The 144179-nt window shown below is 39.7% G+C and overlaps 2 protein-coding genes across 9 annotated transcripts; one reads left to right on the top strand and one right to left on the bottom strand.

Annotated features, from left to right (window-relative positions):
- The first annotated feature begins 34848 nt into the window (after positions 1-34848).
- Positions 34849-54259, top strand: LAS1L (LAS1 like ribosome biogenesis factor). Of its 8 annotated transcripts, none has more exons than XM_043571038.1 (14): positions 34851-35194; positions 35964-36089; positions 37069-37138; positions 37912-37993; positions 38826-39014; positions 39401-39447; positions 40284-40393; positions 42153-42238; positions 42617-42667; positions 42974-43180; positions 43531-43678; positions 48890-49380; positions 52180-52330; positions 53871-54259. In XM_043571038.1, the coding sequence occupies exons 1-14, from the start codon at positions 35004-35006 to the stop codon at positions 54001-54003; spliced, it is 2082 nt and encodes a 693-aa protein (XP_043426973.1). In that variant the 5' UTR covers positions 34851-35003; the 3' UTR covers positions 54004-54259. The 8 variants fall into 8 exon arrangements, with proteins under 8 accessions (XP_043426978.1, XP_043426973.1, XP_043426971.1 ...); XM_043571036.1 differs by having other exon boundaries at positions 38826-39110; XM_043571043.1 differs by lacking the exon at positions 52180-52330 and having other exon boundaries at positions 34849-35194; positions 38826-39110; positions 53871-54093.
- A 6877-nt stretch (positions 54260-61136) lies between these two features.
- On the bottom strand, positions 61137-134833 carry ZC3H12B (zinc finger CCCH-type containing 12B). Its single transcript, XM_043571045.1, has 5 exons — positions 133713-134833; positions 85860-85999; positions 65691-65925; positions 64914-65020; positions 61137-63743 (listed from the first exon to the last, which is right to left on the bottom strand). Exons 1-5 carry the CDS (start codon positions 134324-134326, stop codon positions 62323-62325), a joined length of 2517 nt encoding a protein of 838 aa, XP_043426980.1. The 5' UTR covers positions 134327-134833; the 3' UTR covers positions 61137-62322.
- Positions 134834-144179: the final 9346 nt, after the last annotated feature.

Raw genomic sequence — 144179 nt, 5'->3', positions numbered from 1 at the left:
CTATGAAAAAAAATCTCAAGAGCCAATATATCATACACATATGTCTAGAATCACAACCCATGGCACACATGTCTACAAAATAAAATACAAAGAAGCTTCTTGGACCCTTTATCTTAACATGCACTTATGGCTTGTAGCAGTAGTTTATAAGAGATTTATGGAAGTAAAATTTGTCAATAAAGAAAAGTCAATTCTCTAATTTATTTATGCCAGGCTAGGCAAATTAATTACACTGAGGAACACACCTGGAAGTGAGAGCCACTGAGACATTGGTCACTTAACCAATTTCTCTGGTGATCTGGTCTCCTCCCTCCCCAGACCAAAGCTGTCTTGTTAGGGCTGGGCACTTGGGTGAGGACAATGACCTTTCCAAGGGGCAGGGAGTCAGTGGACTGCTCTTCAACTCAAGGTATCTTGTAGCCAGACTGCTGGTTAAGACATCCAATCCCGTCAACTGTACCAGGGCTAAGATGGAGTTCAGAAAGAAGTATTCTGAATGATAACTTATATACCAGAAACTGTGGATTCTAGTTCCAGGCTCAGCCCCCAACTCACTGAGTCATCCTAGGCTAGGCCATTGGCCTTTCTAGTCTTCACTGTGTCCCCTTCTCTAACCTTAGGGAGTTAAATTGGCTGATCTTCTGAAGGTCCTTCCAGCTTCAAAAGTCCATGCTTCTGGGAGAATTTTCCTTATAAGTTTTAAGTGTAAGAGTAGATCTGTGTGAGCATGCTTCCTCACCACCCGTTCTGAGATCTCTCTGAGTGGCTGGAGACCAGGAGGTAGAAGTAGGATATGGCATACAACAAAGAACATTATACTCTAGCAGCCTTGGACTTCAGAAAGGAACAGGTAAATCTGTGAGGAGAGTGGGTAGTTCCTATTAAGCAAACAACAGCACTAACAAATCCTGGCCTTTGATCAACAGATACTCAGGGAAGGGGTGCCTGGGTAGCTCAGTCAGTTAAATGTCTGACACTTGATTTTGGCTCAGATCATGGTCTCACAGTTCATGAGTTCTAGTCCTATGCTGGCTTCATGCTGGCAGTGTGGAGCCTGCTTGGGATTCTCTGTCTCCCTCTCTCTCTCTCTCTCTGCCCCTCCCCCACTCACTCTCTTTCTCAACATAAATTAAATAAAAAAAACTCTTAGAAAAGAGATACTCAGAGAAAAGAAGTGTGTAGTTCACAGATTCCACTGTGGGTACTAGAAGCAAATGCAAGCTTGTTTTTAAGTTTCTAAGGCTAGAGTGATAATAGCCATTTAAGACATCAAAATGCAGGCAGGAAGAAGAGCAGAAGAGACAAACAGACAATATACTTTATACCAATTATCAGAGAAAGTTCCAGAATTCCCTAAAGAAAATTCCTTATCCTTGGAAAAACAGCTTTCTTTTAAAAGGCCTACCAAGGGTTTGTGACACCAGACCACTGGGCACAGATTTCCAGGATCAAATCCTTTTTTTTTTTTTATTTTATTTTGGTAACAGATGGCTACAAGATACCTTGAGATGGAGTGTTGACAATTCCTAGGAAATGATGACATACTGAAGAAATGTGAGCTACAGAATGGCACGAAGGATTTGTTGTCTTTTCTGTCTTGTCATCCCACTGACCTCTCCCACCCTACCTCCTCCAGGGTAATACCCCAAAAAGGAGAAAAACAAACGTTGCAGGTGAATCATTCTGGGGATCCCCCTTTCCTCATGACCCTCTCCTTAAACTTGGAGATAGTTATGCTGATATAGTGTCTATTCCAGTGAGGCCCACTCAAGCCCACTTTATGGTGAAGATTTGGGGTGTGATATGCTCAGGGTTCTGCATCCACAGTGTTACCAGCAAGTCACAGGTTGTATTCTGATAGGCCTCCTCTGTGTCCTGTGCCAAGGATAGGGAGATCCCAGAGTAGAGATTAAGGAAGTCTGCATCATCCCAGTGGATTTTCGGAAGGCCTGAAACAATTACACATCCTTTGAGTAGACTGGCCCAAGTGCCAATGGCTAGACCATTCTGCAGTACTGAGTCTCAGTTGCCTATGCAAGGGAATAGAGATATGATGTTTCTTGCAGGCTTATTGCCAAGACTGAACAATATATGTAAAGTGCCCAGCACAATGTCTGGCATGTATAACATACTGGTGGTGCCTTTTTTTCAATATATGAAGTTTATTGTCAAATTGGTTTCCATACAACACCCAGTGCTCATCCCAACAGGTGCCCTCCTCAATACCCATCACCCACCCTCCTCTCCCTCACACCCCCCATCAACCCTCAGTTTGTTCTCAGTTTTTAAGAGTCTCTTATGCTTTGGCTCTCTTCCACTCTAACCTCTTTTTTTTTCCTTCCACTCCCCCATGGGTTTCTGTTAAGTTTCTCAGGATCCACAAAAGAGTGAAAACATATGGTATCTGTCTTTCTCTGTATGGCTTATTTCACTTAGCATAACACTCTCCATTTCCATCCATGTTGCTACAAAGGGCCATATTTCATTTTTTCTCATTGCCACGTAGTACTCCATTGTGTATATAAACCACAATTTCTTTATCCATTCATCAGTTGATGGACATTTAGGCTTTTTCCATAATTTGGCTATTGTTGAGAGTGCTGCTATAAACATTGGGGTAAAAGTGCCCCTATGCATCAGTACTCCTGTATCCCTTGGGTAAATTCCTAGCAGTGCTATTGCTGGGTCATAGGGTAGGTCTATTTTTAATTTTTTGAGGAACCTCCACACTGTTTTCCAGAGCAGCTGCACCACTTTGCATTCCCATCAACAGTGCAAGAGGGTTCCCATTTCTCCACATCCTTGCCAGCATCTAGAGTCTCTTGATTTGTTCATTTTAGCCACTCTGACTGGGGTGAGGTGATATCTGAGTGTGGTTTTGATTTGTATTTCCCTGATGAGGAGCGATGTTGAGCATCTTTTCATGTGTCTGTTGGCCATGTGGATGTCTCTTTAGAGAAGTGTCTCTTCACTTCTTCTGCCCATGTCTTCACTGGGTTATTTGTTTTTCGGGTGTGGAGATCGGTGAGCTGTTTATAGATTTTGGATCCTAGCCCTTTGTCTGATGTGTCATTTGCAAATATCTTTTCTCATTCCGTTGGTTGCCTTTTAGTTTTGTGGATTGTTTCCTTTGCTGTGCAGAAGCTTTTTATCTTCATGAGGTCCCAGTAGTTCATTTTTGCTTTGCATTCCCTTGCCTTTGGGATGTGTCAAGTAAGAACTTGCTGCAGCAGAGGTCAGAGAGGTTTTTTCCTGCTTTCTCCTCTAGGGTTTTAATGGTTTCCTTTCTCACATTAAGGCCCTTTATCCATTTTGAATTTATTTTTGTGAATGGTGTGAGAAAGTGGTCTAGTTTCAACCTTCTGCATGTAGCTATCCAGTTCTCCCAGAACCATTTGTTAAAGAGACTGTCTTTTTTCCATTGGCTATTCTTTCTTGCTTTGTCAAAGATTAGTTGGCCATCCTTTTTTGGGTCTAGTTCTGGGGTTTCTATTCTATTCCATTGGTGTATGTGTCTGTTTTTGTGCCAATACCATGCTGTCTTGATGGTTACAGCTTTGTAGTAGAGGCTAAAGTCTGGGATTGTGATGCCTCCTGCTTTGGTCTTCTATTTCAAAATTGCTTTGGTTATTCAGGGTCTCTTGTGGTTCCATACAAATTTTAGGATTCCTTGTTCTAGCTTTGAGAAGAAAGCTGGTGTCATTTTGATAGGATTGCACTGAATGTGTAGATAGCTTTGGGTAGTATTGACATTTCAACAATATATAAATATTGTTAAAATAAAGATTTTATTAAATGTAAATATTCCAATCCATGAGCACGGATTGTTTTTCCATTTCTTTATATCTTCTTCAATTTCCTTCATCAGCTTTCTATAGTTTTCAGCATACAGATCTTTTACATCTTTGGTTAGATTTATTCCTAGATATTTTATGCTTCTTGGTGCAATTGTGAATTGGATCAGTTTCTTTATTTGTCTTTCTGTTGCTTCATTATTAGTGTATAAGAATGAAAATGATTCCGGTACATTAACTTTGTATTCTGTGACTTTGCTGAATTCATGTATCAGTTCTAACAGACTTTTGGTGGCATCTATACGGTTTTCCGTGTATAATAACAAGTCATGTGCAAAAAGTGACCTTGACTTCCTCTTTGCCAACTTTGATGCCTTGGATTTCTTTTTGTTGTCTGATTGGTGATGCTAGAACTTCCAACACTCTGGTAAACAACAGAGGTGAGAGTAGACATCCCTGTCGTGTTCCTGATCTCAGGGAAAAAGCTCTCAGTTTTTCCCCATTGAGGATGATGTTAGCTGTGGGCTTTTCATAAATGGCTTTTATGATCTTTAAGTATGTTCCTTCTATCTGGACTTTCTCGCGGGTTTTTATTAAGAAGGGGTGCTGAATTTTGTCAAAGGCCTTTTCTGCATCGATTGACAGGATCATATGGTTCTTATGTTTTCTTTTATTAATGTGATGTATCACATTGATTGATTTGCGAATGTTGAACCAGCCCTGCATCGCAGGAATGAAACCCACTTGATCAGGATGAATAATTCTTTTTATGCGCTGTTGAATTCGATTGGCTAGTATCTTATTGAGAATTTTTGCATCCATATTCATCAGGGATATTGGCCTGTAGTTCTCTTTTTTTACTGGGTCTCTGTCTGGTTTAGGAATCAAAGTAATACTGGCTTCATAGAATGAGTCTGGAAGTTTTCCTTCCCTTTCTATTTTTTGGAATAGCTTGAGAAGGATAGGTATTATCTCTGCTTTAAATGTCTGGTAGAACTACCCTGGGAAGCTATCTGGTCCTGGACTCTTATTTGTTGGGAGATTTTTGATGACTGGTTCAATTTCTTCGCTGGTTATGGGTCTGTTCAAGCTTTCTATTTCCTCCTGATTGAGTTTTGGAAGAGTGTGGATGTTTAGGAATTTGTCCATTTCTTCCAGGTTTTCCAGTTTGTTGGCATATAATTTTTCATAGTATTCCCTGATAATTGCTTGTATTTCTGAGGGATTGGTTGTCATAATTCCATTTTCATTCATGATTTTATCTATTTGGGTCATCTCCCTTTTCTTTTTGAGAAGCCTGGCTAGAGGTTTATCAATTTTGTTTATTTTTTCAAAAAACCAACTCTTGGTTTCGTTGATCTGCTCTATAGTTTTTTTAGATTCTGTATTGTTTATTTCTACTCTGATCTTTATTATTTCTCTTCTTCTGCTGGGTTTAGGCTGTCTTTGCTGTTCTGGTTCTATTTCCTTTAGGTGTGCTGTTAAATTTTCTATTTTTGTTGTTGTTGTTGTTGTTGTTGTTTCCTGAGATAGGCCTGGATTGGAATGTATTTTCCCCTTAGGACTGCCTTGGCTGCATCCCAAAGTGTTTGGATTGTTGTATTTTCATTTTCGTTTGTTTCCATATATTTTCTAATTTCTTCTCTAATTGCCTGGTTGACCCATTCGTTCTTTAGTAGGGTGTTCTTTAACCTCCATGCTTTTGGAGGTTTTCCAGACTTTTTCCTGTGGTTGATTTCAAGCTTCATAGCATTGTGGTCTGAAAGTATGCATGGTATGATTTCAATTCTTGTATACTTATGAAGGGCTGTTTTGTGACCCAGTGTGTGATCTATCTTGGAGAATGTTCCATGTGCACTTGAGAATAAAGTATATTCTGTTGCTTTGGGATGCAGAGTTCTAAATAGATCTGTCAAGTCCATCTCACCCAATGTATCATTCAGGGCCCTTGTTTCTTTATTGACCGTGTGTCTAGATGATCTATCCATTTCTGTAAGTGGAGTGTTAAAGTCCCCTGCAATTACCACATTCTTATCAATAAGGTTGCTTGTGTTTGTAATTGTTTTATATATTTGTGGGCTCCTGTATTTGGCGCATAGACATTTATAATTGTTAGCTCTTCCTGATGGATAGACCCTGTGATTATTATATAATGCCCTTCTTCATCTCTTGTTACAGCCTTTAATTTAAAGTCTAGTTTGTCTGATATAAGTATGGCTACTCCAGCTTTCTTTTGACTTCCAGTGGCATGATAAATAGTTCTCCATCCCCTCACTCTCAATCTGAAGGTGTCCTCAGGTCTAAAATGAGTCTCTTGTAGACAGCAAATAGATGGGTCTTGTTTTTTTATCCATTCTGATACCCTATGTCTTTTGGTTGGCGCATTTAGTCCATTTACATTCAGTGTTATTATAGAAAGATACGGGTTTAGATTCATCGTGATGTCCATAGGTTTCATGCTTGTAGCGATGTCTCTGGTACTTTGTCTCACAGGATCCCCCTTAGGATCTCTTGTAGGGCTGGTTTAGTGGTGATGAGTTCCTTCAGTTTTTGTTTGTTTGGGAAGACCTTTATCTCTCCTTCTATTCTAAATGACAGACTTGCTGGATAAAGGATTCTCGGCTGCATATTTTTTCTGTTCATCACATTGAAGATCTCCTGCCATTCCTTTCTGGCCTGCCAAGTTTCAGTAGAGACATCGGTCACCACTTTTATAGGTCTCCCTTTATATGTTAGAGCACGTTTATCTCTAGGTGCTTTCAGAATTTTCTCTTTATCCTTGTATTTTGCCAGTTTCACTATGATATGTCGTGCAGAAGATCGATTCAAGTTATTTCTGAGGGGAGTTCTCTGTGCCTGTTGGATTTCAGTGCCTTTTTCCTTCCTCAGATCAGGGAAGTTCCCAGCTACGATTTCTTCAAGTACACCTTCAGCACCTTTCCCTCTCTCTTCCTCCTCTGGGATACCAATTATGCGTATTATTATTTCTCTTTAGTGCATCACTTAGTTCTCTCATTTTCCCCTCATATTCCTGGATTTTTTTACCTCTCTTTTTCTCAGCTTCTTCTTTTTCCATAATTGTATCTTCTTGTTCACCTATTCTCTCCTCTGCCTCTTCAATTTGAGCCGTGGTTGTCTCCATTTTATGTTGCAGCTCATTGATAGCATTTTTTTAGCTCCTCCTGGCTGTTCCTTAGTCCCTTGAGATCTGTAGCAATAGATTCTCTGCTTTCCTTTATACTGTTTTCAAGCACAGTGATTAATTTTATGACTAGTATTCTAAATTCACTTTCTGTTATACTGTTTAAATCGATTTTGATCAGTTCGTTAGCTGTTGTTATTTCCTGGATGTTTTTTTGAAGGGAATTCTTCCGTTTCATCATTTTGGATAGTCCCTGGAGTGTTGCGGAACTGCGGGGCACTTCCCCTGTGCTGTCTTGAATAACTCACGTTGGTGGGTGAGGCTGCAGTCTGACCTGATGTCTGCCCCCAGCCCACTGTTGGGGCCACAGCCAGACTGGTGTGTGCCTTCTCTTCCCCTCTCCTAGGGGTGGGATTCACTGTGGGGTGGGGTGGCCCTTCTGGGCTATTTGCACACTTCCAGGCTTGTGGTGCTGGGGATCTGGCGTATTAGCTGGGGTGGATTGGCAAGGTGCACAAGGGCAGGAGGGGCAGGCTCAGCTTGCTTTTCCTTCAGAGATCCGCTTCAGGAGCGGCCCTGGGGCACTGGGAGGGAGTCAGACCTGCTGGAGGGACAGATCCACAGAAGCACAGTATGGGGTGTTTACGTGGTGGAAGCAAGTTCCCTGGCAGGAACTGGTTCCCTTTGGGATTTTGGCTGGGGTCGGGCGAGGGAGATGATGCTAGCGATCGCCTTTGTTCCCTGCCAAGCTTAGCTCTGTCGTCCGGGGCTCAACAACTCTCCCTCCCGTTGTTCTCCAGCCCTCCCATTCTCCGAGCAGAGCTGTTAGCTTATAACCTACCAGATATCAAGTCCCGCTTGCTGTCGGAACACACGCCGTCCAGCCCCTCTGCTTTTGCAAGCCAGTCTCGGGGGCTCTGCTTGGCCGGCGGGCCGCCCCTCTGCCCCGGCTCCCTCCTGCCAGTCCATGGAGCACGCACCACCTCTCCGCCCTTCCTACCCTCTTCCGTGGGCCTCTCATCTGTGCTTGGCTCCAGAGACTCCGTTCTGCTAGTCTTCTGGCAGTTTTCTGGGTTATTTAGGCAGGTGTAGGTGGAATCTAAGTGATCAGTAGGACGCGCGGTGAGCTCAGCATCCTCCTATGCCACCATCTTCCCAGGATCCTGGTGGTACCTTTTTTTGACTAGAGTAATATCCTCCTTTGCCCAGGACTTTCTTGATATGGGCACTGAAAATCTCACATCGTGGGACACTCCCTGAGTTCTGGCAGACTGGGATGGTTGGTCATCCTATTTTCAATCCTCTCAACTCTCCAAATGAAGACTTAATCTAACCATCTAACCTCCTCATTTGTTTGACTTATAGTCTATTTCTATATTTCTTTAATCCAACTCCTGAAGATTTATTTAAAAAATATATAAGTTCAACAAATTGAAATGTACTTCGGAGGAGCCAAATGTACTTCAGAACAGCATGGAAGTGTTTTGTGTGTCTTGCACCCATGAAATACAGCCAGACCAACACTAAACCATCCTATGCACCTAGAAAACTTACTGGAGGATTAACACAACAATCTGCACAACCTGAACTACAGAATTCAGCAGGTATGTGGCATGGAGAAGTGAACCTGGGGAGCGAGAAGGTGCAGGAAGGGAGGTGCTTTTGTGAGCGGAGAGAGGACAGAGACTGGGGTGGGGGGAGAATATGGGAAAACTGCCCCCAACCCCAAAAGCAGCTCAAGAAAGTGGAAAATTGGAAACAGCCACGGGGACTAAAGTATAAAGGGAGAAAGGAGAAAGGAGAGGGTTTAAATTCCATTAAGACCATAAACAAGGGGAGTGCAGTCTGCAACTCTGCAGCTTGATAGCTGGTAGTGTTCTGGTGGGAAGGGCGAATCCCCAGGAACAGAGTGGGGTCCGGGAGGTTCTCAGGCCACACGGGGGAAAGCGGTTCCACTGCTGAAAGGACATTTGGTAGAGACTGTTGAAGCCCCCTGGTCCCAGCAGACCCCAGAAAACAGCCACATTCACTGGTGCTGGAACAAGGCCATTAAGGGTGAAGGCTAGTGCCAGATGTGTGTTGTGCTTTTCCATAATCCCTGAAACGCTGCTGCTACACTAGCTCACAAACTTTTTCTGGGGTGGGCTGGCATCTGGCTGTAGACTTGGATCACTGGCAGCAGCAGGGTCCAGCAAGCATTTCTGGGCACAGCTAACATTCAGCCATTGCTCATTTGGCTATTGCTCTGTGAGACCCACCCACTGAGGGGCAGACCAGGTCAAAGCCACAGTCCTTCAGAAGTAAGGGGCCAGGGAAAACAGCCACATGTGAGACAAAACTCGGGATAGAGGTACTGCCTGGGGCCTGGTCACAGAGAGTGAAATAGTGGGGAGTGGATGACAGCTGAAGACAGAGGACGGGTGTGCGATTGCTGTTCCGGGAGAACAGACTGGGTAGCTGGGTGACACCATTTTCACCGATCCCATGCATGCGCATACGCAACTATGAGCACCCCAAAAATCCACCCCAGTAGGCTAGCAGCGCCATCAAGTGGAGAACGGAGCCGTTACACTGAGCCCCACCCAACTGGGCCAACTTCACTCTCAAGAATACAAGTGTCACCGCCAGCTTAGTTTATGGAGTATAAAGTGCTACATAGACTGACTTCTAGGGAAAAACGAAATAATTTCAGTCCTACACCAATCTGTTAGCAGGTCCATCTATTCAATTTTCTTTCTTTTTTTTTCTCTTTTATACTTCTTTTCTTTTCCTTGAATACAGAAAGAGAAAAAACTCATTTTTATTTTCAATTTTTATTAAAAATAGTTTTATTTAATTTTTTACTATATTTTTTACATCTGTGTAAATTTTTTCAAATTCTATTTTACTTCCATCATCTTATTTTAGTCTACTTCAGTGTATTCACCTTTCCAAATTTTCAAACGATTTCCTTTTTTCTTTTTCTTTTTTTCTCTTTTTCATTTCTTTTCTATTTCTTGAATGCAGAAAGAGAAAAACTTCATGCTTACTTTCAATTTCTATTTAAAATATTTTTCTTTAATTATTTTACTATGCTTTTTGCTTTTATGTAAAATTTTTCAAGTTCTGTTTACTTCCATCATTTTATTTTAGTCTACTACAGTATTCACTTTTTCAAATTTTCAATTTCCTTTTTTTCTTTTTATTTATCTTTTTTCTGTTTTTCATTTTTCTTTTTCTTCAACACAAAAAAGAAAAGATTAATATTTATTTTTAATTTTTATTAATTTTCTTTAATTTTTTCTACTTTATTCTTTACTTTTGTTTATATTTTTTCAAATTCTCTTTTACTCCCATTATCTCATTTTATTCTCCTTCAGTGTATTCATTTTTCAAATTCTCCAAAGATTTTTTTTTATTTTTAATTTATTTTTTATTTTTTTCTTCCCCCACATTATTTTTCTCTAATCTGTCAAACCACTTTCAACACCCAGACAAAACACACCTAAAATCTAGCATCATTTATTTGATTATTGTGTGCGTGTTTTTAATTTTTTAATTTTAATTTTTTTAATTTTAATATTTCTACCTCATTAATTCCTTTTCTCCCTGCAAAATGACAAAACAAAGGAATTCACCCCAAAAGAAAGAGCATGAAGAAACGACAACCAGGGATTTAACTAACACAGATAAAAGCAAGATGTCTGAATCAGAATTTAGAATTATGATAATAAGAATACTAGCTGGAGTCAAAAATAGATTAGAATCCCTTTCTGCAGAGATAAAAGAAGCAAAAAAATAGCCAGAATGAAATTAAATACGCTATAACTGAGCTGCAATCATGGAAGGATGCCATGGCGGCAAGGATGGATGAGGCAGAACAGGGAATCGGTGATATAGAGGACAAATTTACAGAGAATAATGAAACAGAAATAAAAAGACAGAGATTAAGGCAAAATAGAACAATTTAAGAATTATAGAAATCAATGACTCATTAAAAAGGAAGAACATTGGATTCAGAGGCAGATGGCGGCGTAGGAGAACACTGGGCTTACCGCGTCCTGCTGATCACTTAGATTCCACCCACATCTGCCTAAATAACTCAGAAAACCTCCAGAGGACAAGTAGAATGGACTCTCCAGAGCCAAGCATAGACAAGAGGCCCACGGAAGAGGGTAGTTAGGGCAGAGAAGTGATGTGCTCTACAGGGACTGAAGGAAGGGAGCCGGGGCAGTGGAGGAGCAGCCCACCCGGCAAGGCAGACTGTTGACTTATAACATTGCAGATGTTAAGTCCCACTGGACTGCAGTGGGACTGCAGTCCCACTGGACTTAACATCTGCAATGTTATAAGTCAACAGCTCTGCTCGGAGAGCAGGAGGGCTAGAAGACAACGAGAGGGAGAGTTGTTGAGCCCTGGAAGACAAAGCACAGCTTGGCGGTGAACAAAGGTGCTGGGAAGTGCCATCTCCCTCTCCCATCCCCCAGCCAAAATCCCAAAGGGAACCAGTTCCTGTCACAGAACTTGTTTGCACCACGCAAACACCCAATGCTGTGCTTCTGTGTATCCATCCCACAGATGGGTCTGCCTCCCTCCCAGTGCCACAGGGCGCCTCCCGCAGAAGACCACCTTAGACAAAGCGAGCTGAGCCTGCCCCTCCTGCCCCTGTGCACCTTGCGGATCCATCCCAGATAATACACCAGAACCCATAGAAGCAGCACCACGAGCTGGCAGTGTGCAAGTAGCCCAGATAGGGGCCACACCTCTCCAGAGTGAGTCCTGCTCCTGGGAGAGGGGAAGATAAGGTACACATCAGTCTGAGTGGGGCCCCAGCGGTGGGCTGGGGGCAGATATCAGGTCTGACTGCAGCCTCGCCCACCAATGCAAGTTATGCCAGACAGCACAGAGGAAAAGCCCTGCAGTTCTGCACCACTCCAGGGACTATCCAAAATTAAGAAACAGAAGAATTCTCCTCAAAAGAAACTCCAGGAAGTAGCGACAGCTAATGAACTGATCAAAAACGATTTAAGCAATATAACAGAAAATGAATTGAAAATAATAGTCATAAAATTAACCACTGGGCTTGAAACAAGTATAGAGGACAGCAGAGAATCTATTGCTACAGAGATCAAGGGAGTAAGAAACAGTCAGGAGGAGCTACAAACTGCTATAAATGAGCTGCAAAATAAAATGGAGGCGACCACAGCTCAGACTGAAGAGGGAGAGGAGAGAATAGGTGAATTAGAAGATAAAATTATGGAAAAAGAGGAAGCTGAGAAAAAGAGAGATAAAATATCCAGGAGTAGGAGGGGAGAATTAGAGAACTAAGATATGCGATGAAACAAAATAATATCCGTATAATAGGGATTCTAAAGGAGGAAGAGAGAGAGAAAGGGGCTGAAGGTGTACTTGAACAAATCATAGCTGAGAAGTTCCTTGGTCTGGGAAAGGAAAAAGGCACTGAAATCCAAGAGGCACAGAGAACTCCCTTCAGACATAACTTGAATCGATCTTCTGCATGACATATAGTGAAACTGCCAAATACAAGGGTAAAGAGAAAATTCTGAAAGCAGCCAGGGATAAATGTGCTACAACATATAAAGGGAGACTGATAAGACTAGTGACGGATCTATCTACTGAAACATGGCAGGCCAGAAAGGAATGGCAGGAAATCTTCAATGTGATGAACAGAAAAAATATGCAGCCGTGAATCCTTTATCCAGCAATTCTGTCATTTAAGATAGAAGGAGAGATAAAGGTCTTCCCAAACAAACAAAAACTGAGGGATCATCACCACTAAACCAGCCCTACAAGAGATCCTAAGGGGGATCCTGTGAGACAAAGTACCAGAGACATCACTACAAGCATGAAACCTACAGACATCCCAATGACTCTAAACCCATATCTTTCTATAAAAACAAGACTCATCGATTTTCTGTGTACAAGAGACTCATTTTAGGCCTGAGGACACCTTCAGATTGAAAATGAGGGGATGGAGAACTATCTAGCATGCTACTGGAAGTCAAAAGAAAGCTGGAGTAGCCATACTTATATCAGACAAACTAGACTTTAAATTAAAGGCTGGAACAAGAGATGAAGAAGGGCATTATCTAATAATTACAGGGTCTATCCACCAGGAAGAGCTAACAATTATAAATGTCTATGTGCCAAATACGGTAGCCCACAAATATATAAAACAATTAATCACAAACACAAGCAACCTTATTGATAAGAATGTGGTAATTGCATGGGATTTTAATACTCCACTTACAACAATGGATAGATCAACTAGACACAGGATCAATAAAGAAACAAGGGACCTGATTGATATCTTGGATCAGATGGACTTGACAGATAGATTTAGATCTCTGCATCCCAAAGCAACAGAATATACTTTCTTCTCGAGTGCACATGGAACATTCTCCAAGATAGATCACACACTGGGTCACAAAACAGCCCTTCATAAGTATAAAAGAATTGAGATCATACCATGCACACTGTCAGACCATAATGCTATGAAGCTTGAAATCAACCACACGAAAAAGTCTGGAAAACCTCCAAAAGCATGGGGGTTAAAGAACACCCTACTAAATAATGAATGGGTAAAGCAGGCAATTAGAGAAGAAATTTAAAAAAATATATGGAAACAAACGAAAATGAAAAGAAAACAATCCAAACACTTTGGGATGCAGTGAAGGCAGTCCTGAGAGGAAAATACATTGCCATCCAGGCCTATCTCAAGAAACAAGAAAAATCCCAAATACAAAATCTAACAGCACACCTAAAGGAAATAGAAGCAGAACAGCAAAGACATCCCAAACCCAGCAGAAGAAGAGAAATAATAACGATCAGAGCATAAATAAACAACATAGAATCTAAAAATGTGTAGAGCAGATCAATGAAACCAAGAATTTTTTTTTTTTTGAAAAAATAAACAAAATTGATAAACCTCTAGCCAGGCTTCTCAAAAAGAAAAGGGAGATGACCCAAATAGATAAAATCATGAATGAAAATGGAATTATTACAATCAATCCCTCAGAAATACAAGCAATTAGGGCCGCCTGGGTGGCTTAGTCAGTTAAGCATCTGACTTCAGCTCAGGTCATGATCTTGCAGTCCGTGGGTTCGGGCCTCACGTTGTCTCTGTGCTGACAGCTCAGAGCCTGCAGCCTGCTTCAGATTCTGTATCTCCCTCTCTCTCTCTGCCCCTACCCTGCTCATGCTCTCTGTCTCTTTTTCTCTCTCTCAAAAATAAATAATAAAACATTAAAAAAAACAAATAAAAGCAATTATAAGGGAATACTCTGAAAAATTATATGCCAACAAACAGGACAACCTGGAAGAAATCGTCAAATTCCTAAGCACCCACACACTTCCAAAACTCAAACAGGAAGAAATAGAAAATTTGAACAGACCCATAACCAGAAAGGAAATCGAATTAGTAATCAAAAATCTCCCATAAAACAAAAGTCCAGGGCCAGATGACTTTCCAGGGGAATTCTACCAAAAATTTAAGGAGGAGTTAACACCTATTCTCTTGAAGCTGTTCCAAAAATATAGAAATGGAATGAAAACTTCCAAACTGTTTCTATGAAGCCAGCATTACCTTGATTCCAAAACCAGACAGAGACCCCACTAAAAAGGAGAACTATAGACCAATATTCCTGATGAACATGGATGCAAAAATCCTCAACAAGATATTAGCCAACTGGCTCCAACAATACATTAAAAAAAATTATTCACCACGACCAAGTGGGATTTATACCTGGGATGCAGGGCTGATTCAATATCCACAAAACAATTACCGTGATTCATCACATCAATAAAACAAAGGACAAGAACCATACGATCCTCTCAATAGATGCAGAGAAAGCATTTGACAAAATACAGCATCCTTTCTTGATAAAAACCCTGGAGAAAGTAGGGATAGAAGGAGCATACCTCGAGATCCTAAAAGCCATATATGAATTACCCGATGCTAATATCATCCTCAATAGGGAAAAACTGAGAGCTTTCCCCCTAAGGTCAGGAACGAGACAAGGATGTCCACTTTCGCTACTGTTATTCAAGATAGTATTGGAAGTCTTAGCCTCTGCAATCAGACAACACAAAGAAATAAAAAACATCCCAATCGGCCAGGAGGTCAAACTTTCACTCTTTGCAGATGACATGATACTCTATGTGGAAAACCCAAAAGATTCCACCACAAAACTGCAGAACTAATTCATGAATTCAGCAAAGTTGCAGGATAGAAAATCAACGCACAGAAATCGTATATACGCGCATTCGTATATACCCACAATGAAGTCACAGAAAGAGAAATCAAGGAATCGATCCCATTTACAGTCATAGAGAAAAAACATAAAATACCTAGGAATAAATCTAACCAAAGAGGTGAAAATCTATGCACTGAAAACTATAGAAAGCTTATGAAAGAAATTGAAGAAGACACACACACAAAAAAGGAAAAAGATTCCATGCTCCTGGATAGGAAGAACAAATATTGTTAAGATGTCGATACTACCCAAAGCAATCTACATATTCAATGCAATCCCTATCAAAATAACACCAGCATTCTTCACAGAGCTAGAACAAACAATCCTAAAATTTGTATGGAAACAGAAAAGACCCCGAATAGCCAAAACAATCTTGAAAAAGAAAATCAAAGCGGGAAGCATCACAATCCCAGACTTCAAGCAATACTACAAAGCTGTAATCATCAAGACAGTATGGTACCAGCACAAGAACAGACACTCAGATCAGTGGAACAGAATAGAGAACCCAGAAATGGACCCACAAACATATGGCCAACTCATCTTTGACAAAGCAGGAAAGAATATCCAATAGAATAAAGACAGTCTCTTCAGCAAGTGTTGCTGGGAAAACTGGACAGCGACATGCAGAAGAATGAACCTGGATCACTTTCTTACACCATACACAAAAATAAAGTAAAAATGGATGAAAGACCTAAATGTAAGACAGGAAGCCATCAAAATCCTTGAGGAGAAAGCAGGCAAAAACCTCTTTGATCTTGGCCACAGCAACTTCTTACTCAACATGTCTCTGGAGGCAAGGGAAACAAAAGCAAAAATGAACTACTGGGACCTCATCAAAATAAAAAGCTTCTACACAGCAAAGGAAACAATCAGCAAAACTAAAAGGCAACCTACAGAATGGGAGAAGATATTTGCAAATGACATATCAGATAAAGGGTTAGTATCCAAAATCTACAAAGAACTTATCAAACTCAACACCCAAAAAACAAATAATCCAGTGAAGAAATGGGGAAAAGACATGAATAGACACTTCTCCAAAGAAGACATCCAGATGGGTAACTGACACATGAAAAAATGCTCAACATTACTCATCATCGGGGAAATAAAAATAAAAACCACCATGAGATACCACCTTACACCTGTCAGAATGGCTAACTTTAACAACTCAGGCAACAACAGATGTTGGCGAGGATGTAGAGAAAGAGGATGTCTTTTGCATTGTTGGTGGGAAGGCAAGCTGGTGCAGCCACTCTGGAAGACAGTATGGAGGTTCCTCAAAAAACTAAAATTAGAACTACTCTACGACCCAGCAATTGCACTACTAGGCATTTATCCACATGATACAGGTATGTTGTTTCAAAGGGACACATGCACCCCCATGTTTATAGCAGCACTATCAACAATAGAAAAAGTATTGAAAGAGCCCAAATGTCCATCGATGGATGAATGGATAAAGAAGATGTGGTATATATATATATATATATATATATATATATATATATATATATACAATGGAGTATTACTCGGCAATCAAAAATAATGAAATCTTGCCATTTCCAACTACATGGATGGAACTGGAGGGTATTATGCTAAGTGAAATTAGAGAAAGACAAGTATCATGACTTCACTCATATGAGGACTCTAAGAGACAAAACAGATGAACATAAGGGAAGGGAAACAAAAATAATATAAAAACAGAGAGGGAGACAAAATAGAAGTGACTCATAAATATGGAGAACAAACTGAGGGTTACTGGAGGGGTTGTGGGAGGGGGCATGGGGTAAATGGGTAAAGGGCACTAAGGAATCTACTCCTGAAATCATTGTTGTACTATATGCTAACTAATTTGGATGTAAATTTTTAAAATTAAAAATTAAATTAAAAAAATAAAAGTCAGTTATACCAATTAAAAAAAAATGCAATGTGCTTGTATATTCCATTCTCCCCAGTAACTCCATGTTCTAGGAGAGTGCTTCTCAACTGAGGTGGTTTACCCACTGGGGACATTTGGCAATGAATGGGATGTCATTTTTATTGTCACAACTTGGGGGGGGGGGTGGAGAGTGCTACTGACATCTTGTGGATAGGAATCAGGGATGCTGTTAAACATCCCTCAATGCACAAGACAACTCCAATAAGGAATTATTTACATCAATGTCAATAGTGCTGAGGTTGAGAATCCTGGTCTAGTGGATATTATTAGCCAAAAAAATGTTACAAATGAAAACTCTGAGGCTGAGTGACATAAATAGCTCAAGGTCAAAGAACTGAAAAGTGGCCTAGATAGGATTCAAGCCCAGACTGGTTGACTCTGGATCCAGCTCTTTGGTTACAATACTTCAATACTCCTGAGAAATGTTTTGTCAACTCATTTGCATGTATTACAACTCTGGCATGATAAGACATAGCCCATGTTAAAGATGGGGAGGTAAGTGTTCAAATCTTGGGTTGTTAGCTTCTTAATCCATTTTAGCATTATGCCCTATGGGCTATCCCACACCCCTCAAACACACACACACACACACAACACAGGGTATGATGGCAATGAGGGTTTGGTACTTAGCTGGGGCCCCTGAGATGACTGGAAGTGAGTGACTGCTGGGACTAGGGTGGTAGTGGAGAGGGAAGAGTGGAAAGTCCATCCTTGCCAAGATAGTAGTCAGTTATGGGGAGGCAGCAAGCCCATTAGTCCAGTCTCCTGGTACTCAAAAAATGTCTCCAGTCCTTAATTCCAAAACCAGCCCCCAAGAGGAACCACACCTTGCCATGTAGAGCTCATAGAAGTGGCCTGATGATGTTGTTGAGTGATCACTGAATGCATCAATCAGGAAAGAATTCTTGAGATGTTTTATGATACATATTAGTAAGTTTATTTAAGTAGCATGGGGACAGGACCCGTGGGCAGAAAGAGCTTCACTTCTTCTGTATGAAGCTGGTGGTTATATGCTTAGTGCTCAAGGGGAAGGGGACATGCAGGGAGTATCAGATCATGTTTTCTTCGAATTTCTACTCATTAAACTACCTCCACAAGATTTCTCTGGTGCTTATCATTCAGTTAGATATTAACTATAGGTGAGATTTACAGCAGTCATGAGACCCTTTAAGAATGTAGCAACTAGCTGGGGCACCTGGGTGGCTCAGTCGGTTAAACGTCTGACTTCGACTCAGGTCATGATCTCATTGCTTGTGAGTTCCAGCCCCACATCGGGCTCTGTGCTGACAGCTTGGAGCCTGGAGCCTATTTCAGATTCTGTCTCTGTCTCTCTGCCCCTCCTCCGTTCATACACTGTCTTTCTCTCAAATATAAATAAACATTAAAAAAGATTTTTAAAAAAGAATGTAGCAACTAGCATGTATTTGATCCTTATCAAAACTATGCAGGCTATAGGTCAGCCTTCTGGGGTAAAGGTGAACATTTTTCTGCTTCTATCTCTCATCAGTGTAATCTATCCCAAAGCTCTCATTTTACAGATAAGTCAAAATAAAGTCCAGAGAAAGATCTGGCTCACTGTCTTGAGGGAGGAAAAGGAACAGGAACACTAAGGTACCTTGCCATCTAGTGCAGAGCTCATGACACTACATTCTCTGGAATCAGGCTTGCAAGCTAAGCAAGCCCTTTCACACCAGTGCTGAGTGGAAGCCAATACACCTTCTCACACCTCTGTACCTTTAATTCTCACCCAACAGTCTCTATTAATACCCTGGAATTTGAGGATCCTGAAGCAGATATTAAAGTGTGAAATTAGGGAGTATTAGAAAGAAAGAGGGATAGAGACTGTCCCTCTTCCTCTTTTAATATATCTTTTACACTGTGGTCCTGGGCTGCTCTTTTTGACCCCATCTCCTAGCCTCAGTGCCTAGCTCTTACTCCATCAGTGTCCTTGACTTTGGTCAGTTTGTCCTTTATAAGGATCCTAAACCTCAAAACCAATAAATTTATCCTAAACAACATTTTCTACACCCCAGCTAGCCACTACACATACTTCTGTTGCCGGCCAAGCCCCAATAGTCATCAGAGTTTGGGACTCCACTCTACCCTGAGCCCTTACTCCCTAAGGCAGGCATTCTAGTTAAGTGGCCCAGCCATGTATTTCCTGCTCACAGAGAAAACATTTAGTTTATTCTATATCAGCAGTCCTTAAAAGGTGGTCCCTAAGTCGACAATGTCACCACCATTTTGGGAACTTAGAAATGCAAAATATCAGGCCCCACTCCAGACCTACAGAGTCAGAGACTCAGTGTAAAGCCCAGTAATTTTAGTTTTAACCAGTATTCCAGGTGATTCTGCTACATGCTGAACTTTAGAACTTCTTCTGCCTTGTACCCTTATGCTAGCCTTAAAAGGAAGCTAATGTTATCATTTTAGGGATACTAGGAAGTAGGGTCACCAAGAACAGTTATGCTTTGTAAAACTCTGGATACCATCCTTCATGTAGATGTGAATAGTGCCTACAGAGCTTTGCAGTGTGAACCTGCCAGTAAGTGTTCCTCTTTCTCCCATGAAAAGAAATTAACAAATAAAAAATAGGAATATAATACCATATTTTCTATTAGTCCTCAAAGTGCTGTTCTGGAGCTGGTTCTTATAGGCTGAAGCCAATTGTCTGCATCTCTTCCCAACAGTGTGTTCAATGATTTCACATTGGTAGCTTGACATTGCCTAGAATGAAAGTGTTTAAACCACAGAAATTGGCAAACAGTACAAATAAGAGTTTAAAAAAATTGAAGAGCCTGTTTATCCTTCTTGGCAAGGCCACCAAGTATAACCCTATGAGTTATGTATGGCAACAATACCTCTCCAGCAAATCTGTACAAAAATATTATTTCATCATAGTTCTTAGTGGCAAAAAGTTGGAAACAAAGCGAATGCTCAGAATAAGGAACAGTTGAAAAAACTACAGTATGTTCCTGAAAAGAAACAATTTCAGCTATATCAGATGACTTGAAGGGGCTTTAATAAGATATTGCTGAATGAAATATGCAGGAAAGTCTTTATGATATGATCTCATTTTGGAAAACAAACAATATGTGCATAAGAATATTTGGTTATGTGCAGGGAAAGATATATAATAGCATCAACGTGAATTATGAGAATAATGGGAAGGAGGATTCCCACAAAAAAAGACTGTTCAAAATATCCCTAATATTTATATGGTCAGATGTATATAGTTCAAAAATATCCCTAATATTTATATGGTCAAATGTATGTAGAATGACAATTTATATATTCTGTAAATGTAAACTTGTTTGGAAGAATATAATTAAAAACACAAAGTGGGAGAGGAGTTGCGGAAAGATGGCGGCTTAGGAGAACGCTGGGCTCACCGCACGTCCTGCTGATCACTGAGATTCCATCTACACCTGCCTAAATAACCCAGAAAACCGCCAGAGGATTAGCAGAACAGAGTCGCCGGAGCCAAACGCAGACGAGAGACCCACGGAAGAGGGTAGGAAGGGCGGCGAGGCGGTGCACGCTCCACGGACTGGCGGGAGGGAGCCGGGGCGGAGGGGCGGCTCGCCGGCCAAGCAGAGCCCCCGAGTCGGGCTTGCAAAAGCGGAGGGGCCGGGCGGACTGTGTTCCGACAGCAAGCGCGACTTTGCGTCTGGGAGGTCAGAAATTAACAGCTCTGCTCGGAAAGCGGGAAGGCTGGAGGACAAAGGGAGGGAGAGCTGCTGAGCCCCCTGACAACAGAGCTCAGTTTGGTGGGGAACAAAGGCGCTCGCCAGCGCCATTTCCCCCGCCCATCCCCCAGCCGAAATCCCAAAGGGAACCGGTTCCTGCCAGGGAACTTGCTCGCTCCGCCCAAACACCCAACTCTGCGCTTCTGCGGAGCCAAACCTCCGGCAGCGGATCTGACTCCCTCCCGCGGCCACAGGGCCCCTCCTGAAGTGGATCACCTAAGGAGAAGCGATCTAAGCCTGCCCCTCCTGCCCCCGAGCACCTTGCCTACCCACCCCAGCTAATACGCCAGATCCCCAGCATCACAAGCCTGGCAGGGTGCAAGTAGCCCAGACGAGCCACACCACCCCACAGTGAATCCCGCCCCTAGGAGAGGGGAAGAGAAGGCACACACCAGTCTGACTGTGGCCCCAGCGGTGGGCTGGGGGCAGACATCAGGTCTGACTGCGGCCCCGCCCACCAACTCCTGTTATACACCACAGCACAGGGGAAGTGCCCTGCAGGTCCTCACCACGCCAGGGACTATCCAAAATGACCAAGCGGAAGAACTCCCCTCAGAAGAATCTCCAGGAAATAACAACAGCTAATGAGCTGATCAAAAAGGATTTAAATAATATAACAGAAAGTGAATTTAGAATAATAGTCATAAAATTAATCGCTGGGCTTGAAAACAGTATACAGGACAGCAGAGAATCTCTTGCTACAGAGATCAAGGGACTAAGGAACAGTCACGAGGAGCTGAAAAACGCTTTAAACGAAATGCATAACAAAATGGAAACCACCACAGCTCGGCTTGAAGAGGCAGAGGAGAGAATAGGTGAACTAGAAGATAAAGTTATGGAAAAAGAGGAAGCTGAGAAAAAGAGAGATAAAAAAATCCAGGAGTATGAGGGGAAAATTAGAGAATTAAGTGATACACTAAAAAGAAATAATATACGCATAATTGGTATCCCAGAGGAGGAAGAGAGAGGGAAAGGTGCTGAAGGGGTACTTGAAGAAATCATAGCTGAGAACTTCCCTGAACTGGGGAAGGAAAAAGGCATTGAAATCCAAGAGGCACAGAGAACTCCCTTCAGACGTAACTTGAATCGATCTTCTGCACGACATATCATAGTGAAACTGGCAAAATACAAGGATAAAGAGAAAATTCTGAAAGCAGCAAGGGGTAAACGTGCCCTCACATATAAAGGGAGACCTATAAGACTCGTGACTGATCTCTCTTTTGAAACTTGGCAGGCCAGAAAGAATTGGCAAGAGATTTTCAGGGTGCTAGACAGAAAAAATATGCAGCCAAGAATCCTTTATCCAGCAAGTCTGTCATTTAGAATAGAAGGAGAGATAAAGGTCTTCCCAAACAAACAAAAACTGAAGGAATTTGTCACCACTAAACCAGCCCTACAAGAGATCCTAAGGGGGACCCTGTGAGACAAAGTCCCAGAGACATCACTATAAGCATAAAACATACAGACATCACAATGACTCTAAACCCGTATCTTTCTATAATAACACTGAATGTAAATGGATTAAATGCGCCAACCAAAAGACATAGGGTATCAGAATGGATAAAAAAACAAGACCCATCTATTTGCTGTCTACAAGAGACTCATTTTAGACCTGAGGACACCTTTAGATTGAGAGTGAGGGGATGGAGAACTATTTATCATGCGACTGGAAGCCAAAAGAAAGCTGGAGTAGCCATACTTATATCAGACAAACTAGACTTTAAATTAAAGGCTGTAACAAGAGATGAAGAAGGACATTATATAATAGTTACAGGGTCTATCCATCAGGAAGAGCTAACAATTATCAATGTCTATGCACCGAATACCGGAGCCCCCAAATATATAAAACAATTACTCATAAACATAAGCAACCTTATTGATAAGAATGTGGTAATTGCAGGGGACTTTAATACACCACTTACAGAAATGGATAGATCATCTAGACACACGGTCAATAAAGAAACAAGGGCCCTGAATGAGACATTGGATGAGATGGACTTGACAGATATATTTAGAACTCTGCATCCCAAAGCAACAGAATATACTTTCTTCTCGAGTGCACATGGAACATTCTCCAAGATAGATCATATACTGGGTCACAAAACAGCCCTTCATAAGTTTACAAGAATTGAAATTATACCATGCTTACTTTCAGACCACAATGCCATGAAGCTTGAAATCAACCACAGGAAAAAGTCTGGAAAACCTCCAAAAGCATGGAGGTTAAAGAACACCCTACTAACGAATGAGTGGGTCAACCAGGCAATTAGAGAAGAAATTAAAAAATATATGGAAACAAACGAAAATGAAAATACAACAATCCAAACGCTTTGGGACGCAGCAAAGGCAGTCCTGAGAGGAAAATACATTGCAATCCAGGCCTATCTCAAGAAACAAGAAAAATCCCAAATACAAAATCTAACAGCACACCTAAAGGAACTAGAAGCAGAACAGCAAAGGCAGCCTAAGCCCAGCAGAAGAAGAGAAATAATAAAGATCAGAGCAGAAATAAACAATATAGAAACTAAAAAAACTGTAGAGCAGATCAACGAAACCAAGAGTTGGTTTTTTGAAAAAATAAACAAAATTGACAAACCTCTAGCCAGGCTTCTCAAAAAGAAAAGGGAGATGACCCAAATAGATAAAATCATGAATGAAAATGGAATGATTACAACCAATCCCTCAGAGATACAAACAATTATCAGGGAATACTATGAAAACTTATATGCCAACAAATTGGACAACCTAGAAGAAATGGACGAATTCCTGAACACCCACACGCTTCCAAAACTCAATCAGGAGGAAATAGAAAGCTTGAACAGACCCATAACCAGCGAAGAAATTGAATCGGTTATCAAAAATCTCCCAACAAATAAGAGTCCAGGACCAGATGGCTTCCCAGGGGAGTTCTACCAGACGTTTAAAGCAGAGATAATACCTATCCTTCTCAAGCTATCCCAAGAAATAGAAAGGGAAGGAAAACTTCCAGACTCATTCTATGAAGCCAGTATTACTTTGATTCCTAAACCAGACAGAGACCCAGTAAAAAAACAGAACTACAGGCCAATATCCCTGATGAATATGGATGCAAAAATTCTCAATAAGATACTAGCAAATCGAATTCAACGGCATATAAAAAGAATTATTCACCATGATCAAGTGGGATTCATTCCTGGGATGCAGGGCTGGTTCAACATTCGCAAATCAATCAACGTGATACATCACATTAACAAAAAAAGAGAGAAGAACCATATGATCCTGTCAATCGATGCAGAAAAGGCCTTCGACAAAATCCAGCACCCTTTCTTAATAAAAACCCTTGAGAAAGTCGGGATAGAAGGAACATACTTAAAGATCATAAAAGCCATTTATGAAAAGCCCACAGCTAACATCATCCTCAACGGGGAAAAACTGAAAGCTTTTTCCCTGAGATCAGGAACACGACAAGGATGCCCACTCTCACCGCTGCTGTTTAAAATAGTGCTGGAAGTTCTAGCATCAGCAATCAGACAACAAAAGGAAATCAAAGGCATCAAAATTGGCAAAGATGAAGTCAAGCTTTCGCTTTTTGCAGATGACATGATATTATACATGGAAAATCCGATAGACTCCACCAAAAGTCTGCTAGAACTGATACAGGAATTCAGCAAAGTTGCAGGATACAAAATCAATGTACAGAAATCAGTTGCATTCTTATACACTAACAATGAAGCAACAGAAAGACAAATAAAGAAACTGATCCCATTCACAATTGCACCAAGAAGCATGAAATACCTAGGAATAAATCTAACCAAAGATGTAAAGGATCTGTATGCTGAAAACTATAGAAAGCTTCTGAAGGAAATTGAAGAAGATTTAAAGAAATGGAAAGACATTCCCTGCTCATGGATTGGAAAAATAAATATTGTCAAAATGTCAATACTACCCAAAGCTATCTACACATTCAATGCAATCCCAATCAAAATTGCACCAGCATTCTTCTCGAAACTAGAACAAGCAATCCTAAAATTCATATGGAACCACAAAAGGCCCCGAATAGCCAAAGGAATTTTGAAGAAGAAGACCAAAGCAGGAGGCATCACAATCCCAGACTTTAGCCTCTACTACAAAGCTGTCATCATCAAGACAGCATGGTATTGGCACCAAAACAGACACATAGACCAATGGAATAGAATAGAAACCCCAGCACTAGACCCACAAACGTATGGCCAACTCATCTTTGACAAAGCAGGAAAGAACATCCAATGGAAAAAAGACAGCCTCTTTAACAAATGGTGCTGGGAGAACTGGACAGCAACATGCAGAAGGTTGAAACTAGACCACTTTCTCACACCATTCACAAAAATAAACTCAAAATGGATAAAGGACCTAAATGTGAGACAGGAAACCATCAAAACCTTAGAGGAGAAAGCAGGAAAAGACCTCTCTGACCTCAGCCGTAGCAATCTCTTACTCGACACATCCCCAAAGGCAAGGGAATTAAAAGCAAAAGTGAATTACTGGGACCTTATGAAGATAAAAAGCTTCTGCACAGCAAAGGAAACAACCAACAAAACTAAAAGGCAACCAACGGAATGGGAAAAGATATTCGCAAATGACATATCAGACAAAGGGCTAGTATCCAAAATCTATAAAGAGCTCACCAAACTCCACACCCGAAAAACAAATAACCCAGTGAAGAAATGGGCAGAAAACATGAATAGACACTTCTCTAAAGAAGACATCCGGATGGCCAACAGGCACATGAAAAGATGTTCAGCGTCGCTCCTTATCAGGGAAATACAAATCAAAACCACACTCAGGTATCACCTCACGCCAGTCAGATTGGCCAAAATGAACAAATCAGGAGACTCTAGATGCTGGAGAGGATGTGGAGAAACGGGAACCCTCTTGCACTGTTGGTGGGAATGCAAATTGGTGCAGCCGCTCTGGAAAGCAGTGTGGAGGTTCCTCAGAAAATTAAAAATAGACCTACCCTATGACCCAGCAATAGCACTGCTAGGAATTTATCCAAGGGATACAGGAGCACTGATGCATAGGGCCACTTGTACCCCAATGTTCATAGCAGCACTCTCAACAATAGCCAAATTATGGAAAGAGCCTAAATGTCCATCAACTGATGAATGGATAAAGAAATTGTGGTTTATATACACAATGGAATATTACATGGCAATGAGAAAAAATGAAATATGGCCTTTTGTAGCAACGTGGATGGAACTGGAGAGTGTGATGCTAAGTGAAATAAGCCTTACAGAGAAAGACAGATACCATATGGTTTCACTCTTATGTGGATCCTGAGAAACTGAACAGGAACCCATGGGGGAGGGGAAGGAAAAAAAAAAAAAAAAAAAAGAGGTTAGAATGGGAGAGAGCCAAAGCATAAGAGACTGTTAAAAACTGAGAACAAACTGAGGGTTGATGGGGGGTGGGAGGGAGGAGAGGGTGGGTGATGGGTATTGAGGAGGGCACCTTTTGGGATGAGCACTGGGTGTTGTATGGAAACCAATTTGTCAATAAATTTCAGAAAAAATAAATAAATAAATAAATAAATAAATAAAAGAAAAAAAAAAAAAGAAAATAAACAAAGAACACTTAAAACTCAACAATAAGAAAACAAACAAAAAATAATTTAAAAACAGGCCAAAAGCCTTAACAGATACCTTACTAAAATACATACAGATGGTAAATAAAATGCTCCATATTCTATATCATCAAGGAAATGCAAATTAAAACAGCAGTGTGATATCACTGTATACTTATTAGATTGGTCAATATCAAGAACACCGAAAACATTCATGTGCTGGCAGGGATGTGTAGTAACAGGAACTCTCAGTCATTGCTGGTGGGAATGCAAAATGTTACAGCCACTTTGGAGACAGTTTGGTGGTTTTTTAACAAAATTAAACATAATCTGCTATATGATCCAACAATTGTATTGCTTGGTATTTACCCAAAGGAGTTGAGAATTTATGTCCACACAAAAACCTACACACAGATGTCTAGAGCAGCTATATTCATAATCATCAAAACTTGGAAGAAACCAAAATGTCCTTCAGCAGGTGAATGGGTAAATAAATTGTGGAACATCCAGACAATGGAATATTATTCAACAGTAAAAATAAATGAGCTATCAAGTCATGGAAAGACATGAAGGAACCTTAAATGTGTATTGTTAAGTGAAAGGAGCCAATCTGGAAAAGCTGTAATACTGTATGATTCCAACTACATGACATTCTAGAAAAGTCAAATCTACGGAGGTAGTAAAAAGATCAGGGGTTGCCAGGAGTTGAGGGTTGTGGGAGGCATGAATAGGAGGAATAGAGAGGAGTTTTAGGGCAGTGAAAGTACTCTGTATGATTCTATAATGATGGATAAATGTCATTATACATAAGTCCAAACCCATATAATGTACATCACGAGTGAACTGTAATATAAACTATGAATTTTGGGTGATTACAGCGTATCATTTTAAGGTCAATTGTAATAAATGTTCCACTCTGATAGGAGATATGGATAATTGAGTAGGTTCTGCATGTATGGGGCCAGAGGGTATATGAGAAATCTTTGTACTTTTATCTCAATGTTGCTGTGGCCCTAAAACTGCTCTAAATAAACAAAGTCTTAAAAATATATAATAAAATATGTCAAGGACAGAATTTTGAGAGTCACAGATAAATAGAAACACAGTATAGAATTTTGCAGTAAAATACAGTCATAGAAACAGGGATTCAGCAATTTTAAGTATGAAGATGTAAAGACATAAAGACTAGGATCAAATTTTCATGGACAGAAAGCCATTTTAGGGACAAAGACAAGGATTCCGCTTACTGGTAGCAGGCAATATAATGTTCAAACGAATGCAAATAATAGAACCAAGTTAAGACTCCAGTGACAAAGCTGAGTCATTAAACATGAACTGCCTGCTGTCTGTTTCTTCTCTGTGTTTGAAATACTGCCAGTGGTAAGGGCAGGACTATATCTTAGATACGCATGAAATGGTTTTTGTTTGTATTATGGGCAGAATAATGCACAGATAAAAACAAAAGCAAATCATGAGAGGTTATATATATAATGTTAATAGAAGAATTTATTCAAAATCATAGCAGATAAAATTTATAGGTACATTAACTCTTAATATTGAAATATTCAAACATGTGTCAGAGTTCTCCTATGTATAAGAAAAAGACACGTGTTAAACTAATTTATCTCTTTGTCCCTCATGTAATGTGATTCTGAAATGGGGTGTTAGCAAAAAGCTAGTTTATAAGGTTTTGTAAGGATTAAATGAATAAATGTATGAATAAATGAATAAAGTATGTAAACTATTAGTAAAGATATATATGTATCTTTATAATATATTTATGCACGAGTATATGTTATTATTAAATTGACATATTAATTGTATCTCAATAAAAAATTGACCAATTTTTTTGCTAAAAAAAAAAAAAATAAAAAAAATAAAAACACAAAGTGGGGAGGTGGTAAGGTGATAATAAGGCATGGTAGTAGTATTGAGGATCCATGTGGGGTCACACTTCCCCAAGTGAAGCAGTCTCCCAACCCTGGTCAGTAAGGATCAGGATTTAACAATTCGCAGCTCCTTGATGCCCAATCCCAAGCTCTGGCTTTCCAACCTAATACAAAATCAAATGCTGAGCAACATATGGCACAGTGGATCACTGGACAAATGAAAAGTGAGAGACAGGTAACCAACCAGCAACCACTGTGTTGTTACTATTCTAACAGCACCAGCCCAGATTCCCTGTATTTGTGCCCTTCTATTAGTGGGGTTAAGGGGAGGGGCTTTGACACCTTTCACTTGAGTGATAGCTCCCTTATCTTTAGCACTTTTCCTCCAATATCTAGTAAATAGTCTTGATTTCTAGTATCTAATCCTCTTTTCTTATTCCTTCCCCTGTCTCCCTTTCCAATATTTCAATACCAACTCTAGACTTAACCCATCCTTTAGAGGTATTCCCTGGACTCCTTGTCTTAGCCTGTACCTACTTTCTTTTCCATAGCTCTTATCATTATCTGAAATCATATTACACAGTACTTGTTTTCTTATAAGTTGTCATTTTCCTTCCACTAGAATGTAGACTCCATAAGGGCCAGGACTTTAATTTTGTCCAGTGATGCATCCCCTAGTAGAATGCCTGCTACATATGGGTGCTCAATTAATATTTCTTTGATGAATTACTGAATACATGAATTGCACTTAGTCTCCATATTTCTCCTATGCCCTTAGGATATTAGAATTTTTTTTCACAAAGGTTAACAGAAGGTCCTAAAGAAATTTGTGTCTGTTGGAGCCTTGAAGCAACTTTCACTCTCCACATTCCTTATAAGAACTGTACAGATATGGTTCAGATCCTTAGCACAGGTTCTTTGTTTTTGAAGTTTTGTTTTGTTTTCATATCTGTGTGGTAAAATGCATTTAAAAATTATGCAGGAGATTTCCAAACACAGGCAAAAGTAGCTTTACCAATTATCAACATATGACCAACCTTGTTGCATATATACCTTCTACTGTTATCTACTCCTTTTTTATTAGCTTTAATGGGGTATCATTTTCATACAATAAACTGTATTAAAGTATAAAACTTGACAAGTTTGGTATATGTATATACTCATAAAATCATGGCCACAATCAATATAATGAACATAATACTTACCCAAATATTAGAACGGTGCTTTTTAAACTGCAGGTTGCAACCCAGTAGTCATTTGTGGAATCACTTCCAGATAATTGATGTGAGACGAGTCTGGATAGTCCTGGAGCCTCATTTCTTCCCCTTTTCAGTAGCTCAGTTGAGAGCTGGATGTGCTATACTGAGCTAGCTGGGGAAAAACAAGACCTCTGGCTGCTGTCAGTGTTCTTGGCAGGAAAGGCTCTTCTTCCTAGGGCCCTTAGTATGTAGACCTTGGCCCTGGGCATGCATACTCCTTAGCATTGTTACTGATCTGGGAGATCACTGATACATTTCCTGTTACTTAGAGACACTAGGTGTCACCTTAGCTCTTTTTCCCAAGGTGGAAGCACAGCTTGTGCTAGCCTGGAATGCTCATAGTTGCACAGATAGCCTACTGTCCAAGCAGGCCCCTCTTTGCTGGCCTTAATGCACACTTCTGTGACTGCCATATGCCAAGGAACAAGGAGAAATCAGGAGACTGTGTGTGCTCATCCACTTCTCAGCCTAGTTGTAAGTTTTCCCCCAATAAACCCCATGTTGTATTTGCATCATGTAGTATGTCAAAAGGTGGCTTCCTAAATATTACCAACACAGACTGTTGATAAGACCACGCTGAGTTTATTCCTTACTAGGGTGAAGAAGAACACCACCTATGCAAAGCTTTGGCAGAGATGTCTCAGAGGGAGGAAAGGCAAAATTAGAACTTGAGAACTGGAAGTTTGGTTTAAGGTAGGTCTTTATTTTAATGTTTATTTTTGAGAGAGAGACAGAGCACGAGTTTGGGGGGTGGGTAGAGAGAGAGGGAGACACAGAATCCAAAGCAAACTCCAGGCTGTGAGCTGTCAGCATAGAGCCTGACACGGGGCTCAAACTCACGAGCCATGAGATCATGATCTGAGCTGAAATTGGACACTCAACCAACTGAGCCACCCAGGCACCCCAAGGTAGGTCTTTTAATGCTAGGACTTGATTAGAATTAGATAATGAGCATAACATAACAGTCCAGGATTTATGGAAACAGCAAGACAAGGATTTAGAAGTGAGAGATTAAAAGACTCAGGGGATTTTAAACTCCCTGTTGATGCTTTCAACTGAAGAGTTAGTTGTTGGATTTTTTTAGGATGCTCCTGTAATAAAACATTTGCCTGAGCAGGGGAGCCCTGGAAAAGTAAAGTCAAGCTAATGAAGACAACAGAATAGCAAAGTCATATTTGTTTAGCCAGTAAGGTGTAGTTTTAGTTTTCAATGTCCAGGCTAAGTTTGAGAATAGAAGGTTTTGATTCTCAGGTATTGGCAGTATATGTCCATGAACCCCTTACATGATAGTAAATAAACTATAAAATGAAACTGAATAAACTAGAATTGCATGTAGTAAGGTTAAATACTCTTTTGTGGAAACTTTATTTCAGTTATATATATGTATGTGTGAAATGAGTCATGAAGTAAAATGTATTTCTCACAATTGGTCTGAATCCAGAAATGTTTGAAAGAAAGCCTTAGAGAAATGATGATAGACCCCTAAAGGTGGTAATACCCTCTCTCAGCCAGTGTGCACTGCTCCAATCTAACCTTCTATGCTAAAAATAGAGGAATGTCTGGCTTTGTTAGGAAAGAATACATAATCTGAGCATTAAAACAGAGGCCTTCTTCAGGTAGACTAAGAGTTGAGTGGGAGCTTTGAATCCATAATATTGTCTGCCATTTCAGCAGAGAGCTGAAAGAAGGCACATTGCTACTGCAGCACAAACATGCAGGCTAGACACGAATAATAACGTCCTACATGAGAATTGTTAGTGTCTAAAATAAATCCTTAAGAAAGCATAGGTTCCCATGTGACTGAGATGCAATCTACTTTGTCAGGGGACTGGATAAGATGACCCCTTGGGCCTCCTCCATTGAGAGGATATGATTCTAGAGAGAATCCTACAACAGAAGCAGGCAATTAACCTGAGATGTTTTCTTGCTAACACCTCCCAGCACCAGATCTTGAGGTAGAATACTAAATGTGACACAGTGGACAATGAAGAGCTTCCATTCTCAAGTGGATCATCTACTTCTCTGAGGACATTCTGCCAATTGAGGGCTTTAGAAGGCTGGAGGTTTTGGAAGGGATATTACCCTCCCCCCCTTCACAACCATCCCTCCTCATCAGGCCTGAAATTCCTCAGAGGGCCCCATTCCTTAGGATAAAGCACTATCTTATACACTTAAAATGTAAATTCTCCTTTGGCTCAAAATTTCAGCCTTTCACATTTATTTTTCCTACTTATCAAAAAGAGGCTTAGGTTAAAAAGAAAGTTAGAAACACTTCAACACTATCTCAGTGGGAATTTACATGGTTTATTCAGGAATTCATTTAGTAAACAAGGATTAAGATTAATTGGAGCCCTGGACGTACCTGGTTTTGAAGGTTTCATGGTCTGAAGCAGACCTGTAAACAGGTAAATCACATCCCATGTCTGAGAGCTGTGGAAAGAGCCTAGACTGAAGACACACAGACTTGGGAGGGAATCACATTTTTCCTTCTTACTGGTACCATCTTATGCCATGCAGCTGAGCTTTGGTTTTCTCATCTGTAAACTATTAAGAACAAAACCAATTTCACAGAATTCAGGCTATAGCCATAGGGAGACTGCTCAAAGAAAAGAAAGTTTTATAACGGCAAGTGAACAAAGGAATCATCACCAGTCTTATGGGAGTCATGAGGAAGTATGGATAGGGTCTCATCTCAAAATATGCCAGTGCAATGTGGTCCTTTTACAATTAGCTGGTTTTTGTTTGTTTGTTTGTTTTTGTTTTTGTTTTTTTTTTTTTTTTAACACAAAAGGGTGAGGGAGTTTCTCAACTGTGGCTCCTTTTTTCGAGCCCAGGGCTCAAAGTTCAATGTTTTCAAGCATTTAGCATATGGCCTGGCCCATGGTAGGCATTCAGCAAGCATTCCTTTCTTTTCCTTCCTCCAGTAGAAGGATGTACAAAGTGGTGTGGGGGTTCAGAGAAGGGCGTGACATATTTACTCTGCTTCAGAAAACTGGATTTGACAAATGATCCTGAATCTTAAAGGATGAATGGTGGCTTGCCAGAAAGAGGGAAAAAAAGAAGGCTTTCCAGATAGTGCTAACATAATAGAGAAGGGAACAGAGGCTTACAAGAGGTTTGCATATTCAGAGACCAGCTGTAACTTCAATGTTTTAAAAAGAATAACTGGACATGAGGTAGGTTTGAGCCAAATTGTAAAAACCTTTGAAAAGCCATTTAATGCTTACTATTTCAGGAAAATAATCCAGGAATTTATTACTCTATCAAGATGAGGTTCCATTTTATGAGACTACTGTGTAAAGGATGGAAGCAGGGAGACCAGTTAGGGGGGTAGTACATGATTCAGAGAGGACCTCTTTAAGGCCTTAAGATTTCACAGACAATGCCTTAGATTTGGAGAGAGCTTGTTTAATTAAAGTCCATTGGTACAGCTGGAGGTGTCCTGCAGAACCACATGCCTGGGGATTTTTAGAATTCATGAACATGTGACAAGGATGGATTCCATAGTACGTCTGGTAGGCTGCAAAAAGCACCTACCTTCCCAAATAAAAGACAGCCACATGCTAATCCCTGGAACCTGTGACTGTTACTTTCTATGGTAAAATAAGCAAATAAAATGGAACAATGCTACTTTATATGGTTAAATAAATTTAAATTTTTAATTGCACATATAACTAAATTAAAGATCTTGAAATTGGGATATTATCCTGGATTATCCAGATTGGCCCTGAATGTGATCACATATAGTAGAGGGAGGTAGTAGGAGATCTTACATAAACAAAGAAAAGGTGAAATGAAGATAGAACAGAGAGACATTTGAAGATGCTGGCCTTGAAGACTGGAGTGATGTGACTACAAGCCAAGGAATGCCAATAGACACCAGAAGCTGGAAAATACAAGAAATGGATTCTCCCCTAAAGCAGCCAGAGAGACTATGTCCCTGAAAATACCTCAATTTCAGCCAAATAATATTGATTTTGGACTTCTGACTTCCAGAACTGTGAGGTAATGAATTTCTGTTGTTTTAAGCCACCAAGTTTGTGGAAATGTGTGAAAGCAGCCACAAGAAACTAATATAGTGCCTCCTCAAAGCTATCACTACTTAACACACTTGTTGACCCAGAAATCCCTAATTCTCAACAGGTATCAAGCCTCATTTGTCACATATTAGACATGGTACTCTTGTTATGTACTTTGGTCAAGTTTTCTTGGAACACATGAAATAGGGAGACCATCAACTTCATGGAGAATGAAAGGGGAAGGATAGGGGTGTTTATGGAAAAGCCCTATCCAAAACTAGCCTCTAAACCCCCAAAATGTTCACAAATGATTTAGATTTGGCAGCTCCTCTGACTGGATTAGATTTCAAGGAACCATATAATCAATCTCCCTGTCTTTGCCTGTAAGCAGCCAAGATCCTGAACCATGTGAGAATACCACATCTTAGGAGAAAATGGCTGGAGAAAGCACATAGGGAGATCGGATTGGATTGTGTTGCTACTCAAAGAGATGCTGTTAAGACTGATATCAGTAGTTCTCCCTCAAGTGTTAGATTGGAAAACAACTTCTGTAAGATTGGAGCAGAACCCTGAACACATTTTAGCCATCCTGTGAAGTCAGAAGGGCTTCATAAAATCCCTCCCCCACACCCCGCAACTCCATTATCCTAAGAAATTATGCAGAAAAATTAAGTATACCTATGCGGATGTTGAAACCAACACAGCAGCGGAATGATGGCAGAGTAAAATCCTACAACTTCCAGCTATGGACGAGAATCTAGAGATCACCCAGCCTAAGCCCTTTACTGCACAGATGAGAAAACCAAGCAGATTTTTCAACCCAAATTTAAATATTTCAATATTTTCTCTGTAGTCTTGCTTCAGTGTCCATAGTGTTTTTCTGGGTCAGGTGCTGATTCATTGTAATGAAAACATACTTACAAACGCATCCCAGTACACAGAATGACCAAGATCTTTCCCCTGCCTGCCAAAGGGCACAAACAAATTCCTCCCGAAGTTTAGACGCGTCCTCAGGGTCTGGGACTGAAGCTCATTAGCAGCCAGGGAATTAGCGGAACCTTGAGGCTGAACGGTTGCAGCCAGTACGGTTGCTTTGAGAAAAGAACACTTCCGGCTGGCGAGGCTGTGCCCCCAATTTGTGGTTAGGTTGGCCCCAGCCCTCTTGTTACGATTTGCCACGTTAACTCTGGAAGGCGGGCTTGCGTCTGGGTCACGCTTTTCCATTGGCTGCTGGCAGGGCGGTGGTTTGGAGCGAGGGTAGCACGTTGAACTGAAAGCCGCTCGGTCCAGTACAAGGCCTGCAGTCCGGTGGGAATCTGGGGGCCTGCAGGCCGGTGTCCGGTGGGAATCCGGGGGCCTGGACAGGTGTGGGTCCTTAGGGGATGGATCGCGTGTGGAGTGCGTGGTGCGGGAAGTGCGTCAAAGAGAAAGGGTCGTCACCACTTGGGGCCCAGCGCATCGTGGTCGCCTGGCTCAGTAGGGCCGAGTGGGATCAGGTGATGGTATATCTGTTCTGTGACGACCATAAATTGCAGCGGTACGCCCTGAACCGCATCACCGTGTGGAGAAGCAGGTATGGATGCAGGCTCAGCCCTCTTGCAAGCTGGTGGAGCCTCAACTCTTCTTTGTAGGATTCTGATAAAGGCCCTATTCTATAATCTCCTAAATGTCTAACGTCCTTATGAGTGGTTTGGGCGTTGCCCCTTTCCCAAGAGCCTGGGGGAAAGTCAAGCAGCCAAGTTTTGGTACTAATCCCGTTTGCAGAAAGAAAGAAAGAAAGAAAGAAAGAAAGAAAGAGAGAGAGAGAGTGTGCCTCAGCCACCCTCTTGTTAAATCTAGCTTTAACCCTTACATTCTTCCGTCTTGGGGAGGATGCTGTAGGGACCAGCGTTGCCGAGCCAGGGTTTAAGGAGTAGGTTAACAACCTAGGGTGTATTTCTGAGTTGAATTGAGCTGGGGTGGGGGTGCTTACTAACACAACCACGTTTGAATGGGGCGCCTCAGTCCAGTTGGTAAGATTGGGGAGCAAAGGATAAGGTCTTCTCTAACTGAATGAGTTGAAGTTGTAGAGTGAAAGAAAGAGGTATGTCCACATTTAATTTTTGGTTGATTGCCTAGCAGTTAGGTGTCCTTTGTATACCCTAGCCAGCCTCTCATGTGCTGTATACTATTGGATCCTAGGGACATTATCCTCCCCCTTCCCACTTGATTTGTGTCCTGTCATGCACTCTTGAGCCAGTTCAGTTATATAATTGGAATAACTTACAGCAACCTAGGTTCTGAGGGGGAGGGTGGATCAGGGTAAGGGACCTTTGTGATGGTGCTGGATTGTGGCCCTTTAGGTTAGGCAACGAACTTCCCCTGGCAGTGGCTTCTACTGCTGACCTGGTACGCTGTAAGCTCATGGATGTAACTGGTGGCTTGGGCACTGATGAACTTAGACTGCTCTATGGCATGGCGTTGGTCAGGTAAGATCTACAGGGGTAGGAGTGGGGGTGGGTAGAGGAATGGGGGTGGGGGTACACTTGATAAGCAAAGCTTGGCTTTATGTGCTACCTGAAACAAAAAGTCCCATGTGTCCCTCTGTATGGGTCACGCTGTGGTTGTTTGATTTGACAGCTTTTGGTACACCCTGTCAACACACATTCCTCTTTTTTTTTTTTTTTCCTGAGAGCCTTCTATCCTCCATTTTTCTTTCCTTCTTTTTCTGGAATGTGGGGTAGAGGTGGTTTAGACCAAGTGATCTCAGTGAATCTCTTCCAGCTTTGACAATTTAATTTTTTTTCTTACCCTTTACCCAGATGAACTTCTCTGAATGGTTTGATGTCCTTGGCTATGACTTAATGTGGACTTTTCAACCCTTCCCTCATATATACCTAGCACCATCATGTTCCCCTTTTGTCCATGAACACTGAAAGGTTGCTGAGTTGAAGTGGACACATGGGCAGGGAATTCCTGATTTACAAAGTAATTCAGAGTGATTCTAGCTGTTTCATACACATCAGGAAAAAGGCTGCCACTGAATTTTCTCGTCTGTTGAAGTCTGTTCATCTCCTGCTGTTTCCTTTGTGTGCATTGAGGTCCTCCCTAATTCTTTTTATCTTATCCATCATTTAGGTGGGCTCCCCATATCATTTGATGTAGGTAGTCTTTTGTTTTAGCATTTATAAAATATTATCTAGCATAGTATGTTATGTCGTGCCATGAATATTTATCCTAGACTGACCTCTTCAAGGCCAGAGCAGTATCTTATTCATCTGTATGGCTTCAGTACAGGGCAGACATCCCTGTGCTGGCTGATACCAGTCATAAGAACAAGACAGAACAGTTATTGGAAAGGTTGTAGAAATGCAAGGTGTCAGTAACTCAGCAAGGTGTTTTGAAGCCCTACTGGTTTGAGTAAAACAGTTCCTTGGGCTATGCCACTTATTTCTTCCCCAACCCCAGGTTTGTGAATCTCATTTCCGAGAGGAAGACAAAGTTTGTCAAGCTCCCTCTCAAGTTCCTGGCTCAGGAGGTGTGTATGACAAAATTGCCTTACTAAATGGGGCATGGGGTGATGTGGGCATGCAGTCAGACTAGCTCATCCCACCACTACCAGCCAAGCCAAGCAAGAACCCCAGAGCCTCAGCCTCCAGCTTGAAAGTAGCAGACTTGCTCCCTTGCTCATGGCTGCTATCTTCAGTGGCTTGGCCTTTCCAGCTTGTTTGGAGTAGGCCAGTGAAGCTAAGGCACTGGAATACTCCACTGGGTGAGGACAAGAAAGAGGTGGCAGTCACAATGCCTGCCTTCTGGGAGCTGGCAGTCTGAGGCAGGAGATAAACTCAACCAATCAGCATGAAAATGCCTGACATTCCTGTCCTGAGTATGTGAGGTGTGTAGAGGCCCAGCCTCTGAGGCAGGTTCTCAGTCATCAAGAGAACTTCCTGAAAAGGGGTATGGGAGAGAGAGAGGAAGGATAAAGGGTACCCAAGGATTCAGACTAATACAGACAAGGCAGAGGAAGGCTGGGGTGATTGTTAATGCCCATTCATAGGAATCTCTTTATTGGAAGAGGGTCATTGGTGGTTGGGGGAGGCAGATATCTTTCCTGATTTTCAAGATCATCTACACAGAGTAAAAAGAATAAGGAGACCTTGTTTATAATCTTGGCTCTGCCACTAAGACTGGAACCTCATCAAGACCTCAATGTCTCTGTCAAATGCAGGGAGGCCAGGCTAATTCATCTCTGTTGTCCCTTCCAACTTTAATATTGTCTGATTTCTGTACTCACACTTCCCTTACAATCAGGTAAACATTCCGGATTGGATTGTTGAACTTCGCCATGAGTTGACTCACAAGAAAATGCCCCATATAAATGACTGCCGCAGAGGTGAGACTTCAGGAAGTATATCTATCATAGTTAAGTCCAGGAGCCTGGACTGGGTGGCACTGTGGGGAGAGGGAGAAGGAGGAGGGTCTTTAACTGGTGTCAGAGCCAGAACTAGGGAGAAGCAAGTGAAGCACTTGTTTTGGGCACAAACTTTAAGTGTGTGTCAAAAGCTCAGTAATTGAATTAAATAACATTTTAATGTGGAAAACCCCACAATGAACAAAATATCAAAAAATTAAGTAAAGACAGGATTACCATTACTCATTTTTCCTTTTGCTTCAGACTCCACTATGGCTTGGCAGGATGCTATTCTGATCCTGTTTTGATATCTTGGTTACTTTAATTTTTGGCATCCCCTTAAATTTTTTGCCTAAAGGGGAATGGAAGGCAGGTTGAGAGGTGTGAGCCATCAAATGTCATGAACCCAGAGGTTCTTTAGACACCCCATCCTAACTGATTCAGCCTAGTCCTGTCATGTTGGGGAAACTGAGATCTAGAAAAGAGAAGAGACTCAGCCAAGGCCATGTAACTAGCTAGTGGGTCTGGGTCCCTGTTCTCTCGCTTGCCAGCCCTATGTTATTTTTGGCATCCCATCTCTAATACTGGTATTAGTTTCTTCTAGGAAAGTTGCTGGTGAGCATGAGAAAGCAAAGAACAGGGAGATAACCCAGAGCAAGAATGGCTGCTTCTAGATATTTGAGATGTGTGCCTTCTTAGAGTTAAGCCTCTTCCCTGGGGTCTTCCCATAATGCTTATGAGACTGGGGGCCTGCTAGGAGCTCTTTGCCTATGGCTAGTCATATGACACTTCCTTTCTTCCTCCCCTTGTTTAGGCTGTTATTTTGTTCTGAATTGGCTCCAGAAGACGTACTGGTGCCGCCAACTGGAGAATAGCCTGAGAGAAACCTGGGAGTTGGAGGAGGATAAGGAAGAGACAGATGAAGAAGACCAAGAGGAAGATAAAAACATTGTTGTTGATGACATCACAGAACAGAGAACAGAGCCTAAGGATAAGGGGAAAGGTGCAGAACTGGATGTCAGGGTTGATGGAAACAGTGAAAGCAACAAAGAGGTTGATTCACATTGGGAAAAGGCTCTGAGACATAAAGAGCTATATGGTAGGTGTCCTTGGGGGGCAGAGGCAGTATAGAGGGGCTCAAGAGTCTGGAGGGCTCAGACTTAGGGTTGACACTGGTTATTTCCCTGGCTCAGCAAATCCTCTGGGGTTGTAGTGAGTTTTAGCTTAAAAAAGTTACTGTCACATACCATTTCTCTTGAACCCTGTGAAGTAGGAGAGGCAAGAATTCTAGTTCCAAATTTACAACTCAAGAAATAAGGTGAGAAGGACTTACAGTCCCATGAGGAACAGAGGGCTGGGCTGCCCTATCTTTTCATACTCTGTTTTCAGAAAGAGCCCGAGAACTGCTGGTATTATACGAAGAGGAGCAGTTTAAGGTAAGAAAACACCCTTGACTTGGTGTATTTTCATTCGCCCCAGCCATTTCTTCCTTCTTGCCAGATTCCTGAGAGAAATCCTGAGAAGGAATTTGAAAGAAAAGTGGCAGAGCTTGAGAGAACTTCTCAGAAAGAGAAAGGGGGGAACTAGGAAGGAAACAAGAGAAGCAGAATACAGTTTGTTGATGCTTCACACCGATGGAAGAGAGCAGATGATGGAAGTTTGTGGATATCTGCCCCACTGGGTGGTAGGGAACAACTGGGCATAGGTGGTTGCATAGTCCTGCAGTACTGCGGCTGATAAGCATATGGCACCCAGGAACTTTCCTAGATCAGGTGAACTTGAGGGTTGCTATTTTAGCAGGAAGGAAGGTAGCTTAGAAACCATTCAGCTTGACCCTTTTCACAGATGAAGGAATTGAAACCACAGATTAGTGAAGGGACTGGCCCCAGGTCACATATGTAGTTAGCGATAGAACCAGAATTCGAATCTTGGTCATCTGATTCCCTTTCTTCCATAACCTATTGCTTCCCCTAATTCCTGGGCCCAATTGTCTCTGGCCCAATTCCAACAAAATGCCCCACTGTACATCTCAGTATTGGGATGTCTGGTGATTGGGAGCCACAGGAAATTCAAGAGGAGGAGGGAGATGGAAGAAGAAAATAAAGTCTGGCATTTGAAGGTCAGGATAATTTTAATTGTGGGGTCAGTAAGGGAGTTGTGGTCCTACCCCTGAAGGGAGGTACTGAGAGGTCCTATGGGAAGGGATCCTTGAAGGGTGGGAGAGGGTTGCCTGGCTGAACCACCTTTCTCATGGTAACCTCTTTGCTGGCAGGTGCTTGAGAAATTTAGGTATTTACCTCAGGCTGTTAAGGCATGGAACAACCTGTCTCCACCTGTAGAATGCATCCTGGCAGAGCTCAAGGGCATTACATGTGAGAACAGGTGTGTAACTAGATAATTAGGGGCTGCCTACTCTAGCCGCCTCACTGAAATAGGTTTCCATATCCCAGCTTGCCAACTTCTGCTATAAGGAAATCGTAGGGATAATCCTGATCCCCTGTGGGGTGACCTGTGTTCTGCATGACCCCCTTCCCTTGGCCCTCCCAGCTACCAGGTAGAGATTGCCTACTCTGAATCACTAAAATGACCAGAGATAGGAATGTCTGCTGTCATCAGTCCCCTGGCCAGCTTTGTTCCTCTGTGTCAAGTGGCATGTGGAGCTCTGGGCAAGTAGGAAAAGCCTTTCATCTCTTTACCACTTCACTGTCTAGCCTTTGTCCAACTTTGAGGTAAAAGATATGGTGGGCACTGCAGATCTTTTTGAACTGCAATCAGGGAGTATTAATCCCTTGAATAGTTGTGGTTAGGGGAACAAAGGAGAGGCCTTCCCAGGATCTGGCTCTTTGAAAGAGTAAGTCCTTCCCTGCTCAGTGTGGCCATGAGCCTTATTTTCCCCCTACCTTCAAAATACTGCTCAGTTCAATCCAGAGCAGACAAACAGTGTCTATCCATTCCTTTCCTACCTAGTTCTTGGCTCTTGCTACCTAAATTCACCTGGAAAGGACTTTGGGGAACCTTCCACTAAGAACCAATGAAAGCATTGCTAGGCCTTCCAAACTAGGAAGAGTTGGAAGAAATATGGGATGGAACAGAGAGTATTAGAAAGGTTGTATATGTGGTAGGGTGGGCCTGGGTGGGAGCCTGCAGTGGAGGTTGGGATTGCCCTGAGAGTCTTCTTCATTCCCAGGATATTACTAGTTCCAAAGATGTTTTATCAGTGTCTGCCCACCCTAGGTTTCTTGGCACCCTTCAGCACAGGCCACCCAGCAGCTGGGACAACTATTCCTGTACCTCTGTATTGTAATGTCTGCCTGGTTATGCTGAGCAGGCAATTGGCTGGCTGCTTTAAGTGCTCTTCCTGGATACTGACCTGAGGAGGTGGGAGATGGATGGAAGGATATCCCTTTCCACCTCAAGTCTGGTAGAGGGAGGGATCTGAGCATGACAACATGATCTGACAATGCTTCTGGGCATTGAGTCACCTTGGGAACTCATGTTCCACCTCTAGGCCTGATCAGCTAGGGGAACCTCTCTTGGAGAAACTGCTCGCTCAGGAGAATACAGCTGGCTGTTGTTGGTTTCACTTTTAGCTACATGAGGTGAAAGCTGTACTTTCAACCTCTATAACTTAGTTCTAGGTTCTTGAGGTCCCTGGGATTAAGGATTATGTTTACTCCAGCAACTGAGTCCCCAAAGTTTCTGTTTCTAGGATCTGAAAGAGGGCAACCATGTAGAAGAGGAAGGATAAGAGACTGGAGGACTGTCAAGAGAAACAAAAACACTGAGTAGTAGCTAAAGTCTAAAAGCCCTTGACTCTGTGACCTTAGTCATTTAACTCTCTGTGGGCCTGGGACTTTTCTCCATCTGTGTTTTCAGGCTTGTTCAGCTGCTACTGCCCTCATTATGGGCATTAGATCAGCAAGTGCTTGGTAAATGTTTGTTCAGAACCCACTGATCCCAGTCTCTGACCCATCCTCTGTCCCAGAAGGCTGAGGCATGAGATCCAACTGTCAGTTACCTTTGCTTCCCCCCGTGCTGCTTTGCCCACCTGAGTCAGAGGCATAAGGTGCCTTGGGAGTGGGTGGGGGGTAGAAGAGGGTCTTCTCTCTGCTTAGTTGGCTTAATTGTCATCTTGCTTCAGGGAGGCTGTGTTGGATGCTTTTCTGGATGATGGCTTTCTTATCCCCACATTTGAACAGTTGGCAGCTTTGCAGATAGACTATGAAGGTATGGTCCTGGGGGCTTACATCAGTCTTAGAGTACTGTGTTTACTGGTGGCTAGGTGGCCCAAGGCTGTTTCCTGCCATTCCATAGCCTCTGGAAGCCTGTCTCAGACAAGCAGGACAAGTAGCCCCACTGATACTCAGTTTCTGGGCTACTCTTAGGTGGCCTGGAATTGGGTGGGGTGGATGGGATGGGATGGAATAAGATGGGATGGGATGGGATGGGATGGGATGAGATGGGATGGGATGGGATGGGATGGGATAAGTCTTAATGTTATTATTGTGCTATGTTAATTGTGATTTAGTCGCTTGCTAGTGAGCTAGAACAGCAGAACTGGAAGGGCCTTGTGAGGTCATCTAGTTCAACATCCTCATGTTACAGATGGGCAGACTGAGGTCCAGAGAGGGGAAGGTACTGACCCAAAGTTACACAGTGAGTTATTGACAAAGCTGAAGCTAGAACCAGAGCTTTTTTTAAATACTCTGTTTTGAATCAGTTGGTTGCCAGATACTAACTGGTTTCTCTCCTTGCTGTTCTACTCTTCTCTTTCTGTTCTCTGGTGGCAACTCTGTTGTTGGTGGGCCCCCCTCCTCCCTCTCTCTCTTCCCCTTCCTCTACACCTTCTCTCTCCCTCTCATTTTCTTCTTTCCTCCCTGCCTTTTTCCCTCTCCTCCCTCCCGGTCTCCCATCGGCCCCTGCCTCCCCTTTCCTTATCAACCTATGTCCCTCACAAACCAGAAAACATGGACTTGAGTGACATCCTGGTGCCAAAGCCGTTTTCTCAATTCTGGCAGCCCCTGCTCAGGGGTCTGCACTCCCAGACCTTCACGCAGGCCCTGCTAGAGAGGATGTTCTCCGAGCTGCCAACCTTGGGGGACAGTGGGATCCGGCCCACCTACATCCTCAGATGGACCATTGAACTGATTGTGGCTAACACCAAGACTGGTGAGAGAGTCTGGCCCTAGTCTCAGGGCCTAACACAGCCCAGGCAGGAGCATCTGCCATTGTTCTCAGCTCTCAGCTGAATAGCACCAGGCTGACACATTTCTTGTTAAATGTTTAGGCTTGCTCAGGAGGGCACCACAATAGCAGTGGACAAATCTTGTAGCTTTTTTTTTTTCACAGGGCCAACTAAACGCGGTCTGGGACACAAGGGCCTAAATGCTTGAGCAATTGGGAGGAATAGAGTGGGGAGTCTGGGGGAATAGGGAGAGACAGAGCCAAGCTTTTAAAAGTACAAGGTTGGGTGGGGGGCTTACTTTTTCCTTCTCCTCAAACCCTCTCTTCTCTGTCAGGACGGAATGCCCGCCGATTTTCTGCAAGCCAGTGGGAAGCAAGAAGGAGCTGGAGGCTATTCAACTGCTCTGCTTCCCTTGACTGGCCCCGGGTGGTTGAGTCCTGCTTGGGCTCACCTTGCTGGGCTAGCTCCCAACTCCTTCAGCTGTAAGTGTCTTGAATTCCATCTGGTAAGAGGGTGAGGCCCTGGCCTCAGGGCCACACAGCCCTAGGGTGGCAGAGTTGGACAGGGCTCTTGCAAAAGACTCTGAATCCCATTCCCCTCCTTCTAACAGGTGGGAGATCTGAGTCCCAGATAGGGGAGGGGTATGGTATTCTTGCCTAAGGTCACACAGCTTAAGACCTGGCTGAACTGAGTCCAGTATGAGAATGAATGAGATAATCTATGCCCCCTTCCGCCCCCAGAGTCCTTAGCACAGTGGCCTGTACAGAGTAAGTGCACAATAAATGGTAGCTGCTGTTTATTACTGAACCCAGTCTTCTGACTCTGAGCCCAGTGCTGTTCTCCTTTGTTATGCCTCTCCTTTGTGTGCCTTCCATAGGTGCTTACTGATTTTCAGTGGCTTCCTATTGCCATCCTCTAGGCTTCTTAGCCTGACATTCAAACATCTTTCAGATTCTGCCCCAACCTATCATGGTAACCATACCTCCTGTATTCCCCTTTACCCAGTCTACCCTGGGTGCTATAGTCAAACTGAATATTGCACTGGTTCCTATAAATACCTGTGGTTGTCTCCCTTTCCTTTTCTCTGTCATATTCTGACCCTGAGTCACTTCCCTCATACTCATGGAAGCCTTTAGCACACAATTATCTTCTTGCTTTCTGGAGCAATATCTGTTTCATTTGAGTGTCTCATCTGATACTCTTCAGCTCTTCAACTCTAGTGACCTTCATTTTCCACTACACTCAGCAACCCATTTCCATCATTCAGAGCTCCTCTGCCTCTGAAACCTGACATCCCAACATTCTTCTCAGTGACCATAACCTCTTGACCTTCATTTTCTCATCCTTGCATCCCATGATGTTAGCCCTCTGCCTGCATCCAGACCTCCATTCCTCCATTTCCTCTCTCCCTCAACCTTGCTTCCCCTCCATCCTATCTTTTGTTCATTGCTTCAACCACTCATGATCAGGACCCTCTGCTCTGCCCATCCTTTGGTGTATCTGACTTGCAAACCCCTGAGCTGGGATTGATATGACTCACTCTGCTTCCCCATTCTTCAGCCTGGGTAGCTGAGCTCTGCTGGAAAAAACCACATATCACTGTGGAATGATGCCATTACAGCAGTATGATTTTTAATCTCAGGCAGGCCTCAGTTCAGCTTGTCTGAACTGTTCTCTTTTACTTGTTCTCTGCCCACTTTCTCTCCCATTTCCCCACTTTTCTAAACCCTTACCACTGACCTCAAGCCCCTCCCCCTCTCCCATTTCACCCCAGCTTCCTCAAGCACAGGAAAACATCCAGGAGGGCCCCCTCAACCTGAGGTCCAGTCCTCGTGAACTAATCTGCGGCTACATTCAACCATCTTGCTAATCTTGGGATGAGGTGGCTTTGTCCCACCTCAAAGCCTGCTCTTCCACCTGTGCCCTGGAGCCACCTCTGCCAGCATCTCTGGGCCCTTACCCCTGCCTCTCCTTTGCTCTACTCACTCTTAATCTTCAACCTATGAACATGCCTCGGGTTTTTTTTTTTTTTTTTCATCTTAAAACAGTAGTAACACAAGCAAAATCTCCTTTGACCCTGCATCCTTGTGTTGGGTTATTACCAGCTTATCACTCCTTCCTTCCCTCATCAAAACATCTCAAAAGAGTAGTCTATACTCAATAGTCTTGATTTCCTCACTACCCTCTTATTCCTCAACCTGCTATAATTTGACATCTACTCCCAAAACTGCTTCGACCTCCAAATTACCAAATCCAGTCAACTCTTGTCTGTTGCTGCATTATGGCTATTTACTACTCCCTTCTTAAAATGCCTGTGCTGTTTTCCTAGTTCCTATAAAGTACCAAGGCCCAAATCTCTTTAGTCCTGGCCTTACCCCCAAGATCCACCCTCCTATATTTGACTGTGTGTCAGACATGTCCCCGTGGATAGCCCACAGGCCAAAAGGGAATTGGTTATTTTATTCCTAACCCAATCCTGAAGTAATCCTCTTCTGCTCCCTATCTTCACTATATATGCTGTCATGCTGACTTCAAAATCTGAGATTTTGTGTTACCATCTCTACTTACCATAGTGTTTCCTTCCCTTTATCAGACTTAAGCTTTTCAAAGGTAAGGGCTCTGTATTAGCCATCTGTGCCCTAACACACCATGTAGATCCAGGTCCTAAATAGACCTCAGTAAACATTCTTGAACTAAACTATACTCTGCTGTCTCATTGACGGCAGTGCTGTCTTTGGTGGGAGCTAACTCTGTGCCCGGGGACTAATTGAAGTGGGAGTCTGGATGCCAAGACCCTCTTAGTCCCCTGATCCCTCCATTGAGTGAGCAAGTCTTTCTTGAAACCTGATGGCATTGGTACAGTGGTAGCTTATAAGAAAAAAAATGTGGCTTTATAGAGAATGTCAGCCAGGACAAGACCTCCAGGAGATGGAACTGAACCAAACAGCTAAATTGACAGATGTGTGTGCTCTAAAGAGAAGTGATATGGATGGGTGGGACACTGGGAGGAGAACCAAAAAAGTTTGGAGGGTTCAGGAAAGCATGACAGTGAGGGCATTTGAGAAATTCCAACAGGAAAAAGAATGAACAAAGTTTCAAAGTCTAGAAAGACCATGGCATGTGAATGTAATGGGGGGAGGGAATGAAAAGACCAGCATGCGGAGGTTTGGATAGGTGGCCTTTAAGGTACTTTCCAATCCTAAGTGCCTGAAGAGTGGAAGCTGCTGGTCTTGGAGAAGTCTGGACCACAGAGATCTTCTCCCAATCCAGGCATACCAGAGGGATGCGACACATACCAGCAGTAACCGCAACTTACTTGGGTACGACTCCTTGTGCACATATTCTGCGTTTCCAAGATAATCAGTGAATCTAGTCCTAATCACCCAATACACAGATTGAGACACAGGATTACCCTAGCTATTATGCTGCAAGTCAGTGGTAAGTCTGCAAGTCAGAACTGGGACCAGAATCCAGATATCCTGTCCTTACTCCTGTCTCTTTCTACACTGAATGTTCCATTAGATTGCACAATTGCAAAAAGTATGTATTAGTAGGCACATACAGAACTTGGCTTTGTTTTCCTGAGAGGAAAAAAATAAAAGATACCACTGGCAAATAACTGTCAGACATAGTGCTGTGCTTTTTGTAGAAGCAATATCATGTGACACAACAGTCTTCTTATTTGGTAAGAAAGACATTGAGACGCTGAGGAGTGAAGTAACTTATCCAAAAGTCACACAGTTTGTTGATGGTGGGACAGAGTCCAAAATCCACATTCTTTCCACAACCTGACCTATGACCAGGCAAACCTGAGGAGAGAGATGCATTTTAAGATTGATATCACCCCCACACTTCAGTGGTTAGACTAGACAGCTTGAGATAGCATGTGGGTAATGATAAACAGTGGTGATACAGCATCTTGCCAATATCAAGTGCCTGGGAATATTCATTATTAAGCATACTAAGGGACCACAGTGAGTTTCTCTCTGGCTTTTCCTCCAAAAATGCTGGAAACTTTTTAAAGTTTTTATTTATTTTTATTTTTTTTGGAGACAGAGCAAGAGCATGAGCACAAGTGGGGGAGGGGCAGAGAGAGAGAGGGGGATAGAGGGTCTGAAGTGGGCTCTGTGTGCAAAGCAGAGAGCCTGATGTGGGGCTCAAACCCATGAAGCACGAGATCATGACCTGAGCCAAAAGGAGATACTTAACCCACTGAGCCACCAAGGTGCCCCAAGGCTGGAAACTTTTTAAGAACTTCTCCCAGCCAGCTGATATCAGTTCAGTTTGAGCCAGTGTCCTCTTGGAGTAATGAAATTAGCCATGCAGAAAGGGTGTCCCAGTAGAGTCACTAGTCCCCAGCCCTACCCCCAGTGACCAGAGATCATATGTGGTCAAATAGCCTGCTGAGCATATGACAACCTCCATGAATGACCCACAGTTCACAAACTCAATACCCCTAGAAGGAAACTATTTGTCCACTCCATGCCTTCAGCAGTGACCAGGTGCCTGGTTCTATATGAGGCTGTACAAGGGATATTGATCCTCTTCCTCCCCAGGAGCTCTCCTTCCTTTTGGCTCTGTGTCTGTTGGTTTTGCTGTTTGCACCGTCCTTTATGTGCACACTATCATCATCTTTAACTCCCCTTTGCCCAACTCCTACCATCCGGCCACCAAACCCTACTCTGTCTGTCTTTTGTGGCTTCTCTCCCTCTCATCTCCATAGTCAGTGCCCTAGGTCAACCCTCACTCGCTCCCTGGTCTCCCTGTCCTCAGGCTTCCCCATCTAGTCTATCTTCCACATGGCCATCCTCTACACAGGCACCATGGTGATCTTCAGAGGTGGAGCCGTCAGCTGTGCATAGAGTCATCAGGTGACCCCCTGTGCCCAACATGCACATTTAACCTTTGCAGTCTTCTTTTTCTCCCACAGCTCCCCAGCACAGCCCTTCCCCTGGAGCAAAGCTACTCCCGCTACATGTACCCAGTACAGTGTGCTCACTTTTGTCTCTGTATAAAGCCCTCCCTTGATCTTTCCTGCCCTCCTGTGCTCTCTGCCTCTCTTCAGCTATTGTAGTGCCCAAGGTCTGCAGTGCTCATGTGGCCTCCCCACCCCACATCTTGCTTTGTCTTGTCAACCACTGACTTTTTTTCTTTTCCTCCATTCCAGGTTGGGCTGTAGTTGTTCCTGAAAAGGGATCAAATTTTGTATTCCATGTATAAGTTGCTCAGCACACTTCCAGGCATATCTTTGAAGCTCAGGACAAATTGCTCACCTAAGCCATTGGAAGAGAGGGATCTGCCATTCCCATGTCCAGCCCTGTAGGTCTACTGCCTAGTTTGTGTATTTACACAGCATTTAGTACAGACTAATAGCTATCATTTATTACATGCCCACTCACTGTGTGCTAGGCACTATGCCAGGCATTCTATGTGAACTATCTTATTTACTCTTCCCAACAACCCTTTAAGTCAAGTGCCATCCTCATTTTACTGAGAATTGAAGTGAGCTACAGAGATGAATCCCAGAGCTTGTTCAGGGTCCCTGGGCCCTTTCTGTTTTTGTATGTTCTTCTGCACTGCCTTTCAGAGGCAGGTCTGGAAACTCAAGAGACCAACTTCAAACCATGTAGTATTGGGGTATAAAGTGACTTGAGATTTTGAATCTTTCTTACCCCACCCCTCCCTTTGCTCAGTGTCTTCAAAGCCATGGGACAGGTCCTGCCAGATGAGGAGCAGGAGAAGCTGCTGCGAATCTGTTCCATTTACACCCAGAGTGGAGAAAACAGCCTAGTACAGGAGGGCTCAGAGGCCTCCCCCATTGGGAAGTCTCCATATACACTGGACAGCCTGTATTGGAGCTTCAAACCAGCTGGTTCCAGCTTTGGATCTGAAGAACCCCCGCAGCAGGAGGAGCAGGGCAGCCTTAATGATCTCCAGAAAAATGAAGAGGAGAAAGAGGTATTGGAAAATCAGGTGGAGGAGGAGGAAGAGGAAAATGATGACCAGAAGTGGGATGAGGAGGAGGATGAAGATGATGATGATGAAGAGGAGGAGGAGGAGGAGGAGGAGGAGAGAATGGAAGTGGAGCCTTTCTCTGCTGAGGAGTCTTCCACTGCTGAGAATTCCAGGCTCCTGGCCCAGAAAACAGGAGCTTTACAGGGCTCTGCATGGCAAATTAGCTCTGGTAAGAAGCCTGGTACCCACTTTCTCTCACACCAATCTTCCTTCTCTGGCTGGCTCTTGAGGTTTCCCTCCACCCTAGAGGAGATGGAAAGTAGCAGAGGTTAGCCAGTATGAGGCAGGTCTGGGAGGCAATCTGGTGTGTGGGTGGCACCTGGCTTTCTTCCCCTTTAAGACAGTATGTAAGCTTCCAGGCCCTAAGAGCTATCATGCTACTGGATGCTTCATGCAGAGAACACATTTAGAGGGGATGGTGTGGGTGTGGGCACTGAGCAGCAGAACACAGAGGAGAAAGTGAGAGGTGGGTGGATATATATGATTCTGCATTTGTTTTTTGTATGCAGTGATCCAGGAGCAGGTAGACAAATAATGCTTCCTATTTATATGTGAATGTGTATGGACACATGAGGGCTGGGTGGTGATGAGACAGAATTTTGCTGTGTATATGAGAAGGAAAACAGGTATTAAGTTAGAGGAAGTGGAAGGGAAAGCAGAAGAGCGAAAATAAGGAGTGTTGTGGCTTTGGGGTGAGCATACAAGTTAATGGGACAAAGCTTAGAGGGGGAAAGAAAGAATTAGGTGATAAGAAAGTGGGGGTGTATGAATCTGTTCCTGCTAATGGATGTGTTTTGAGTGCCTTTGTTTAGGTTAGGGGATAGGAACCTTGAGGCAGGGAGATCCTGAAGGAAAGAACATTTTGGTGTATATGTGTATACCGTGGAGGCAGGGGTAGATGCAGGGCAGTCAGTATTATGGAACCTGAAAGAGGGAAGGAAAACAGCTGGGACTGGGTGTGGCATAGGGTAGGCATGTTAGGGAACAATAGGGAGAGATGGGGAAGACAGTGAAGGAACTTAGGGGGAAAGGTGGAGCCTTTGCTCTTGTGTGGACATGTGTGGAAGGTCTGGGGCATAAAGGCACTGAGTGCTAGGGGTAGGGGAACATGTTTACGTCTGTTTACCTGCCTGCACATGCTGCATATAGAAAGGCATGGTGGCAGAGAACTCCTTAGTACAAGGAGGGCCGTGTTTGGGATCTTTGTAAATATTGAATGGGAGGGGCATTGACATAGGCAGAATTGTATGAGTATGTGAGAAAGAGAGAGTAGGGACTGTCAAGTCATTGTGAAGTGGATGCTATGAATCTGTGCATAGATGTACACATGGTCATGTATGTTTTTGGAAGAAGAAGCAGGGTCAATGAAACCTAAGGGAGACAGAAGGTATCTCTGTGAGGGAGGGGTATCTCTGCAATGAGAGGTGGGTGTATAAAGGTGTGAGAACAGGCAGTGAGACAGCCATCCAGAGGTAGTCTGTGTTGTCACTGAGGGACATGTACACGGATGTCAGGCTAGAGAGGCAGGGGCCAGATGTAGACAGGGTTGGGGATGCTGCTGATGGGGAGGGGAGGGAAGATGGTCGGGTCAGTGACAGACATGGGGAAAGTGGTCCCTGTGTGCGAAGGCATCTTTGTATTTATAGGGCAACACAGGTCATTAAGATAGGCACAACTTCCTTCCTGGAGAAGAGTCAGGGTGTGTGGTTCTGTGGATAACATAAAAAGCTAGTCCAGAATGCCAGGGCATTATTACAGAGAACTTTTAGGGTACCAAGGAGATGCAGAAGGCCTAAAATTGGACCTACTTGGAGGAGCTCATGAAGGCTTTGCTTGAAAACACTGGATGCACCAGTGTAAGGGTGGAGATGAGGCTTTACTATAATACTATGTAAAGGGTGTTTAAGTGGTAGGACAGAGGGGGTGGGTTGTGCCTGATATGGTTTGTTCTAAAGTGGAATTTCTTTGGGGTGGTAGGGGAGTGGTTTATGAAAGTGGAAAGGCAGGATATTAAAGTCTTTTATTCTCCCTCTTTCCATTGCTGCTTCTGTGTGGGCATACACATATTTGGGGATATAGAGACATTAAGATTTCTGGCTTGTATTCCTGTGAATGAGAGGTGTAGGAGGCAGAGTGAAACTGGGAGCACTCATTGAATGGAGGGTCAGTCTATATGCCTAAGTGTGTATACTTAGGTGGCAGTGGGGAGTGGGATATGCAATAAGACACCCCTTTCCTAGGTAAGGGATGTTCTGTGTGTGTATATCTGGGGGCAGTAAGACCTTGCAAAGGGACGGGGGGAGTATAATACCTCTGAGAGAGAGTACACTCTGAGGTGGGGTGTGTGTGTGTGTGTGTGTGTGTGTGTGTGTGTGTGTGTATCTATCTAAATGCAAGGCCACTAAGAAATGTGGCATTCAGACATGTTGGGGGTGGGGATTGTGTGTAGATGTGCAGGAAATCTAGGCCTTTCACATACTCTTGAGGTATCTGGGTTTGGGGATGCGGTGTGGGAATTCTGGAGTATCCAGACTCTCCAGAATATATGTGTGTACAGAGCAGGTGAGAAGTTGAGGCAGTGATACAGCCAGGTCTGAAGAAGTTGTTCTTGTCTATGTCTATGTTGGGGACATATCTGGGGAGGTGGGAGAACAAATATGTTTTTAGTTGTGTGCATGGCATGTGTGGACTTGGGAGTAGGTTGTGGTGGCATGTGTGGGTATGTGTGAACACATAGAGGGGATAAGGGCAATGAAGAGTGAATAGCCTAGTATGGAAGGGGTGGGGAGTGTGAAGGTAGAGAGTAGCTCATGAGAAATGATGGAGACAGGAGTAAGGCTGGACATGCACAGAAATCCCATGCTGAGAGGCTAATTGAAATGGGTGGGTAGACCATGTAGTTAGGCCTGTACACCACTCTGAGAACTATCTAATCAACCCACTTTTACTTCCTCCCTTGGCTTCACAGAAGATGTACGATGGGATACCTTTCCCTTAGGCCTAATGCCAGGTCAGACTGAGGACCCAGCAGAGCTTATGCTGGAAAATTATGACACCATGTATCTTTTGGACCAGCCTGTGCTAGAGCAGCGGCTGGAACCCCCAACATGCAAGACTGGGTGAGTGCCAATGGCAGCAGGAATTCTTATCCCTTTCTCTGCCTCCTGCAGGAGGGAGGGAGGGAGGGAGGAAGGGAGAGACACAAAGCAAGATGGGTGGGGAAGGTAGCTTCCCCCAGTCAGGGCCTAAGTGAGTGATGGATAAGTTCCAGTCCCTGGCTGGGCATTTTCCAGGATTCCCAGTCCCTAGTTGGTGGTGGGGGGCGAGGTTGGTGGTGGTATTGAGGTAGCCTCACAGAGCTGGCTTGGCACCCCTCTCAGATTGCATCCAGTTTGTGTGTGTGTGTGTCTCTGCTGGTAACACAAAGGAGCCCGTCCAGAGGGCTTGTACATTCTGGAATGCGGGGCCATTGTGACTGGGAGAATCCTATGAGCACCAGAGAGAGACCTTTGTGGGTCTTCCCCTGTGCTGCCTGCCCACTCCCTGGGAAATGAGCCCGTCTTCCTCTGGACATTCAGGGAGAGGGCTATAGAACCCAGGGGCCGCAGCAACAGGCCAGGGCCAAGACAGTTCTATGGACTCTCTGTCCTAGGCCAGGGGACAGCAGGCCTCTTAGAGAGGAGATGAGGCAGCTGGGAAAACCAGATAGTCTATAGTTGGGAGTGGGGCCCACATGTCTGAGAGACCTCTCCCCTTGAATAAGGCTGAATAAGGTGCTTGATGAGCACCACGGTATCAAGTGTGGGTAGGTAGAGCTGTTAATTCCAAAAGGAAGGGGAGTTGGCCCAGCTCCCATACCTCCTGTAGTAGGGGGGCTTCCTCTTGGAGCAAGCATGCCACCCCAGCTGCACCCCTGACTTGACTGTGTGGTCTTGAGCAAGTCCCTTTTCATCTCTGGGCCTCAGACGATGGGTGGGGATGGGACTAGATCATCTCTGAGGGTTTCAGCTGCAGTAGTGTAACCATGGATCTGCCTGAGGGGAGGATGATGGCTTTGCTCTCAGCTGTCACCCTCATCTACCTGGAAGGACCTTTGATCTGCAGGAAGCAGGGGAAATGAGTGTTCTGAGCAGCACCAGGGAGGGAGAAGGCAGTCCTCTCCCTAGAGTAACCTTGCAATCCTGGGATGGGATCTGGGCCTAGCCCTGTAGCCCAGTCCTGGCCTTGGCTGCCTTAACCAGCTGTTGGAGGTGGGAGGGATCCAGCTCAGGGTACTCTGGGCCCCCAAGATGTAAGGCCTTGGAAAAAGACCTGTTAAGATGGCCACTTTCAATATCTTCCTGGGGTGGGGTGGTTACGGGTCCTCCCTCCTACCTCAACTGAAATAGTTCTGCTTTGATCTGGTTTATATACTGGGGCTCTGAATAAAGTTTCATTTGAAAAGTTCTACTCCTTCCCTCCATCTCAATTGAGGGGAAGGCAAAACTATCCCTGGGGCCATCTGAAATAGTTTTTCAGATTTGTTCCATACTCTTCTTTGTAAAACTAGGCAGGAGGGTGGGTCCTTTCCATAGACACACATGAATCAAATACCCTTAGCCCTTCTAGAGCCTAAAGCTGCCTCCTTCCCTGACTGACCCCTCCCCCCTCTCTCCACAGCACCCTTGGCTTGAGCTGTGGCATGGGCAGTGACAACTGCAGCAACAGTAGCAACAGCAGCAGCAACTTGGAGGGCCTTCTCTGGAGCCAGGGCCAGCTGCATGGACTCAAAACTGGCCTACAGCTCTTCTGATACCCATTCTTGTGCAAAGTGTTTATTCAGCCCTGCTGGGGCAACAACCCATTCCCTGCCCCTTTTGTCCCTCACTCCTGCCTTTCTTGTCCCCTTGCTCTTCCCCCAGTGCATTTGACGCTCCATGAAACAACCTGGAAGACAGTCCATATCAGCCGTATCAGCTCAACTTTCCATCAGAGTGGAATTTTGACTGTTTTTTTTTTTAATTTTGTTCTGAGAAACAATAAAAAATAAATAGTTTTGATGTTTGTTAGATGAGGGGATGTGTGCTGGGACAAACCAGTGTAGTTCTCCCTTTATTCTAGGGGGCGGCAGAGAAATTGGGATCATAACAGGACTTTAAGCAGAAGCTTGGTCCTTTTGCCCCTTGGGCCCACTACCCCTAGTCATTTTCACAACCAGGCCCCACTCATACTTTCTTCCTGATTCAAACCATTTTCATTTCTATGACCTGTAGCATGGGGCCAGCTTACTTAGAAGCATTAGGCCCCATAAGCGAGGCATTGGTGTCTATAGAGCCCAGCCAGCATCAGGCGAATCTGCTCAGAACCTCCCTGACAGTGGGAAGATCCAGGCCTTCCTGATGCTACCTAGCAGGCTTCTGGTTCATTTCCTTGCTTACCCTCACTGGGGACTAAACAGCTAATGAAAGCCAAAGAGAATCCTTTGTTATTTTTCCATTCCTTTGGCCAAGAAAGATAGAGTGGACTTTACTATAGTAGGCATTGGAGACAGAGAATATCTTATGGAGTGACCCAGAGCTCCTTCTCTGTGGTCACCCAATTCCCTCAGACACTCAAGAGTGCCTACACTGTGTCGGCTCTGAGCTGCTAAGAGACTGAGATGAATAAATCATGTTCAGAGCCCTCTGCCTGTGAGAAAAGACAAAAGTTGCCAATTATAACCTGATGTTCTGCTAAGTGCCCTAAGGTAGCTCTGGTGTGCCACAAGTTCTTTGTGTTTTTTTAGGGTGGAGGTTGAGGTAAAGTCTGGCTATGGTATTATCAATTCTGGGGAGAGTGATAGCTGAGCAAGAGAGTGTGCATCTCTATAGGGCCGAGTTGGGCCCAGACAAGGGGAAGCAAGGGACAGATCTAGGCAACATTTCATACAAGAAGCTGGCCCAAGGGGTAGCTTGGAGCTAAGGAATAATGAAAAAAAGGAGAGGGCTTATGCTGTGAAAATTCCAAGGAGGAATTTAGTGCAAATGTTACGCCAGAGCACTGTCAAATGTTAACTTGAGGTAGGATCCCTATGAAGTCCCCAACATCTCTTAAAGGATATCCAGAATATCTTTGTGGGTATGTGTATATAATCATTTTTCTAGAACTGGATCACAGATCTAATAAGATTATCAAATGGTCCATCAGTCCAACAGCCCAACAGGGTTAGGATTTCCTATCTTGTGTAGACCCAAGCATTAGGATTGGGTGGAGCAGTCTCCTGCACTGGTTAACACAAAGTCAGTTTACCTCCAAATCTTCCCACCCCTGCCACAATGGTAAATGCTGTCTTTCGACATTGTGGAATGTCAGAGCTGAAGGATCCCAGAGCATCTAAGCCACATACAGCCAAGAGATTTATGAACATGTACTCTATGATGTAGCTCAGCACCTGCTCCATGTGGAGATGGGTGTTGCAAACTTGTGGTTCCCCTCTGCCACTTCTCTGGAGCTGCCTGGATTTTATATATTATGTATGTATTGGTATTATATGTAAGACATTTTTTTGCCAAAAATTTGGAAATCATGCTGGTCTAACACCTAATTTTATGCATTGAGACACTGAGGCTGACAAAAAGAAAGGATTTGTCCAAGGGCACAAAACAAGTTAATAGTATATAGATCCAAGTTTCTTGCAACATCAGCATTATCTGGGTAATTGTTAGGAATGCAAATTATTGAACCCCATTACTGACCTGAATTAGAAAGGTTAAGGGTGGGCAGAAATCTGGCTTAACAATCACCACGTGATTCTGATGCATGCTGAAGTTTGAGATCACTGGAATAGAAAGGAAAAAAAAATCTGCCTAAAGACCTGGGTTCCAGGGAATTCCACCACTCATGGGAGCAACCTTGGGTAAATTATGCCAGCTTCTTCATCTGTAGGAGGGTAATATTTGCCTCACAGGCTTGTTGTAAGGATCAGAAAAAAGGTAATAGATATGAAGTTGCTCTTTAAAGTGTACCATGCTTTGTATGTGTGAGCCACGTGGGTTCATGCCAGGATTAGTGGACCTCGAACCCAGGACTCAGGTCTGTATAACTTAGGACAAAGTGATTTCCCCTGGCTTCCAAAGACTGACCTAAAGATGAGAAACAGATTATATGAGCTCATTTCTAGTTCAGGTCCAGAGTCAAAGGCCATTATTTGCTGGAGTCCTGAAACCTGGGATTTGTGAAGCCAGGTCTCTGGGAAGGGCTGCTTTAGATGATGGGGTCAAAGGTTGAGTCAGGTGAGGGAAAGGGGTAAGGGAGGACCGGCCAGGAAGCAAGTGCTCTTGGACCTTTTCTTTCTGACTAGAGATCAGAGATAGATTAGAAAAACTTTGGACTGTACACATTTAACTGGGGAACAAGGGAAGGAAATGTAGATTATACTGTTAATTCAACAACAGTAATTGAGAGTCACCCCTTCTGATAATTTATCGGTGATGAAGAACATAGTTTCTGTTTCTAAAGAAACTTATTTGTAGAGGAGTCTGCATGCCAACATAATTATAAAAATGACAAGTGATAAGATAGAAGGATTGTTCAAGATCCCACTGGATAAGCACTAACAATGCTTGATGGAGGAGGTGGGACAGCTGAATAGAAGAGGTAACATTATCAGTGAGTCTTCAAAGGCAAATCAGAGTAGAAGTAAGGTAAAAATTTGGAAGGGATAAGAAAGAGTATGGCGTGTTGGGGCACCAGTGAAGAGTCCAGGATAATTGGAACATGATAGGTCCTGAGGCCAGAGAGGTGAGCTAGAGAAGGAAATGGTCAAACTAGTTATTTCCCACCTATTACTAGGGAGAGACATTGGATATTGAATTGCCACTTCTTGGAATTCTACCACTCCCCAAACACTCAGGCTGCCACTGCTCTCCAAGAAAGTGTTAATTTATTAACATATTCTGTAAGTGTGCCTCATTTCCTCATGTGAGTGCAAGTTCTAGAAGACAGGAACTGTACTCCTCCTCTGTCCTTCCCTAGCCCAGTATAGACCAGGTCACTATTTGGTTCTAAAAACGTAATACATGTATGCCTGAGAAATGTGAAAGGAGGCAGAAAAAAGATAAGGAGAGATGAACACTCTTAGTCCCCAAAAGATGATAAAAGAAATATTCTCAGATTTATGAATAGCCCCTTTGAAAGGCTTAGGCTGGGCTCTCCTGCAGCAACTGTGGTCATCTCTGCCTTTAGAATGGGACTGGCCTGGATTGTGCATGGGGTAGGGAGGTTGGGGTGAGGGTAGGAAACTCCTAAAAAGCCTGAGGGAAGAGCAGACACCACTGTAATAAAGGGCTCATTGGCCTGGGAGCAATGAAGCCTGTGGTTCCAGTAGTGGCTTTGCGATTAACTCCCTGTTCAGTCTTAGTCAAATCTCTTCAGTTCTTGCAGCCTCAGTTCCCACACCTATAACGTGATGGAGTTGATGCAGCTGAGCATTCCACCTGTGACTTCTCTGTAACGTATAGGGTGCCAGGCTGCTTCTAGCTCTGATATTTTAGCTAATGTCCAACAGAGTATTTCTGTGGCCCTGAGAATATTCAGAGGAGACACTAAGCCTGGGCCGTGAGGCCTCCACTTAGTTCCGACCCATGAGTGGAGGCCTGGCCCCAGTCCAGCCCTGTGGGAAACACAAGATGATTAACACTTGGAGCTGTGTTAGTATACAAAGATAGAAGAAGGCATATGCTTATTGTGATAAAATTCAGATGAACTCATTCAGAGAGATCCCTCTCCTTACAGCTTATCTCAAGATGCAAGTTCCAAGGACAGAATTTTTTTTGTAGTTTCAAGTTTTTATTTAAATTCCCTAAGGATAGAAATTTAAGTTTAGAAGTGAACTAGAGTGTGTATAGGTAGGTGTAATATGGCTTTTGTTGTTGATGTTCTTAAAGAAACACAGGCATTAGTAGTTAGTAGACAAATAGTTTATGCAGAAAATAAGTGTGGTAACAGTTCATTGTTGTCAATGATACAGCATTTTCAATCATGATTATAGGTGAAACAAATTAAAACCTTGTTAAGGAGTATAGCACATTCATGCTAGTGAGAACATTGCAAAGCATTGCACCTGCATTATAGGGGTAGACAAAACTGGGGACAGGATATATTTCCACTCAACTCTGGTTGGCTTTGTGTATTTTGTCATTGAGACTTACATTATGTTTGGGTCAAACAAAAAACCCAAAGAGGTTTTATAAAAGTTTACAACCATTAAACAGTATTGTTTAATCCCACAAATGGATAAAGCAAAGTACTATAGCTCAGTGATATACAAACCAGGACTAGAAATAGTCAATCTGCCTATGTATATAGCTAGCTACAATATGATAGACATTGAATATGCTAAGTCTTTTCAAAGGCATCGACTACTTTAGGCAAGCCGTTTCCCAAAATGAACTGGTTTGGTTTCCATTGAGAACTAACTGTAGTGCCACTTCAGTTTAAGACTATGCCCTCCTCAGTGTTAGACCTGAGGAGAAGAAAATTAGGGGAAGGCAGAGAAGGGTTACGAGGAAACCTGAGCAGGGCTCTTTGGATAGCTTAACATTATTTTCCCTGTGCAGTGTCAGACCTGGGTCACAGAGTAAAAGTGTATTGAAATTGTTGGCCCTCAAAAAGGGCATTTATACAAAGTCCCACACTTACAGCATAGATAGAACAGTAACTAAGTGCCTCTCAAAATGAACTCTTCTGTGTTAGAAGAAAGCTCAGTGCCAAAGGTTAATGGTTATCAATGTTTGAATTACCGTATAAAGATAATTTGTTTTAAAATAGAAAAAAATGGGTATTCAAAGTGTTCTGAAAACTAGCAGTGTGTGTGTGTACTTTATATTTATATTATTAGAGGGAAAGTTTTATAGACCCTTTGCATAAGGTATCTATCATTCTCCCTTCCATACCTTGTACTTTAAGATAGAGTGCAATGGCTGTAATGTTACCTTTGAAAAGGTTCTGGTGCCTGGATTGACCATACCACTCCAGAATCACACTTCTTCAGATTGAAATAAAAATAACAACAAAATTACAAAAAAAGAATCACAAAATTTACAAAATCTAAGGTTTGAACAGGCACCGACTTGCTAGGAGTTCAGTAACTCAGTGAAAAAAACTTAAAAGTACAAAGCACCTCTTGCAAAATACACTCTTCCTTGAAAACCACACAAAACACTGTGTAGTAACTCTGCTGAGTGTTTGGAGGTAAGTATTCTGAAGGACATATGCTTAACCCTAGGAAGGAAGCCTGACTTTATTATCAAGAGAGCTGAGGAAGTTCCAATTCTTCTTTGTATTTGTTGTTTTATAATTAAAGACAAAATGGAAAAGTCAAGAAGTATACAGACCTCAGTATAAAAAAAAGTTCTCTAATAACTTCACTAAAAACCACACTAGATTTATGCATTCAGAATTGTACAGCTCCATTTATAGATTCTTGCAGATTATTCACTAACACACTTTTTACACAAAATCCCTTTTGCAGGGACATATTAAATTTAATAAGCTAAAGAAAACTTATGCAACATAGTGCTTGAAACTGCACACATAATAGCTGTGTGCATAATAATAAAGAAACCTTGAAAAATAGTCTGTCTATAAGCTACTGCTTGGAAATCGCTCCCTCATGACCAGGCTGCTTTCTTGTGACACACAGTGCCACAAACATGATGAAAAGTCAGTATCGAACTTAGTTTAATATGAGTTTTGTACATTTGTTTTTATACAATCAGGAAAAAAAGAGATACAATTTGTATCAACAAAATGTCATTTCTGGTTATTTGAGGCATTGCTTTTAGCCGCTTTGGTTCATAACATTTTATGAGAAAAATGACAATTGCTTTTGGAAAATAAAAAATACATACACTGCCTTAAGTATTTCCTGTGTTGAGAGAAGGTTACAATGTTTTTGAGTACTAAACATGAACATGTTCAAGATAAATTGCAGCTAACAAGATTAATCTTGTGCTTCCCCGTAAATTGTGCAGCTAGTGGATACTTTAATCCTATTGATGATTTTGTTAGGAAGATGAACTAACTGGCAGAAAGGCAGTAGAGTCATCTAAGAGTGTCAAATACCCTGATTTAGACGTGGGGCCAATTTAGAAGGTCCAAGAAGTTGAAGGAATGAAGTGGTATTTGTGTGAAATAGCAAGCACTTCAGTGGCAACTGTCACTCTCTATTTTCTACCTGACAGAAAATACTTTTACCACTCAAAGTGCTGGGGAATGGGAGGACCAGAGAGGATAGGAGATGAATATGAAGTTGTGGTTAACTGAAGAGAAATGCTGGCTGAGGTGCAGTTTTGATCAAGTAGAACAGTGACAGAAAACCAAAAAGCAGCATTCAAGCCATTATCAAACCACCAGAAACAACCCTGACTACGGCGTCACATGCGGAGTGCTTCATGGTAAGAAAATTTATAGGCAGTCACACCTTCTCATGAAGAAACAAAAGGCCAAAACCAGGCCACCTCAACTTTCATGAAAAAAAAAAAAAACACATAGAAATTAGCAAATTCCAGCTCAAGGAATAGCAGGTCATGGTTCAAAATGTTGAAGTATGCAATGGATTTAAAAAGGGGTTCATTTAGTACTGCTTTAAAAAAACCCAAAAACAATAAATGCAAGAGGCATTTAGCTACAAAGGTTTCCACCCTGAGAAAGATACTAGTTGTGCAAATGGTGCTGCTCAATCCAAAATCCTGTGTGTTTAGTGATGCATTTAAGAATTTTTAAGGGAAAGTGCATAACTGAACCAGCTATTAGCAAAGATGTAGCATCCCCTTTTGTAAGCTGCCTTTTTCCACTTAGAAAATCCCCTGGTTTTGTTTCCTAAAGAAATTCTGTTCCACTAATGATCCACCTTATTGCCCAAAGAGTGGACAGCAGAAGAAAGTGGATTACATGGCTGTGCACCGTCCTCCATTACATTTTATCCTGTGATGTTGAATACTGCATAGGTCATAAGTTTAAAGGGTATCCATTAGACCCTCCTTGAGTGCAGCTTTGTGTTCATCATTTAATGCTGCATGAGTTTGGCCATCTCTCCTTGGAAAAGGGAAGTGGAGTCTGGTAGTAAATCCCTTCATCCTTGTCAAACTCTTCTGTGCTTGTCTAGCACACACCTGCTATGCTTGTCCATCAGCTCCTCTGAAGAAGAAAGCTGTAATCTGATCCCAAATTTGCTAAAGTGAAGAGACTTAAAAGCTAAGAACTGTCAGTGTTGACAAGTAAAAAGTGCAAAGGAAATACAGTTAGTTTTCTCTGGTGCCTAAGAAAACAATATTCAAATATTGGCATGTAATTTCACTTTCAGAACTAGTTGACACTATGAAATGTGACATAAAATCAAGTTAGATTCATGATCTATACAGCTGTAGACTAAGGACTGTGCAGAGCTTTTCTTCTCATTATCACTATATAAAAGGTTATATGGGGATACATAAACATCTCAAACTAAATACATACAGTTATGCATGCAATATAATTGCTAACAATAGTTTTGAAATATAGGTCTAGAGCTTTGATGTGACCCTATAGCTTGGTTAATAAAGATATTGAATGGTCAGATATTCATGCAATAAATTATGTATTTACTTTTTAAAAGCTTTAAATATCCTATTAAAAATCCCAAAAGGTAAATTCAATATATGATTTGATCCAGATGCTCTTGCTCTCTAAATTAGAAATATTATCAATACTTTGTAATATAGAATGTGCAACTAAGAAAACATTGATAATGGAATCCTTTGGGAGTTTCTTGATTTTAGATCTCTCCTCATGAGTTTTGTCCTCCATTATCCGCATGGTGCCGAGCAAAAAAGCATGGGACTTGGAGTCAGAGGACTTGAGTGTGAATCCTGATTTGGTCACTTGCTAGCAGTGTGACCTTGGCAAGTAACTTAATCACAATGAGATTCAGTTTCCTTTTATAGAAAATAAGATTAGTAAAATTTACTTTACAGGGTTGTTTTGCGCTTCAAATGACAGAAACACTATAACTTGTAAAGCGCAACACAAAATTATTAGTTACTTTTATCTTAGCATTGATGCATTATTAGTATGAATATTTATATATGTATAAAGGAATAAGTCCTGTGTCATGTCAACGTGCAGCCCTAAGCTTAGAAACAATCAAGGCTGCCAGTTGCTGGGCATCTGCTGTGTGGGGATTCTTTTCCATCACTGCAAGGACGATGTTTGAAGGGAAAATATTGCAGAGGTTCTTATAAGTCTGATACTGGTGCTCTGGGATCATATGCTCCCTGGTATCATTGCACATTCCAACCCAAGGATTCCTCCAAAGCTGTTCCATCTTTTCAGGCATGCTCCGTACCATGACTGGCTCATAGCATGGTTGCATGAGGCTGTTACTCAAGGGATAGGAGTGATAGCCATAGGAGTCGGTTGTACAGGGTAATGGGTCCCAGCTGGCATGTTGTTCCCGGCACAGGGGAGGTCTTCTTTGCCTCATTGGGTTGCTTTCATAGAGGCGGGAGTCAGAAATACTGTCCATCCGAGTCATTACCAGAGCACGTCCTGGCTGGGGGGTTGCCCCAGGGTGGAGATTAGGAGGCATGGGGTAGTCTCCAGGACAGCTTGAACATGCTCCAGTTGCTGGGTGCTGGGCTTGTAGAACTAAGTGGGGAACTGACTGCTTGTGGGGGGCTTGCTTAGAATCCTCTGGGCCATAGCTCTGCACTCGTGTTAAGGCGTCATGGTAACCATGAGGAAAAGGCTGAAGACGGTTCTGAGATACTGAGCGATGCAGCTTTAAATTGCCTTCAGGATGGCCATCAGCTACAGCCAAATACAGGTTGTTGTAAGAGGAGTAGTTGTCGTTCCTGGTATGGCTCATACGATTGTCAGGACAGAGGTTGGGACTCCGGGCATACACCCCTCGGTCTACTTCAGCCATGTAGTACTCTCGATTATGCATGCTGTTGATGTTCAGTTTGGAGAAGTCGCCTAACATTGAATAGTAACTGTGGTCCCCCAGGGACTCAAACTTTGAGTATTGGTCAGCATAGCTAATAGGTGTCCCATGGCTGTTTGTAACCAGGATTGGAGGGTACTGCATACTAGCCATGTGTTCCAGTGAGGCCTTCTGGTGGGGGAGATGAGAGGATCCTGGCACTGGGCTGCTGGCTGAACGAGTGTTGAGTGCACCCACCGCATGGCTTTTGGGGGGTGGGATTGTGGGGACACTTAGGGCAGTCACAAGTGAGGGGACAGAGCTGGCCTCAGGCTTACGGGCAATGGACAGCCATTCCTCAGGCTCCACAGCCATGGACCGGATGCTGGGATCCGATTGGCGCTTGGGGGCCACACGTTTGACTTCGGAGGTTATTTCACCTTTGGCATTAGACAGCCCTGTGCTACACTTGGCCAGGGTGCCTTCACTCACGGTTTTCACTGTGGACAGTTTGGCACTGATGCGGAGCTCATCAGCCACCGAACGCTGTGGTTGGTTGGCCCGCTCCGGATGGTAGTATTTGCACTTGTGGCCATAAGTGCATTTTTTGCCTGAAAAATAATGTCTTGGGGTAAGACTCTCTCTCATACTGGTGCAAATCTGTCAGAAACTGCTGTAATAAACTGGGTACTCAGGTTAGAGTTTTACTATTTGGGTTTAAGAAGAAAGTTAACTGTCCATAAAGATAAGAGGCAGCACAACACCAAGGAGGCATCACACACTGTGAGGGAAGAAGGAACAAGTGGAAACCTGGAGAGGAAACTGCAACATAAAAGCTAAGAACTGAGCAGTTGAACAGCCTTCACTTTCTTGTAATTCACAACTTTGCCTAGGCATAACCTGCATGCTGAGGCAGTGTAGGGCAGCAGCAGGCAGCATAGTGCAGTGCAAAAAGCACAGGCTTGGAAGCCAGTCAGCCTGAGTTTCAATTTCAGCTATGTTGTTTACTAGACATGTGACCTTGGTAAGTGACTTCACTTTCTGAGCCTCATTTTAACTCTTCTGTAAAAGAAGTCCATAATTATGCCTGTATTATAAGGTCATTGTAAAAATTAAATGAAGCTAATGAACAAGAAAATACTGTATAATTTAAATAAATGTTAATTGAGAAAAAAACCCAAGATGTCACATAAACAAATGATTATCCAAAAAGAGTGAACATCCAAAGTAGCTTCAGACCAAGCAGCCCATGTTGCATTGTTAGGCTCACAAACTTTGTATCAGAAGGACTTGGCATAAGATCATGAAAGCACTCTAGACAACTATATTTTTAAAAACCAAATGAAAATGAAGTTTGGAAGAAAACTGGAAAATACAGATCTGAAGAAAAGGGTATTATTAGTTGACAGAGAGTGCAGTCACCTACTTGAGAGACACATCCTTTTTTGAGGCCAAATCCAATTTGGCATTGCCTTTTCTGCTTCCGTAGGCCATGTGAGTTTCTGCACTTCCCTGCCTCCAGCAACACTTCTCAGGATGGAGACAGCTAGAACACATGTATCATTTAAACAAGCGGCAACTAATTTTCCCTTCGTGTTTCTCATGCAGTTTTTATGGATGTTTTTTTAAATGCCTGAGAATACTTAGACACAGACTTTAACTCACAGAACATAGACAAGTTGCAATTTTCCATTTGAAAGGGAAACCTTTGAGATGTAAGTATTCACATAGTCCTTGTGTTTCTTTTAGTATAGAACTCAGTTATGCACATAGGTACTCACCATAAGGGCATGGTTGCTTCTTGTACTCTGGAACAACAGGTCTCTTTCTCAAGAAATTTTCAAGATTTGGGCCATGGCGTCCTAAAGGATCATCTGGAGGCATAAATCTAAAAACAAACAAGCAAGAGATAAATATCTTCCTTTCTATCCCCATTACCCTTTTTTAGGAGTTCAGATCTTCATTACTCCTTGCCTATACTGTTGTCATGGCCTTCTAATTGTCCTTTCTGCCTCAGGTCTATCTCCTGCTAAGCCAGCAGTTCTTCCCTTCATTCCCATGTGAACACACACACACACACACACACCAAAAATATGATTTTTTCCAGTGTATCATTCTTCTGTGGACTATACATTTCAACCATACGAGCATGCCTGCTGATTCCCCCCACATGCAACCTACTTTCACATCTTTATAGCTTTATTCATGAAATTCTTTTTACCTGTAGTGCCCAGCAATCCTCTTTCTTCTGTATGTAAACTTCATCTCAAACGTTATGCCCTGTTTGAGGCTTTTTCCTATTATTTCATGTAGACAAAGCAATTTTAAAAACTGTAACCATACTACTTATCACAACATGTGTGGTTCTCTTTCGCTTCTCCACTACACTTTGAGCCTCTTAAGAGTGAGTCTTGTTTCCTATTCAGCCTCTTATCTCCATGGCAATTAGCATAATTCACAGTACACAGTAAATGTTCAGTAAATGTTTATTGAAATGAAAATCTATTCCTAGTGGAAACAGGGATTTAAGCATTCAGTGCCTACTAAAAGAAACGTACTTGTCATTCACAAAAGAATACATCAGCAACCGCTCCTCTATAAACTTCTTCCATTCTGGCTTTTCAACTTGAAGGTCTCGGTAGTTATCATTAGATACAATGATGCCGTCGGAATCAAAAGCCAATTTGACTATGAACCGGTCATCATAACAGACAACTCTCCTGCCCTGGACCCTTCGGGATGGTGTGAAGACAAGAATCTTTTCTTTCTCCAGTTTACGTAGAATCTCTTGATCTGTCAAAATATAGATTATATGCCACAGAGTAGAAACCATCTTTGAAAACTAGCAGCATTATCCTCATATTACAAATACAAAAGTTGGTACTAGATAGATGAGTGTTATTTGCTCTTAGAGAGAAAGTGGCCTTTATTCCTGGCTATGGCACCAATTTGGATTGTGACATTAAGCAAGTCACCTTCTCCTTTGGACTTCAGTTTCTAATAAAGTGAAGGAACTGAACTCAATGACATCTAAGTTTCAGAAACAACCATGAAGAGTGAGAAATAACACTGATATCCTAGCATTCCTTATGTTTGTTTTTTCTTTTGGCTGAAGCAGCAGCTTTTGACTATTGAAGAAAACAGAGCAGTATACTGAGGATGTGTCTGCCAGGAGGAGGGTAAAACATCACTCCTTGGGACTTACATTTTTCCCTTCTTCCTGAAGGAAAGCCACAACTAAGTGGAAACAAAGCTGTACCATGTTGAGTACTGACCCCCTTTCCTTTTGGTATCTTAATTGATGAGGAAAGAAAGCATACAGGCTGGGCTTGAGCAATGGCAGGGTCCACTCTCAGGCGGAGGTCGTGACCCTGTTCAGAAGCTGGCAGACAGTTCCACAACACAGTTCTAACAGCCATTCTGACATTCTTATTTGGCACATCATGCAAAAGCTGATACATAGAGGACTAGGGTCTATATGTTCTCAAATTCTGTAAAGAGTTAGCTTCATATAGTGTAGGTGAATATAGTAATCCAACTAACATTAGGACCACATCCTGACTTTTGTGGACCTTAGTTTTCACTTTGTTTTCACTTTGAAATGTCCTTATTTCATAAAGAAATATTAAAAATTACACTTTACAACTGCTTTGGTATAAAAACAAATTATCTAGATACATTATTATAAATTAATTGTTGTTATATTAAATGTTTCCTTCAATATTAAAAGAAAATAAAATTAAAACATATTTTTGTTAAATTTTTTTCCAGTGTAGTCAACACACAATGTTATATTAATTTCAGGTGTACAATACAGTGATTCAATAATTCCATGCATCACCAAATGCACATCATGACAAGTGCACTCCTTAATCCTATTTACCCATCCACACCACACAATTCCCCTTTGGTAACCATCAGTGTGTTCTTTATAGATAGGAAATTTTTTTGGTTTGTCTATCTCTCTTTTTTAACTTTGCTCATTTGTTTTGTTTCTTAAATTCCACATATGAGTGAAATTGTATGGTATTTGTCTTTCTCTGATTGACTTAAATCGCTTAGCATTATACTATCTAGCTCCATCCATGTCATTACAAATGGCAAGATTATATATATACATATATATATATACACACACATATATACGTATATATATATATACACACATATATACGTATATATGTATACATATATATACATATACATGTATATATGTGTATATATATACATATACGTATATTTGTATATATGTATATGTATACATATATGTGTATATATGTATATGTATATATGTATATGTATACATATATGTGTATATATGTATATGTATACATATATGTGTATATATGTATATGTGTATATATATATACATATACGTATACGTATATATATACATATATATGTGTATATATACATATATACGTATATATGTGTATGTATATATATATATATATATATACACACATAGAGAGAGAGAGAGAGAGGGACCACACAGGCAGAGGAGGGGCAGAGAGAGGGGGAAATCCCAAGCAGAGAGAAAATCCCAAGCAGGCTTTGCTCAGTGAGCACAGAGTCTGATCAATCCCAGGAACCATGAGACAATGACCTGAGCCGAAATCAAGAGTCAGAAGCTTAACCAACAGAGCCTCCCAGATGCCCCTAAGTTTTAAGTTTTTATTTAAGTTTTTATTTTTTAAGTTTAAGTTTTTATTTCAATTCCAGTTAGTTAACATATAGTGTTATATTACTTTCAAGTGTACTAGATTTCATTCTTTATTATGGCTGAATAATATTCCATTGTATATATACACCACATTTTCTTTATCCATTCATCAATCTATAGACACTAAGGCTGCTTCCATATCTTGGCTACTATAAATAATGCTCCTATAAACATAGGAGTGCATGTGTCCCTTTGCATTATTTTTTTGGTATTTTTTTGATAAATACCCAGTAGCACAATTACTGGATCATAGTGTAGTTCCATTTTTTACTGTTTGAGGAACTTCCATAATACTGTTTTCTACAGTGGCTGCATGAGTTTGCATTCCCACCAACAGCGCAAGAGGGTTCCTTTTTCCCCACACCTTGCCAATATTTATTTCTTGTGTTGTTGATTTTAGCCATTCTGATAGGTGTGAGGTGATATTTCATTTCAGTTTTGGTTTGCATTTCCCTTATGATCAGTGATATTGAGCATCTTTAATGTGTCTGTTGGTCATCGGTATGTCTTCTTTGGAGGAGGAATTTCTGTTCATTTCTTATGCCCAATTTTAATTGGACTGTTTGGGCTTGGGGTGTTGATTTGTGTAAGTTCTCTACATATTTTGGATGCTAGTCCTTTATTAAATATGTCATTTGCAAATACTTTCTCCCATTCCTTAGGTTGTTTTATTTATTGTTTTAGTTTTGTTTATTGTTTCCTTTGCTGTGCAGAAGCTTATTATCTTGATGAAGTACCAATAGTTTATTTTCACTTTTATTTCCCTTTCTTCAGGAAACATATCTAGAAAAAATGTTACTATTGATGCCAGAGATCTTACTGTCTTGTGTTCTCTGCTGGAATTTTTATGATGTCAGGTCTCTCATTTAGGTCTTTAATCCATTTTGAGCAGTTTCATTCTTTTGCAGTTTGCTGTGCAGTATTCCCAACACCATTTGTTGAAAAGACTGTCTTTTTCCAGTTGAATATTTTTTTCCTACTTTGCTAAAGAGTAATTGACCACATAATTGTGGGGTTATTTCTGGGGTTTCTATTCTGTTCCATTGATCTATGTGCCTATTTTTGTGCCAGTACCATATTGTTTTGTATACTACAGCTTTGAAATGTAACTTGAAAACCAGAATTGTGATGCATCCAATTTCTCTTTTATTTTTCAAGCCTAACATAGGGTTTGAACTCATGACCTTGAGATCAAGACCTGAGCTTAGATGAAGAGTCTGACACTTAATTCACTGAGTCACCCAACACCCTATACCACTTCTTTATCCATTCATCAGTCAATGGACATTTGGGCTCTTTCCATGATTTGGATATTCTAGGTAATGTTGCTATAAACAGCAGAGTGCACATATCCATTTAAATTAGTATTTTTGCATTCTTCTGGTAAATACCTAGTAGTGAAATTGCTGAATAGTAGAGAAGTTCTATTTTTAACTTTTTGAGAAACCTCCATACTGTTTTCCAGAGTGGCTGCACCAGTTTGCATTTCTGCCAACAGTGCAACAGACTTCCCCTTTCTAAACATCCTTGCCGACACATATTGTTTTTTGTGTTGTTGATTTTAGCCATTCTGACAGGTGTGAGGTGATATCTCATTGTAGTTTTGATTTGTATCAAAGATGCTGAGCATCTTCTCATGTGTCTGTTAGCCATCTGTATGTATCCTTTGGAAAAAAATGTCTATTCATGTCTTCTGTCCATTTGTTAACTGGATTATTCATTATTTGGGTGTTGAGTTTTATAAGTTCTTTATATATTTTGGATAGTAACCCATTATCACATGTGTCATTTACAAATATCTTCTCCCACTCAATTCTTTTAGTTTTGTTGATTGTTTCCTTTGCTGTATACAAGCTTTATATTTGATGAATCCCAATAGTTTATTTTTGCTTTTGTTTCCCTTGCTTCAGGAAACATATTTAGTAAGAAGTTGCTATGGTTGATGTCAAAGAGATTATTGCTTGTGTTCTCCTCTAGGATTTTGATCATTTCCTGTCTCATATTTAGGTCTTTCATCCACTTACAATTTACTTTTGTGTCTGGTGTAAGAACATGGTCCAGTTTCATTCTTTTGCATGCTGCTGTCCAGTTTTCCCAACACCATTTGTTGAAGAGACTGTGTGTTTTCCATTGGATATTCATTCGTGCTTGTTAAAGATTACTTGACCACATAGTTGTGGGTTCATTTCTAGGTTTTCTATTCTGTTCTATTGATCTATGTGTCTATTTTTGTGCCAGGGCCATACTGTTTTGATTACTACAGCTTTGTAATATAACTTGAAGTCTGGAATTGTGATGCCTCCAGCTTTGCTTTTCTTTTTTTTTGAGATTGCTTTGGCTATTTAGGATTTTTTGTGGTTTCATACGAATTTTATGATTGCTTCTTGTAGTTCTGTGAAAAATGTTGGTGGTATTTTGATAGGGATTACATTAAATGTATAGGTTGCTTTGAGTAATATAGGCTTTTTAACAATATTTGTTCCTCCAATCCATGTGCATGGAATATATTTCCATTTCTTTGTGTCATCTTCAGTTTCTTTCATCAATGTTTTATAGTTTTCAGAGTACAGGTCATTTGCCTAGGTTTTTGGTAAAATTGTAAATGGGATTGACTCCTTAATTTCTATTTGTGCTTCTTCATTATTGGTGTATAGAAATGCAACAGATTGCTATACATTGATTTTCTAACCTGCGACTTTAATTAAATTTTTTTTGTCAATTCTACACTTTTTTGGTGTAGTATTTCAGGTTTTCTATATAGGTTATCATGTCCCCTGTAAATAGTGAAAGTTTTACTTCTTCTTGCCAGTTTGGATGCCTTTTATATCTTTTTGTTGTCTTATTAGTGAAGCTAGAACAGCCAATACTATGTTGAATAAAATTGATGAGTGTGGACATCCATGTCATGTTTCCTGACCATCCATCCCCATGGAGAAAGATACTAGCCATGGATTTATTATAGATGGCCTTTATTATGTTGAGGTATGTTTACTCTAAACTTACTTTGTTGAGGGTATTTTTTTAAATCATGAATGGATGTTGTACTTTGTCCAGTGCTTTTTCTGTGTCTACTGAAAACGTCATATGGTTCTTATCCTTTCTTTTATTGATTGATGTATTACACTGATTGATAAGGAAGTAATGCACAATGCTTGAATCCAGGAACAAATGCCACTTGATCATGGTGAATGATTATTTTAATATATTGTTGAATTTGGTTTGCTAGCATTTTGTTGAGGATTTTTTGCATATATGTTCATCAAATATATTGACCTGTAGTTATATTTTTAGTGGTATCTTTTTCTGGTTTTGATCACAGAATGCATTTGGAAGTATTAGTTACTGTTCTAATTTTTTTTTAACGTTTATTTATTTTTGAGACAGAGAGAGACAGAGCATGAACGGGGGAGGGGCAGAGAGAGAGGGAGACAGAATCGGAAGCAGGCTCCAGGCTCTGAGCAGTCAGCACAGAGCCTGACGCGGGGCTCGAACTCACATACCGCGAGATCGTGACCTGGCTGAAGTCAGCCGCTCAACCGACTGCGCCACCCAGGCGCCCCGCTTTTCTATTTTTTGTAATAGTTTCAGAAGAATAAGAATTAAGTCTTAAAATGGTTGGAGGAATTCACCTGTGAAGACACTTTCGTTTGTTGGGAGTTTTGTGATTACACATTCAATTTTTTTTGTTGGTTATCAGTCTGTTCAAGTTTTCTATTTTTTTCTGTTTCAGCTTTGGTAGTTTATATGCTTCTAGGAATTTATCTATTTCTTCTAAGTTGTCCAATTTGTTGGAATATGGTTTTTGTAATCTTCTTTTATACTCATTTGTATTTCTGTTGTGTTGGTAGGTATTTCTCCTCTCCAATTTGTGATTGTATTTATTTCAGTCATTTCTCTCTCTCTCTCTCTCTCTCTCTTTGATGAGTCTGGGCAGAGGTTTATCCACTTTATTGATCTTTTTCAAAAGTACAGCTTCTGGTTTCATTGATCTATTTTCTTAGTTTCTGTATTATTTATTTCTGTTATGATCAGAAATATGATTTATTTCCCTCTTTCTGCTGGTTTCGTGCTTCCCTTATTGTTCTTTTTCTAGCCTCTTTAGGCACAAGGTTAAGTTGGTTCATATTGTTCTTGCATCTTGAGGTAGGCCTATATTGCTATGACTTGCCTCTTTGAACTCTTTTACTGCATCCCACTGGTTTTTGGTGGTTATAATTTTTATTTTTTTATCCTATCAATTCATATTTTATTTTATTTTATTTTTACTTTTTATTTAAATTTCAGTTTGTTTACAAACAGTATTATATTAGTTTCAGGTGTATAATTTAGTGCTTCAGCACTTGCATACATCACCTGGTGCTCATCACAAGTGCACTCCTAATATAAAGCAACTATTTAACACATCTTTCCATCCACTTCCACTCTGGTAGCCATAAGTTTATTCTCTATAGTTAAGAATCTGTTTCTTGGCTTGCCCCTCTCTTTTTTTTCCATTGATCATGTGTTTTGTTTCTTAAACACCACATATGAGTGAAATCATATGGTATTTGTCTTATTCTCACGAACCTATTTCACTTAGTATAGTACTCTCTAGCTCCATCCATGTAACTGCAAATAGCAACATTTCATGGTTTTTTATGGCTGTGTAATATTCCATTGCATGCATATATATATATATATATATATACACCACATCTTTATCCATTTATCAGTTGATGGATATTTGGACTATTTCCATAAATTTGCTATTTTAGTTAATGCTGCTATAAACATCAGGATGCATGTATCCTTTTGAATTAGTATATTTGTATTCTTTGGGTAAATACCTAGTGGTGCAATGCCTTGGATGATTCTATTTTTTAACTTTTTGAGAAACCTCCATTCAGTTTTCCAGAGTGGCTGCACCAGTTTGCATTCCCACCAACAGTGTAAGAAGATTTCTCCACATCCTTGCTAACACCTGTTTTTTCTTCTGTTGTTGATTTTAGCCATTCTGACAGGTGTGAGGTGATATCCCATTGTAGTTTGGATTTGCACTTCCTGATGATAAGTGATGTTGAGAATCTTTTTACATGTCTTTTGTTCCATGTATTTTTTTTTACTTCTTTTAATTCCTGGTTTCATTCATTACTTAGTAGCGTGTTTTTTAACCTCCATGTATTTGTACTCTTTTCAGATTTTTGTGTGTGATTGATTTCTAGTTTCATAGCTTTGTGGTCAGAAAAGATGCATGGTATTACTTTGCTCTTCTTGAACTTGTTGAGATTTGTTTTGTAGGTGAAAATGTGATCTATTCTGGAGAATGATCTGTGTGCACTTGAAATGAATGTGTATTCTGCTGCTTTCAGATGGAATGTTATGAATGTATCTGTCAAATCCAGTTGCCAGTGTCTCATTCAAAGCCATCATTTCCTTGTTGATTTTTTGTTTACATGATCTATCCATTGATGTAAATGGGGTGTTAAAGTCCCCTACTATTATTGCATTATTATAGATTAGTTTATTTATGTTTATTATTAACTGTTTTATGTACTTGGAGACTCCCATGTTGAGTGTGTGTGTATATATACATATATATATTTCAATCAATTGTTATATCTTCTTGTGAGATTGTCCACTTTATTATTATATACTGTCCTTCTTTGCCTCTTGTTACAGTTTTTATTTTAACTTTTTTGTAAATGTTTGTTTATTTTTGAAAGAGAGAGACAGAGAGTGAGCAGGCGAGGGACAGAGAGAGAGAGACACACACACACAGAAACTAAAGCAGGCTCCAGGTTCTGATCTAATCAGCACAAATCCCGATGTGGGGCTTAAACCCACAAACCATGAGATTATGACCTGAGCCGAAGTCAGATGCTTAACTGACTGAGCCACCCAGGAGCTCTCACAGTTTTTTATTTTAAACTCTATTTTGACTTACATTAGTCTTGCTACCCTGGCTTTTTTTTTTTTTTGACATCCATTTGCATGATACATGTTTCTCCTTCCCCTCATTTTCAATCTGCAGGTGCTTTTTAAAATTTTTTTTAACGTTTATTTCTTTTTGAGACAGAGAGAGACAGAGCATGAATGGGGGGAGGGTCAGAGAGAGAGGGAGACACAGAATCAGAAGCAGACTCCAGGTTCTGAGCTGTCAGCACAGAGCCCGATGCGGGGCTCAAACTCACGGACCGCGGGATCACAACCTGAGCCAAAGTCGGATGCTTAACCAACTGAGCCACCCAGGCGCCCCTCTGCAGGTGCTTTTTAAGTCTAAAATGAATCTCTTGTAGGCAGCATATAGATGGGTCTTGTTTTCTTTATCCATTCTGCCACCCTATATATTTTTTTTGATTGGAGCATTTAGTCCATTTACATTTAAAGTAATTATTGATAGATATGTATGTATTCATTGCCATTTTGTTACTTGTTTTGTTTTTTTCCTGGCTATTTTCTGTGATCCTTTCTTCTTTTTCATGTTTTGCTGATTTTCTTTAGTGATATATTTGGATTCTTTCTCTTAATTCTTTGCATATTTATTAGTGTTTTTTGATATATGGTTACCATTGGGTTTGTATATACCCTCGTCTTCATAAAGCTGTCTATATTAAGTTGGTGGGCATTTATGTTTGAATTCATTCTTTCTCCTCTCCTTCCCATGTTTTAGGTATGTATCATTATATTTTATATATCATTTTATTTTGTGAGTTCCTTGACCTGTTTTTTAAAGAAATGTTTATTTTTACTGCTTCTTCATTTTTTTTTATCTTTATACTGTCATTTTGTGTGTGTCCTTCCCATGCAAAGTACCCTTTAATATTTCTTGAAGGACTGGTTTAATGGTCACAAACTCCTTAGTTTTGGTTTATCTGGGAAACTCTTGATCTCTCCTTCTATTTTGAATGATTGCCTTGCTTGATAGAGTATTTTTGGCTGCAGATTTTTTTCCCATCAGCACTTTGAATATATCATGCTACCCCCTTCTGTCTTGCCAAGTTTCTGTTAAAAAATCTCCTGCTGGCCTTATGGCTTTTCCTTGTAATATACTGACTTCATTTGTCTTGACAATTTTAGGATTTTTTTTGTGTATCATTATATTTTGCAAACAATATGTCTTAGTGTGTGTCTGCTTTTGTTGATTTTGATGGGAGTTCTCTGTGCATCCTGGATCTAGATATCTGCTTCCTTCACCAGTTTAGGCAAGTTTTCAGCTATTTTTTCTTGAAATAAATTTTCTGCCCCCTCTTCTCTCTCCTTCTTCTTCTTCTTCTTCTTCTTCTTCTTCTGGGACTCCTATAATACAAATATTATTACATCTGGTGGAATCACTGAGTTCCCTAAGTCTATTCTCATTTTGTGTAATTGTTTTTTCTCTTTTGTTCAAGTTAATTAGTTTCCATTACTTTTTCTTGTAGGTCACTAATTTGTTCCTCTGCTTCTTTCATCTTGCCATTCTTTCCATCAAGCTGATTTCTCATTTTGTTTATTGAGCCCTTTATCACTGCTATGTTATTCCTTATCTCTGTGTTAAGGATCTCACTCATGTTTTCCACTCTTTTCTCAAATCCAGTAAGTATCCTTATGAGCATTATTTTAAATTCTCCATCAGGTATGTTTCATATGTCTGTTCCTTTTAGATTTCTGGCGGTTGCCATGTCCTGCTGTTTCATTTGGGATAAATTTCTCTGTCTCTTCATTTTGTCTGTCTCTCTGTGTCTGTTTTTGTGTGTTAAGAAAGTCATCAATGTCTTGTGCTCTTGAAAGTAGTGACTTTTTGGGATGCCTGGGTGGCTCAGTCGGTTAAGCTTCCGACTTCGGCTCAGGTCATGATCTCGTGGTTCGTGAGTTCAAGCCCCATGTCGGGCTTTGTGCTGACAGCTCAGAGCCTGGAGCCTGTTTCAGATTCTGTGTATTCCTCTCTCTCTCTGACAGTCTCCGTTCATGCTCTCTCTCTGTCTCAAAAATAAATAAATATTAAAAAAAAAAAGAAAGTAGTGACTTTTTGAAGAGGAGGTCCTGGAGTGCCCTGCAGTGCAGTGTCCCCTGTTCACCAGAGCTTGGCACTTTAGGAGAGTAACCTGTATGTGTTGTGTATGCCTTACTCTTGTGTCTGAGTCAACTTTTCTTTTCAGTGCAGTTGTCTGCACTGATTCTCTCAGTTGTGGGCTGCGTTTGCTCTCTGTAATATTAATGGGATCCAGGCAGGCCATTTCTGAGATGGCATCCCTACTAGGGAAGTTGAGAATGTGGAGCAGTGTTAGCAAATTTTGCAGTGGGACTCTAGTTTTTTGCTGGATACTCCGGAGCACCGCAGCACCTGAAGGCTGCATGTGGGATTGTCTGGGGTGTGATACCGACTGTACCACATGACAACTGCAGGCACAGCTGGGCACAGTGTGTGATGGTGGCTGGCGTCACATGGCTAGATGCAGCAAGTCAACTGATTGTGGGATACTTCAGCAGGTATGCCCCCAGTGTCTGCATATGATACACATCAATAGCTGTGTCCCAAGTGTCTGGATGTGGCATGTGACAATAGCTGGTGGTGCATGGCTGGGTGCTTCACTGTGGCTTGGTAGGGTGGCAACTGTCCACCTGGTAGTTGGGCAGGGTACACATACAGCTTTAACAAAATTTACCCTGAACTCTGGGTCAAAGATGCAGGTGCCTGTGTAGCCCCATGTCCCACAAGTAGTACTGTGTTTATTCTGGGGGTTCGGGGAGGAAAATGTTGACTCCCATCTCTCTTGTTACCAGAGAAGTTCCCCAACATGCTCCAAAATCAGTATAAACATATCTTCCTCTTGTTTTGTAAGCTCTTGTTTCTATGTTTCTTGTTCATGGGCTGTTTTCTCTTTTAGGGTGGGGACTAGGGTACCACTTTCCCTCTCAGCTAGCCTACTGCTGAGTCAGCTGACTTCAAACATTAGGCTCTATGTGCTGCTGGTTATACAAACTTACAGAATTCAGCCCCTCTGATATTTAAGGCTAGATGTTATTGTAATTTATCTTCCCTGTGGGTTCCCTGGTGCTTTCCCCTCTCTGCAAGCACAGTTCCCTCCTTCCTGCAGGCTGCTCCCAACTAAGGTACCATTTCTGCCCTTCCTAACCTCTCTAATGTGTCTCCTGTAAATTTAGTTGTGGACATTGTTCTGCCAGTCTTCGTATCACTGTCTCGTTTATTGACATAGTTATGAGTGATATCTAGTTGCAAATGAGGGATGGCATGAGCTCAGGGTCTTTCTACTCTGCCATCTTACCTGTGTTTCAAATTAAAACACTAAAAGTATCATGGGTCCTCGACACTGGGCCTTCTGTGCCTCATGGCTAATTTGGCTCTGACTGTTCTCTCTATATATTTTACCCTGTAATTTGCAAATCTCACAATCACTTATTTGGTACAGCATGTGATTCATACCCTACTATGGTTTCTTCAGTTCTTTGGAAAATTCAGTCACTCACACATAACCATGTTCACCTTTCTTTAGTCTGAAGTCTATGGTCAAGTAGAAAAGCACTTTTTTTTAATACTGTATGCTTTATTCCTTACTGAATTCAAGTTGTCTCAATTTAACTGCCATATGCGACAAAGCAATAACAGTTTTATTTGGATCAGGAAAAAATATGTTTAAAAATATACTTAATATGAGGCTTTCCCCATCGCTCAATAACAGCTGTATTGGGGTAAGATCAATTGGAACACCCAGAAAATCAATTCTGCAGAATGGCAGATGGAGCTCCACAGTTGGAGGGGGATAGCATAGCAGATGCAAGGTGTGTGGAACTGATTTGGGGGATAGAATAATGGTGCTGCAGAGGGGAGGGAACCTTTTCCTTGTAGAGACAAAAAGGAGAGAAAGAGGGGTTGAGAAAGTGTGGCATTGAGTTTGCACAAGAGGAAACCTCTCTAGACCATTCACTGAGGAGTGAGAAGTACTGAGTGTCCCAGATTGGTTTTGTTTGTTTGTTTTGTTTTTGTTTTTGTTTTTTGAAAACAACATTTGGAGCTCAAACTCTGAGGTTTTGGAAGAGCACAAATTTCTCCAGAGCTGAGCTGTGGTGCATACTCCTGGAGAGGAGGGAGCTGGGCCCAGTGGGCATAGCATGGTGTTGGGATCTCCAGGGCTCATTGTGAGAGAACACTCCCCTTCCTTGAGTACTTTTGAAAGAGGGTATATTGCCTCCCCAAGGACAAAAGACCCTGTAAGCATCAGCAAAAGACCTTTTATTAGCAAGAGAAAGAAGGACACCCAGAGGGAATATAACCTTTGCTGCTTTTGTCAGTTCTGCACCATAGACTGTGCACACTGTGCAAGCATGAGACTGTTTTTCACGGACAAAGGACTTCAGACACAGCGTGGAGAGGCTGTACTCTGGAGGAGGGTGGCAGATCCACATGGTGCCTGGTCCCTTAAGACTTCAGGTTTTGAATCCCAGTGATGTGTGCCAAAGAAAAAATGCAGCAGAGTTGTGGTGCAGGGCCAGCTGACTGCCTTCGCTATTCTGTGAGGACTTCCTGAAGAGGGGGGTGGGTGAGGTCCCCTGTCCCATGACAAAAGATTAGGGTAGCACAATTTTCTCCCCAACACCAACACAGTGGGATTTCAGAGAGCAACAAAGCAGGCCCAGTTGGAGGCAAGACCCATTTACACAAAACCCCACCCCCCTTATGCCTGGCAACTGCCTATTTATGGGGAAAGACTGACTCTGAGCCAATGAAGCAGACCTCTTCTCCAGAAGACCAGCACAAACAGCACTGCGCATGCACCAAATATACTCAAAATCGAATATTTAAAAAAAAACCAAAAACCTGAAGTTCTGGTGGGAATAAGACCAGGCTTAGTTTTGTTGTTATTGTTATTGTTGTTGTTTTGTTTTGTTTTGGTTTCTTCTTTCCCCTTTTTTCTTTTGGAATCAGGCTCCTAGGTTTTTTTGTTTGTTTGTTTGTTTGTTTTCATTTTCTCTGGTTTCGGATCAGGCTTTTTTATTCTTGTCTTTGTTTCTCTTTTATTTTTTTCTATTTTTTCATTCTTTTTGCTGGAATCAGCCCTATAGATTTGGATACTATGTTTTTTTTTGTTTCCTTTCCTTTTATCTTTTCTGGGGGTCATATTTTGTTTTCTCTTGTTTCCTTTTTTCCCAGGCTTATTTTAATAAACAAATCAAAGCATACCTAGTTAAAGGTCCAAACACAACCCAATGCAACCAAGGAGGAGTCTGTAGAGGGCTGGCCAGTGGGAAGAGCAGCCAAAACACAATAGCAGAATGCACACAGCACACACCAGAAACACTACCTGAGATGCCAGGCCCTGGACAGTGTGTGGCCTTTTTTAATATAGTAGTACTCACAGGTGCAGTAAACATAACAAGCCTTTAAAACATGCAAAGGCAGAAACTTAGCAAAAATTGCAAGACAGGAATTTTCCCCAAAAAGAAACGTCAAAAGAAATTACAGCCAGGGACTTGCTCAAAACTGATATAAGCAAAATATCTGAACAAGAGTTTAGAACAACAGTCATAAGACTACTAGCTGGGCTTGAAAAAAAAAACAAAAACAAAAACAGAGAAGACACCACACAAACCCTTGCTGCAGAGATCAAAGACCTAAAAACCAGTCAGGTTGAAATACAACATGATATAACTAAGATGCAAAACCAACTGCATACAGTCACAACAAGGATTGAAGAAGCAGAGGAGTGAATAGGTAATATAGAAGATAAAATTATGGGGGAAATGAAGCTGAAAAGAAGAGACAGTTGAAAGTATTAGATCACAAGGAGAGACTTAGAGAACATAGTGATTCCATAACATGAAACAATATATGTATCATAGGAGTCCCAGAAGAAGAAGAATGGGGAAAAGGGAAGAAGGTTTATTTGAACAAATTATAGCTGAAAACTTAACCTAAGTGGGGAAGTAAACAGGCATCCAAGTCCAAGAGGCACAGAGAACACCCCTCAAAATCAACAAAAACAGGTGAACAACATGAGATAACATAGTGACATGTGCAAAGAACAAAGATAAAGAGAAAATTCTGAAAGCAGCTAGGGACTAAAGGTCATTAGATTACAAGGGTAAACACATAAGGTTAGCAGCAGATATGTCCACTGAAAATTGGCAGGTCAGATGATAGAGGAAGAAAATATTCAATGGTCTGAATGGTAAAAATATGCAGCCAAGAATTTTTTATCCAGCAAGGCTGTCATTCAGAGTACAAGGAAAGATAAAGATTTTCCCAAACAAAAACTAAAGGAGTTTAAAGGAATTTGTGACCACTAAACCAGCCCTGCAAGAAATTTTAAGGGGGACTCTGAGTGGAGAAAAAGAAGAACAAAGCAACAAAGACTACAAAGGACCAGAGAACATCACCAGAAACACCAGCTTTACACAAAATATAATGGCACTAAATTTGTATGTTTCAATAATCACTCTGAATGTAAATGAACTAAATACTCCAATCAAAAGACATAGAGTATTAGAATGGATTAAAACACACACACACACACACACACACACACACACAAGATCCATCTATTTGCTGACTACAAGAGACTCATTGTAGACCTAAACACAACTGCATATTGAATATGAGGGCATGGAAAACCATATATCTTGCTAATGGAGGTCAAAAGAAAGCCATAGTAGCCATACTTATATCAGACAAATTAGATTTTAAAACAAAGACTGTAACAAGAGATGAAGAGGGCATTATAGCATAATTAAGGGGTTAATCCCTTAAGAAGAGCTAAAAATTGTAAATATTTATGCCCCTCAACATGGAAGGACCCAAAAATATATATCAAATAATAACAAACATAACAAAACTCATTGATAATAATACCATAAAGATAGGGGACTTTAATACCCCACTTAGAACAATGGACAGATCATCTAAGCAGAAAATAAAAAAAAAAAAAAGGAAAATAAGGAAATGATGGCTTTGAATGATGACCTGGACCAGATGGACTTAACACGTATATTCAGAATGATTCATCCTAAAGCAGCTTAATACACATTCTTCTTGAGTGCACATGGAACATTCTCCAGAATAGATTACATACTGGGTCACAAATCAGCCTTCAACAGGTACAAAAAGTTCAAGACCAAAACATGCATAATTTCTTTTTTCTTTTTTTTAATATAATTTATTGTAAAATTGGTTTCCATACAACACCCAGTGCTCATCCCAACCAGTGCCCTCCTCTCTGCCCATCACCCACTTTCCTCTCTCCCCCAACCCCCATCTACCCTCAGTTTGTTCTCAGTCCTTAAGAGTCTCTTATGGTTTGCCTCCCTCCCGCTCTGTAACTTTTTTTTACCCTTCCCCCCCCATAGTCTTAACATATGAGTGAAAATATATGGTATCTGTCTTTCTCTGCCTGGCTTATTTCACTTAGCATAATACCCCCAGCTCCATCCACGTTGCTGCAAATGGCCAGATTTCATCCTTTCTCGTTGCCAAGTAGTATTCCATTGTATATATATAAACCACATCTTCTTTATTCATTCGTCAATTGATGGACATTTAGGCTCTTTCCATAAACTGGCTATTGTTCAAAGTGCTGCTATAAACATTGGGGTACATGTGCCCCTATGCATCAGCACTCCTGATGGGTAGATTCCTAGCGGTGCTATTGCTGGGTCATAGGGTAGTTCTATTTTTAATTTTTTTGAGGAACCTCCACACTGTTTTCCAGAGCAGCCGCACCAGTTTGCATTCCCACCAGCAGTGCAACGGGTTCCCATTTCTCCATATCCTTGCCAGCATCTGTAGTCTGCTGATTTGTTCATTTTAGCTACTCTGACAGGAGTGAGGTGATATCTCATTGTAGTTTTGATTTGTATTTCCTTGATGAGGAGTGATGTTGAGCATCTTTTCATGTGTCTGTTGGCCACCTGGATAGCTTCTTTGGAAAAGTGTCTATTCATGTCTTCTGCCTATTTCTTCACTGGATTGTTTGTTTTTCAGGTGTGGAGTTTGGTGAGTTCTTTATAGGTTTTGGATACTAGCCCTTTATCCGACATGTCATTTGCAAATATCTTTTCCCATTCCGTCGGTTGCCTTTTAGTTTTGTTGATTGTTTCCTTTGCGGTGCAGAAGCTTTTTATCTTGATGGCGTCCCAATAGTTCATTTTTGCTTTTAATTCCCTTGCCTTTGGGGATGTATCGAGTAAGAAATTGCTGCAGCTGAGGTCAGAGAGGTTTTTTTCCTGCTTTCTCTTCTAGGGTTTTGATGGTTTCCTGTCTCACATTCAGGTCCTTCATCCATTTTGAGTTTATTTTTGTGTATGGTGTAAGAAAGTGGTCTAGTTTCATTCTTCTGAATGTTGCTGTCCTAAACATGCATAATTTTTTTTAAAAAACTGTTTACATTTATGTATTTTTGAGAGACACAGAGCACAAGTGGGGGAGGGACAGAGAGAGAAGGAGACACAGAATCTGAAGCAGGCTCCAGGCTCTGAGCTGACAGCACAGAGCCTGACACGGGGCTTGAACTCACAAACTGTGAGGTTATGACTGGAGCCAAAGTTGGACACTTAACTGACTGAGCCACCCAGGCACCCCTAAACATGCATAATTTCTAATCACAGTGCTTTGAAACTTGAAATCAACCACACACACACACACACACACACACACACAAATATTTGGAAAGCCCTTGAATACATGGAGGTCAAAACATTGTACTAAAGAATGAATGGATTAACCAGGAAATTAAATAAGAAATTTAAAAATATATGTAAGCAAATGAAAACATGACAATCCAAAACCTTTGGGATGTAGCATAACCAGGCTGAAGAGAAAAGTATATAGCAATTCAGGACTCTCTTGAGAAGCAAGAAAGGTAACCTTTCTCAAAAAAAAATCTAACCTTACACATAAAGGAGCTTGAAAGGAGCAGCAAATAAAGCCTAAAACAGGCAGAAGGAGGGAAATAATAAAGATTAGAGCAGAAATCAATGATATTGAAACAACGCAACAACAACAAACAACAACAAACAGAACATACAAACGAACATACAAATAGGGCTGTTTCTTTGAAAGAATAAGCAAGATTGATAAATCACTAGTCATAATTCCAAAAAGAAAAGAGAAAGGACTAAAATAGATAAAATCATGAATGAAGAAGATACATCACCACCAACACTGCAGAAATGCAAACAATTATAAGCAAATACTATGAAAAATTATATGACAACATATTGGGCAATCTGGAAGAAATGGACAATTCCTAGAAACTCACACACTACCAAAACTGAAAGAGAAAGGAATAGAAAATTTGAACAAGCCAATAACCACCAAGAAATTGAATTAGTTATCAAAATCTCCCATCAAACTAGAGTCCTGGGCCAGATGGCTTCCCAGGGGAATTCTACCAGACATTTATAGCAGAGTTAATACCTATTATTCTCAAACAATCCCCCCCCCAAAAAGTGGAAAGAAATCTTCCAAATTCGTTCTATGAAGTCAGCATTATGTTGATTCCAAAACTAGACAAAAACTGCACTAATAAGGAGAATTACAGGCCAATATCCCCAATAAAACTGGATGCAAATATCTTAACAAGATACCTGCAAATTGAATTCAACAGTACATTAAAAAAATATTCACCATGATCAAATGGGGTTTATTCCTGGGCTGCAGGATTGGTTCAATATTCACAAATCAATCAACATGATACACCACATTAGTAAAATAAAGGATAAGAACCATATAATCCTTCAACAGATGCAGAAAAAGCATTTGACAAAATGCGGCATCCTTTCCTGATAAAAAGCCCTCAAGAAAGTCGGTAGAGAAGGAACATACCTCAACATCATAAAGGCCATATACAAAAGACCCGCAGCTAATACCATCCTCAATGGGGAAAAGCTGAGAGCTCTCCCTTTAAGGGCAGGCACACAACAGAGATGTCCACTCTCAGCGCTGTTCAACATAGTACTGGCAGTCTTAGCCTTAGCCATCAGACTACAAAAAGAAATAAACGCATACAAATCAGCAAGGAAGAAGTCAAAATTTCACTCTTCAGTGATCTCATTTATAACTGCACCAAAAACCATAAGATACCTAGGAATAAACTTAACCAAAGAGGTAAAATATCTGTACACTGAAAACTATAGAAATCTTATAAAAGAAATTAGAGACACAAATAAATAAAAAAAGCATTGTATACTCATGAATTGGAAGAACAAATATTGTTAAAATGTTTAAACTACCCAAACTAATCCACACATCCAATGCAATCACTATCAAAATAAAACGAGCATTCTTCACAGAGCTAGAACAAGTAATTCTAAAATTTATATGGAACCAGAAAATACCCCAAATAGCCAAAGTAATTTTGAAAAAGAAAACCAAAGCTAGAGGTATCACAATTCCAGTCTTCAAGCTGTATCATAAAGCTGTAATCATCAGGACAGTACGGTACTGACACAAAACGAGACAGATCAATGGAACAGAGTAGAGAACCCAGAAATGAACCCATTAATGTATGGCCAACTAATCTTTGACAAAGCAGGAAAGAATGTCCAATGGATAAAAAGACAGTCTCTTCAGCAAATGGTGTTGGAAATACTGGACAGCAACATGCATAAGAATGAACCTGGACCACTTTCATACACCATGCACAGAAAGAAACTCAAAATAGATAAAAGACCTAAAGGTGAGACAGGAAACCATCAAAATCCTAAAGAAGAAAACAACCAGCAACCTCTTTGACCTCAGCCACAGCAACTTCTTACTAGACATGTACCAAAGGCAAGGGAAACAAAAGCAAAAATGAACAAGTGGGACCTCATCAAGATAAAAATCTGCACAGTGAAGGAAACAATCAACAAAACTTAAAGACAACTGTTGGAATGGGAGAAGATAATTGCAAATGACCTTTCTGATAAAGGACTAGTATCCAAAGTCTATAAAGAACTTATCAAACTCAACACCCAAAAAACAAATAATCCAGTGACAAAGTGAGCAGAAGAAATGAACAGACACATTTCCAAAGAAGACATCCAGATGGCTACCAGACACATAAAAAGATGCTCCATATCACTCACCATAATGGAAATATAAATCAAAACCACAATGGGATACCACCTCACACCTGTCAGAATGGTTAAAATTAACAACATAGGAAACAATAGATGTTGGTGAGGATGCAGAGAAAAGGGAACCCTTTTGCACTGTTGGTGGGGATGCAAATGTGTGCAGTCACTCTGGAAAATAATATAGAGGTAGCTCCAAAAAATAAAAATAAAACTCCCCTATGACCCATCAATTGCAATAGTAGGTATTCATCCAAATGATCAAAACTCTTGATTCAAAGTGGCACATGCACCCCAATGTTTATGGCAGCACTATCACCAATAGCCAAATTATGGAAAGAGCTCAAATGTCCATCGACTGATGAATGGATAAAGAGAGTGTGGTATATATATTATACAAAGGCTTATTATTTGGTGACTAAAAATAATGAAATCCTGCCATTTGCAACAACATGGATGGAACTAGAGTTTATTATGCTAAGCCAAATATAAGTCAGTAAGAGAAAGATAAATATCATATGATTTCACCATTATGTGGATTTTAAGAAACAAAACAAATGAACATAGGGGAAGGAAGGAAAAATGAGGTAAAAACAGGGAGGCAAACAATAAAAGATATCACTCAAATACAGAGAACAAACTGAGGATTGCTGGAGGGGTGGAGGTTGGGAGGATTGGCTAAATGGGTGATGAGCATTTAGGAGAGCACTTTTTGACAAGAGCACTGGGTGTTATTTATAAGTCATGAATCACTGGGTTCTACTCCTGAAACCATTACCACACTCTGTTAACTAACTTGAAGTTAAATATATAAATTAAAATAAATATAAATTTCAAATAAAAATACACTTAATATAAGATATTTTAAATATACTTAATAAACTTATAAAATAATTATCTAAGTTGGGATCATCTTTTCCCCAAATATCTTGCTATCTTTGCCTCTGGATGGGCAGAAATGTCTTATTTGAAATAGTACCTGTAATTGGTGCATCAGGACGGGATTGCTCCTTTCTCCATGCAGGCACAAATACAGTAATATCTTTATGGCCTTTGTCTAGAAACCAGTCCACAGCAAGTTGTATTCCTCTGCAGGAGAATTCTTCTTTATTCCCATGGCTTTAGGAAGATAATGAAAAGATAAAGGATCGACAATAGGTAGCAAGGAAATACTCCAAACAGGCTTATTCTTAGTAACAAGACATTAACAACAGAAATTTTATTTCTTGCTGGTGCTAAAGATGTATTTTTAAAAACATCAAATCAAGTTCTTTTTTATTCAATTATTAAAAATATTTCCATTATTATTACACCTTTCTTCAAGGCCCCAAATGTTTAATAACGACTCTGAATTTATAGCAACATTCGTGGCTACTTTCTACCACTATTTCAATTTTCTCTCTCTTCTTTCTGTTTCTACTACCACTTTATTTTAGAAGATTAAGATATTCACAACAGAATAGGAAAGAAGAGGTGTAACCAGATGTTTAGATAAAGGTTATATGTAAGATCAGTTGGAGATGAGTTTTAGGCACATATATTACCTTAAAAATAACATTGACAGCAAAAATGATACACACATAAATGCTGACTAAAAATAGTTGTACATTTAGTTAAATATAATATGTTAATAAAACCCACATTCTTAAAAATGTTAAGATTTGAGAAATTCTCACAATATAATACACAGGGAAGAAAAAAGATACAGAGTATAAATAATGTAATCCCAATTTTGTAGAAGAAAGTCTATATATAAGTTTAGAAAAAATGCTAGGAAGTAGACACATCAAACTATTAATAAAAAGAGTCATTCTGTGTGAGAGGATTATAAGTACTTTATTTCTTAATCCAAATTTTTTTTCAAAAAAATTAAGTATTGCTTTTATAATAGAATATGATTTAAAAACAGAAGATATGGGGATGAGGGAAGATGGTGGCGTAGGAGGACGCTGGGCTCACCGCGCGTCCTGCTAATTACTTAGATTCCACCTACACCTGCCTAAATAACCCAGAAAACCGCCAGAGGATTAGCAGAACGGAGTCGCCAGAGCCAAGCGCAGACGAGAGGCCCACGGAAGAGGGTAGGAAGGACGGCGAGGCTGTGCGTGCTCCACGGACTGGCGGGAGGGAGCCGGGGCGGAGGGGAGGCTCGCCGGCCAAGCAGAGCCCCCGAGTCTGGCTTGCAAAAGCGGTGGGCCTGACGGACTGTGTTCTGACAGCAAGCGCGACTTAGCATCTGGGAGGTCATAAGTTAACAGCTCTGCTCGGAAAGCGGGAAGGCTGGATGACAAAGGGAGGGAGAGCTGCTGAGCCCCTGGACGACAGAGCTCAGTTTGGTGGGGAACAAAGGCACTCGCCAGCGCCATCTCTGTTGCCCATCCCCCAGCAAAAATCCCAAAGAGAACCAGTTCCTGCCAGGGAACTTGCTCCCTCCGCTCAAACACCCAACTCTGTGCTTCTGTGGAGCCAAACCTCCGGCAGCGGATCTGACTCCCTCCCACTGCCATAGGGCCCCTCCTGAAGCAGATCACCTAAGGAGAAGCGAGCTAAGCCTGCCCCTCCTGCCCCTGTGCACCTTGCCTACACACCCCAGCTAATATGCCAGATCCCCAGCATCACAAGCCTGGCAGTGTGCAAGTAGCCCAAACAGGCCACGCCACCCCACAGTGAATCGCCCCCTTAGGAGAGGGGAAGAGAAGGCACACACCAGTCTGACTGTGGCCCCAGCGGTGGGCTGGGGGCAGACATCAGATCAGACTGCGGCCCTGCCCACCAACTCCAGTTATACACCACAGCACAGGGGAAGTGCCCTGCAGGTCCTCACCATGCCAGGGACTATCCAAAATGACCACACGGAAGAATTCCCCTCAGAAGAATCTCCAGGAAATAACAACAGCTAGTGAGCTGATCAAAAAGGATTTAAATAATATAACAGAAAGTGAATTTAGAATAATAGTCATAAAATTAATCTCTGGGCTTGAAAACAGTATAGAGGACAGCAGAGAATCTCTTGCTACAGAGATCAAGGGACTAAGGAACAGTCAGGAGGAGCTGAAAAACGCTTTAAACGAAAGGCAAAACAAAATGGAAACGACGACGGGTCGGATTGAAGAGGCAGAGGAGAGAATAGGTGAAGTAGAAGATAAAGTTATGGAAAAAGAGGAAGCTGAGAAAAAGAGAGATAAAAAAAATCCAGGAGTATGAGGGGGAAATTAGAGAACTAAGTGATACACTAAAAAGAAATAATATACGCATAATTGGTATCCCAGAGGAGGAAGAGAGAGGGAAAGGTGCTGAAGGGGTACTTGAAGAAATAATAGCTGAGAACTTCCCTGAACTGGGGAAGGAAGAAGGCATTGAAATCCAAGAGGTACAGAGAACTCCCTTCAGACATAACTTGAATCGATCTTCTGCACTACATCGCAATCCAGGCCTATCTCAAGAAACAAGAAAAATCCCAAATACAAAATCTAACAGCACACCTAAAGGAAATAGAAACAGAACAGCAAAGGCAGCCTAAACCCAGCAGAAGAAGAGAAATAATAAAGATCAGAGCAGAAATAAACAATATAGAATCTAAAAAAACTGTAGAGCAGATCAACGAAACCAAGAGTTGGTTTTTTGAAAAAATAAACAAATTTGATAAACCTCTAGCCAGGCTTCTCAAAAAGAAAAGGGAGATGACCCAAATAGATAAAATCATGAATGAAAATGGAATTATTACAACCAATCCCTCAGAGATACAAACAATTATCAGGGAATACTATGAAAAATTATATGCCAACAAATTGGACAACCTGGAAGAAATGGACAAATTCCTGAACACCCACACTCTTCCAAAACTCAATCAGGAGGAAATAGAAAGCTTGAACAGACCCATAACCAGCGAAGAAATTGAATCGGTTATCAAAAATCTCCCAACAAATAAGAGTCCAGGACCAGATGGCTTCCCAGGGGAGTTCTACCAGACGTTTAAAGCAGAGATAATACCTATCCTTCTCAAGCTATTCCAAGAAATAGAAAGGGAAGGAAAACTTCCAGACTCATTCTATGAAGCCAGTATTACTTTGATTCCTAAACCAGACAGAGACCCAGTAAAAAAAGAGAACTACAGGCCAATATCCCTGATGAATATGGATGCAAAAATTCTCAATAAGCTACTAGCAAATCGAATTCAACGGCATATAAAAAGAATGATTCACCATGATCAAGTGGGATTCATTCCTGGGATGCAGGGCTGGTTCAACATTCGCAAATCAATCAACGTGATACATCACATTAACAAAAAAAAGAGAAGAACCATATGATCCTGTCAATCGATGCAGAAAAGGCCTTTGACAAAATCCAGCACCCTTTCATAATAAAAACCCTTGAGAAAGTCGGGATAGAAGGAACATACTTAAAGATCATCAAAAGCCATTTATGAAAAGCCCACAGCTAACATCATCCTCAACGGGGAAAAACTGAGAGCTTTTTCCCTGAGATCAGGAACACGACAAGGATGCCCACTCTCACCGCTGCTGTTTAACATAGTGCTGGAAGTTCTAGCATCAGCAATCAGACAACAAAAGGAAATCAAAGGCATCAAAATTGGCAAAGAGGAAGTCAAGCTTTCGCTTTTTGCAGATGACATGATATTATACATGGAAAATCCGATAGACTCCACCAAAAGTCTGCTAGAACTGATACAGGAATTCAGCAAAGTTGCAGGATACAAAATCAATGTACAGAAATCAGTTGCATTCTTATACACTAACAATGAAGCAACAGAAAGACAAATAAAGAAACTGATCCCATTCACAATTGCACCAAGAAGCATAAAATACCTAGGAATAAATCTAACCAAAGATGTAAAGGATCTGTATGCTGAAAAGTATAGAAAGCTTATGAAGGAATTGAAGAAGATTTAAAGAAATGGAAAGACATTCCCTGCTCATGGATTGGAACAATAAATATTGTCAGAATGTCAATACTATCCCAAAGCTATCTACACATTCAATGCAATCCCAATCAAAATTGCACCAGCATTCTTCTCAAAACTAGAACAAGCAATTCTAAAATTCATATGGAAACACAAAAGGCCCCGAATAGCCAAAGAATTTTGAAGAAGACCAAAGCAGGAGGCATCACAATCCCAGACTTTAGCCTCTACTACAAAGCTGTCATCATCAAGACAGCATGGTATTGGCACAAAAACAGACACATAGACCAATGAAATAGAATAGAAACCCCAGAACTAAACCCACAAACGTATGGCCAACTCATCTTTGACAAAGCAGGAAAGAACATCCAATGGAAAAAAGACAGCCTCTTTAACAAATGGTGCTGGGAGAACTGGACAGCAACATGCAGAAGGTTGAAACTAGACCACTTTCTCACACCATTCACAAAAATAAACTCAAAATGGATAAAGGACCTGAATGTGAGACAGGAAACCATCAAAACCCTAGAGGAGAAAGCAGGAAAAGACCTCTCTGACCTCAGCCGTAGCAATCTCTTACTCGACACATCCCCTAAGGCAAGGGAATTAAAAGCAAAAGTGAATTACTGGGACCTTATGAAGATAAAAGGCTTCTGCACAGCAAAGGAAACAACCAAGAAAAATAAAAGGCAACCAACGGAATGGGAAAAGATATTCGCAAATGACATATCGGACAAAGGGCTAGTATCCAAAATCTATAGAGCTCACCAAACTCCACACCCGAAAAACAAATAACCCAGTGAAGAAATGGGCAGAAAACATGAATAGACACTTCTCTAAAGAAGACATCCGGATGGCCAACAGGCACATGAAAAGATGTTCAGCGTCGCTCCTTATCATGGAAATAAAAATCAAAACCACACTCAGGTATCACCTCACGCCAGTCAGAGTGGCCAAAATGAACAAATCAGGAGACTATAGATGCTGGCGAGGATGTGGAGAAATGGGAACCCTCTTGCACCGTTGGTGGAAATGCAAATTGGTGCAGCTGCTCTGGAAAGCAGTGTGGAGGTTCCTCAGAAAATTAAAAATAGACCTACCCTATGACCCAGCAATAGCACTGCTAGGAATTTATCCAAGGGATACAGGAGTACTGATGCATAGGGGCACTTGTACCCCAATGTTCATAGCAGCACTCTCAACAATAGCCAAATTATGGAAAGAGCCTAAATGTCCATCAACTGATGAATGGATAAAGAAATTGTGGTTTATATACACAATGGAAGACTACGTGGCAATGAGAAAAAATGAAATATGGCCTTTTGTAGCAACGTGGATGGAACTGGAGAGTGTGATGCTAAATGAAATAAGCCATACAGAGAAAGACAGATACCATATGGTTTCACTCTTATGTGGATCCTGAGAAACTTAACAGGAACCCATGGGGGAGGGGAGGAAAAAAAGAAAAAAAAAGCGGTTAGAGTGGGAGAGAGCCAAAGCATAAGAGACTGTTAAAAACTAAAAACAAACTGAGGGTTGATGGGGGGTGGGAGGGAGGAGAGGGTGGGTGATGGGTATTGAGGAGGGCACCTTTTGGGATGAGCACTGGGTGTTGTATGGAAACCAATTTGACAATAAATTTCATATATTAAAAAAAAACAAAAACAGAAGATATTTCATTATAATTATTTGTAGGTGTAAACATTGTAAAAACTTAAAAACTCAAACATAAATTTATTTGATTTGTAATTTGAAGAGGGAAAATTAACTGATAAATTGGGAAAAGGTATATTTATTGTCATCATATTAAAAATTCATAGTGTACTAGATTTATGCCTTGTTTGCCTGTGGAAAATTATAATTTCTTAGCATGGAGTCTGATGTTCTGACATATATATAAACCACACTAAATTATAATTATTAAACAACTTGGATGGCAAAACAAATTGGCATACATTACATTACATGTACCAATTCTAGTACAATAAAGTGGATATTGCCTGTTAAGACTCATCAGCAAAGAATAATCATTTTTCTAAAAGGTTAATTAAGACAATATAATGGGGTTTCTCTCTTTAGATTTCTTACTTGCTCACTGGTGATCACTGAACTACAAGAGAAATTAGCTCCAATTTTATTATTCCCTTTGGGTAAATTCATACATAATCTCAGAGGCCCATTAATACATACATGGCTGGACTTCCCACTGTCTTAATCACTCTTGAGGCACATGATAAAAAATATTAAATTCTTTCATTAATATTTCCAAACACATTTTAATCATGTTTTATTCTTTAGTATGTACCATAAAGCAAACACTACTAAAAGTCAAAACACTTAAGAAAAAAAAAAGGAAAGGAAAATATATTTAAATGCCAATACACTCCAAGGTAGCCTTAGAAATAGCTACCACACTGCTTCTAAAAAGTTGAACAATGGATAAATTGGGCAAGCCTATGGATCTTAAAGGGTTAATATTGGATGGATCCAACAGGCAGATAGGGAAGATGTCCAGATATTATTTTTCCCACTGTTATAGTGCTGGTAAATATAAGAATAACATGAACTCAGGAAAATCATCAGAATTGCCATTAAAGGGGGAATTTGGAGGAAGGGTATAGATTTCATTGCACCTAGGTTGGCAGTGCTATAAAGTGTGTCTTTCCAAACACAGTCTAAAACCAGAAATAAATACAAGAGTAATATTTGCTGTTGAATATGACAATTTTATGTTTTCTAATGCCAATTTCTTTGTGTAAAAATATTTCCACTAAATAAGTCAGACAGAGAAAGACATATGTTATATGATTTTACTTTCATGTGGAATCTAAAAAGCAAAACAAATAAATACAGAAAGCAGAAATAGACCCATAAATACAGAGAACAAACTGGTGGCTGCCAGAGGGGGAGTGGGCAAAATGGGTGAAGGGAATGGAATGTACAAGCTTCCAGTTATAGAATAAATAAGTCATGGGGATGAAAGGTATAGTATAGGGAATACAGTGAATGATATTGTTATAGAACTGTATGGAGACAGATGGTAACTATACTTGTGGTGAGCATAGAATTGTCCAGTCACTATGATGTACACCTGAAACCAATGTAATATTGCATATCAACAATAATAAAAATAAATAAAACATTTTTCACTATGAAAAAATTGTATACCAACATATTAAACAACTTAGAAGAAATGGGTAAATTCCTAGAAATAGGATTTTGGTCCAATACACGAAGACCCTGAATTTATCCCCTCCATAGAACACACCAAAGTACACTTATTTATAGAACAATTCCTGAACAGCCTCTGTGCAACCAAAGATAGAATGTCAAAAGAGAAGAGAAAGGGAGATGAAGACATGGTAACAAAAAGAACTCCCACCCCCGACAATGCAAACAGCAGAGAGAAGGCATAGTACTAAGGGACCAGAGAAAGGTTCCTCTGTCCTTGGATACAGAATAAAAGCTGTGATTTAAAAAAACAACTATCATATAAGAGATAGCACCAGAACTCTGCCAGATGGCAGAAGAGCTGTGGGATCTAGGTATAAAGAACTGGAGAACAACATAGTTTAGTTCCCTCTCCACCTTGAAAACGCAAACTGGAGCAGAATCCATGTGCACAGTCAGTTTGATGCCTCAGTGGCCCCCAGATCTTCAAGCCTATATCAGTACTGGTAGCTCTGGGGCACAGAAAAAAAAAGTGCAGTTTAAAAGGCCAAAGGAGCTGAGGGTATGCTCTCTGAATCAGAAGAATGGGAGAATGACAGGATTTATACTCCACCTCCACCTTAAAACAACAGATAAAAGCAAGGTCTGGTCTCCACAGCTGGCTTTCTGCCTCACTAAACCATAGCTAGGAGCCCCCACACCAGCCTTAACCATCCCACCAAGGTGGCCACAGGTGCAAAGCACTCCCAGAATACTCCAGACACACATCACTTTGGATTCAGATAGGTTTCTAGGGCATGCTTGATACAAAGTGCTATGGAACCTCCTGAGTGATGTCTGCTCCCCTGCCAGGGTGCCTTCTGAGTGAAAAAAAACCCAGAACACCCATGTTTGCACCAGTTTTACCCACCCCACTAGGATATCTGCTGCTCAGAACACCTTGAAGTACTCATGCCCACACTGGTCTTTGCTCCAGTTGCCTGGGTAGGGTGCCCACTGCACTGAACACCTTGGCACACCCCAGTTTGCACCAAATTCAGCTTTAGATGCCCTACCAGGTTCTTCTCAGTGTGGAAAGTTCTAGAATAATTCGGCTTGAAATCAGTTCAGCTTCAACTCTCCTGTCAGGGCACATGTGTAGAAGAGTCCAGAGACCACACTGGCCTGCATCCACTTTAGCTTTAGCTGCCCTGCCAGGGTTACCTTTGTGTGGAGTGCCCTAGGACGTCTTAGCCTGTACCCTGCTTTGGCTCCAGCCAGCCACCCTTTCAGGGCACCCTCTGTGCAGAAGGTCCTGGAACACCCCAGGTTATATCCACTTCAGCTTCAGTTATTCTGCCAATATGGCTTCTGGGCAAAGAGCTCCAGGTCCTCTCAGCTTGCACCCATTTTAGCTTCAGCTATCCTGTCAGAGCATCCCCTGTGCACAGAGCCCAGGAACCCCCTGGCCTTCACACCACCTCTGCACCAGCCACCCCACCAATACATCTTATGCGCAGACCATTCCAGGACACCCCAGCTTGCACTTATTTAAGCTTGACCTGTCCTTCCAGGAGACCTTCACAGAAAGCCCTGTGATCTCCTGACCTGCACCCATTTCAGCTTTAGCTGTACTGCCAGGACACTTGCTGAATGGCGAGCCATGGTACTTCCCAGTCTGCACCTAATCTTAGCACCAGGATCTTTCCAAGACACCCTCTATGAGGAGATTTCTGGGACACTCCAGTTTACACCCACTTTAGCCTTAGCTCTACTGGCAGGATACCTAGTCCTTAAAAAGGCCGGGAACTGCACTGATCTACAATTGCTTCATCTTTAGCTGTCCTTCCAAGGTGCCCATAATGTGGAGGACCCCAGGACCTCCAACCCATGCCAGCCACGGCTTCAGCCAGTCAGCAAAATTCCCTAAACACACATATACTACATAGGGGAAAATCATACACAAGAAGATTCCTTCTCCTAAAGAAGTGGCTGTTCTGCTTAATCCATAAAAATAAACAAAGAAAGTGGAGCAAAATGGGAAGACAGAATACGATGCTTCAAAAGAAAGAATAAGACAAAACCTCAGAAAAAATAGAACTAAAAGAAATGGAGGTAAACAATATACCTGATGAATAATTTAAAGTAATGATTGTAAAGACGCTTACTGAGGCTGGAGAGAAGAGTGGAAGAATCAGTGAGACATTCAAAAAAGACATAAAAATATTAAAAGGAACCAGAGTTGAAGAATACAATGACTGAAATAAAAAAAAAAACCCACACAGATAAAATCAACAGTATATTAGTGGGTGCAGAAGAACGGATCAGTGACATGAAAGAGGGAAATGGAAACAGTGCTGAAAAGAAAAAAAAAAAACTTAACACCAAGAATATTGTACCCAGCAGGCTTATCATTCAGATTTCAAGGAGAGATAAAGAGTTCCCAGACAAACATAAGATAAAGAAGTTTATTATCACTAAACCAATCCTCACAAGAAATATTAAAGGAACTTCTTTAAATGGAGAGTAAATGGCCATAATCAGACACAAGAAAATTATGAATAAAAAGATGTATATACATAAAGTATATACATTAAAAAGCATATACATACAACATGGAGGAGGGAGTAAAAGATAAGAAATAAAGTGGTTTTTTTTTTAGAATGTGTTTGAACTGAAATGACCATCAACTTAATATAGTCTACTATATACTTAAGATGTTATATATGAACTTCATGGTAAGCACAAATCCAAAACCTATAATAGATACACAAAAAGTAAAGAGAAAGGAAGCCAAACATAACACTATAGAAAGTTACCACACAGAAAGAGAGCAGAATAAATGAACAGCAAAGAACTACAAAAACAGCCAGAAAACAAATAAAATTGCAATAAGTATATACTTATCAATAATTATGTTAGATATAAATGGTTTAAATACTCCAATCAAAAGACATAGTGAGGCAAGAGGTATCACCAGCTAGACCCCAAGATCTGGTCCTTACTGCCCAACTACTTGTACTCACTAACCTTTGTTTTATGTTTTACCCTAAGCTCTTCTTTCTGGCTTTTCTCCTGACTCAGGCAAATGAATCCCCAAACCACCTCCAGATGCTGTCCACTGACCTGACAAGACCTCCCATGGGCCCAGACCACTCAGGCTATTTGAACTAAACCAGACTCATGCCTGTGCAGATGGACAATGGAGTGACCTCTGGAATGACCTAAAATTTCCTTCACCTTATGATAATACTAAAATTTCCACCCAAGGAAGAGCCTCATCCTTTATAAATACCCCAGTAATCAATCTGAAGACTGACAGAACAAACTCCACAACTAAAGGGAGAGAAAAGGCCACATCAAAGAAGATAAGAAGTGCAGATGGGGTTTAGGGGAGAAAGGTATCACAGGTGCTGCAGAGGGGAGAGAGCAGTAGTTGCAGAGAAAGGTGAGAGAGTGGAGCACACAAGGAAATGCACAAGGAGAACATTTCCCCAAAGACGTTGACTGGGAAAATAAGAGGGGCTGATTTTTGTGAGGTTTGCAACCAGTGGTGCTTAAAGCCTGGAGTTTTAAAGGTGGGCTTGGCTGGGATAGAACCCTGAGGACACCATGCTGCTCCTTGAAAGAAGGCAAGGAAAACAACCAGGGGTAGGCAGCATGGAAACAGCAATCTGAAGAATGGGGCACACAGCAGGGACATTTGTGGATCATCTTGGAGCACATCCTTTAGAGGCAGCATTCAAGGAGAGGCCTCTCTGGGAACAAAGGAGCTAGCCAGCACCATTTCCCTCCCCCACCCCTCAGCATAAACACAGCCATGTAGAGGAAAGAGCACAGTGCCAACACTGGTTGCCTAACTTGCTCAGACCTAGCCTCACCCCCTGTGCTCTAGAGGGACTGCCCTTCTCAGTCAAGCTTCCCTCAGTCCCAGCTTGGAAGGCTCCTCCACATAACACTAGCACAAACCACTGCCCAGGACACATCTCTAAAGCCTGGAGTTTTAAAGGTCATCAGTCTTGGCTGAGAGAGAGCCTAGAGGGCACTGTGCTGCTCCTATTGAAAAGGCAGACAACATGGAAAAAGTGATCTGAAAAAAACTGGGGCGCACAGCAAGGACATTATTCGCTCTTCTCAAAGTGCTTCCATGTGAAGCAGCATTCACAGAGACACCTCTCCAGGGACAAAAGAACTGTCCGGTGCCATTTCTCACCCTCAAACCCTCAGCTTAACACAGAGCCATCTTTGGGAAGCAGTGAAGAGCCAACATAAGCTTCCTAACTTGTTTACCCCAAGTTCCACACCTCTGCATTCTGAGGGGACTACTCTTCTCAGTCAAGCTTGCCTTATTCCAAGCACAGAAGGTTCTTTCACCAGAAGACCATCAGAAACCCCTGCCCACAAAGTCTGTAGGGCTTCAATTCTGGTGGAAGTAATATTAGGTCTCATTTAAGAAGCAGACCAGAGCACACCTAGTAAAACCTCACTACATTCTGCTCAAGGACCAAATACTGTCCACTGCAGGCAAGGAGAACCTCTGCAGACAACTGGCCTGAAGGAATAGTGCAACCAAAAATCAACTACAGAGTGCATACAGCACACCCCAGAGACACTCCCTGAAATGTCAGACCCTGGGCACTACATGACCTCTTTTTCATAAAGAAATTACTCTCAAGAGCAGGAAGCATAACTGGCTTTTCTACCACACAGAAGGCAGACTTCGACAAAATGTGAAGCATAGGAATTCATCCAAAAAGAAGGAACAAGATAAGGCCACAGACAGAGATCTAAGTGAAACAAATATAACGAAGATGCCTGATGCCAGATACCACATTAATAAAAGAAAGGAAACATCATTGCAATAGATGCAGTAAAAGTATTTCACAAAACACAACATTCATATGTGATAAAAACAAAACCTTCAACAAAGTACATTTAGAGGGAACATACCTCAACATAAAGCCCATCTATGAAAAAAAAAAAACAACAGCTACTATCATCCTCAATGGGAAAAGAGAGAGATTTTCCTCTATGGTAAGGAATAAGACAGGGATGTCTACTCTCACCATTGTTACTTAACATCATACTGGAAGTCCTAGCCACAGCAATCAAATGATGAAAAGAAATAAGAAGCATCTAAATCAGCAAGGAAGATGGGGCACCTGAGTGGTTCAGTCAGTTAAGCATCCAACTTTGGCTCAGGTCATGATCTCACAGTTCATGAGTTTGGGCCCTGCGTTGGGCTGTGTGCTTACAGCTCAGAGCCTGGAGCCTGCTTTGGATTCTGTGTCTCCCTCTCTCTCTCTCTCTCTGCCCCTGTCCCCCCACCCCCACTGGCACTCTTTGTCTCTCACTCTCTCTCTCTCAAAAATAAATAAACATTAAAAAATTAAATTGGCAAGGAAGAAGTAAAACTTTCACCATTTGTAAATGATATAATACTCTACATGGAAGACCCAAAAGAACCCACTAAAAACTTTCTAGAACTGATACAAAAATTCAGGAAAATTTCAGGATACACAATGTACATAAATCTGTTGCATTTCTTTTTATTTTAAATCTCTTGCATTTCTATACACCAATAATGAAGCAGCAGAAAGAAATCAAAGAATCAATCCCATTTACAATTACAACAAAAACAAGAAGATAACTAGGAATAAACATAACCAAAGTCGTGAAAGACCTGACGTCTGAAAGCTATAAAACACTGAAGAAAGAAATTGAAGACAGCACGATGAAATGTAAAAACATTCCATGCTCATTGACCAAAAGAACAAATATTGTTAAAATATCTATACTACCCAAAGCAATCTACACATTTAACACAATCCCTATCAAAATACCAACAATAGTTTTCACGGAGATAGAACAAACAATTGTAAAATTTGTATGTAACCACAAAAGACCACGAATAGTAAAAACAACTTTGAAGAAGAAAAGCAAAGCTGGAGATATCACAATTCCAGACGTCAAATTATATTACAAAGCTTTGGTCATCGAAACAGTATGGTACCAGCACAAAAATAGACACATAGGTCAATAGAACAGAATACAAAACTCAGAAATGAACCCACAACTATATGGTCAAGTAATCTTGGACAAAGCAGGAAAGAATATGCAATGGGAAAACGTTTCTTTTCAACAAATGGTGTTGGGAAAACTGGACAGCAAAATGCAAAAAAAAAAAAAAAAAGTAAACTAGATCACTTTCTTACACCATACACAAAATTAATTCAAAATGAATGAAAAACCTAAATGTGAGAGACAAAACCATTAAAATCCTAGAGGAAAACACAGACAGTAATCTCTTTGACATTATCTCTAAAAACTTCTTACCAGCTACGTCTCTTGAAGCAACAGAAACAAAAGCAAAAATAAACTATTGGGATTTCATCAAAATAAAAATCTGCGCAGTGAAGGGAACAATCAACAAAATTAAAAGACAACCTATGGAATGGGAGAAGATATTTTAAAATGACATATATGATAAAGGTTTAGGGTCCCAAATCTATAAATAAATTATAGAACTCAATGCCCCAAAAAATGAGTAATCCGATTAACAAATGCACAGAAGACATGAGTAGACATTTTTCCAAAGAAGACCTACATATTGCCACCAGACACTTGAAAACATGTTCAACATCACACATAATCAGGGCAATACAAATCAAAACTACAATGAGGTATCACCTCACACCTGTCAGAATGGCTAAAATCAACCATACAAGAAATAACAGGTATTGGAAATGATGTGAGGAAAGGGGAAACATCTTGAACTGCTGGTGGGAATGCAAACTGGTGCAGCCACTCTGTAAAACATATGGAGGTTCCTCAAAAAGTTAAAAATAGAACTAACCTACAATCCAGCATTTGCACTATTTACCCAAAAAATACAAAATTACTAATTCAAAGGGATACATGCACCTAGATGTTTATAGTAGCATTGTCTATAATTGCCAAATAATGTAAGTGGCCCAAGTGTCCATTGACTAATGAATGAGTAAAGAAGATGTGAGATATATATATATATATATATATATATATATATATAATGCCATAAAAAAAAGAATGGAAATCTTGCTATTTTCAAGGACATGGATGGGACTAGAGAGTATTAGGCTACGCAAAATCCGTAAGTCAGAGAAAAGTAGATACCATATGATTTTACAAATGTGTGGAATTTAATAAAGAAAATAAATGAGCAGAGGGGAAAAAAAGAAAGAGAGGCAAACCAAGAGACAGACTCTTAACTATAGAGAATAATCTGATAGTTACCAGGTGGGAGGTGCGGGTGGGGGGTTAAATAGGTGATGGGAATTAAGGGTTCCAGTTGTGATGAGCACTGGGTGTTTTATGTAAGTATTGAATTACTAAACTGCACTTACTGTAATTTATGTAAGAAGTTTAACAAAATTTATATTGAGGAATTAATGGAAAAAGTTCCAACCCTTTAGCTGACAGCCTGTTATTTGTAGTCTTGGCAGCAGCCAATGTTTAGCAAAGTTCCCTCTTGTATTTATACTTTATTTAGAAGGCATCATGACATTATAAGTAATAATTATTTTTCTCTATTTTAAGTATTTATAAATATGTATTATTTACTGAGACTCAATGATATATTGCAGAGGTATTAGAGTAGATCTGGAAAGAACTGGTTGAAAAACATGAAAGGATAGGATAAAAAGACTTGCAGCTATATCTATTTTAAAAAGGAAAGAAATCAGGAATAAACGGGCCATAATCAAATGAGAGACTGTATTCTTGTGACTTAAATAAAATAGCTATGGGTTTGATTGGGGCAAGTCATTAAAGATTTATTTGTCTCAGTTTCTCACTTAAAAGTGGGATAACAATATTTTCTTTAAAGCTTTTTTTTTCTGTGAGAATAAGAGAATATATACTAAGTGCTTAGTATATTGGAAAACATTACATGTATTTGTGATATCTCTGTTTATTTTAGCCAAAGAGAAAAAAACGTTTCCTTTTTCTCTAAATATTACAAAACTGTTGTATGTTAATACAGATTTTCTGTACATTCTTTGAGTGTACGAGGTGGTGTGTGTATATGTGAGCTAGTGTCTATGCAATGTGTCTATAGATGCTTCTGCTTTTTAATGTCATTAAAGCCACAGTTTTGTATTTTAAAAAGAAAAAATAGGGTGGAAAAATATGTTTTAAAAATTTAAAACTAAGACCAGTATATATTCTGCCTACAGGACACTCATCTCAGAGCTAAAGACACATACAGACTGAAAGTGAAGGGATGGAAAACATTTACGATGCAAATGAAAGAAGCAAAAAAAAAAACTGGAGTAGCAACACCTAAATCAGAGAAAATAGACTATTTTTACTTCATTTTACTTTAATTCTTCACACCCCCATGTTTTTTGGTATATGGTGTCATATTTTATACTCTTTTATTTTGTGAATCCCTTGACTGATTTTTACACAAATAGTTATTTTTACTGTTTTTGTGATTCCTGCTTTTCATATGCTCACTTATGGTCTTTCCTTTCCACTCAAAGTGTTCCCTCTAACATTTTTTGTAGGGCTGGTTTAATGGTCACAAATTCCTTTAGTTTTTGTTTGAGAAACTCTTTATCTCTTCTTCTATTTTAAATGATAGGCTTTCTGGAGAGGATATCCTTGGCTGCAGAGTTTTTCCCTTTCAGTACTTAGAATGTATCATGCTACTTCCTTCTGGCCTACAAAGATTCTGCTGAAAAATCTGCTGATATAGACTTTAAAACAAACAATGTAACAAGGGACAAAAGAGGTAATACATAATGAAAAAGGCATCAATCCAACAAAAGGATATAACAATTGTAAGTATCTATACACTGGAGTGCCTAAATACATAAAGCAAAGATTAATGGAAATTAAGACAGAATAGCAGTAAAGGACTTCAGCAGCCCACTTACATCAATGGATCGATCACCCAGGTATAAAAACAATAAGAAAACAGTGTCTTTGAATGACCTATTAGACATTAATCTAGAAGTCAAGATGACTAAGGAGTACAAGGACCCTAAGCTTGCCTCATCCCTTGAACACAGCTAGATAAATATCAAATCATTCTGAATACACAGTAAATAAATCTGAGGACTGAGAGAACAAACTGCACATCTATGGGGAGAAAAACAGTCATATAGTGGAAGGTAGGAGCTGCAGAGAGATGATTTGGGGGATAAAAGAATTGCAGGTTCTGCAAATGGGAGGGAGCTCTGCTCACAGAAAGGAGAGAGAGAGAGCGAGAGAGAGAGAGAGAGAGAGAGAGAGAGAGAGAAATGCACAGGGTACTAAAAAGAAAAACGCTTCCACAAAACCATTGAATGGGAAAAGGAGAGGGGAAGACTACCACAAGTTTTTATAAGCAGTGGAGCTCAAAATCTGAAGTTTTAGAAGTCTGTACCATTGCTGAGATCATGCCTGGTGGGCTTAGTGGTGTTCCTGTAGGGAAGGAGGGCAGAGGCCTGGAAATAGACAGCACGGTCTGAGGATCCCCAGGGTCACATGGGACAAAGAGTTACCCTTCTTGGAGTGCATTTGGAAGTGGTGGCATGGCTTCTCTGGGGACCAAATTGCAAGTGGATGCCAATGTGCTGCCCTGCTCACTAGCATAGGAACAGAGACACCTGCTGAAGGCAGAAAACCTTGGTTCCAGCTTTTTTCTATACTTTATCATAAACACCAAACCACTGTGCAGTTGTGTGATGGCTTGTCTGGGACAAACTGGCACCAGCCACAGTGTGGCAAGACCCTTCCCCAGAGGATCAGCGCAGGTTTGCACTGTGCTGGGATCCTAAAATTTGGAGTTTTGAAACCCAACTCTATGCCTGACATAAAGCACAGGATTACAGAGTGCCTGGCAGACAGAGAGCTTAGACACAGACAAGGTAAGGACAGGGATATGACAGAAGCCAGGGACAAAAGAAAGAAGATTGTTTACTCTTCTGTGAGGGCTTCCTGAAGAGTGATTGATGCCATCTCCACTCCAGGGAGGATAGAGTGGAGTGATGTCATTTTCTCCTCCTGGCCATCAACATTTATAGACACCAGTGATCAACACAGCACTCCCCAGTGGAAGTTAGAGCTACTTGCATCGAGTTCCACTGTCTTGTGTCTTGTAGCTGTATCTCCACTAGAGCAAATCTTCCTGAGAATCAGCACAGCAAGCCCCTTCCCCAGAAGACAAGCCACAAATCCCTTGCATGTACCAAGTCTACTGATCATAGATTGCTGCAAAACTTCAGCTCTAGGGGAAATAAGGTCTTTCTTCTTTTAACAAACCAACCAAAAAACGCCTAGTTAAAACTTACCACACAGTGGACAAGGTCCAAAGACCTCCAACTGAAAACAAGCAGACACTGCACAGGAATGACCTGAGAGAAGAAGCAGTCAAAATAAAACAGCAGTGTACATTCTAAAACACCTCCTGAAGTACCAGGCCCAAAAGAGTATAGGAACTCTTAATAATATAGACATTACTTAGGAGCCGAAATATAACAGTCTTTTGTAACAATCACCCCAAAACACAGTGACCTAGACAAAATGACAAGACAGAGGAATTCACCCCAAAAGAAAGAACAGGAAAAATCAGTTGTTGCCAGGGAATTAATCAAAACAGGTATAAGTAAGATAACTGAACCAGAATTTAAAACAACAACCATAAGATACTACCTGAGCTTGAGAAAAGCATAGAAGACATTAGAGAATCATTATCTCTTACTGCAGAGATAAAAGAACTAACAACTAGCCAGGCAAAAATAAAAAAAAAAATGCTATAACTGAGATGTAAAACTGACTGACTGCAATGTCAACAAGGATAAATGAAGCAGAGGAATGAATCAGTGATATAGACATTAAAATTATGAAAAATAAAGAAGCTGAAAAGAAGAGGAAGAGAAAGGTATTGGTTCACAAATGTAGACTTAGAGAACTCGGGAACTCCTTAAAATGCAATAACATTTATATCACAGGAGTCTCAGAAGAAGAAGAGAGGGAAAAAGAAGCAGAAGATTAATTTGAACAAATTATAGCTATAAACTTCCTTAATCTGGGGAAGTACACAGAAATCAAAATCCAAGAGGCAAAGAGAACTCCCATTAAATTAAATAAAAGCTAACACACACCAAGGTATATTGGAGTCACACTCACAAAATACACAGACCAAAAAAAAAAAAAAAAGAATTCTGAAACAAGCAAAAGAAGTCCTTAGTCTACAAGGGAAGACAAATCAGGTTCACAGAAGATCCATCCACAGAAACGTGGCAAGCCAAAAGGAAGTGGTAACATATATTCAACATGCTGAATTGGGAAAAATATGCACTCAAGAATACTTTATCCAGCAAGGCTGTCATTCAGGATACAAGATTCTTAGACAAACAAAAACTAAAGGAGTTCATCCTCAATAAACCAGCCCAGCAGGAAATATTACAAGGGACCTTTGAGTGGAAAGAAAGACCATAGGCAACAAAGATTGGAAAGGAACCAAGATCACCAGAAACACTAACCTAACTGGTAACACAATGGCACTAAATTTGTATATATCAATAATCATTCTGAAATTAAATGGACTAAATACTCCAATCCAAAGATATAGGATATCAGAATGGATAAAAAAAAAGAGCCATCTATATGCTGACTACAAGAGACTCATTTTAGAACTCAAGCCACCTGCAGATTGAAAGTGAGGGCATTGAGAACCACCTATCATGCTAATGAAAGTCAAAAGAAAGATGGAGTAGCCAAATTTATGTCACACAAAATATATTTTAAACCAAATACTGTAACAAAAGATGAAGAAGGGCATTATATCATAATTAAGAGACCTATCCATCAGGAAGATCTATCAAGTGTAAATATTTATGCCCCGAACTTGGAACACTCATATATATGACTCAATTAATAACAAACATAAAGAGACTCATAGAAAATAATATCATAATAGTAGGGGACTTTAATACCCCACTTTCAACAATGGATAGATCATCTAAGCAGAAAACCAACAGGAAACAATGGCATTGAATGACACACTGGACCAGATAGACTTAACAGATATATTCAAAACATTTCATCCTTGGGGCGCCTGGGTGGCTCAGTCGGTTAAGCGTCCGACTTTGGCTCAGGTCATGATCTCACGGTCCATGAGTTCGAGCCCCGCGTCGGGCTCTCTGCTGACAGCTCAGAGCCTGGAGCCTGTTTCGGATTCTGTGTCTCCCTCTCTCTCTGGCCCTCCCCTGTTCATCTTCTGTCTCTCTCTGTCTCAAAAATAAATAAACATTTAAAAAAAATTTAATCCTGAAAAAGAATACATATTCTTTTCAAGAGTACATGGAACATTCACCATAATAAATCATTTACTGGGTCACATATCAGGCCTAAACAAGTATAAAAAAGATTGAGATCATACCAAATATCTTTTTCAAACACAACGGTATAAAACTTGAAGTCAACCACTAGAACATATTTAGAAAGACCACAAATATGTAGAGATTAAAGTACATCTTATGGTGTTGGTTGTGGTCTCTACTCTTTCATTCATAATTCTAGTTAATTGTGTTCTTTCTTTTTTCTTTTTGATAAATATAACTAGGGGTTATCAATTTTGTTAATTCTTTTAAAGAACAAGCTCTTACTTTCATTGGTATGTTCTACTGTTTGTTTTTTAGTTTCTATATCATTTTATTTCTGCTGTCATCTTTACTATTTCCATTCTTTTGCTGGCTTTAGGCTTTTTTTCTGTTCCTTTTCTAGCAATCATAAGAGAATGTTATAAAAAATATATGCCAACAAACTGGGTAATCTGAAAGAAATGGATACATTCCTGGAAACATGCAAATAACCAAAACTGAAAAAGGACGAAATAGAAAGTTTGAACAGACCCATAATGAGCAAAGAAATAGATTCAGTAATAAAAAAAAACCTCCCGCAAACAAAAGTCCGGGACCATATAGCTTTCCAGAGAAATTCTACCAGACATTTAAAGAAGAGTTAATGTCTATTCTTCTCAAACTATTCCAAAAATAGGAATGGAAGAAAAACTTTCAAACTCATTCTATGAGGCCAGCATAACCTACATTCCAAACTCAAACATTTCACTAAAAAGTTGAAATACAGGCCAATATCCTTGATGAACATGGATGCAAATATTCTCAACAAAATACTAGCAAATCAAATCCAACAGTACATTAATAGAATTACTCACCATGATCAATTAGGATTTATTCCTGGGCTTCAGGGGTGGTTCAGTATTTGTAAATCAATCAACATGAACACCACATCAACAAAAGAAAGTATAAGAACTATGTGATCCTTCAATAGATGCAGAAAAAACATTTGACAAAATACAGCACGAATTCTTTTTTTTTTATTTTTTTAATTTTTATTTTTGAGAGAGACAGAGTGCAAGTTGGGGAGGGTCAAAGAGGGAGGGAGACACAGAATCTGAAGTAAGCTCCAGGCTCCAAGCTGTCAGCATATCACCAAACACAGGGCTTGAACTCATGGACCATGAGATCATGAACTGAGCTGAAGTCGGAGGCTAAACCTACTGAGCCACCCAGGTGCCCCATCAGCATCCATTATTGATAAAAACTGTCAACAAAGTAAGGATAGGTGGAATATACCACAACATCATAAAGGCCATATAGGTAACACCCACAGATGGGGAAAAACTGAGATCTTTTCCTCTATTATCAGGAATAAGACAGGGATGTCCAATCTTTTCATTACCATTTAACTGAAAGTCTTAGCCTCAGCCATTGGACAGCAAAAAGAAATAAAAGGCATCAAAATCAGCAAGTAAGAATTGAAAATTTCACTATTTGCAGATGAAATGATCTTCGATGTAGAAAACCTAAAATACATGAATTTAGCAAAGACACAGGATATAAAATCAACATACAGATATCGATTACACTTTATACATCAATAATAAAGCAGCAGAAGGAGAACTCAAGGAATAGATCCCACTTATAATTGCACAAAAATCATAAGGCACCTAACCTAGGAATAAACCTAACCAAAGAGATAAAAGATCTGTACACTGAAAACAATAGAACACTTATGAAACAAATTGAAGAGGACACAAAGAAATTGAAAAAAAGTTCCATGCTCACGAATTAGAAGAACAAATATTGTTTTACTACCCAAAGTAATGTACAAATTTAGCACAATCCCTATCAAAATACCACCAGTATTTTCACAGAGGTAAAATAAACAAGCCTAAATTTTGTATGAAATAACAAAAGACCCCAAATAGTCAAAACAATCCTGGGGAAAAAAAAGCAAAGCTGGAAGCATAATGATTCCAGACTTCAAGCTACATCACAAAGCTCTAGTCACCGAGATAGTATGGTGCTGGCCCAGAAACAGACACATAGATCTATGGAACAGAATAGAGAATCCAGAATTGGAGCCACAAATGTATGGCCAAGTAATCTTTGACAAAACAAGAAAGAGTATCCATTGGATAAAAAGACAGTCTCTTTAACAAATGGTGCTGGGAGAACCGGACAGCAACATGCAGAAGAATGAAACTAGACCAGTTTCTTACACCATTCACAAAAATAAATTCAAAATGGATAAAGGACCTGAATGTGAAACAGGAAACCATCAAAACCCTAGAGGAGAAAGCAGGAAAAAACCTCTCTGACCACATCCGCAGCAATTTCTTACTTGACACAGCCTGGAAATGATTCTCCAAAGGCAAGGGAATTAAAAGCAAAGATGAACTATTGGGACCTCATGAAGATAAAAGCTTCTGCACAGCAAAGGAAACAATCAACAAAACGAAAAGACAACCAACAGAATGGGAAAAGATATTTGCAAATGACATATCGGACAAAGGGCTACTATCCAAAATCTATAAAGAACTCACCAAACTCCACACCCGAACAACAAATAATCCAGTGAAGACATGGGCAGAAGACATGAATAGACACTTCTCTAAAGAAGACATCCGGAGGGCCAACAGGCACATGAAAAGATGCTCAACCTCGTTCCTCATCAGGGAAATACAAATCAAAACCACACTCAGATATCACCTCACACCACCTCACACAGTGGCTAAAATGAACAAACCAGGAGACTATAGATGCTGGCGAGGATGTGGAGAAACGGGAACCCTCTTGCACTGTTGGTGGGAATGTAAATTGGTGCAACCGCTCTGGAAAATAGTGTGGAGGTTCCTCAAAAAATTAAAAAATAGATCTACCCTATGACCCAGCAATAGCACTGCTAGGAATTTACCCAAGGGATACAGGAGTGCTGATGCATAGGGGCACTTGCACCCCAACGTTTGTAGCAGCACTTTCAACAATAGCCAAATTATGGGAAGAGCCTAAATGTCCATCAACTGATGAATGGATAAAGAAGATGTGGTCTATGTACACAATGGAATACTACTTGACAATGAGAAAAATGAAATACGGCCTTTTGTAGCAACGTGGATGGAACTGGAGAGTGTTATGCTCAGTGAAATAAGTCATACAGAGAAAGACAGATACCATATGTTTTCACTCTTATATGGATATTGAGAAACTTAACAGAAGACCATGGGGGAGGGGAAGGAAAAAAAAGTTAGAGAAGGAGGGAGACAAACCATAAGAGACTCTTAAAAACAGAAAAATCTGAGGGTTGGTGGGGGGTGGGAGGGAGGGAAAGGTGGGTGATGGGCATTTATTTAATAAATTTCATATTAAAAATAAATAAATAAATAAATAAATAAATAAAATTTAATATCTTTTTGTAATTAAAAAATAAAATAAAATAAAAAATAAACGCAGTGCATCCAAGAGCTTTTTAAAAAAAAACCCTTTGCCAGACTCACCAAGAAAAAAAGTACCCCCCAAAATGAAAACAGAAATGAGAGAGAAGTAACAACTGACATCACAGATATAAAAAAGGATTAGAATAGAATGCTACAAAAAATTACATGTCAACAAATTGTATAATCTGGCTAAAAAAGATACATTTATGGAAAAATACAATCTTCCAAAACTCAATAAGGAAGAAAGAAAAAATCTGAATAGACCAATTACTGGTAACAAAATTGAATATATATATAAAAGTTCAGGACCAGATCGATTTACAGGTGAATTATACCAAACATAAGAAGAAAAACAGTTAATATCTATTCTCAAACTATTCCAAAAAATAGAAGAGAAAGGAAAGCTTCCAAATAGATTCTATGAGGCCAGCATTACCCTGATACCAAAACAAGACAAAGATATCACAAAAAAGAAAGCTATAGGTTAATATTCCTGATGAACATAGATGCAAAATACCTCCCCAAAATATTAGCAAACCACATTCAATAAAACATTAAAAACATCATTCACAACCATCAAGTGGGATTCAATCTGAAGATGCAAATCAGTCAACATGATACACCACATAAACAAAATTAAGGTTAAAAATCATATAATCATATCAGTGGGAGCAGAAGAAACATTAGACAAAATTCAACATCCATTCATCACAAAAACTCTTAGCGAAGTGGTGTACAGAGAACATACCTCAACATAAGAAATGCCATATACAGGAAACCCACAGCTAATATCATACTCAATGATAAAAAAAAACAAAACTGTGAGCTTTATCTCTAAGATCAGGAATAAGACAAGGATTTCCACTCTTGCCACTTTTATTCAATATAGTACTAGAAGTCCTAGCCACATCAATCAGACAATGAAAAGAAGTAAAAGTCTTCAATATTGATAAAGATGTTGAACTTTCACCATTTTCAGCTGACATGGTACTATACGTAGAAAATTTTTAAGACTCTACCAAAAAATTACTAAAGTACTAAATGAATTAGTAAAGTTACAGGATACAAAATTAATACACAGAAATTGGTAGTGTTTGTATACACTAATAACAAAGTAGAAGAAAGAGAAACTTTACAAATAACTCCATTGACAATAACACCAATAAAGTACCTAGGAGTAAGCCTAACCTAGGAGTAAGCTTAAGTAAGAATGGGCAAAAGATCCATTCTCGGAAAACTATAAAACATTGATGAAAGAAACTGAAGATGACACAAAGTAATGGAAGGACATTCCATGGAAATGGAAGGACATTTCATGTTTATGGATTGGAATAGTGAATATTGTTAAAACATCCACAATACACAAAGAAACCTATGAATTCAATGCAATTCCTATCAAAATACCAACGACACTTTTCAGAAAACTAGAAGAATAATATTAAGATTTTATGGAAACACAAAAGGCCCTCAATAGCCAGAGTAATTTTGAGAATTTTGGAGGTATCACAACTCTAGATTTCAAGATATATTACAAAGCTTTAGTAATCAAAACAGTATAGTACTGGCACAAAATGAGACACATAAATCTATGAAGAGAATAAAGAGCCCATAAATAAACCCACACTTATATGGTCAAATAATCTATGAGAAAAAGAGGTAAGACTATACAATGGGGAAAAGATAGTTTTTTCAATAAATGATACTGGGAAAACTGGACAGCTATGTAAAAGAATGAAATTGGACCAGTTTCTAACACTGTACACAAAATAACCTCAAAAGGGATTAAAGACCTAAAACCTAAAAATGTTAGAAGAAAACACAGGTAATAATTATTCAGACATCATCTGTCAACATTTTTCTAGATATACCTCTTCAGGCAAGGGGAATAAAAGCAAAAATAAACTATTGGGATTACTTCAAAATAAAAGACTTCTTCACAGCCTGGAAATGATCAAAAAACAAAAAGGGGACCTAGTGAATTGGAGACGATATTTGCAAATGATATTTTCAATAAGGGGTTAATATCCAAGCTATATAAAGAACTTATACATCTAGACAGCAAATAAAGCAACAATCTGAGTTTTAAAAATGAACTGTGGACCAAAGTAGACATTTTTTTCCAAAAAAGACATACAGATGGCCAATAGACACATGAAAAGATGCTCAACATCATTAGTAATCAGGGAAAGGCAAATCAAAACCACAAAAAGATATCACCATATGCCTGTCAAAATGGCTAGAATAAAAAAGACAAGCTATAACAAACGTTGGAAAGGATGTGGAGAAAAAGGAACCTTTGTATACTGTTGGTTGGAATGTAAATTGAAATATCCACTGTGAATATATATATATATACACTCCTATGTTTGTTATATATACATTCATATATACACACACACACACACACACACACACACACACACTCCTATGTTTGTTTGTTGCAGCACCACTTACAATATTCAAGATATGGAAGCGACTCATGTCCATTGATAGATGATTGGATAAGGATGACATATAGAGATACATATAGATGATGGATATTATAAAACTATTAAAAAAAGGTTAAGTTCATGCCATCTGTGACAACATAGATGGGTAAGTGAAATAAGTCAAACAAGGAAAGAGAAATACCACGTGATTTTATTCATATGTGGAATCTAAAAACCAATCAAATAAATAAGCAAAGAAAAGGAAGAATTAGACCTTTAAATACAGAAAACCAACTATTTCCAGATGGGATAAGGTGGGGTGCTGGGCAACATGTGTTAGGGGGAGTAGGAGAGTAGGAGATACAGGCTTCCAGTTATAAAATGAATAAGTCATGGGAATAAAAAGCACACTATAATAAATACAGACCAGAGTGGCTTCACTAGTTTGCATTCCCACTGGCAGTGCAAGAGGGCTCCCCTTTCTCCACATCTTGACAACATTTGTTTGTTGTGTTCTTAAATTTAGCCATTCTGACAGGTGTGAAGTGATATCTTATTGTAGTTTTCATTTGTATTTCTCTGATGATGAGTGATGTTCAGCATCTTTTCGTATGTCTGGTGGCCACCTGTATATCTTCCTTAGAAAAATGTCTATTCATTTCTTCTGCTAATTTTTAAATTAGATTATTCATTTTTTTGGTGTTGAGTTTTATAAATTCTTATGTATTTTTGGTGTTGAGTTTTATAAATTCTTATGTATTTTGAATACTAACACTTTATCAGATATGTCATTTTCAAATATCTTCTCCCATTCCTTAGGTTGCCTTTTAATTTTGTTGACTGTTCCTTTGATATGCAGAAACTTTTATTTTCATAAAGTCCCAATAGTTTATTTTTGCTTTTGTTTCCCTTGCTTCAGAAGATATCTATAAAAAGTTGCCACAGCTTATGTCAAAGAGTTTACTGTTGGGGCACTTGGGTGGCCCAGTGGGTTAAGTGTCTGACTGTTGATTTTTGTGCAGTTCAGGATCTCACGATTCATGGGATTTAGCCCTTCATCAGGCTTTGTGCTGACAGCATGGAACCTGCAAGGGATTCTCTCTCTCCCTCTCTCTCACCCCTCCCTCACTCACCTATGTGTGCTGTCTCTCAAAATAAATAAATGTAAAAAAAAATCCTGTCTTCTCTAGGATTTTAATGGTTTCAAGTCTCACATTTAGATCTTTCATCCAGTTTGAATTTATTTTTGTGTTTGGCGTAAGAAAGTGTAGTTTCATTCTTTTGCATGTTGTCATCCAGTTTTCCAAACACTGTTTGTTGAAAAGAGTGTTCCCCGCCCCCCACTGGATATTCCTTCTTGCTTTCTCAAAATTAACTGATCATATAGTTGTGGATTCCTTTTAGGGTTTTCTGATCTGTTCTATTGATTAATATGTCTGTTTTTGTACCAGAACCCTACTGTTTTGATCACTGCAGCATTGCATATAACTTGAAGTCTGAAATTGTGATTCCTTCAGCTTGCTTTTCTTTTTCAAGTTTGCTTTGGTTATTTGGAGTCTTTTGTGGTTCAAAGAAATTTTAGGATACTTTGTTCTAGTTCTGTGCCATTGGTATGTTGACCAGGATTGCATTAAATGTGTAGATTGCTTTGTCTAGTACAGACAATTTTCACAATATTTATTATTGCAATACATGAGCATAGACCGTCTTCAGAATAATTTTCAGAATATAGGTCTTTCACCTCTTTGGTTAGGTTTACTCCTAGGTATCTTATGGTTTGGAGTAGAATTGTAAATTGGATTGACTCCTTGGTTTCTCTTTATGCTTCTTAATTATTGGTATACAGAAATGCAACAGATTTCTGTACATCAATTTTGTATCCTGCGAATTTACTGAATTTGTTTATCACTTCTAGCTGTTTTTTTTTTTTTTGGTGGAATATTTCGGATTTTCTATATAGTGCAAGTAGTGAAAGCTTTACTTCTTCCTTGTCAATTTGGATGCCTTCTATTTCCTTTTGTTGTCTGATTGCTATGGCTAGGTCTTCCAGTGGTATATTTAGTAACAGTGGACATCCCTGTCTTGTTCCTGATCATAGAAGAAAAGCTATCAGTTTTCCCCCATTGAGGATTATCAGTTACTCTGGAACACAGTATGGAGAGTCCTCAAAAAGTTAAAAATTGAACTACCCTACAATCCAGTAATTGCACTACAAGATATTTATTGAAAGGATACAAAAATAGTCATTCAAAGGGATGTATGCATCCTTATGTTTATAGTAGCATTTTCTGTAATAGCCAAATTATGGAAACATTTGAGTGTCCATTGACTAATAAATGGATTAAAAAAAAAGTTACAGAGATGGAGGGAGGCAAGCCATAAGAAACTCTTAAATACTGAGAACAAACTGAGGGTTGAATGGGGTGGGGGAGAGGGGAAAGTGGGTGATGGGCATTGAGGAGGGCACCTGTTGGGATGAGCACTGGCTGTCGTATGGAAACCAATCTGACAATAAATTATATTTAAGAAAAAAAGAAAAAAAAGATGTGATACACACAGACACGCGGTGGAATATTACTCAACCACAAAAAATAATGAAATGTTGGCATTTGCAATGATGTGGATGGAGCTAGAGAGTGTTATGCTAAGTGAAATAAGTCAGAGAAAGGCAAATACCTATGATTTCATTATATGTGTAATTTATGAAACAAACCAAATGAGGGTAGGAAAAAAGTGAAAGATGCAAATTGAGAAAAATACTATTAATTATAGAGAACAAAGTGATGGTTACTTGAGGGGAGGTGGGTTGGAGGATGGGTTAAATAGGAGATGGTGATTAAGGAGTGCACTTGTGATGAGCACTGGGTGTTGTATGGAAGTGTTGAATCACTATACTGTACACCTGAAACTAATATTACCTTGTATGTGAACTAACTGGAATGTAAACAAAAACTTAAAAGAAATATAGTCAATGATATTGTAATAGCTTTGTATGGTATCAGATAGTAGCTACAGTAATGGTGAGTATAGCATAATGCATAAAATTGTCATATCACTATGTTGTGCATCTAAAACTAATTTAATATTGTGTGTAAACCATAATGAAAAACATTCCTAAAAACATTAAATCTTCCAGTACTGAAAGAGGAAGAAATACAAAATCTGAGGAGACCAATTACTAGTAATGAAACTCAGTCAATAATCAAAAGACACCCAACAAGCAAAGTCTAGGACAAGATGGATTCATAGGTGAATTGTATCAAACATTTAAAAAATAAATATGCATTTTTCTCCAGCTAGTCCAAAAAAATTGAAGAGGAGGAGATGGTTTCAAACTCATTCTATGAGGATAGCCTACCATTGTATGAACAACAGGCAAATATACTTTGATTCCTAAACCAGACAGAGACCCAGTAAAAAAAAAAAAAAGAGAACTACAGGCCAATATCCCTGATGAATATGGATGCAAAAATTCTCCATAAGATACTAGCAAATCGAATTCAACAGCATATACTTCAAAATAATTAGAAATAAATATCCTTGATGAGAGTAGATGCAAAAATATTCAACAAAATATTAGGAAACCAATTTGACAATACATTAAAAGGATAATACATCATAGTGTTGTGGGATTTATTCCAGGGATTCAACGATGATTCAATACCACAAATTGATCGACTGACACACCATATTAATAACGGATAAAAATTATATGATCATCTCAATAGATGCAAAAAAGCATTTGATTAAATTTATCATCTATTTATGATTAAAAAAAAACTTTAAAAAGTGGATATAGAGGGAAGGTACCTCAACATAATAAAGGCCATATATGAAAAGTCCACAGCTAACATCATGCTCAATATTAAAAAACAGAAGTTTTCCTCTAAGATCAGAATGAAAACAAGGATGTCCTCTCTCACCACTTTTATTCAACATAGTTTGGGTGCCCTATAGGGAGAAATTAAGCAAGAAATAGAAATAAGAGGCATTCGATTGGTAAGGAAGAAGTAACAGTGTCACTATTTGCAGATGACACGATACTATACTTAGAAAACTCTAAAGATTCCACCAAAAACAATTAGAATTGATAAAATGAATGCAGAAACCTGCAGGATACAAAATCAATACACAAAAATCTTTTGTATGTCTATACACCAATAACAAACTACGGGAAGTATGAAACAACCTCATTTACAATTTTATCAAAAAAGAATAAAATACGTAAGAATAAACCTAACCAAATGAAAGACTTGCACTTTGGAAACTTTCAAACACTGGTTAAAGAAATTAAAGGTGACACAAATTAATGGAAAGATTACTGTTCTTATGGATTGGAAAAATTAATATTGTTAAAATATCCCTACTGCCCCAAACAATCTACAAATGCAATGCAATACCAACAGCATTTTTCACAGAACTAGAACAAGTTATCAAATTTGTATGAAACACAAAAGACCCTGAATAGGCAAGGCAATCTTGAAAAAGAACAGGACTGGAGGTATAACAATCCCAGATTTCAAACTCTACTTCAAATAACAGCAATCAAATCATATGGTATTGGCACAAAACTAGACACATAGAATGGAATAGAAAGCCCAGAAATAAACCCACATAGGAGGAGAGCTGAGATGACAGCATAATAGGAGGACTATATACCTCCCCCAAATATTAGCAAACCACATTCAATAAAACATTAAAAACATATTATGAAAAACTATATGCCAACATAGGCCGCCTGGGTGGCTCAGTCAGTTAAGCATTTGACTTCAGCTCAGGTCATGATCTCATGGTTTGTGAGTTCAGGCCCCTCATCAGGCTGTCTGCTGTCTTCACAGAACCCACTTCGATCCTCTGTCTCCCTCTCTCTGACCCTCCCCTGCTATCTCTCTCTCTCAAAAATAAATACATTTTTAAAGGAAAAGAAAAACTGTATGCCAACAAATTGGGCAATCTGGAAGAAATGGATAAATTCCTGCAAACATACAAATTACCAAAACGGAAACAGTAAGATATAGAAAACTAGAACAAACTGATAACAAGCAAAGAAATTGAATCAGCAATCAAAAATCTCCCTACAAACAGGGGCGCCTGGGTGTCTCAGTCATTTGAGCATCCAACTTCAGCTCAGGTCATGATCTCATGGTTTGTGAGTTTGAGCTCCGAATTGGTCTCTCTCCTGTTAGGGCAGTGCCCACTTTGGATCCTCTGTCCCCCTCTCTCTCTGCCCCTCCTGCACTCATGCTCCCCCACTCTTAAAATTAATAAACATTTTTAAATATCCCTCAAAACCCAATGTGCAAGGCCAGATGGCTTCCTAGAGAAAGTCTACCAAACATCTAAAGAAAAGATAATACCTATTCTTCTGAAACTATTCAAAAAAGGAATAGAAAACTTCCAAATTAATTCTATGAGGTATCACTCTGATTCCAAAAACTCCACTAAAAAAGGGAACTACAGGCCAATATCCCTGATGAACATGAATGCAAAAGTTCTCAACAAAATACTAGAAAATTTAATCCAATGGTACTTTAAATTAGTCATCCACCATGATAAAGTGGGATTTATTCTTAGACTGCAATGGTGGTTCAATATTCACAAATCAGTCAACCTGACATACCACATTAATAAAAGAAAATATAAGAAACATGTGATCCTCTCAATAGATGCAGGAAAAGCATTTGACAATGTACAACATCCGTGTATGATAAAAAAAAAACCCTCAACAAAGTAGGGATAGAGGGAATATACCACAACATCATAAGGCCATATGCGAAAGGACCACAGCTAATATCATCCTCAATGGGGAAAAAGTGAGAGCTTTTCCTCTACAGTCAGGAAGAAGACAAGGATGTCCACTCTACCCATTACTATTTAACATAGTACTGGAAGTCTTAGCTTCATCCATCAGACAAATGAATAAATAAATAAATAAATAAATAGCATCCAAATTGGTAAGGAAGAAGTCAAGCTTTCTTACTATTTGCAGATGATATGACACTATAAAGAAAACCCAAAAGACTCCACAAAAATTGCTATAACTGATACATGAATTCAGTAAAGTTGCAGGATAAAAAATCAATGTACAGATATCTGTTGCATGTCTATAAACAAATACTTAAGCAGCAGAAAAAGAAATCAAGGAATCAATCCCATTTGCAATTGCACCAAAACCCATAAGATACCTAGGAATAAACCTAACCAAACAGGTAAAAGACCTTCAGTCTAAAAACAATAAAACACTGATGAAAAATGTGAAGATGACACAAAGAAATGGAAAACCATTCCATTCTCATGGATTGGAAGATAAAGTATTGTTAAAATATCTATAATACCCAAAGTAATCTACAAATCTAGTGAAATCCCTATCTGAATACCACCAGAATTTTTCACAGAGCTAGAAGAAACAATCCTTAAATTTGTATGGAACCACAAAAGACCCTGAAGAGCCAAAGCAATCTTGAAAAAGAAAATAAAAGCTGGGCATACCACAATTCCTGACTTCAAGTTACATTACAAAATGATCAAGACAGTATGGCACTGGCACAACAACGGACACATAGATGAACACAAAAGAATAGAAAACCCAGAAATGTACCTACAACTCTATGGTCAACTCATCTTCAGCAAAGCAAGAAAGAATATCCAATGGGAAAAAAAAACTCTCCTCAACAAATGGTTCTGGGGAAACTGGATGGAAGCATGAAAAACAAATGAAACCATACACAAAAACAACTTCAAAATGGATTAAAGACCTAAATGTGAAAAAATAAACCATCACAATCCTAGAGGTGTACACAGGCAGTAATCACATTGACATTGATTGTGGTAACTTCTTAATAGATGTCTCTGGAGGCAAGGGAAACAAAAGTGAAAATAAGCTATTAGGACCTCATCAAGATAAAAAGCTTCTGCACAGCGAAGGAAACAGTCAACAAAACTAAGAGACAGCCTTTGGAATCAGAAAAGATATTTGAAAATGACATATCTGGAAAAGAGTATCCAAAATATACAAAGAACTTATCAAACTCAACACCATAAAAACAAATAATCCAGTTGAAAAATGGGCATGAATAGACATGATTCATGATAGGTCATGAACGACATGAATAGACATTTTTCCAAAGAAGATATACAGATGGCTAACAGACACATGAAAAAATGCTCAACATCACTCATCAGCAGGGAAATACAAATCAAAACTACAATGAGATATCACCCCCCCCACCTGTAAGAATGGTTAAAATTAATACCACAGAAGAAAACTGGTGTTGGCGAAGATGCAAAGAAAGGGGAACTCTTTTACACTGTTGGTGTTAATGCAAACTGATGCAGACACTATGGACAACAGTATGGAGGTTTCTCCAAAAGCTAAAAGCAGAACAACCCTATGACACAGCACATGCACTAGTAGGTATTTACCCAGCAGATACAAAAATACAATATACAATGGAATATTACTGAGCCATAAGAAAGAATGAAATCTTGCCATTTGCAAAGACGTGGATGGAACTAGAGAGTATTATGCTAATGAAATAAGTCAGTCAGAGAAAGACAAATACCATATGATATCACTTACAAGTGGAATTTTTGAGACGAAACAAATGAACATAGGGAAAAAAGATTCAAACCAGGACACAGACTATTAACTATAGAGAACAAATTGAGGGTTACTGAAGGGGAGGTGGATGGTGGAACGGGTTAAACAGGTGATGGGTATGAAGGAGGGCACTTGTGATGAGCACTGGGTGTTGTATGTAAGTTATGAAACGCTGAATCCTACACCTGAAAGTAAACAAACAAAAAAAAAAACTAGAAATAAACCCACTGTATATGCTCAATTAATCTATGACAAAGGAGGCATAAATATACAATGCAGAAGACAGTTGCTTCAATAAATGATTCTGGGAAAACTGAATAGCTACATGCAAAATAATAAAACTGGATGACTTTGTTACACCTTGAGCCAGAATAAATTGAAACTGGATTAATGCAGAAGCTTTTTATTTTGATGTAGTCCTGATATTTAATTTTGCTTTAAAAAATGTCTGTTTGTTTGTTTGTTTGTTTATTTCGAGGGAGGCAGAGACAACAATGAGCAGGGAAGGAACAGAGAGAGACACACACAGAATCTAAAGCAGGCTCCAGGCTCTAAGCTGTCAGCACAAAACCTGATGCGGGGTTCAAACCCTTGAACTGTGAGATCATGACCTGTGCCTAAGTTGAACGCCCAACTGAGTGAGCCACCCAGGTGCCCTTTTATTTTGCTTTTATTTCCCTTGCCTCAGGAGACATACCCAGAAAAATGTAACAGTCGATGTCAGAGACTTTACTGCCTATGCTCTTTTGTATGATTTTTATGGATTCAGGTCTTACATTTAGATCTTTAATATATTTTGAATTTATTTTTGTGTATGGTGTAATAAAATGGTCCAGTTTCATTCTTTTGCATGTAGCTGACCAGTTTTCTGAACATCATTTGTTGAAGAGACTATCTTTTTCCTATTGTATATTGTTTACTCCTTTGTCAAAGATTAATTTACCATATAATTGTGGGATTATTTCTGGATTTTCTGTTCTGTTCCTTTGATATATGTGTCTATTTTTGTGCCAGTACCACCCTGTCTTGATCACTAGTTTTGCAATATAACTTAATGTCTGGAATTGTGATTCTTCCAGCTTTGCTTTCCTTTTTCAAGGTTGTTTTGGCTATTCGGTGTCTTTTGTGGTTCCATACAAATTTTAGGATTGCTTGTTTTCCCTCTTGGAAAAACGCTGTCTTTATTTTGATACAGATTGTACTAAATGTGTAGAATGCTTTGGTTAGTATTTTTTCTATATATCATATTTCTATATATCATATATCAATATTTTTTTCTATATATCCATGGTCATGGAATGGTTTTCCACTTCTTTTTGTCATTTTCAATTTCTTTCAAGAATGTTTTACTTTTTTTCATAGTAAAGGCCTTTCACCTTTTTTGTTAAGTTTATTCCTAGGTATCTTATAATTCTGGTGCAATTGTAAATGGGATTTTTTCCCTTAATTCCTCTTTCTCCTGCTTCATTTTAATGTATTGAAATGCAATAGATCCAATAAAAGGTTAATATTAAAAATATAGAAAGAATTTATAAAACACAACACCCTTCAAAAAATGAACAATCCAATTAAAAATTGGCAGAAGAATTGAGCACACATTTCTCCATAGAAGGCATATAAATGGCCAACACACATATGAAAAGACAATCAACATCACTCATTATCAGGGAAATGCAAATCATAACTACAGTGACAGATCACCTCTCATCCCTCAGAATGGTTAAAATTAAAAACATGAACACCAATTGTTGGCAAGGATGTGGAAAAAAATAACTCTCTTGCACTGTTGATGTGAATGCACACAAGTATACACTCTTAAAACACTATGGAGTTTCCCCAAAAAGTTTAAAAAAGAACTACCCTACAACGTGGTAATCACACTGCTGGGTATTTATCAAAATAAAAAACAAAACAAAACAAAACACTAGTTCAAAGGGATACATGCACCTCGATGTTAATTGTAACATTATTTATAATAGTCAAATTATGGAAGCAGCCCAAGGGTCTACCAATAAATGAATTAATAAAGTAGAGGTAACATATTTAAAAAATGAAATATTATTCTTTATAAGAAAAAATAAAATCCTGCCATTTGCAAGGAGATGGCTGAGCTAGAGTGTTTTTATTTAATATGAAATTTATTGTCAAGTTGGTTTCCATGCAACACCCAGTGCTCATCCCAAAATGTGCCCTCCTCAAAACCCATCACTCACCCTCCTCTCACTCCCACCCCCCACCAACCCTCAGTTTGTTCTCAGTTTTTAACAGTCTCTTATGGTTTGGCTCCCTCCCTCTCTAACCTCTTTTTTTTTTCTTCCCCTACCCCCATGGTTTACTGTTAAGTTTCTCAGGATCCACATAAGAGTGAAAACATATGGTATCTTTCTCTGTATGACTTATTTCACTTAGCATAACACACGTTGCTACGAAAGGCCATATTTCATTCTTTATCATTGCCATGTAGTATTCCATTGTGTATATAAACCACAATTTCTTTATCCATTCATCAGTTGATGGACATTTAGGCTCTTTCCACAATTTGGCTATTGTTGAAAGTGCTGCTATAAACGTTGGGGTACAAGTACCCTTATGCATCAGCACTCCTGTATCCCTTGGGTGAATTCCTAGCAGTGCTATTGCTGGGTCATTGGGTAGGTCTATTTTTAATTTTCTGAGGAACCTCCACACTGTTTTTCAGAGAGGCTGCACAAGTTTGCATTCCCATCAACAGTGCAAGAGGATTCCCGTTTCTCCACATCCTCGCCAGCATCTATAGTCTCCTGATTTGTGCATTTTAGCCACTCTGACTGGGGTGAGGTGGTATCTGAGCGGGGTTTTGATTTGTATTTCCCTGATGAGGAGCGATGTTGAGCATCTTTTCATGTGCCTGTTGGCCATCCGGATATCTTCTTTAGAGAAGTGTCTATTCACTTCTGCCCATGTCTTCACTGGATTATTTGTTTTTCAGGTGTGGAGATTGGTGAACTCTTTATAGATTTTGGATACTAGCCCTTTGTCTGATGTGTCATTTGCAAATATATTTTCCCATTCTGTTGGTAGCCTTTTAGTTTTGTGGATTGTTTCCTTTGCTGTGCAGAAGCTTTTTATCTTCATGAGGTCCCAGTAGTTCATTTTTGCTTTTAATTCCCTTGCCTTTGGGATGTGTCAAGTAAGAACTTGCTGCAGCTGAGGTCAGAGAGGTTTTTTCCTGCTTTCTCCTCTAGGGTTTTAATGGTTTCCTATCTCACATTCAGGTCCTTTATCCATTTTGAGTCTATTTTTCTGAATGGTGTAAGAAAATTGTCTAGTTTCATTCTTTTGCATGTTTATGTCCAGTTCTCCCAGCACCATTTGTTAAAGAGACTGTCTTTTTTCCATTGGCTATTCTTTCTTGCTTTGTCAAAGATTAGTTGGCCATACGTTTGTGGGTCTAGTTCTGGGGTTTCTATTCTATTCCATTGGTGTATATGTCTGTTTTTGTGCCAATACTGTGCTGTCTTGATGGTTACAGCTTTGTAGTAGAGGCTAAAGTCTGGGATTGTGATGCCTCCTGCTTTGGTCTTCTTCTTCAAAATTGCTTTGGGTATTCGGGGTCTTTTGTGGTTCTATACAAATTTTAAGATTCCTTGTTCTAGCTTTGAGAAGAAAGCTGGTGCCATTTTGATTAAGATTGCATTGAATGTGTAAATAGCTTTGGGTAGTATTGACATTTTAACAATTTTTATTCTTCCAATCCATGAGTACGGAATGTTTTTCCATTTCTTTATATCTTCTTCAATTTCCTTCATCAGCTTCCTATGGTTTTCAGCATACAGATCTTTTACATCTTTGGTTAGGTTTATTCCTAGGTATTTTATGCTTCTTGGTGCAATTGAGAATGGGATCCGTTTCTTTATTTGTCTTTCTGTTGCTTCATTATTAGTGTATAAGAGTGCAACTGATTCCGGTACATTAATTTGGTATCCTGTGACTTTGCTGAATTCATGTATCAGTTCTAGCAGACTTTTGGTGGCGTCTATAGGGTTTTCCGTGTATAATAACATGTCATGTGCAAAAAGTGGCCTTGACTTCCTCTTTGCCAATTTTGATGCCTTTGATTTCCTTTTGTTGTCTGATTGCTGATGCTAGCACTTCCAACTCTGTGTTAAACAACAGTGGTGAGAGTGGACATCCCTGTCATGTTCCTGTTCTCAGGGGGAAAGCTCTCAGTTTTTCCCCATTGAGGATATTAGCTGTGGGCTTTTCATAAATGGCTTTTATGATGTTTAATTATGTTCCTTCTATACTGGCTTTATCAAAGGTTTTATTAAGAAAACATGCTGAATTTTGTCAAATGCTTTTTCTGCATTGATTGACAGGTTTTTATCTTTTCTTTTATTAATGCGATGTATCACATTGATTGATTTGCGAATGTTGTACCAGCCCTGCAGCCCAGGAATGAATCCCACTTGATCATGGTGAATAATTCTTTTTATATCCTGTTGAATTCGATTTACTAGTGTCTTATTGAGAATTTTTGCATCCATATTCATGAGGGATATTGGCCTTTAGTTCTCTTTTTTTTTTTTTTTTTAAATTTTTTTTCAACGTTTATTTATTTTTGGGACAGAGAGAGACAGAGCATGAATGGGGGAGGGGCAGAGAGAGAGGGAGACACAGAATCAGAAACAGGCTCCAGGCTCTGAGCCATCAGCCCAGAGCCTGATGCGGGGTCGAACTCACGGACCGCGAGATCGTGACCTGGCTGAAGTCGGACGCTCAACCGACTGCGCCACCCAGGCGCCCCTGTAGTTCTCTTTTTTTACTGGGTCTCTGGTTTAGGAATCAAATTAATGCTGGCTTTGCAGAATGAGTCTGGAAGTTTTCCTTCCCTTTCTATTTTTTGGAATAACTTGAGAAGGATAGGTATTATCTCTGCTTTAACTGTCTCGTAGAATTCCCCTGGGAAGTCATCTAGTCCTGGACTCTTATTTGTTGGGAGGTTTTTGATAACTGATTCAATTTCTTCGCTGGTTATGGGTCTGTTAAAGCTTTCTATTTCTTCCTGTTTGAGTTTTGGAAATGTGTGGGTGTTTAGGAATTTGTCCACTTCTTTCAGGATGTCCAGTTTGTTGGTATATAATTTTTCATAGTATTCCATGATAATTGCTTGTATCTCTGAGGGATTGATTGTAATCATTCCATTTTCATTCATGATTTTATCTATTTGGGTCATCTCCCTTTTCTTTTTGAGAAGCCTAGCTAGAGGTGTAACCATTTTGTTTATTTTTTCAAAAAACCAACTCTTGGTTTCATTGATCTGCTCTACAGTTTTTTTGGATTCTATGTTGTTTATTTCTGCTCTGATCTTTATTATTTCTCCTCTTCTGCTGGGTTTGGGATGTCTTTGCTGTTCTCCTTCTATTTCCTTTAGGTGTGCTGTTAGATTTTGTATTTTGTTTTTTTTTGTTTGTTTGTTTCTTGAGATAGGCCTGTATTGCAATGTATTTTCCTCTCAGGACTGCCTTTGCTGCATCCCAAAGCGTTTAGATTGCTGTATTTTCATTTTCATTTGTTTCCATTTTTTTAAATTTCTTCTCTAATTGCCTGGTTGACACATTCATTCTTTAGGAGGGTGTTCTTTAACCTCCATGCTTTTGGAGGTTTTCCAGACTTTTTCCTGTGGTTGATTTCAAGCTTCATAGCATTGTGGTCTGAAAGTGTGCATGGTATGATTTCAATTCTTTTATACTTAGGAAGGGCTGTTTTGTGACCCAATATGTGATCTATCTTGGAGAATGTTCCATGTGCACTCGAGAAGAAAGTATATTCTGTTGCTTTGGGATGCAGAGTTCTAAATAGATCTCTCAAGTCCATCTGATCCAGTTTATCAATCAGGTCCCTTGTTTCTTTATTGTTTCTGTGTCTAGATGATCTATCCATTGTTGTAAGTGGAGTATTAAAGTCCCCTGAAATTACCACATTCTTATCAATAAAGTTGCTTATGTTTGTGATTAATTGTTTTACATATTTGTGGGCTCCCGCATTCGGTGCATAGAAATTTATAATTGTTAGTTCTTCCCAATGGATAGACCCTGTGATTATTATATAATGCCCTTCTTCATCTCTTGTTACAGCCTTTAATTTAAAGTCTAGTTTGTCTGATATAAGTATGGCTACTCCAGCTTTCTTTTGACTTCCAGTAGAATGATAAATAGTTCTCCATCCCCTCACTCTCAATCTGAAGGTGTCCTCAGGTCTAAAATGAGTCTCATGTATACAGAAAACAGATGGTCTTGTTTTTTTTTCATCCATTCTTATACCCTATATCTTTTGGTTGGAGCATTTAGTCCATTTACATTCAGCGCCATTATAGAAAGATATGGATTTAGAGTCTTTGTGATATCTGTAGGTTTCACACTTGTACTGATGTCTCTGGTACTTTGTCTCACAGGATCCCCCTTAGGATCTCTTGTAGGGCTGATTTCGTGGTGATCAAGTCCTTCAGTTTGTGTTTGTTTGGGAAGACCTTTATCTCTCCTTCTATTCTAAATGACAGACTTGCTGGATAAAGGATTCTTGGCCTTCATATTTATTCCGTTCATCACATTGAAGTTTTCGTGCCATTCCTTTCTGGCCTGCCAAGTTTCAGTACCTAGATCCGTCACTAGTCTTATCAGTCTCCCTTTATATGTTAGAGCATGTTTATCCCTGGCTGCTTTCAGAATTTTCTCTTTTTCTTGTATTTTGCCACTTTCACTATGATATGTTGTGCAGAAGATCGATTCAAGTTACATCTGAAGAGAGTTCTCATGCCTCTTTCATTTCAATGCCTTTTTCCTTCCCCAGATCAGGGAAGTTCTCAGCTATGATTTGTTCAAGTACACCTTCAGACCCTTTCTCTCTCTCTTCCTCCTCTGGAATCCCAATTATGAGTACATTATTACGTTTTATCGCATCACTTAGTTCTCTAATTCTCCCCTCTTACTCCTGGAATTTTTTATCTCTCTTTTCCTCAGCTTCCTCTTTTTCCATAATTTTATCTTCTAGTTCACCTATTCTCTCCTCTGCCTCTTTAATCCGAGCTGTGGTCGCCTCCATTTGATTTTGCAGCTCATTTATAGCATTTTTTAGCTCCTCCTGACTGTTTCTTAATCCCTTGATCTCTGTAGCAATAGATTCTCGGCTGTCCTCTATACTTGTTTCAAGCCCAGTGATTAATTTTATGACTATTATTTTAAATTAAGTTTCTGTTACATTGCTTAAATCGTTTTTGATCAGTTTGTTAGCTGTCGCTACTTCCTGGAGTTTTTTTGAGGAGAATTCTTCCATTTTGTCATTTTCGATAGTCACTGGAGTGGTGCGGAACTGTAGGGCTCTTCCTCTGTGCTGTCTGGAGTAACTTGCATTGGTGGGAGGGGCCGCAGTCAGACCTGATATCTTTCCCCAGCCCACCACTGGGGCCATAGTCAGACTGATGTGTACCTTATCTTCCCCTCTCCCAGGGGCAGGACTCATTGTGGAGTGGTGTGGTCCCTGTGTGGGCTACTTGCACACTGCCAGGCTTGTGGTGCTGCTTTGATGGAATCTGGCGTATTGGCCAGGGTGGATCCGCAAGGTGCACAGGGGTGGAATGGGTAGGGTTAGATCACTTTGCCTTTGGTGGTCGGCTTCTGGAGGTGCCCTGTGGCACCGGGAGGGAGGCAGACCCATCAGAGGGATGGATCCACAGAAGCACAGCATTGGGTGTTTGCGAGGTGCAAGCAAGTTCTGTGATGGGAACTGGTTCCCTTTGGGATTTTAGCTGGGGGGTGGGCGAGGGAGATGGTGTTTCCCAGTGCCTTTGTTCCCTGCCAAGCTGAGCTCTGTCTTCCCGGGCTCAACAACTCTCCCTCCCGTTGTCCTCTAGCTCTCCCGCTTTTTGAGCATAGCTATTGACATAATATTCCAGATGTTAAGTCCCTCTGGCTGTCAGAACTCATGCAGTCTGGCCCCTCTGATTTTGTAAGCCAGACTCAGGGGCTCTGCCTTGCCGGGTGGGCTGTCCCTCCACTGCCCCAGCTCCCTGCCATCAGTCTGTGTAGCACGCACCACCTCTCTGCTCTTCCTACCCTCTTCTATGGGCCTTTTGTCTAGGCTTGGCTCTGGAGAGTCCGTCCTGCTAGTATTCTGGTGTTTTTCTGGGGTATTTAGGCAGATGTTGGTGGAATCTAAGTGATCAGCAGGACGCGGTGAGCCCAGTGTCCTCCTACACTGCCATCTTCCCCAGTCCTAAAGAGTTTAATGCTAAGCGAAATAAGTCAGAGAAAGACAAATACCATGGTTTCACTTAAATGGGAAAATTAAGAAACAAAAAAAAAAGAACAATGGAATAAAAAGAAAGTTATACAAACCAAGAAACAAACTCTTAACTATAGGGAACAGATGGTTACCAGAGGGAAGGTGGGGGGGGTGAAATAGGTGATGGGGATTATCAGATGCACTTGTCCTGATGAGCAATGGGTGATGCATGCAATTGTTGAATCACTATATTGTACACTTGAAATTAATATAACACTGTATGTTAACTATACGGGAATTTAAAAAAAATAAAAAAAATAAAATAATAAAATAAAATAATATAATATAATATAAAATAAAATAAAATAAAATAAAATAATGGATTAATGATCTAAATAAAATACCTGAATCCATTAAATTCCTGAAAGAAAACATTGGCAGTAAACTCTTGATAGGCTTTAGCTATACTTTTATAGATCTGTCTTATTAGGTAAGAGAAACAAAGCAAAAATAAATAATTGGGACTACATCAAACTGAAAAAAAAACAATTATTCCACAGTGAAGGAAACTTTCAACAAAATAAAAATGTAACATACTGAATGAAAGAAGTTATTTGCAAATGATATATGTAATAAGTGGTTAATGTCCAAAATATATAACAAAAATTCATAGAACTCAATACCAAAAAAACCCAACAAATAATTTGATTACAAAATGACCTGAATAGACATTTTTTGAACAATATACAGATGGCCAACAGAGGCCTTAACAAAATGCTCTACATCACTGGTCATCAAGGATATGCAAATCAAAACCACAATGAGATATCACTTCACACCAGTTAGAATGGCTAGTGTCTAAATGAAAAGAAATATCAAGTGTTGATAAAGATTTAGAGAAGAAAAAAACTTGTGCACTATTTGTAGAAATGTAAATTGGGGCAACTACTATAGATAACGGTATGGCACTTTCTCAAAAAATTAAAATTAGAAATACCATAAAATCCAAAGTGCCCGGCTTGCTCAGTAAGTTAAGAGTCTGACCTGGATTATGGGTCAACTCATCATCTCATGGTTGGTAAGGTGGAGCTCTGCCTCCGGCTCCTGGCTGATAACATTGAGCCTGCTTGAGATTTTCTCTTTCTTCCTCTCTTTCTGCCCTTCCCCTATCCGTGCTGTCACTTTCTATCTCAAAATAAATAAAGAAAGAAAGAAAGAAAGAAAGAAAGAAAAGAAAAGAGAAAAAAAAGAAATACTATACAATCCAGTAATTCTATGTCTGGGTATTTACCCAAAGAAAATGAAAACACTAATTCAAAAAGACATGTGTACCCCTATGTTGATCGCAGCATTATTTACAACAAGCAAGACATGGAAGTAACCTAAGTGTCCATCAAAAGATGAATGCATAAAAATGTGACACACACACACACACATACACACACACACACACACACAGAATGAGAGACGAGAGAGAGAGAGAGAGAGAGAGAGAGAGAGAGAGACAGACTGGAATATAACTCAGCCATAAAAGAGTTAAATCTTGCTATTTGTGACAACACAGATGAACTAGAAGGTATTATGAAAAATGAAATAAATAAGACAGAGAAAGATAAATACCATATGGTTTCACTTATATGCAAAATCTAAAGAAACATAACAAATGAACAAATAAAAAAAATAGAAACTGGCTGATAGAACAAATTGATGGTTTCTAGAGGGGTGGGTGTGTAGGGGATGGACAAAAGAAGTGAAGGGGATTAACAGTTACATATTCCAGTTATAAAATAAATAAGACATGAGAATATAATGTATAGCATAAAGAATATAGTGAATAATTTTGTAACAACTTTGTAGGATGACAGATGGTAATTAGGCTTATTGTGGTGATCACGTCTCAATGTATCAAATCATTATGTTGTACATATGAAACTAATACAATTAGTATGTCAATTATTCAATTAAATATCTTTCCTCATGGGGCGCCTGGGTGGCGCAGTCGGTTAAGCGTCCGACTTCAGCCAGGTCACGATCTCGTGGTCCGTGAGTTCGAGCCCCGCGTCGGGCTCTGGGCTGTTGGCTCGGAGCCTGGAGCCTGTTTCCGATTCTGTGTCTCCCTCCTTCTCTGCCCCTCCCCCGTTCATGCTCTGTCTCTCTCTGTCCCCCAAAAAATAAATAAACGTTGAAAAAAAAATAAATAAATATCTTTCCTCATTTTAAGAGTAATATATATTTATAATGTAAAATGTGGAAAATGCAAAAAAATATAAATTTTTCTTTACATTTTTATTGTTTTACTACCTTCCAGAGACAAACATTATTAATATTTTGATACATCTGTATTCTGGTATAAATTTTTAACATACTGAGAATTATAATGTTAAAAAATGTAAAATGTCTACAGCATGCCATTGAAAATATTCCATTGGAGCATTCCAGGAACTGTACCAAATGTCCAGTAGGAATCAGAATTCAATTTCAACATTTATGAAGGTGGCAGTGATGTCCTACATAAGGGCCCAGTACACAAAGTTTAGTGCTCAATAAATACTTGAGAAATGCATAAAAGAAAAAAAATAGTGTAACATAGAATGATTCTTGTAAGATCACCTGTTATAGCCTAAAACCACAAAGTATTATTTTGCAATTTAAAAAGTAAGACCTAAAAGCCTATCTAAATGTAATCTAACAGTATAGACCTGCAAGTCACCAAGTGTCTCTTGGTGACAGTATATCTCACTTTGTTTTGTAAACTGGTTTAGATACGTATTATGATCCAGATTCCAAGCCAAATTCTGCCTAGCAGATTCATCACTGGCATCTCCTTCTGCCCTTTTTGTAGGGTTTAAGTATTTGGGTTTCTCTCAAACTTAAAGAATATGGTGGCATTTGCATTTGACATTCCTTAATTCCTCTGAAATAGATTTTTCTTTCCAAAGGAGGCAGCTCTCAGAATGAACATATATTTTAGGATCTTAGCATATTGATATATGCTATTCACCAGTGTGTGAATCACAGGTACACCACTACTGTAAATGTTAATGTTAGATGACAAGCAAAACATCATGAGTTCAATGCAGGCTCATATAATATGCTGAAGAAAAATAGATGTTAATATGTAGTTTAAGAAGTATAAATCTCATGATAAAGTTACAGCTAAGCAATGGGGAAATAAACCAAATTTATATATATATTTTTTTCAACGTTTATTTATTTTTGGGACAGAGAGAGACAGAGCATGAACGGGGGAGGGGCAGAGAGAGAGGGAGACACAGAATCGGAAACAGGCTCCAGGCTCCGGGCCATCAGCCCAGAGCCCGACGCGGGGCTTGAACTCCCGGACCGCGAGATCGTGACCTGGCTGAAGTCGGACGCTTAACCGACTGCGCCACCCAGGCGCCCCAACCAAATTTATATTAATAGCACTAACAAATTCATAAGCAGACTATGGCACTGATCTTTGACTATGTGAAATGTGACTGCAGAATAAGTGGGACTCATCAGTAACTAACCTAGTCAGAAAAGGAAAGAGATGCTAACAAGAGCACAGCTGGCAATTTTAGAAAATCAGGTGTTCTACTACACACTATGTTTATATACTCCTAAAAATATGGTTGAGTGCTGCTTTTTTTTCTTTTTTCTTTATTTAAATTGTAATACATCTTTAACTTTGCAAAACAACTCCAACAAAAGACAAAATCTCATTACAGTTTGCTACTGGCATAGACTAGATATGCTGAAAAGAATTACCTTGGCAATTAATCTCTTCAGTATTCCTTAAAAAGCACAAGAACAATACTACAGTGTCTTTTATAATCAGTAATCCTTCAAGTCGAAAGATAAGGAAGGTCTTATATCACCATGAAGCCAAAGTCTTCAACGAAGTCTTGGGCTCTTATCATCCCCACATCCAAAACACAAAATACTTAAAGAAGTGTAGGCCTTGGAAAACCAGTCCAATCTAAGGTGTTTGGGGTGGTCTAGTCTGGTAAGATATTGAGTTTGGCAGATCCCATGCATCTTCCCTTCAAAAATTAGTTTATGCCTATTAGAAGATCAGAGTAACCATTGGCCTTTGAACATAGAAATCACCCTCTGCTTTTCACTGGCCCTTTGCATCATTCTGATTACTTTAGTATTGTGTACAAGCCATTTAACTTTCTTGTGACTATGCTTCTAGTTTTCCTTCAGTAAAACAGTAGAGAAGTCTAGCTTGCCTTACCCACCTTGTGATGAAGCTGTCATAATTAAAAGTTTGAAAAAGGAAATGTGTAAGGGTATTTCCTGCTACCAGGAGGAATACCAAATATTCTTATTAACACTAATAGTCACATATTATTGCATTTTATTGTCAAAAAAGCATTGAAGTCAGATTCAGGTTTTAATGCAAACATTGTCATTCATTACTTGTATAACCTTGGGCAGTTACTCAACCTCTCTGAACCTGAGTCTCCTCATGTGCAAAAATTAACCAAATTAGTCTGTTCTTGTAGACGTTTTAGCGTGGATTAAATTACATATGCAAAACTACCTGGCACTTGCAGTGATGAACACTGGGTGTTGCATGTAAGTGATGAATCACTAAACTCTACATCTGAAACTAGTACTACACTCTATGCTAACTAACTGGAATTTAAATAAAAACTTGAAAAAAAAGAGAACAAACACATTTTTAAACACATATTTTTAAAAAAAACATATATTTTTAAAATTTAGTTTCATTTCATTTATTTGAAGCCAGAGGACTTAAGTTCAAATTCTCACTTTGCTACTTACTAGCTTTATCAAATGACCTCAAGAAAGCCATTTAACCTTGCTGAGCTCTGTTTTTCTCATCTGTAAAATAAAGTTGCTGTGAGGATTAAATAGAACTATATACTAAAATATACATCAAGATAGCCTGCTAAGTAACTCCTACATACAACAATGGTATCATTGATAAGACTTGTCCTATTCCTGCTCCTTTTGTATCTCTATAGGAGCATCCAATAGTGTGCTACATACTGTGGGGAAAACAAGGGAAGCATAAAATAAGGCCTTTGTCCTCAAAGAGAATTGGATAATCAAATGAAAATCTTGCTAGTCTAAGGCTTCTTATTTTTGTTCTGATTGTGTAGTCTAAGACTCCATTGAGTTCATCAAGGAATGATATACTCATAGGAAACAGGCTCCTGATTATCGGGAATTTTTAAGCCAGAGCTGAATGGCAATTCATTTTAGAAACAGAAGAAGGTTTTTATTTTGATGAAGTCTAAATAGTTCATTTATGCTTTTGAAAAATAAAAAAGAAGGAATTCCTAAAGATCTCTGACATGAATTAAAAAATTATGTGAGAAAATATGGAATAAAGTATGAAGGCACTCTTGGTTATGTATTACTTTCCTATTGCTGCTATAACAAATTACCATATATTAAGTGTCTTAAAATAACACCAATTTATTTGTGTTTAGTTCAAGAAGTCAGAATTCTAAAATCAAAATGTTGACAAGGCTATGTTGTCTCTTCAGGAGAGAATCTCTTTCCTTGCCGTTTTCATTTTCTGGAGGCTTCCCACATTCCTTGGCTCATGGCCTCTTTCTTACACCACCCATCCTCTTGTTTATGTCATTGCATCTCCTACTACCCATTAAAAAATAATTTTCTTTATTTAAATTTTTTGATGCTTATTTTTGAGAGAGAGAGAGAGAGAGAGAGAGACAGGGAGGGGCAGAAAGAGAGGGAGATACAGAATCCAAAGCAGACTCCAGGCTCTGAGATGTCAGGACAGAGCCTGATGCGGGGCTTGAACCCACTAAACATGAGATGCTGACCTAAGCAAAAGTTGGACGATTAACTGACTGAACCACCCAGGCATCCCTCCTACAATTCATTCTTATCCTGTTGCCTCCCTTCCTTTTATAAGGACCTTTGTAATTACAGTGAGTCCACCTTGATAACCCAGGATAATCTTACCTATCTCAAATTCTTAACTTAATCATACCTGCAAAGTTCCTTTTACCATGTAAAATAACCTATTCACAGATTCCAGGGATTAGGATGTGGACATCTTTAGGGGGATATTACTCAACCTATCATAGTTATTATAGCTCAGAGATAATCATTGGGATTAAAAGAGCCGGGATGGTGTCAGTGAAGGCAGTGCATCTTGATAGGTATGAAGATAAGGACGAGGTTACTCCTAGGTTTGGGAATGACATGAACACAAGCAGAAATCATCATAATTTACAAGGAGACTATTCAAAAGACTGAGCTACAACCAAATGGGAGGAGAGAAATGTCATATCAAAAAGCCAGGCAAAGGGATCCAAATTTGGTAGAATCGCAATTGGGAGTCACTCCAAGCTCCCAAGTAAGCCCCCAAGTGAAATTATAAAAACAGCATTCTCAGGATGATTGGTCTAGGCAAGCAGAGGTTGGAGAAGATACCCCAGGAGGAACAAAGGCTGAATGATGTCTCTACTGAAACATCACTGATGTCTCAGCTGCTTTCAGAGTACCTGAACACAAATGGCAACAATTCCAAGGGAGAGAGAAAAGGCCAAGGCAAGATCATTTTAGCCTCTCTCCACCTACAGTAGCATAAGCTGCAGACAACAGCCAAGAGCCTCCCATAGTGCTTTGCAAAGGGAGATTATTTTTTATGAGCTCAGAGATGTTTTGTTTTGTTTTGTTTTTAAAGATTGAAAATATGATACGCTTACCTCATTGCCACATTACTTCCATCTATGACAACTGGCCTCAAATTTTCACTGTTGTCTATTTCATCTTCAAGAGACAGTTCAGGGCTTGCAATCTCTCTAGAGCTGGGACCCCTAGGTGCTAACAAACTCAAACTGGCCTGCCCTTCTGAATCGCCTTTGTTCCCAAGCCTGACGAGCTCTGCCAATACATCATTAATAAGTGATTCTGGGCCCAGCTTGTTCAATACTGATTGAATCTGTGCCTCTGCATAGCCCAGCTTTAGAGCAAAATCCATCTTGGCTTGGTATTCTTTTTCCAAGTCAAGCTTCCTATCCTGTAGAATGCTGCTCTGGGAGAAGCTTGGATGATCTAAGCAGGGTGATCTAAAGAGCTGACGGTGTGGCTTGGCGGGAATATCCTTTTTTTTCAACTGAGCATCCCCAGATCCGTAGCTATTGTCATTGTTACTGTTCTTAAGGCTCATCAGTTCAGGTTCATTCTCAGAGTTCATCCACTCTTCAGAATCAGCATTGCTCTGCTCCATCCTGTCCTGCTTAGATTGTTGTTTCTCTTCCTTGGAGGAACTCTTCTCCATTTTTGATGTCCCCACTGCAGCTGTGGCCGTCATCCCCATTCAGTGGGCAGTCTGAAGTCTAATCAGCTCTTTTTCTTTTTAGCCTGCTTGGAATCCACATACAGTTATATTCCTTTGTAGTAAAATGTGGTGGTAGTGATGGTGAAAGTCTTTGCCTGTTTGGTTTGGTATGTTCAGATGTTACCAGTCCCTACAAATAAACACACATACCACAATTATGTTTAGTAACATTCTGGAATGGCATTTAAGAATGCACAGGTTTCTTTTAAGAAACTACACACTGTATGACATTTTGTTTTTGTACTTTAAATGATTGGACTCACCTTATAACAAAAAAATATATACTCTAATTCTTTAATAATTATAGGCATAAAAATTTCAATGGTAGCAATTGTGCTATAATCACCCCCATTCACACACAAAATAAATCACGCTAAAGTTAACTTATTATCACAACTTTGTGAAAGGCAAACATGGCATTTCAACAAGGTGCAGGAATATATACATCCTTAAAAGGACTTTCTCTTCTCCTTTCTGAGAGATTTCCAGATTTCACACTAGATCCCTCTTGCTAAAGTGCAGTTCCATTCCTGAAAAGCACAACATCTCTAGCACCATTCATTGCAACAGATCAGAGACTCTATCTACTATGGAGACTAGAAAACCATTAAAATTGCTTTCAAGAAATTGAAGTAGGTAAAAGGTGATAAGTAGGTAGATGCACTCCAGATTTTTTTAAAGGGTCTGTGTACACTTATGAATTGTATCTGCAGCCTATTTCATTTATTGTAATTGTATTTATTGTATTGTAAAAAGTCAGTTTGCACAATAAAACAAAACATTTTAAAATAATATCTGTTACCGAAGAGAATTAAGGACAATTTTATTTCTGAACTCCTCCTCTCACCTACCTCAATTGTCCCCACAAGTTTGAGTTCTAACTTAGGCAAGGTGTTTTTTCTCAGTCTGAGCCTTGGTTTCCTCAAATATAGAATGAGAATACTGATACTTACCTCACAGGGTAAAGATTATGTAAGATGAGTAAGGAAAGTGCTTAGAAAAGTGAACAGAAGACAGTAGGTTCTCAATATATGTAAAGGGTGCAACAGACACCATCAAAGGATTTTTGTTGTTGCTGTTGTTTTAAGGGAGGCTGTCAATAAGGCAAGGTAGTAGATGTGTGAGCACTGAAAAGCTCTTCAGGTAGCAGCAGTTCACTAATCTAAAACAAGACTATTTATGTAACCAATGTACTAGGGTTACACTTTAGTTACACTTTAGTACTGTTTATACAAACAGGAAGAAGGCACTAACAGTTCTATCGAAGAATAATATGGATAGCTGCATGTTTGCTTTAGGAAAGTCACATTTGGAAATTTTATATGCACACAGAATTGCCATCTCAGAACTGACATTCAGGCAGCATGTGACTTCTATAATGATTACACTACCTCTTGTGTCTTAAAAAATTTCCCTTAATGAATTAGCCAATACATAGACATCCATTTCACTTTCACTTCTCCATTAATCTGTTATTTGAACTTTGAAGTCTATTTCCTTTAAAATTCCATTTTATTATCTGACTTATATCTTATTCTCTTCAAAATAATTTCTAGTGCACATAAGACATTGAGATTTTCACCACATAGGACATTGAGATTTTCATCTTGCATTTATTTAAATCTCAAAAGTCACTTAAAAACAACTGTTTATAAGATCAACTGTATATTTTATTGGCAAATGAGAGGTACCCATAGATCAGTTTGACTATTCGTAGCTAATGAACTATAGAATTTCCCCCCTTTTCTATTATCTTATATTTTGCTTTGTCCAAGTTAACATTGATGTGAGCACATTTACCAAGTTCACGTACATATACAATAGCAAATTTAAGCTCAAGGAAAATCTCACAGCACAAAAAATCCTCACTGCAATTACTAGTTTTTATTATGAAAATTTTCTACTCAGGGGTGCCTGGGTGGCGCAGTCAGTTAAGCGTCCGACTTCAACCAGGTCACGATCTCACGGTCCGTGAGTTCGAGCCCCGCGTCAGGCTCTGGGTGGATGGCTCGGAGCCTGGAGCCTGTTTCCGATTCTGTGTCTCCCTCTCTCTCTGCCCCTCCCCCGTTCATGCTCTGTCTCTCTCTGTCCCAAAAATAAATAAAAAAAAACGTGAAAATTTTCTACTCAAATAACATAAAGCAGAAGAGAATTAAATGACTTAGCAAACATAAATTTGATTTACCTTTCAAAGTCTTAAGCAAGAAGATTTTTAAGAAAAATATTGATTGTCCTTAAACCTGCGCATGTGTGGTGTCATGTGTTTTTTTTTGTTTGTTTTCTTGAACAACAGAAACTTCTTGAGGCAAAGATGTAAATAACATTTTTCATTCAAAAGAACAGTCATTGAGTGCCAGACACTGAAATAAGCCCTAGGTCTAGGAAAAAAACAAAACAAAAAAAATAGAATTTATCCTGTCCTCAAAGAACTCGTAAGCTAATAAAGATTGGCTATACATGGCTCTAGAAAGTGTTAAAAACAATTCTATAGAATATGATCACTGGGATACTTTTGAGAATAAAAAGAACATTACTAATAATTATGTCAGAACATTAGGTATAAATTAGGTATATCCAAGGCAAACCTGAATACATGGCTGATCCTTCAAATTACTTGAAAATTTCCATTGACATACTAAGGAGGAAATGTTAAATTCTGTCAGTGGAGTCAGAGATAGGGGTGATGGTTATAGTGATTAGGAAAAAATTCAAGAAGTATATAATATTTGAAGTAATTTTCTGACTAATAATTAATAAACATTCACTTAGTGTTGACTATGTGCCAGGAAACAGGAGCTGGGGATATAAAAAAAAAAAGACAGGGATTCTGATCTCAATGTTCTTACAGTGGTGATGGTGGGAAGTGGAGATAGATAATAATAAAATAATTATATAATTTATACTTACAAACTGTGATAAGTGAATAAATGTTAATAATATAAGGAGTTATCAGTTGAAACTTAAAGGAAAGAGTAACAATTTTCTTGGAAGGAAAGAGTTTTTAAAATTATAAATGTATAAACATTAATATGACATTGTACCTTTGTCAACAACTAATGCCTAATATTACTGGTGAGGAGTGATAAATGAAAGCATTGAGGATGGCTAAAGGAAAATGGTTACTTTTGCCCCAAAATTAAAGTAAGTAAGGAAAAAATTTCAAAGATAAGGTTCTAGCTGCTACTTATTAAAGGTGTTGAAAAGATTATTTTTATTGTTATTAATCGAAAAATTTACAAATGAATGCATTAAAGAATGACATACTTTTGAAAATCTTACTAGTCAGATGAACTTGTAGGACTGGATATAGTTTGTTTTAAGAAGTCAAAAACTTTGACACCAGATAACAACATGTTACAAGTACAGAGTTTGCCTATAGTTTACTTAAAAATATGATTAAGCAAATGACTGCAAAGTTGCATTTGAATCTAAAAGAGTAGACAAATATATGCAGGCAAAAATTGCCAACATTGACCTTAATGAATTACCAAGAAAGAAAAAAAGTCTTCTTCCCATTCAGTCTGCTACTCTACTTTCTTCATTCATCTCCTCCTTCCCATCTTTTCATTATGAAATAAAGTTTATTTCTATTGCATTCAGGTAAAGCAATTTCCCAAGATAAATATTCAAGTTGTACTACAAACTCCATCTTTTCCAAAATCTGCCAAACAACACCATGTATGGAGACAGAAACATCTTGCCATGTCTACAGAGCCAAAACCACTGGAAATGTGCAAAAAAGCTCAATAGCCGTGTAGGACAGAGCTGTCCAAGCAATAGCCAAGTCAAGAAGAAAATATTAAATTCTAAATGATCTACATGTGGCTAAGCCACTTTATTATTATTTTTTACATATAATTTATTGTCAAGTTAGCTAACATACAGTGTACAGTGTGCTCTTGGTTTTGGGGATAGATTCCCGTGATTAATCACTTATGTACAATACGCAGTGCTCATCCCAACAAGTGCCCTCCTCAATGCCTATCACCCATTTTCCCCTCTCCCCCACCCCCAATCAATCCTCAGTTCGTTCTCTGTATTTAAGAGTCTCTTATGGTTTGCCTCCCTTTCTGTTTAAAAGTATTTTTACCCTTTCATTCCCCCATGGTCTTCTGTTAAGTTTTTCAAGTTCCACATATGAGTGGGTGGGAATGCAAACTGGCGCAGCCTCTCTGGAAAACAGTGTGAAGTTTCCTCAAAAAATCAAAAATAGAAATAACCTATTACCCAGCAATAGCACTACTAGGAATTTATCCAAAGGATACAGGAGTGCTGATTCATAGGGGCACTTGTAAACCCAATGTTTATAGCAACACTTTCAACAATAGCCAAATTATGGAAATAGCCCAAATGTCCATCAACTGATTAATAGATAAAGAAGATGTGGCTTATATATACAGTGGAATACTACTTGGCAATAAGAATGAAATCCTGCCATTTGCAACAATGTGAATGAAACTGGACGGTATTATGCTAAATGGAATAAGTCCTTTATTATTTGTGAAGGCATTATCTGTACACTGGGAGGCATGTTTTAAAAGAGACTTAGGGACACCTAGTTAGGCAACTACCCTTCTCTTTCCCTTCTAGTAGTATTTTTTTTTAATAAGCATCCTAAAAAAAGGATATCAAAAGTCATCTACTATGCAGGATTTCGGTAGGGTCTAGAAAATTGAGAAGTGGCCATATTTCAGTCATCATAATATTCAGATCTTTTCTTGGTTTCTAATCTTTGAACCATAACACTGTTTTGAGAATTAGCTTTAAAGAGAATAAATATAAATCTATATTGTATCAAGGCATCATATTTTCCTTGATAAATGGAAAATAATACTTATAAAAATTTAGTAATAATAATAACAATAAAATATAACTAATATTTACATTTACATTGCCTACTAGAGTTGCCTAAGGGCAACAGGCTCTCAGCAAACAGGGCTACATAATTACCTGCATAACCCAAATTTGGATTGTTGTGACATATATATATATATCACTTTCAATTCCCTATGTTAAGCTTATCAGTTAAAGAAGTTACATAAACATCAGAGGGAAACATAAAGTGTGATATTTCTTTTTTTTATTTATTTTTTCAATATATGAAGTTTATTGTCAGATTGGTTTCCATACAACACCCAGTGCTCATCCCAAAAGGTGCCCTCCTCAATACCCATCACCCACCCTCTCCTCCCTCCCACCCCCCATCAACCCTCAGTTTGTTCTCAGTTTTTAAGAGTCTCTTATGCTTTGGCTCTCTCCCACTCTAAACTCTTTTTCTTTTTTTCCCCTTCCCCTCCCCAATGGGTTTCTGTTAAGTTTCTCAGGATCCACATAACAGTGAAAACATATGGTATCTGTCTTTCTCTGTATGCCTTATTTCACTTAGCATAACACTCTCCAGTTCCATCCACGTGGCTACAAAGGGCCATATTTCATTCTTTCTCATTATCACGTAGTACTCCATTGTGTATATAGACCACAATTTCTTTATCCATTCATCAGTTGATGTACATTTAGGCTCTTTCCATAATTTGGCTATTGTTGAGAGTGCTGCTATGAACATTGGGGTACAAGTGCCCCTATGCATCAGTACTCCTGTATCCCTTGGATAAATTCCTAGCAGTGCTATTGCTGGGTCATTGGGTAGGTCTATTTTTAATTTTCTGAGGAACCTCCACACTGTTTTCCAGAGTGGCTGCACCAATTTGCATTCCCACCAACAGTGCAAGAGGGTTCCCGTGTCTCCACATCCTCTCCAGCATCTACAGTTTCCTGATTTGTTCATTTTGGCCACTCTGACTGGCGTGAGGTGGTATCTGAGTGTGGTTTTGATTTGTATTTCCCTGATGAGGAGCGACGTTGAGCATCTTTTCATGTGCCTGTTGGCCATCTGGATGTCTTCTTTAGAGAAGTGTCTATTCATGTTTTCTGCCCATTTCTTCACTGGGTTATTTGTTTTTCGGGTGTGGAGTTTGGTGAGCTCTTTATAGATTTTGGATACTAGCCCTATGTCCAAATACCATTTGCAAATATCTTTTCCCATTCCGTTGGTTGCCTTTTGGTTTTGTTGGTTGTTTCCTTTGCTGTGCAGAAGCTTTTTATCTTCGTAACGTCCCAGTAGTTCATTTTTGCTTTTAATTCCCTTGCCTTTGGGGATGTGCCAAGTAAGAAATTGCTATGGCTGAGGTCAGAGAGGTCTTTTCCTGCTTTCTCCTCTAGAGTTTTGATGGTTTCCTGTCTCACATTCAGGTCCTTTATCCATTTTGAGTTTATTTTTGTGAATGGTGTGAGAAAGTGGTCTAGTTTCAACCTTCTGCATGTTGCTGTGCAGTTCTCCCCGCACCATTTGTTAAAGAGACTGCCTTTTTTCCATTGGATGTTCTTTCCTGCTTTGTCAAAGATTAGTTGGCCATACGTTTGTGGGTCTAGTTCTGGGGTTTCTATTCTATTCCATTGGTCTATGTGTCTGTTTTGGTGCCAATACCCTGATGTCTTGATGATTACAGCTTTGTAGTAGAGGCTAAAGGCTGGGATTGTGATGCCTCCTGCTTTGGTCTTCTTCTTCAAAATTACTTTGGCTATTCGGGGCCTTTTGTGGTTCCATATGAATATTAGGACTGCTTCTTCTATGCTTCGAGAAGAATGCTGGTGCCATTTTGATTGGGATTGCATTGAATGTGTAGATAGCTTTGGGTAGTATTGACATTTTAATCATTTTTATTCTTCCAATCCATAAGCACGGAGTGTTTTTCCATTTCTATATTTCTTCTTCAGTTTCCTTCATAAGCTTTCTATAGTTTTCAGCATACAGATCTTTTACCTCTTTGGTTCGATTGATTCCTATGTATTTTATGCTTCTTGGTGGAATTGTGAATGGGATCAGTTTCTTTTTTGTCTTTCTGTTGCTTCATTATTAGTGTACAAGAATGCAACTGATTTCTGTACATTGATTTTGTATCCTGCAACTTTGCTGAATTCCTGTATCAGTTCTAGCAGACTTTTGGTGGAGTCTATCGGATTTTCCATGTATAATATGTCATCTGCAAAAAGTGAAAGCTTAACTTCATCTTTGCCAATTTTGGATGCCTTTGATTTCCTTTTGTTGTCTGATTGCTGATGCTAGAACTTCCAACACTATGTGAAACAACAGCGGTGAGAGTGGACATCCCTGTCGTGTTCCTGATCTCAGGGAAAAAGCTCTCAGTTTTTCCCCATTGAGGATGATGTTAGCTGTGGGCTTTTCATAAATGGATTTTATGATGTTTAAGTATGTTCCTTCTATCCCGACTTTCTCGAGGGTTTTTAATAAGAAACGGTGCTGAATTTTGGCAAATGCCTATTCTGCATCAATTGACAGGATCATATGGTTCTTATCTTTTCTTTTATTAATATGATGTATCACATTGATCATTTTGCAAATGTTGAACCAGCTCTGAAGCCCAGGACTGAATCCCACTTGATCATGGTGAACCATTCTTTTTATATGCTGTTGAATTCGATTTGCTAGTATCTTTTTGAGAATTTTTGCATCCATATTCATCAGGGATATTGGCCTGTAGTTCTTTTTTATTACTGGGTCTCTGTCTGGCTTAGGAATCAAAGTAACACTGGCTTCATATAATGAGTCTGGAAGTTTTCCTTCTCTTTCTATTTTTTGAATAGCTTGTGAAGGATAGGTATTATGTCTGCTTTAAACGTCTGGTAGAACTCCCCTGGGAAGCCATCTGGTCCTGGACTCTTATTTGTTGGGAGATTTTTGATGACTGATTCCATTTCTTCACTGGTTATGGGTCTGCTCAAGCTTTCTATTTCCTCCTGATTGAGTTTTGGAAGCGTGTGGGTGTATAGGATTTTGTCCATTTCTTCCATGTTGTCCAGTTTGTTGGCATATAATTTTTCATAGTATTCCCTGATACTTGCTTGTATCTCTGAGAGATTGGTTGTAATAATTCCATTTTCATTCATGATTTTATCTATTTGGGTCATCTCCCTTTTCTTTTTGAGAAGCCTGGCTAGAGGTTTATCAATTTTGTTTATATTTTCAAAAAACCAACTCTTGGTTTCGTTGATCTGCTCTACAGTGTTTTAGATTCTATATTGTTTATTTCTGCTCTGTTATTTATTATTTCTCTTCTTCTGCTGGATTTAGGCTGTCTTTGCTGTTCTGCTTCTATTTCCATTAGGTGTGTTGTTAGATTTTGTATTTGGGATTTTTCTTGTTTCTTGAGATAGGCCTGGATTGCAATGTATTTTCCTCTCAGGACTGCCTTTGCTGCATCCCAAAGTGTTTGGATTGTGGTGTTTTCATTTTAATTGGTTTGCATATATTTTTTCATTTCTTCTTTAATTGCTTGGTTGACCAATTCATTCTTTAGTAGGGTGTTCTTTAACCTCCATGCTTTTGGAGGTTTTCCAGACTTTTTCCTATGGTACATTTCAAGCTTCATAGATTTGTGGTCTGAAAGTATGCATGGTATGATTTCAATTCTTTTATACTTAGGAAGGGCTGTTTTGTGACCCAGTATATGATCTATCTTGGAGAATGTTCCATGTGCACTCGAGAAGAAAGTATATTCTGTTGCTTTGGGATGCAGAGTTCTAAATAGATCTGTCAGGTCCATCTGATCCAATGTATCATTCAGGGCCCTTGTTTCTTTATTGACCGTGTGTCTAGATGATCTATCCATTTCTGTAAGTGGAGCGTTAAAGTCCCCTGCAATTACCACATTCTTATCAATAAGGTTGCTTATATTTGTGAGTAATTGTTTTATAATTTGGGGGCTCCCGTATTTGGCACATAGACATTTATAATTGTTAGGTATTCCTGATGGATAGACCCTGTGATTATTATATAATGCCCTTCTTCATCTCTTGTACAGCCTTGAATTTAAAGTCTAGTTTGTCTGATATAAGTATGGCTACTCTAGCTTTCTTTTGCCTTCCAGTGGCATGATAAATAGTTCACCATCCCCTTACTCTCTTCATCTGAATGTGTCCTCAGGTCTAAAATGAGTCTCTTATAGATAGCAAATAGATGGGTCTTGTTTTTTTTTATCCATTCTGATATCCTATGTCTTTTGGTTGGCGCATTTAGTCCATTTACATTCAGTGTTACTATAGAAAGATATGGGTTTAGAGTCATTGTGATGTCCATAGGTTTCATGCTTGTAGCGATGTCTCTGGTACTTTGTCTCACAGGATTCCCCTTAGGATCTCTTGTAGGTCTGGTTTAGTGGTGATGAGTTCCTTCTGTTTTTGTTTCTTTGGGAAGACCTTTATCTCTCCTTCTATTCTAAATGACAGACTTGCTGGATAAAGGATTCTTGGCTGCATATTTTTTTTTCTGTTCATCACATTGCAGATCTCCTGCCATTCCTTTCTGGCCTGCCAAGTTTCAAAAGAGAGATCAGTCACGAGTCTTATAGGTCTCCCTTTTTATGTTAGAGCACGTTTATCTCTAGGTGCTTTCAGAATTTTCTCCTTATCCTTGTATTTTGCCAGTTTGACTATGATATGTCGTGCAGAAGATCGATTCAAGTTACGTCTGAAGGGAGTTCTCTGTGCCTCTTGGATTTCAATGCCTTTTTCCTTCCCCAGATCAGGGATGTTGTCAGCTATTATTTCTCCAAGTACACCTTCAGCACCTTTCCCTCTCTCTTCCTCCTCCAGGATACCAATTACGCGTATATTATTTCTCTTTAGTGCATCACTTATTTCTCTAATTTTCCCTTCATACTCCTAGATTTTTTTATCTTTCTTTTTCTCAGCTTCTTTTTTTTCCATAAGTTTATCTTCTAGTTCACCTATTCTCTCCTCTGCCTCTACAATCCGA

Source organism: Prionailurus bengalensis, chromosome X (genome assembly GCF_016509475.1).
Source record: "Prionailurus bengalensis isolate Pbe53 chromosome X, Fcat_Pben_1.1_paternal_pri, whole genome shotgun sequence".
In the NCBI taxonomy this organism is placed as follows: Eukaryota; Metazoa; Chordata; class Mammalia; order Carnivora; family Felidae; genus Prionailurus; species Prionailurus bengalensis.
Note: the sequence above shows the minus strand (reverse complement) of the source record. Positions and strands in the feature narration are given on the sequence as shown.

Excerpts from the sequence above, each read along its gene's own strand:
- ZC3H12B (XM_043571045.1), bottom strand. The coding sequence starts at position 134,326 with ATGGGGATGACGGCCACAGCTGCAGTGGGGACATCAAAAATGGAGAAG. Across the intron at positions 65,021-65,690 it reads TATTCTTTTGTGAATGACAA|ATTTATGCCTCCAGATGATC; the intron begins GTACGTTTCTTT and ends GTTTGTTTTTAG. Across the intron at positions 63,744-64,913 it reads GAAGCAACCATGCCCTTATG|GCAAAAAATGCACTTATGGC; the intron begins GTGAGTACCTAT and ends ATTATTTTTCAG.
- LAS1L (XM_043571036.1), top strand. The coding sequence starts at position 35,004 with ATGGATCGCGTGTGGAGTGCGTGGTGCGGGAAGTGCGTCAAAGAGAAA. Across the intron at positions 37,994-38,825 it reads TATAAATGACTGCCGCAGAG|GCTGTTATTTTGTTCTGAAT; the intron begins GTGAGACTTCAG and ends CCCCTTGTTTAG. Across the intron at positions 42,239-42,616 it reads TTTGCAGATAGACTATGAAG|ATGGGCAGACTGAGGTCCAG; the intron begins GTATGGTCCTGG and ends CTCATGTTACAG.